This window comes from Gopherus flavomarginatus, chromosome 3 (genome assembly GCF_025201925.1).
Source record: "Gopherus flavomarginatus isolate rGopFla2 chromosome 3, rGopFla2.mat.asm, whole genome shotgun sequence".
NCBI classification, from domain to species: Eukaryota; Metazoa; Chordata; order Testudines; family Testudinidae; genus Gopherus; species Gopherus flavomarginatus.
Genome location: NC_066619.1, coordinates 222,966,494 through 223,110,080, shown reverse-complemented (window position 1 = coordinate 223,110,080; position 143,587 = coordinate 222,966,494). Strand labels below are relative to the sequence as shown.

The following is a 143,587-nucleotide window of genomic DNA, read 5'->3' as shown; positions in this document are numbered from 1 at the left end:
CTGGAGGGGGTGTGTGTGTCTCTTGAGCACTGGTATTTGATGGGTGCTGGAGGAAGCATTTGGGCCTTACTCTCAAGGTGGTGGGCAAAGTCATTCCCTGTCATGGTAGCAGGGTAGCTAGCACAGGCTCAGGATGCAGCACCAACCCATTAGTCAGTGCCTCCCTGCAGGGCTCTCCCCCTGCCCAGGGTGGGGAGCTGGGACCTGGCCTTGCCATCTCTTCCGGCCAAGTTCTGGGGCCCCACAGCAAGGCAGGTGTAGCCTGGCTGAGAGGTGATTGGTGGCTCTGCTTATGGCCATGAACCCGCCAGCTGCGGTGTCTCAGGGCCAGCCGCGTCTCCTCACTCTCTGCCCGGGACAGCTCTGTTTTTGCCACCCCAAGCAGCGCGCTGAATTGCCACCAGACGGCAGGGGCAGTCCGTGTGCCGTTAGGACGGCAAGCGTGTTTCCGCGGCGGCGGCAATTCAGCGCAGCTTCTGTCTTCAGCCAGAAGACAGGAGCTGCACTGCCACAGACAGCTGAACAGAGACGCTGCTGCCGAATTGCCGCCGCCATGGAAACGCACGTGCTGCCCTAACGGGTCACGGACTGCCCCAGCCATCTGTGGCAGCAATTCAGTGCGCTGCTTGGAGGCAAAAACACATGACTGCGGCCCCTTGCAGATTGCTGCCCCAAGCACCTGCTTGGAATGCTGATGCCTGGATCCGACCCTGCTCTCCGCCCACCACTCAGTAGCTCCGCTTTGCCCTCTACCACCTACTGCTGGCACTGAGCTCCTCCAGCCCTGGGTAGGGACCAGCACTGGCCACCACTACACCAAAGTATAGAGTTTTGTTTTGCTTTTTTTAGGGGGGGGAGGGGTGAGGTGCAACACTTCTCATACCCCCCACCTCTGCCCATGACAGACCACCTGGGACTGCGTCACAGCCCACCATTTCAGAACCTTCTGCACTAGCCCACACTTAGCACTTAATCCTGGGCGATGCTGAACACACTCAGGTCCCATTAAAAGCAATGGCAGTTGAGCCAGTTCAAGGCATCCCAAGAGGTGCACCTGGCAATATCAGGCCCTTACTGTTTTGCAGCACGTGCAATGTCCTTGCTCATGTAAAGTCCATAATTCACTACCTCTTACTACAGTAACTGGGCTACATTTTGGGGGTTGTTTAGAAATGTGCAAGGTTCAGGTATTGCATTCCCAAAAGTCTGTGTAACATCATCCAAGCACGTAAATTACGTAGGCACTTTTCACTCCAGTTAGGAGTCCAAAGTAATGGCTGCAATAGGAGTGTTTCCCCAGTGGAGGAGTCCCAGCAAAGCACTCTTAATATGGATGCTGTTATACTGGCAAAGCTGTGCTTTATAGAGGTTTAGTAAAACCACCCCCATCCTGCAAGTGAAACAAACTATACTGGTAAATGTGCAGTGTAGGGTGTGCTGTATAGCTGCTGCTACACAAGGCGCATGTGTTCTTCTTCGAGTGATTATTCATGTCCATTCCAAGTAGGTGTGTGCGCGCCACATGCACGCCAGCCAGAAGATTTTCCCCTAGCAGCGTCTTTAAGGTTGGCCTGGGCACCCCCTGGAGTGGCGCCACCACGACACCCTATATACGGGCCTGCCAACCCTCCACCCCCTCAGTTCCTTCTTACCACTGGTGACGGCTAGATGGAACCTTGCTTGCTTACAGCAAGTTTAGCAGTATCTCTTTGTTGTATATACAGTTTAGTTTTTAGATTAGAGTAGTTGTACATAGTTGATGGGGGGCTCCCCAGAGCATACTCGTTGCCCCACTGGGATTTAAACTCTGCAGGGACTACGGGAAGTTTATGCCAAAGAGCGACCCGCACTCTGCTTGCTTGTGGTGCCTTCGAGAGGGCCACCGAAGAGACCAGTGCAGTATCTGCAGGGGCTTCCGTCCCAGGACTCTTAAGGACAGAGAGCAAAGACTTAGAGTGCTCCTGATGGAGGCGGCCTTGCGGCCACCCTCCAACCCCAAGCTGGCGCCCAGCACCTCGTCTTTGGCGCGTAGTGCCCTGGCACTGGCACTGGGACTCGAGACCCAGCCCAAAGCCTCCAAATCCAGACACCGAAGCAAATCGGGTCACAGGAAATCAGCCTCCATGTGGTACTGCTCACCCTCTCCAGTGCCCACTAAAGAGAAGAGCCGGTGAGGAAACAATCACCCCGCCAGGACCTTAAGAGGCCGACACCGTCCACGAGTGCAAGTGGACAGGCTGGGCCACAGACTGATCCTCCAGCTGCTCCATTGACTCCTGCACCGGAGAGAGGGCGGTCAAGTCCGGAATGGCCAAGATCCCCGGACCTCAGTGAGGATGTACGTCTCCCATCGACACCGGAGGCATTCGAGGCTGCCTCTGATTTGTTGAGCCTGCCGGTGCTGGCCTCTCCACTCCACCACATGGAGCCGCTGGCTGTGGCCTGACCCCCGGTACAGTCATGGGGCAAGCCGGCCATGATGTCGCCTCGCTCCCCTCCCCGCACCACCCCGGCGGCACCGGGGCAGAGGGAGTGTTCTCCGTCCCTGCAGCACTGCTTCCCAGTGACAGTGGATACTGCTCCCCCTAGGTCCTCCTATTTGGAGACTTAGGATTCGGAGGCTGAGTCCTACCGCTACAGTAGATCGAGGAGCAGGAGGTCAGTTTCGCAGGCGAGCCAGCAACCGTACCGCCGCAGTGGCAGCAGCAATGGCAACCACCCTCCCAGTGGCCGTTTTGGACCCCCTTGGCCTACCACCAGTCGGTGGGTCAGGCGTTTGGCCCTCGCTCCAGGTCTGCATCGATCTCCTCGACGTCGGTGGCACTTGCGCAGTTGCCTCGTCCACCAGCACCGTCATCCGGCAGGGGTGTGCCGCATCAAAGTCCAGCACCCCCTAGCCAGGTATCGGCACTGGCAGCGACCATAGTTCCGGTACCGCATGCACCGCCCAACAAGCTCGTTGCTCCCTATCGCCCCCAGTACCGGCTTCCGGGTGCTGCATCTTGAACCCATACCGGCCCCGCAACCACAGTACTGTGTGCCGCAGGCCCCCGAAGGCATGGATGGGTCAGAGGAGGGTCCACTACAGGTGATCTCCTCCTCTTCATCTCCAGACAAGGCTGTCTTGGGCACGGCAATGGCACCGGCCCTAGAGGACAACCGAGTGCTCCAACAGATGCTTAGGTGGGCAGCCCAGACTTTGGAGATCCAAGCGGAGGAGATTGAGGTGAACGTGACCCGGTAGTGGACATCCTGGCCCCCTCAGGCCCATCCAGGGTAGCTCTTCTGTTGATCAAGACAATAGCGGACATGTCCCGTACTTTATGGCAGATGCCGGCTTCGTTGGCCCCCACGGTCAAAAAGACGGAGAGGCGCTACTTTGTACCTTCCAAGGGCTACGAGCACCTGTATGCCCATCCTCCCCCCGGACTCCCTGGTGGTAGATGCTGCCAACCAGAGGGAGCGCCAGGGGTTCCAGGAGTCGACACCCAAAAACAGAGAGGCCAAAAAGTTGGACCTGTTTGGCAGAAAGGTGTATTCAACTGGGGGTGGGCTGCAATTGCGTATAGCCAATCAACAGGCTATAGTGAGCCAGTATGGACACCATACATGCTCGGCATTGTCTAAGTTTGCTGAACTTCTTCCCCAGGAGGCGTGAACAGAATTTTCGGCTCTGGTCAAGGAAGGGAAATTGATATCTCAAGCATCCCTCCAGGCAGCCTTGGATGCGGCAGGTTCAGCCTCGCGCACATTGGCAATTGGCCTGGTCATGAGACAGGTAGCCTAGCTTCAGGTCTTAGGCCTTCCTCATGAGGTCCAACAGACCATCCAGGACCTCCCATTCGAGGGGCCAGTGCTATTTTCGGAGAAAACGGACAAGCGATTGCATAGCCTGAAGGACTCAAGGGCTACTCTTCACTCTCTGGGCCTGTACACCCCAGTAACCCAGCACAGGCTGTTCAGGCCACAAACGGCCCCGCGCCCGTACCAGCCTCAGAATTGCCCGGATGCCGGGCGTAGGTGAGGCAGGAATGGCAGGAAGAGGCACCAACGTCAGCCCTCAGGCCAGTCATCCCGCCAGACAAGGCTGCCATCGGGGCCCAGGCCTCCAGTTTGATGGTACGGTCGAGGATGACCTACCAGTCAGAACTCTGGATCCTCCCTTTGGGTCACGTCTATCCCCCTTCTATCATGCCTGGTCCCGAATCACATCGGACAGTTGGGTGCTTCACACGGTAGAGAAGGGATATTCTATCCAGTTCTCCTTCCTCCCTCCCCACCAGCCCCACTCCCTGTCCCTCTTCAGGGACCCCTCTCACGAGCAACTTCTAACTCAGGAAGTGCAGTCCCTCCTCAAAGCAGGGGTGATGGAGGAAGTTCCTCAGGAGCACAGGGGCAGGGGTTTCTACTCTCATTATTTCCTGATACCGAAAGCGAAAGGGGGCCTCAGATCTATTCTGGACTTGCGGCATCTGAACAAGTTTGTAAAGAAGTTCAAGTTCCTCATGGTCTCCCTGTCCTTGATCATTCCCTCCTTGGATCCAGGAGACTGGTATGCCACCCTCGACTTGAAGGACTTGTATTTCCATATAGCCATAATCCCCCATCACAGGCGTTACCTCAGGTTCGTCGTAGCCGACGCCCATCTTCAGTTCTCGGTGCTGCATTTCGGCCTGTCAGCAGCCCTGAGGGTTTTCATAAAGTGCATGGCAGTCGTGGCAGTCTTGCTGCGCAAGCAAGGGATTCAGGTGTTCCTCTACCTGGATGATTGGCTCATAAAGGGCCATACCAGGGCACAGGTGAAGGCTCAAGTACTCTTTATCAGACAGACCTTCCTCGAGCTCGGCCTCCTGCTGAACGAGGCCAAGTCCACCCTGTTTCCCACTCAGAGGATAGAGTTTATAGGGGCAGTTCTGGATTCAACCCACACCAGAGCATACCTACCGGAGTCCAGATTCCAGTCCATGTCCGAAATCATTCTCGGTCTCCAACGCGGCCCGACCACCACAGCAAGAAACTGCCTCAAGTTGCTGGGCCACATGGTGGCATGTACCTATGTGGTGAGCCACGCCAGACTCAGGTTGCGTGTTCTCCAGTGTTGGTTGGCGACTGTATACCGCCCGACCAGGGACGCCCTAGACTCGGTGGTGACGCTCCCCCCGTATGGTGCTGGTCTCCCTTCAGTGGTGGCTCGACCGCAAGAAGTGTGCGCGGGAGTTCCCTTTGCCAGCCCCCAGCCCTCCCTTTCCTTGGTGACGGACGCATCAGATTGGGGGTGCACCTGGGGAACCTCCGGACCCAAGGTCTGTGGTCTCCAGAAGATCTCTCCTTACACATCAACGTCAGGGAGCTGCAAGCGGTGTGTTTGGCATGCCTAACCTTCAAACCCCACCTGGCAGGCAGATGTGTTTCAATCCTCATGGACAACATATCAGCGATGTTTTATATCAATAAACAGGGGGGTGCATGCTCCTCTCCCCTGTGCCGGGAAGCCTTCGCGTTATGGGACTTTTGCGTACAGAACGCAATTCACCTGTCAGCTTCCTACCTCCTGGGGGAGCAGAATGGCCTGGCGGACGCCCTCAGCCACTCATTCCATGGTCAAGAGTGGTCCCTTCGCTGGGATGTAGTACGCTCAATTTTCCACCTCTGGGGTTATCCCCAGATAGACCGCTTTGCCTTGAGAGAGAACAGGAAGTGTCAACGTTTCTGCTCCCTCATGGGCCACAGTCCGGGGTCTCTGTCGGACGCCTTCCTCCTCTCCTGAGGGGACGGTCTGCTCTATGCCTTTCCCCCGATTCCCATGGTTCACAGAGTGATTCTTAAGATCCGCAGGGATCATGCCTGCATAATCCTGATAGCGCCAGCGTGGCCGCGCCAACACTGGTACACGTCGCTCCTGCACATGTCCACTCGAGCGCCCCTCATGCTGCCTATGCTCCCGGACCTGATCACACAGGATCAGGGCCGCCCCCGCCACCCAAATCTGGAATCGCTTCACCTCACAGCCTGGATGCTCCATGGCTGAACCCCGTGGAGATGCAATGTTCTCAACAGGTCAGGCAAGTCCTGCTTGGTAGCAAAAAACCGTCTACCAGGGCCACTTACCTGGCTAAGTGGAAACGCTTATTCATCTGGGCCGAACAGCGGGGACAAGTGCCATTGCTGGCCCTGAGCCCTCTTATCCTGGACTATTTGCTTCATCTGAGACAGCTAGGGTTTTCCCTCTCTTCAGTTTGGGATCATTTAGTGGCTATCTCGGCGTTCTATCCAGGAGAGCAGGGTACTTCGGTTTTCGTGAACCTGCTGGTTGATCGCTTCCTCAAGGGCCTGGACAGGCTGTTTCCACATATTCGACAACCAGCCCCAACCTGGGACCTCAATTTGGTCCTTTCCGCCCTCACAGGGCCTCCTTCGAGCCCCTGGCTTTGTGCTCTCTGCTATACCTCTCATACAAGGTCGCATTCCTTGTCGCTATCACCTTGGCCAGGAGGGTCTCGGAACTCAGAGCACTGACATCCGAGCCTCCATACACTGTCTTCCATAAAGACAAGGTCCAATTCAGGCCACACCCAGCGTTCCTTCCGAAGGTAGTCTCCCAATTCCATATGGGTCAGGATATCTTTCTCCTGGTGTTCTATCCAAAAACCACACTCTTCGGGTACGGAGCGTAGGCTGCATTCCCTGGATGTCCGCAGGGCCCTAGCTTTCTATATTGAACGGACCAAACAGTTTAGGAAATCAACCCAGCTCTTCGTTGCTGTGGCGGATAGGATGAGGGGGCTCCCGATCTCATCTCAGCGGATCTCCTCATAGATTGCGGCCTGCATCTGGGAATGTTACCGTCGGGCCAAGGTCCCTACACCTCCGATCATGCCCCACTCTACAAGGGTGCAGGCCTCCTCCACGGTGTTCCTGGGCCAGATCCTGACTCAGGAAATATGTAGAGCCACCATGTGGTCCTCCATCCACACACTATGCCATCATGCACCAGGCCAGAGATGACGCAGCCTTCGGCCGTGCAGTGCTTCAGTCAGCAGTGAACTCCGACCCCACCGCCTAGGTTCAGGCTTGAGAGTCACCTGCTTGGAATGGACATGAACAATCACTCGAAGAAATAAAAACAGTTACCCACCTTTTAGTAACTATTGTTCTTCGAGAGGTGTTGTTCATGTCCATTCCAATACCCACCTTCCTGCCCCTCTGTCGGAGTGCCGGCAAGAAGGAACTGAGGGGGTGGAGGGTTGACAGGCCCCTATATAGGGCGCCGTGGTGGCGCCATTCCAGGGGGTGCCGAAGCCGACCCTACGGACGCTGCTAGGGGAAAATCTTCTGGCTGGTGTGCACGCGACGTGCACACACCTGCTTGGAATGGATATGAACACTACCTCTTGAAGAACAACAGTTACTAAAAGATGGGTAACTTTTTTAGCACAGCTAGAGTAATCAGAGATCACAACCTGGCTGTCTGGCAGAAGGCTACAGTGTGGCTGTGGCCTCAGTCTCACTGGTGGGCAGTGGGACTTTACACGCCAATTTTGAAAATGAGCCTTAAGCCCAGCTCCTCAAAAATATGTAGGTGATTGACGTCAATGCAAGTTACACACCAAAATACAATTGAGGATTGCGCTAAAGTTACTTAGGTGCTTTTAAAAAATGTTAAACTCATCAATAAAGCCCCCGATAAGCCTTTTCCAGTCCATAACTCAGGTAATAAATAATTTATGCTTTCCAGCTGCTACATCTTAATTATTTTCATTGTATCTTTTGGATTATTAGGCTGCATGATAAAGTGCTACCCCCTGAAGCATTTCCATGTTCCTGCTGGAGTGTCCCTGGAGCACTACTATGTGGGGCTTGTAGGTGAGTTTTTTGTATTGCTTGCAGGAGAAAAAGAAACCAACAATGACCGTTTGAGCAAATGTTTAAAGGTGGTTGCCTTCTCTGTAGTAATACTAACATGTGCAAGATTTTTTTTCAGTCAACAATGCTGAAAATAGCTATTGAGAGGAAGGAAATTGCAGAGGCCAGCAGCTAGTTCTAGCACCGAAAGTATTTTGTCCAGGAACTTGCTTGTTGTATGTAGATTAAGCTGCTCACAGTAGTGCACCATTTGAGTTTCACCCAGCTTGACAAGCAGATGTAACTGATAATCATCCCAGTCATTCTGATATGCTGCAGCTTTAAATAAATCAGTCATGTCTGAAGAAATTTCTTTCAGGTTGAATGTTATTTTTTGATGAGTAGTTTATAATACTTGGGCCCTCTGGGCCAATTCTGTTCTCAGTTAAACTACAGCTGAATTATTTAGTTTAAGTACCATAGAGTTAAATGCTGTTAGCACAGTATTTAGCTCACTAACTAATTTGATTGTGGGCTAAATTTTCTCCTGGTGGGAAGTGGTGGAACTCCATTGACATCAGTGAAGGTTGGCCCTTTATCTTCCTTTTTAAAATGTCTCTTGTGCTTCTATACAGAACAGTCTTGGTTTAGGGACATTGCTTTTTTTTTTTTAATTTAATATTACAGTTATTCCCACCCCATTGATGGTTTTAGACATTCTAAGGATTTCTCTCTGTTACATTAATTTCCATTGTTTATCTGATGTATGCTTTATATTTGTCATTGTCTATGTTATACAATGAGTTAGATCATTTACACACACACATTTTAAAATAATATGTTTGGGTCCATGTCTCCAGAGAAACTCTTCTTTGGGGTATGGTTAATTTTACAGTAGTTGTCTTATGCCATCTTCAAACAAAGATTGCTTGCTGGGTGGAATTTGCCAGGATTATCCAACAGCAACTTTATTAACTCCATATAAGCATTTGCAGGTGAAACTTAACACAGCAGCAGGAAACTGGTTGGGTGTGAAGAACAGTTGCTCCAGCACTTGCTGCTTTTGCATGTGCTTCATTTAAAGATGTTATCTTCTTCAGTCAGTTTTTCTAGTTTCAGTTTTCAGTAGTTGTTTTGCTCACATGCCCCACTGTTCTTTTTAAACTTGAAAAAAAAATCCCACAGTCACTTCTAAAATAAATTATTTTGCTTTTGCCACATATCTGCAACAGAAACAACACAAATGGCTCTGACACAGCCACAGCAATTTGAATACTTTCCCAATCAGGAAATATGATTGTCTATTAGGGCAGAAAAATGTTAGATCCTTTTTGGACTGATAAATATTGGGCCAAATTCATTCTTGGTGCAAACCACAACATTCAATGGCATTAAAACACATTTACTTCTGTGTCTGTGCTGGAGCAACTAATACATTAATTTTTTTCAGTCACAGGAAGTAGCACTGCTGGTAAATTACCTCCCTAACATCCTCAGACGTCTTAATTACAAGCCCCTGAAGTATGCATATAAAAAAATAGCCATCCAGAAGACATTTGTACCTTGTTTTTTTTGCTTTGCATCAGAAAGAAGCTAATGTATGGTATGATTTGAGAACGGAGGGATCCATATGTTGCTATATCATTAGCACAGATATGAATCGTTTCCACATTCATTTCTGGTTTCCATCATGTTTTGCTTCCTCCTTGTTGACTAACCATCTTTGACAAGTTTTTTTTTAAACCAGTTCTACCTTTCACACTGTCACACTAATGCTGCCTTAAGACCACTGCATAAATCAATGGCCCGATTCTGTGTTCAGCGACAAGTCTGCATCTCCTGCTGAAGCTACAGAGATTTGTACCAATTCATCCAATGGAAGAACTGGGCCTACTGGCACTTACAGAATTCCAATGTAGCATTTGTATTACAATGATACCCAGAGGCCTCAGTCAGCATCAAGGTCTCATTTACTGGATGATGTACAAGATTCAGTCCTTACCTTTTAGATTAACATCCTGTACTTTAACATCTTGATATGGGCCAATCCTGTAGTAATGAAGTGGCCTAACCAGGAAGGCAGGAACAACTTGGACACCTGAGTGAGCTGGGAAAATCATGAAAGATGAGATGGCCCAACATTTTGCAATGAGGTAAAATGAGTGAGTGTTTTTGCCTCAATTTGGTGTGTTCAGGAGGAGTATGTGAGGGGGAGAATTTATGTGGGGAGTTGAGGCCTAAAAGGATTTATGACCTATAGAAAAAGTAGATTATTTGAGGGTACCAGGAAAATAAATTAATCCAATAATGTTGTAAGTGAGGACTAGGGAACCTAAATCATTGATACAAACTAGAGTAGCCCCTTTGCCCCCCAAGACACAATCCAGTGTCCACACAGTACACAAAATATAATCCACAAATCAGATATAGGATTCTAACGCCATTTGTTCACTACTGGAGATCTTCAAGCTGAAGAAGAATGGGCCTTACTTGGGCCATTGCCTATGAAAATTGCAACTGTCCTTTCTGTATCTGAAATTTACACTTTTCATTTACCAAAACATTCTCTGCCCCGTTGGTTTCAGTTTTCAGGTGGATCATTGTATACAAATTGCTGGCATTTAGAACATGTAGTATTCAAGGAATGTACTACTCAAGCCAAACCTTTTGCACATGAAGATTACTTGTCATACATAAAAGAAGGAGTTGATAATTTACCACACTGGCTGTTGCCAAAGCACAACTAGGAAGCCACCAGCTGTGTGTGAACGGAAGTTTTACAGTCATGCCGTTCCCTGATAGGAAGTTTCTGAGAAAGCTTTATATTTTCTTCAGTTGTTAACTGTCAGAATTCTGTGGTCCAGCATTCTAGTCTTCTCATAAATAACCAGGAATAATATGCAAAGCATTGGTATTCTTTGGAGAGACATGGAGAGAGGGAACTTGGAACTATTATAGTGCAGTAATACTTACATTACTTAGCTACTGGTTTGTGCTATTTCAGCAACACTAAATAGCCCTAAAACCAGCTTAACCAGCATCCTGAGGATTCCCCCTGCACTAAGGAATTCAGTATTGCTGTAGAGCAGAGGTTCTCAAACTGTGGTTTGCGGACCACCAGTGGTCTGCGAGCTCCATTCAGGTAGTCCATGGATATTTCCCTCTAAGGTGCGCGCCTGCTTGGTTGCACACGAGAGAATGAAGGGCCACTCACCTAACTAATGGAGACTTGCAGGCCTAGACCCTGGAGAAGACACACATGTAAGGTGAGGTGGTGGCCTTGAGGGGAATAGGGGTAGGTGGGAGGGGGCAGTGGGGTGAGAAGAGGGGATGGGAGGAATTTGGGAAGTGTAGGGCGGGGGTGGCCAGAGAAAGAGGTGACTTTCACCAACTCCAGGTCTGCGGCTGCCGGAGAAAGACGGCCTCCTTCCCAGCCTCAGCTCTGTGGCCGCTGTGGCGGGGGGAGACATCCCCCTCCTTCCTAGCCCTAGCTCAGGGACTGCCACGGCCTGGGACAGAGGGCACATCCATCGCATTAGAAAGGTAAGACTACTGATATTAAAATATGAGTTGTGTGCTTTTATTTGCAAAACAAAAAACATTAATTATTTTTAAGCTTTATATATATATATAGTGCTTTTATCCAAAGCACTTTACAGTAGTTAGCTAACGGTACAAACAACATTTGGAAAGATCATTTAGTGATCCGCTGAGACCTTCAGCAATTTTCAAGTGGTTTGCGGAAAAAAACAGTTTGAAAGCCACTGCTGTAGAGCCTTCTACACTAGATGCTGGCTGGCCCCCAATATAAGGGGCAGGCCCAGCTGTCAGAATGGCTGTTTGGGGGCAATGAGCATCCAGTGTCAGTTAGTATACCTGAGACTCCCCTACATTGTACCAATCTGACTCCAGTTCAGACAGATGGAAGGACCCGGCCTCAAGGCTCTGAACTAGATTTGGGGCCCAATCCTGAGCAGCCTCCATGCTCAAAGAAGTCAGTGGACATCAAGGATGCTTAGATCTCCTAGGCGACCATGCAGAACAGGCTCCTTAATCTCTGTTTATAACTCACATATATACATTACCAGATATGCACAACATAGTGTATTCTATTCCTAATGTAAATCTTTGCAAGGGGGAGGATTAACCAATTTTTAAGATGTCTCACCCTTAACTCTGTTTTACTGCAAGATCCCCACTGCTACAGCTCATGCAGTTTGAGACATCTTGAACTTTGTAGAGGCACACAGGTTTCACAGCTTTCTTTCACATTTGCTAAGCTTAATTTCCAGGAAAATTAAAATATTCCTGCATTCTTTGAGTACAGATTGAAAAATCTATTATAAAACAGTTTAGAAAACTCAGAAACTGAAGACCTGGGCAGTCCTTTAGGGATTAGTGTTCTGCACTGCTGCACTAGAGACCCAAGTTTGAGTCCCAGCCTGAAGGGCTTGTGATGTAAAGCACAGCAAGGGTGGTGCAAGACACTCCATACTTCCACCACTAGTTTGGAAATTTAAGATAAGGAAGTTACCAAATTCACAGGGTTTTTGTGATGATTAATTCACCAAAGGTATAGAACTCTGAGATCGTTGGATGACACACTGCACACATACAAGATATTATTGTAATATATCACCACCTCTGCCTCATGTGGCCAATGAGTCAGTCCTGAATGGATTTAATTGCTATAATCCCAGTAGGCTATCAGTTATACAGATTTATGTAATGTCAGACCTCAGACTGACTGGGACAGAAAAAGGATGTTACAGACAGCATACAACTACACTTAAACCCAGTCTGGGGCACACACAGGAACCACACTGATTTAACTAATTGGATATCTAAATCAATTTTGCTGAATCGGTGCAGTCCCTGGTGTGGACACTCATTAAATTGGTTTAAGTGTGGTTAATATCAAGTGAAGGTAATTCAATGTTAGGCACTCTGAGGGTATGTCTACGCTGCACATTCTCTTATGGTGACGTGTAGAGTACATGCACTGCACACCCCGCCAGCAGGGGTATAAATGGAAGTGTAGATGGTGAGGCACTGCTTAGCCGCATACAGACATGCCAGAACCTTAGGGTACATATCCTACATGTCTTTTGCCATGCCCAAGCAATGCATCCCTCGTTTACACTGCTATTTTTAGTATTATAATGTCCCGCTTCCTCCGTGCTGAGTAGCCTTTCCCTGCTCCCTCCCCCTTTCAGAGCCTTTCACTACTGCTTGTAGCTACACATCACAGTGTAGATGCAGCCTGCTTTTCACTGAAACGTGTAGCTACACATACCCTACACGGAGCTGCCAGTGTAGACAAGGCCTTAAACCGATTTAAGGAGTACCCACACAAGTGAATTGCACGATGATTTTAGAAACCCATTTAGTTAATTTCTGTGTGTAGCCAAGCCCTTATTAGTGTAGATTTTCATTTTAATCCTCCCTCCATCAAACGGCTGCTTTATAATGATTGGTACTCTTGAGACTCCTATTCTTTTCTCTGCCAATACATGTAAATCATGAGCTGGAAGTCAGCTCAGTTAAAAAAAAAATACTCAGGCTGGGGTCACTTCAGGTGAAAACTACCAGATATGCATTGATTTCCCTTCCCTGAGCAATAACAAAAACAAAGTTAGCCATTCACCAGGAAACTGCATCGCCTGCTAGACGCACACTGTGTGTTAGCCATGGCAAGATGTAAACAGAACAGTTTTTATGCTTCAGCACAGCACAAGGTGACGTCACATGACTGAATGCAAGTGTCTGACCTTTTGATGGCTTCCTTCACAGTTAGAAGGACTTGCAAAGGAAACCATAGGCTTTCTTGACTACAACTTGCTATTTGTTTTTCCCCTTGTTTACATTAAGTCTAAGCGATGTTACTAGGAAATACCATAATATTCATAAGCCTGAGCCAAAAAATAAAAATCTACCCCTCGTTCAAATGAACTAATTTCCCTCTATTCCTCTGTATTAGGAAACCAATTTTAAATGAGGATTTAAAACATAGATTCCATAAACACAGGTCCCAATTAAGGAAAGAACTTAAAGTATAAAATGGGATATTCATGTACTTAAAGTTATACATGTATTTAAAGCACCTTCCTGAACTGGGACTTCAGTTGTGCAGGCCAGATTGAATGGTGCACAACACTGATCACACAGAAACTGACTGAAGATTAACCAGAGCCTGAGCCACCTAATTCTGACACTTATTTTAACCAAAAGTGTTACCAAAGTTTAACAAGTCACAGTTGGTTCTCTCCTGCTGGCCTCCTCCTCATTCCCACCATTGGGTGCCTTCAACAGCTTCCTCTCACCTTCTGCAGGATCCTCGGTATATTTCAACACCATGCCAAGAAGGTTTAAATAAATACAAAATTAATATGATACATAATACAAACTAAATAGCTCTGGGAAAATTAACAGAATAGAGTGTTTTCAAAGATCATTTTAATGCCTTTTTTGGGTACAGTCATAACAGAATATTGACCTAGAGCCCAAGCCTATTCAGCACTGAATGCTTTCACCTGACACTGGCATCAAAGGGAGTTGTGTAGGCTCAGCATCTGCCAGGGCTGCACCCAGAATGAAGCAATGTTCTGATGACGCGTATACAAGTGTCACGAGTAGAGATGGACTAAAGTTTCAAAGATTAACAAGCATCCAACAAAGTGGGCATTCACCCACAAAAGCTCATGCTCCAATACGTCTGTTAGTCTATAAGGTGCCACAGGACTCTTTGCTGCTTTTACACGGCTACCCCTCTGATAAAGATTGGTCTGTGGCGGAACATAGCCAACATTCAGGAATGTTGGAATCTTTTGGGTTCAACAACAATAATGCTTAGCATTTATGTGGTGCTTCGCAGGTCAAAGACAATGACTGAGTCATTCTCAAACCCTCCCTGGGAGCAGTTGTGCACATAAGCCGGTACAATCAGGTACACTGTACCATTAAGACATTTATTGCTGGTACGCCATATCAGAAAGACACATTTTCAAGAATTAATTGTAGAGCCCTGCAAAGATACAAATTTATACCTACAGATGCGTATATCTGCAGATAGAAATTGGTATCCACTGAACCGCAGGGCTCTCCAGAAACTGGAGCTGCGAAAGGTGCAGAATGTGGGGCCGCAACTCCCAGTAGCCAGCGCCCCATGCCGCCAGCTCCTCTGGCATGGCTGTATCTCCCCCAAAACCTCCATGCAGCTGCGTCTCCTGTCTGAGATCTGTATAGCCCGACCGGAGAACAGGACAGGGAGCAGGGCTCGGGGCAGGGCGCCTGGGAATGGAGGCCCCACATTCTGCTCCTTTTGCCGCTGCAGTTCCCGGAAGAGTCCCATAGTTCCAAAGATACTGATTTATTTCTGTGGAAATCTGCATCCATAGGTATACATTTGTACCTGCTCTAGTCACAGAACATTTTTTGTGAGGGGTAGAGTGGAATTGAGGGATTGCTACCATACCACTAAGAGTTAACATCTACTTGCACCACTGCCTGGGAGGTAGGTAAAGTAATAGTGTTCCCATTTTACTTTTAACAAAATCCATATACATGTAGAAACTGACGCAAAGAGGTGAAGTGACTTGCCCAAGGCTACATAGCAAGTCAGTGGCATTTCTGGGAAGCGGCTGCAGGAGCTTCATGAGATCTTTAGATCAGAAGAGCACAAAGCCAAATAGGTAGTAGCCATAATTATCACCCATTGACTTCAATGGGAGAAAGAATGAGTCCTTAGACAGCATTAATGAACTAAGACTCAGAAGTAGGCTAGCCCAATATAGCAAGGGGGCTACTGCACTGTGGTAGCACTCTATTCACTATCCCTGCCTGCAGAGGTTGAGTATGCTGCCTCCACAGTGCTTCCTCTCGTATATAAAAAGTGAGCCAGTCAAAGTGCCCAGATCTCGACTGTACGTTTGTGGACCTTCAGTAGGCCATGCACAGTGGTGACTGGTGTGTTGCCAGCTGGTGTAAAAAACAAATCAAAATGCTCAGGCTTAAAATTCTTCTGTACCTGGGAGTACGTACATTAATTTCACTTATCCACACAGGCTTTCTTACATGTATCGCACATTAAATCGATGTTTACTGGTCACTAAGGCTAAGATAAGGCTGTGTACGGCAAAACATTCTGTAGACTTTGAACTTAAATTACTACTGTGCACCACTTAACCATGGAATCCACTAAAGCTCATTTGAAATACTGTATTGGATTAAACACAATTCGCCTACTGTACTTTTCCATTAACTTTAGACTCATTAGTGAGGCCCACAGCCATCTAGAAGAAAACTTCTCTAGGCTTAATTCCATTGTATTTTTTAAAGAATCTCTGAAGAAAAAGAGTTGGAGGTGCCTAATATGCCTTTTCCTTGCCCACAAGCAGAAATTTTAGAATTGCTTAGAGTGGAAGGTGCCACCTTCAGAGAGCTTGAATCAGTTACTAAGATTGCATAAGGGCAAGTTACTGTCTAGTAAATTAAATGAGTTAGACATTCCCACATTCTACTCTCTGGGTGATGTTATATAGATTTTCTGAATTTACTGGACCAAATTCATCCTTAGTGTAACAACACTGATGCCAGTGAAGTTAGACCAGTGATGAACTAATCCACCAGTCACTCACAGTCTGTATATATCAGATTTTCCAGATCAATTGCTTGATCAAAAAATTGTTTTCTCTGCATGCCACAGGAAGAACCAGGGATATATTCTTCATGTTACAGTATTTCCTTTGAGAGGTCTAATTACTAGAAAGAGGAAGCATAGCCCAGTGGTTAGGCCACTAGCCCAGGACTTGGGAGACAGTGGGTTAATTTCCTGTTCTGCCAGACTTCCTGTGTGACCTTGTATAAATAAATCATTTAGGGTCTCTGTATCTCAGTTCCATATTTGTAAAATGGGGATAATAGCACTTCCTTCCCTCACAGGAGCATTGTGAGAATAACTGCCTTAAAGACTGTGAGGCAATCAGATACTATGGTAATGTTGGGGGCACAGATCTACTGAAGATAGACAAACTCTGCTAGGGAGGCAGCATGGTCCAATACAGTGGTCCCCAAACTTTTTATGTAATTCCCCCGCCTATCTGTAATAGAATCTGTCCGCACTCCCAGGGAGCCTCGGTTGGGAGCTGGGGCCAGAGCCCCGGCAGGGGGCTGGCATGGGAACGGCGCCACGGCTGGGGACAGGAATGGGAGCAGGCATGGAGTTGCGGCCAGGGCTACGGCTGGGGCTGGAATGGGGCTGGAACAGGCCTGGGTGGCAGGGGCGCTGGAATGGGGGAAGGGCTATGGGCCCAGGGCCTCATCACTTTTAAAAGTGGGAGGGCTATGCCTCCCACTTTTTACCGGCTGTAAGGGCGAACAACAGGGCAGTGGGCAGAAAGGAGTGAGCAGAAGGGCGAGGCCTGGGGTGGGGGCGGAAGCAGCAACGGGGGGGGGGGCACGGCCCTGGTTTGGGTGCCTGTGGCCCTCCCACTTTTAGGGAGCTTCTGCTACTCCCGCTGGGGGGACACCCCCTCTCTGCCCCCATGGGGACTGGCCTGGGCCTCACTGTGTGTCCCCCCTTCGTGGGGCGTGCCTCACAGTTTTGGAACCACTGGTCTGACAGTAACAGTACAGGATTGGGAGTCAGAAGCCTTGGCTCTGTACCTAAGTCACTACATCTTTCTGTGCCGCAGTTTCTCCATCTATAAAAATGCATGCTTTGAGATCCCTGGCTGTAAAAGCATTATGTAAGTGCAAATTATTGGCATTAGAAATATATGCTCATATCTTCAGAAATGTGCACATATAATTTGCCTGAACAACAACAATTGCATGCAAAATCTTAAGAACTGCATTAGCCTTGCATGTGAATAATTACACACACACAAAAGAAATCATTCTCACAATTTTAGATGTGAGGTTGAGGCCCTTTGAAAATTTGGCCAACAGGTCTCTGGGTTACTAAATGGAGACATATGCTTGTACCATATTTGCACTACTAGTACTGTGTGGTAATGGTATTGAGTGATTAAAGTTAGAAGCCAGTCAAAACATGACATCAGATGCACACAGGCTTGTACAAAACACTATAGAAGAGAAATTTCAAGTGCAAGGGTGTCATAAACAGATAGTTAAGGGTTAATGTCTCTCTTACCTGTAAAAGGTTAACAAACAGGGACCCCAAACACCTGACCAGAGGACCAATCAGGAGACAAGATAGTTTAAAATCTCGTGGGAGGGAAGCCTTTCTTTGTGGGTTTTGGGTTTGGCTTTGTTCTCTCTGAGTCCTGGACGGTGCTAGAGGTGTAACCAGGTTTTCTGCCAATCTCCCTGCTACAGTCTCTTATCTGTTCAGAATTGTAAGTAGAAAAGGCGGTCATAGTCTTTTAATTTGTTTTCTTTTTCATTTGCATATGTGTACTTGCTGGAAGTAGCTTAAATTGTGTTTCTGCTGGAGAAAGTTTCTTTCTATTGTTTATAAGTTGAAAGACCCTGTAACTTTTTACCATCTAAAATGCAGAGATAACCTGTTACTTTTTTCTATCTTTTTTCATTAAAAGCTTTGCTTTAAGACCTGTTTGAGTGTTTTCTCCTAGTTAAGGCTCAAATAAGCTTGAGTCTGTATTGCCTGAGGGAGGGAATGGTAAAGTTCCTCTTTGTGTTAGATTCACGGAGTTGAATCAGGTGATCTCCTAGTTTTCCCAGGGCAGGAAGGAGCTGGGGAGGAAGGAAATGGTTTATTCCCCTTTGTTGTGAGACTCAGGGAATTTGGGTCTTGGGACCCCCAGGGAAGGTTTCTGGGGGAGACTAGAATTGATCAGGCGCTCTACTCTAAGTCCTGATTGGTGGCAGCCTATCAGATCTAAGCTGCTAATTAAGCTTAGGGGAATTCATGCTAATACCCATATTTTGGACGCTAAGGTCCAGAATTGGGGATTATATTATGACAAAGGGTGCCTGCCTACAAAATTGTATCTTATATGTCAATAAGTGATTGACAATTGTGTGCTTTACAAAACTTGCTCTGCTAGTCACACTTTTCCCGAGTTGCTATAGTAACTACTTACTTGCCTGCCTTGCCATAGTAACTGTTGTTATCTTCTAGTAGCTGTGTGACCTCTGATTTACAGAACAATTTTTAAAGGAACAGTGAGTACAAATGTCTCATACATTTGTATGTTCTACTCTGTAGAAGAACAACCTGTTTTGTGTAATAACCGGACCTATTTTTTTGTGTTTTTAAAAAGCTCTGATTTCAAACCATTGTTTGGTTTTCCTTTAAATTAACTACATTCCCTGTTTTTGGGAAGAAACAAGTTATACGAAAAGTTACACAAAGGGTTGAATACAGTTTGAAGATCAAGTGAAATGCCATATGGGTAGGGGAGTGGTGAAATAGGAAGTCTTGTGTTATATCTGTATGTCTATATTTTGTTACTTCAGAATGCCACTCTCTCAACAGTGGCTGCTGTGTACTGAGCCCTACTGAAAATCTGGCCTCAGATGGCAAGGTACCTACAACTAATGTTATATTCCCTAAGAGGTGTTTAGAAGATCACACAGATATAAAAGCTATCCAGTGAAGTGACTATATGTATGCTGTGTATTCTCACAATGTATTGATGACATTTAACTCAGGAATAGTATACTGAAGAGTAACACCCTCTTTTATATTTTCTATTCAAATGAACAGCAAAGATAAAAAAACAGGAAGTGACAACCCAGCTGATCTGAAAACAAGTAACACTCAGGGCCCATATATAGCACTTTCCCCCTCCAATGTTCTTGCAAACATTAGCTATGGTACTCAGACACAATGTTTGAGAAGTGGTCATGAATTCTGACTGCCTCATATTTTGGATATTGAAGATGTCTCAGGTTGGGTACTCAGAAATGAAGGCATCCAAGAACAGTGACCCTTTTTGAAAATTTGGGCTTTAATGTCCAGGCTCCATTTCATTCTAGTAGAAGAAAGAGCTGGGAGGTTCTGAACAGCCATGCTGAGTGGTATTAAAAAGTTTTCCCTATTTCAAGTAGCCTCTGGCACAGATATGCACAGGGATTCACCACGTTTGAAAAATACAGAAATTTGTCCTGATCATTTTCTTAACCGTTGCCAGCCTTTTCAATATGAGTGTGCACTGGGCCGGCTCTAGCCATTTCGCTGCCTCAAGCACAGCAGCACGCCGCAGGGAGCGCTCTGCTGCTCGCCAGTCCCACAGCTCCGGTGGACCTCCCGCAGGCATCCCTGTGGAGGGGCCGCTGGTCCCGCGGCTCTGGTGGACCTCCCGCAGGCGTGCCTGCGCATGCTCCACCAGAGCTGCGGGACCAGCGGCCCCTCTGCAGGAGGTCTACCGGAGCCGCCTGCCGCCCTCCCAGCAACCAGCAGAGCGCCCCCCGTGGCGTGCCGCTCCAAGCACGCGCTTGGTGTGCTGGGGCCTGGAGCCAGCCCTGGGTGTGCAGGTGATAGGATTTTTCTGGAGGTTTACATTATCTCATTATTTTGCTATTTTCTTTACTACATCCTGATGTTCTTGGCTGATGTACCGTTTCATTAAATGGAATTATAAAGTTGGGCAGATTGAGAGTGTGGCCTCTAGTACTTTGCTTGCTTGTGAGAATATTTTCCAAGAAATCTACAGGCCAGAGTCCCCTTCTAGAGGAAATTCTTCCCTGACATGAACCTGGTGGAGGCAGCTCATGCATCAGCCAGCTCTTGCCAGGGGAGAAAAGGGGGGAAGGAGGAGGAGAAGCATGCTGGAGATCCACTGGCATAAGTTCCCTTATGTAACCAATATGGTAGCTGCAGGTCTCCTGGTGACACTGCTTGGTGGAGCTGGATAGTGCAGCATTTAGTAGACTAGAATATTGCCTAATGATCTGCAACCACCTCTGTGGAAATTGATGTCTGGCCCACATATCTGCGATGAAATAAGCAGTGCCAGCTCTGTTAGTTTTTGTTGCTTGAAAAACAGGTAACAATTTCCACCTCACAGAGCTTGCAGTCTATAGAGGCAACATGCATTGAGCTAATTGAGCAGTCGCTGAACACTCTGAAGCCCTGGCTGACCTCTTGTTTACATTCCAAGTCCATTGCACCATGCTTGTACTGTAGAACAAGACAACTTTAGCTTGCTTAAGATCATACATTCTTCTTCTCTGCAAGGCTGTATAGAAGAAGCTATACATTTCATGGAAAGAGATCAGCCTGCACAGGAATTCTACACTACTTTTAGAGGCATGATTCATGGAGTCCTTGCTCTTAGATGCTGCCATTTCATTGTGTTATTTGTTTGGAGCAGGCATGTGCATTCCTTCTGCAGAAGTTTCTGGTAGTTCTCATTGCAGTGGCTCTTTGGACATGACAAAGAAAAAACCTGTCTTCGGATACCTCACTCAAGAGATTGGGGCCCCACCAGAGAGGGGAAAATAGGAAAAGAAACAGGAACTTCTTCGTGAAACAAAATCACCACAGAACTGAAAGAAGAAGTGAAATTAAGGTAGAAATGGCTGCTTGTAGGAAAGTTTGTAAACATGCTGCTCTTGTAGCTTAATGGTCAATGGAGAGCTGGCTGGATAGATTGTGCTGGTTTCAACTCCTTGTTTCCAGCTGCTAAACTGCATTGAACATCAGCTAAAAATCACATTAAATATTTCCCTGTCACTTTTCCATACAGAGGGTCAGAGTCAATGAGGGAATGTCTTGATTAAAATGTAGTCCATACTAGGAAAAGTTTTGAGAATGCTAGAGCTGAGTGCTCTGACTCTCGCTGCTAGTAAAACATTGCATGAATGCAGCTGCACCCTTAGAATGCCTGCTATTATTAACATAATAAGTCAGATACTTGTCTCAGCATGGAATAAAATAACACCTGGACTATTACTCTGTGTACCTGAGAGTTCAGAAGCAGAAACAAGCATATCTGTAAAGGCAGCAGGAGAGAAATACACAGATAGAAATCAATAATGGCAAAATTCACTATTGTGTATTAAAATTGTGCATTGAAATATCTCTAAAATACATGTGCTGCCATAGTAACAGTGGGCCAGATTTACAAAAGGAAAATAAGAACATAACATAAGAATGTAAGTGTGATGCTGGAAGATCATGCCAAGGCCCCTAGGTCTTAGCTGAACACTGAAAAATACATAGCTGGAACCTATGTGTTAGCATTGTTCAAATAAGTATTAGTTACCGGTATTAGACTGTTATATCTAGACTTTATGAAATGCTTATAAATTGCTGAATACAGTAAATCTCACTTATAATACCTGTATCCCATGTTATGGGGTAGTATTTCAGTGTTTGCTCTGTAACTGTAAATCACCAGACAGGAGGGAAGCATTAACAAGTGTGAAATATTAATTTCCAATAGGAAGTGTTATCTTTTGCCTAACAAAAGAATGTCCACAGAAAACGAACCATTGTGGAACATCAGAAGAGAAAAGCTTTGTGGATTGGTCCCTCTCCCCTATTCCATGAAGAGGAGATGTGCACCTGAATTCCTCCCAACAGCTGAATTTACAACTAGAAGCAGAAGGGGGAAAGGAATCAAAAGCCCTAACAACAAGGAACTGTATCTTTTACGCTGCTTGGACTCTAAGGGGAAAGGATTATTAACAAAAGCAAAAGATAAGCAAAAAATCCCCAGTGCTTAGCCTGGGTTAGCCCTAAAGGACATCTAGAGCTTGCTTGTTATAGAAGCTTCTATTGCCTTTTGAAATTTACGACTGTAACTTGTTTGCATATATTTGTCATACTTGCTTTAACCTTGTAAATAAGAGTTATTTCCTCTTCCTAGATAATAAATCTTTAGTTTATTATAGGATCGGCTACAAGCATTGTCTTTGGTGTGAGATGCAAGGTGCAATTGGACTTGGGGTAAGTGACTGGTCTTTGAGACTGGGAATAACCTGAATATTGTTGTGATTTTTGGTATAAGGGACCATTTATCATAGGTTAATGGACCTATGCTCCATGAATTTATCTAATTTTTTTTAACCTAATTATATTTTTGGCCTTCACAACATCCCCTGGCAATGAGTTCCACAGGTTGACTGTGCATTGTGTGATGTAGTACTTCCTTTTGTTTCTTTTAAACCTGCTTCCTATTAATTTCAGTGGGTGAGCCCTGATCTTTGTGTTATGTGAACAGGTAAACAAACACTTTCCTATTCACTTTCTCCACACCATTCATGCTTTTATAGATCTCTATCATTTCCCCCCTTAGTTGTGTCTTTTCAAAGCTGAACAATTCCAGTCTTTTTAATCTCTCCTCCTATGGAAGCTGTTTCATACTACTAATCAGTTTTGTTGCCCTTCTCTGTACATTTTCCAATTCTAGTACATCTTTTTTTAGATGAGGTGATCAGAACTGCATGCGGTATTCAAGGTGTGAGAGTACCCTGCATTTTTATAGTGGTGTTATGATATTTTTGTCTTATTCTCTTTCCTACTGGTTCCTAACATTCTGTTAGCTTTTTTGATTGCTGCTGCATGTTGAGCAGATGTTTTCAGAGATCTATCCACAATGACGCCAAGATCTTTTTCTTGAGTGAATCTACTGTGAAAACTTGAACTATATATTTAAAGTTACTTAGGAAATTAGATGAAAGCCATAATATACCCCACAACTTCCATAAGAGAGAATCTTAATCTATCCCGAAAATATAGAGAGTAACATGTCTCCTCACAGAAATGTAATGAATATACATCATTTCTTGATAGACTGGCAGATTTAATGCAGATCCTTATATCACAGGCTTGGTAACCTTCTCATCCTTTGGGTAATATTTTGCATCTATTGCCCTCAGAACTAGGCAGTATTATATTCCTTGACCAAAGCTATGTTAAGGTGGAGTTAAGGTTAAGAATGCATGCAAGTAACCTAGGAGTAAAAGACATTACAGGGCTGTTGTAATTATCTAAAAACTGAAGCACTATGCAACACAGGAATATTAGAATTCTTTTAAGTTTAACCTGAAATCTGAATATTTCATGGTAGGGTGCAATGGGTTGCTCGACTCACCTCTGGATGGCATCTCCTTGTGGCTCATCTGGAGAATTAGGCTAATACCCCTTCCGTCAGTTTCTCCTCTGTAGCCCCTCTCTTTTTCTCAGGAGGTGCAGTGTCCGCTTTGTGACTCAGCCCCCTGGTTAGGTAACTATTGTGGTTTCCCCTTCCAGAGAGGAGTGTATCACAACAAGGTTCCTACTCTCCAGCAGTTTCAGGCAGTCTTCTGCTTCACTGCCTCTTAAGGCTTGTCTACACCAGTGCTTCTCAAAGTCAGGCCGCCGCTTGTGCAGAGAAAGCCCCTGGCAGTCCGGGCTGGTTTGTTTACCTGCCACATCTGCAGGTTCGGCCAATCGCAGCTCCCATTGGCTGCGGTTCACCACTCCAGCCAACAGGGGCTGCTGGAAGCAGCGCAGGCCAAGGGATGTGCTGGCCGCTCTTCCTGCAGCCCCCATTGGCCTGGAGCGGCAAACTGCGGCAGTGGGAGCCGCGATTGGCCGAACCTGCCGATGCAGCAGGTAAACAAACCGGCCCAGACCACCAGGGGCTTTCCCTGCACAAGCTGTGGACCGGCTTTGAGAAGCACTGGTCTACATTACAAAATTAAGTGGACTTTATCTATTTCAACTTGGAGCCTCTAAATTAATTAAATCGATTGTGCATGGCCACACTATGCTTATTGTCTCGATGGTGTGCGTCCTCACTATCAGTGCCTGCATCAATGCACAAAGCAGTGTGTAGTAAGATGAGGCCCTGAAACATAAACTCTTGTGTCAGAGGCCCAGTCTGAGGCCTGAAGCCTGAAGCCTGAATCAAAGTATTTCCAGGCATTGCTAAGTAAAAGCTGGGCTCTGAGTCAGAGGCAAGCCCCGCTCACAGAAGTTGGTGAGAAGAGGGTTGCGAGAAGCAGGTGCATCTTAAAAACAGAGTCAAAAGGATAGCATGATGGATAGATCTGTTTGAAACAACATGACCAAAGGAGGAGACAGTTCCCAGTGAGTCAAGGGGTTGTACTTCAATACGTTAGTAGGGATGAGTAATCTGCACTGTAACTGTACAAAAGGAGGTCCTGGAGCGCGCATCTTTGTCTTGCCTAGGGGGCAGTGGAGTGTCCCGCCACTGCTGAGCCGGTCCATTGCCAGGGGGCACAAATTCATAGCATGTCTTATAGTTTCCCGTAGACTCTATTATTGTGTTTCGTTTGACAATAAACCTGGTTTGGGTTCCTTTGTACCTTACTATAGTCTGTGGTCTTTGGGGGTTCTCTCGGGCTTTGCTGTGTCAGCTATCTGCACAGAGCCGAGGCAGCACACAGAGGGAACACACACACAGTCAACTGTTATCATCATCGAACAAGAGCAGAGCACCACACCAGTAGTTACTGACAACACAGTGCATCACGGGTAGCTAGCCTGAAGTGTAACTTGCCACAGTGGTTTTGGGAAGTTTGTGCAATGCCTCATGGGACCAAAACATTGTCGCAGGGGAGAATGGGAAAATTGCATAGGCATCCCATGATGCACTGTGCTCCCGCCCTCATATCAACGGCAAACAACCCAGTGGTTTTCGCACCCTAAAACTGCTGCGCGTATGCCATAACCCCAGAAGTATGGAGCCTGCTCAGTTGTGCACTCTTGCTGTGAGCATCTCAAACACCTCGCGCCTTCTCCTGCAGTATTTCCAGAGCCGAACAATGCGATGTCCTACAAGCAGCCCTGCTGAAAGCCATTGAACAAGAAAAAACACAGTTGCTGCTGGCAGTCACAGAGCAGCTGCACGCTGTTGAAAGCCATTTCTGGTCCCTTGAAAATAGCAGACTGTTGGGACTGCATTGTTTTACAGGTATGGGATGATGAGCAGTGGCTGCAGAACTTTCGAATGTGGAAGGCACCTTCCAGGAACTTTGTGCAGAGCTTTCCCCTGCCCTGCCGTTCAGCAACACAAAAATGAAAGCTGCTCTGACAGTGGAGTAGTGAGTGGCGATCGCTATTTGGAAGCTTGCAATGCCAGACAGTTACCGGCCAGTGAGGAATCAATTTGGAGTAGGTAAATCAACCGTGGGAGCTGCTGTGCTCCAAATGTGCTGGGCCATTAATTGACTTCTGCTATGAAGGGTAGTCAACCCCAAACCAATTTTTTTCTAATTTTTTGGAATTGCCAGCAAATCAGAAAACCCATTATTGTCTCAGCTCTACAATGATCTACTGTCATCTCCATTCATTGACCGGCAAGGCTAAAAAAATGGTCCCATAATTCTCTTAATCAAGGAAGCTATGACATAGGTACAGCACTATTTCTGCACAAATCCTTTGATTATCATTGGTTCTACATTAAGTGAGGTCAACTGTAACAACTTGTTAAAGAAACAAAAGACAGGTTTAAAATATACACATCTTCTATCTACTTAAGTGACACAATGTCAAGAACTCTTTTAAATTAGAGCCCCACCAAATCCAAGATACACCAAAATATAACACACAATTGACAACCTGCCTGTGAAAGAAATGGAACTGTTCAATTAATGCACTGTGCCACACACCAAACTATGACCCCAGCCTGCAAATCACTCCAGCATGAATTTTACTTAATACGACTACTCAAGTTGAGCATGAGCTTAAAGTCCTTTGCTTATAGGAACAGATCTATTCAAGAAACTAGATCAGATGCTGATCTCTGATATACTGATGTTACTCTGGCCTGACGCCACTGAAATCAAGAGTAACTCTGGATTTATATGCTTGTAACTGAGATAAGAATCTGTCTCAGTATAGCTTTGTGTAAGATGGTTATAAGTTCAATTCCTAGTGGGAATTTTTCATCGTATATTTAAGAATGTCATGCACATGGTCACCAGTTAACAATAACCATCTACTTGAAACAGAAATACATACTGCACTATGTACTAATTACATACTGGAATACATCTGAAACATTAAACTAATAAATCAGATATGCATGAAACATGACACACACACAGTATGTAGTAAATCAAACTAAATATTAAAAATTGCAGTATAATACAAAGCAGGAAAATTCAGATTTCGGAGGCCTAATTCATCCAGTTGAAACTTAGAGTATGGTAGATCAACCCCCTTTGAGGGTCCCTCGCTGAAAATACACCTGGCTTTCATATGAATATCTGTCAGACCAGACCATCTGTCTCTTGGCAGCATTTTGCACAGTCACATGGGGGAATTAGAGTAGATGCCTCAAGTGTACTTTTTTGGGCCTCAGTCATAACTATAGCTAAAAAATATTAGCTTGCTTCATAGCCAATACGTCTGTATATGTATTAGTGCACTGGTGTATTAAATCTCTGTCCTTCAAACTGTCCCTGCCTGCATGTATATGGGATCTTGGGGAGCAATTACCACACAGCTGAGGTTCCAATTAATTTCTTTATTAAAGGAAAAAAAAGGAAGTGGTGGGAACTTAATAATGAAATACGATAGGATGGGGTGTATAGGGTGTTTACAATAGACAACGATGGGGGAAACTCAGTTCTTCTTATTGAACAGTGTAGGGAGTTCTAATAGTGGGCAACAGCAAGTGGGGTTCAGCAAAATGGGATACAGTACAGTCAATAAGCAACTCTAGATACAGTGTGGAAATGCAAAGCGTACCCAAAGGAAATGCAAAATAAAATGGTAGCTTCTATATGAGTTATAGCTAGATACACAATGTAACACAGTGGCATCAATGTAAATACGAAGTATATCAGAAAAGTGGAGGCAACCAATGGGGTGTTATAATTACAAGTAAAATGTGAATTACAGTACAACAATACAATATCAATATAAAGGCTGGGTCAAGAAACAGGAGGGGAGGAGTGAGTGATTAGTGGTATGCAGACCAGCGGCTGGAAGCAGCGAGAGATTCTGAAGCCCTGCAGGGCAAGGACAACGGAGCAGTGTGATGGTGATCTTCGGTAGGGGAGGGGCAGCGGAGAAGTGTAAAGAAGGGCTAGAGAGAGGTTTAAGCAACAAGTGGACACCAAAAACAAAGGTAAAAAAAAAACAGCAAAGGGTTAGGGAAGTTTCACAGGGGGAGAAGCAGCAAGGAGTTGGGAAGTTCGGAGGGAGTGCAGATGCGGGGGAAAAGCAGCAAAGGGTTATAACAGGGAGACACGGAGGAGCACACAGAGGGGGAGATTGGAGCGGGGGAAAAACAGACATGGGAAAGTTCAGGGAGAGATCGGGACAGCAGGAAGGCGAATTTAAGCAGCAAAAAACCTTATCTATCTTAACCAACGACTAGGCAAAACAACACATATCACAATTCTAAGCAAAGCTATAACAAGCAACTATACGGAGCGACAAAACAGTAAACTATAACAAGGCAGTTGAAACTTACAAGCTCTACAATCTTAACAAACTATGACTTATTAAACTAAAAAAAACCAAGATCTATGGTGCACCTTATGCTATGGGGAGGTTACAGAGGGCAGAGTGGTATGTGTCCAGGACCTAGCTCCCAAGGAAGCCAAGGGATGGTGGCTACAGCGGTGGATACAGCTGAAAGCAGAGAGCCCCAAGGCAAAGCCCACAGGAGCAGAGCTTAGCAGCGGCACAAACTTATTTTTAGCGGCAAAGAGCCCTGGAGTTTAAGAGAGGTTTTAAGACACAGACCAAGGTTTAGCTTGAGTCTGTGTGCTGGGGAAACAGAGCCAGCAGCTAAAATAATAAAATAAAAGTATAGAAAGTTTTACAGAGGGATTCTTACCAGTCCCCAAGGCAGCAGCAAAGGCAGAAGCAGCAGCAACATCAGAAGAGGCAAGGAGGGCTCGGTACAGTCTCAATAATCAGGAGATCTCTCAGGTAGCAATTCGTTCTTCGTGGGGGGGGCGTTCAAAAACGGGGGTACGCTCAAAAATAAAACGAGAGAGGAGAAAGGACCCCCCAGAACCCCTGGCTGATCAGACCAGGCAGCAATGCAGGAACCTTTCTGAGGTGTGTTTCAAAAATGTCTGGTTTTAAAGGCAAACTTGGGCAGTTTCCCGCCAGTAATCCTGATAGGCTCCCTCTGTCACAGGGGAGGGGGCACAGGGAAAAAACTGAAGGTAAGCCCAGAGACATGCCTGGACATAGTCCTGTGCAATAGGTGACTCAAGAGCACATGAGGCCTATGACTCATGCCCAGGATCTTAAAAACACATTAGGTCTTGCAGCTCCGGACATTGCCTAACCTACACCAAGCCCAGGCTCAACGAGGTACTAACAGGACTAACCCTTTGAACAGGGCAGTGGTCCCACTTAGCACGCATCACAGAAGGGCAATGGCTCTTGTTAAACAACTTAAGGGGCCCTCCCTTTGAGAAGGGCAGTGGCCCTGGTAAACAACTTAACAGCCAGGGAAGGGCGGCCACAGGAGAACAGAAAACAAAATGGAGTCTGGGGACAGCTGTAAGAAACAAAATGGAATAGGGGATAGCTGTAACAGACACAAACATTTATGCATGGGAGTAACATTACAAATGTGAGTAGTCCAGTTTGTCTCAATGGGACTCGGGCCAGTAAAGTAACTCCTGCTAATGAAGGCTTAGAGGGGCAGGTCCTTGTAGAGGAATGGCCCAAACTACTATATCTCACAATACCAATAATGTAGTATGTGGGGCTATAGTGTAGAATACTGCTGTATATATATATATATATATATATATATATATTTAATAAGTGCAAACAGTGCAGCGCAGGGGAAGGGGCCTGAGCTCCATGTTCATTATTTCTTTAAGTTGTACATGGGAAAATACCACACTGGGCTGCATTTCAAAACACAACACTGTGCTTTTCAATTAAGAGAAAGGATCAGATTCTAAGTCCTCCCTATTGTCTCAGCTTAACAAAAATGAAAAAAAGAGTCCATTTGCTGAAAGTGAAGAAATAGCTTCAGATGCTAATATGCCTGGTACATTTAGCTGTCTGAATATCAAAAGCCCAATAGCATCTTATGACATTTTATAATGTTTTGATATATTTTGATGTTGTCCTTTAGAGGCCAATTCCTTTTGATTAATGTTAGTTAAAAATATAGCTTTTTCTTTTTTGACTCATCTGTGGTGTTCTCTTTTGTGGACCTGCTATACATGTCCTGGTCTAACCGAGCTGTACCTTAAGCCAACTTTATGCATTCCTCTTTTCTGTAGCCAACCCTGCTGTGTTAGGAGCTGAAATGGTGATGTGCTGAATCCGTGCATTTGCGGCTGTCTCTGGCCTCCAGTAATTTTTGGGGCTGTGCTGGCTGGGTGCAGGCCTCTCTGGCAGGAGGATACAGTGTGGACAGTGTGGTGTTCAGTGATCACTCAGTGCAAGAACAGTGCTTTATTCAAAGTCCAGTTCCAACTGGCTGTGCGTAAGAACAAGTGCTTCTGCCCAGACACTCTGTTTGGGAAGGTCAGCCCTTAAAGGCACAATTCCATGTATCACAGCTAGGTCTTGTGCTGTTTCAGGCTCCAAGCAGACTTTCTATCACTGGGTCTGTGCCAAGGTCTGTGTTGGCAGAATGAGTCCAAGCCCTTTGGATATGTTTAAGCCCAGCTTTGCACAGCTGTCTAGAATTTATCAGTCCAGGCACAAATCCCTACTCACTGGCCCTTTCCCTCACCAGCAATTATTGTAGCAAAGCTAAGGATATTTTACTTGCCCCTCAAGAAAATTACTTGCCTTGACAATAATTGGTTTAAACAATACATATATTGGGCTGTGTGTGGGGTCTGTGAGACAGCAATTAATATGGTTGGTTGTTAGGCTGAAACAGACCTGGATGTCAGAGGCATATGATTGCAGAACTACTCCTGTAGCTAACGTGCCCTTGTCTTTGGAACTGGTTCCTCTGGGCAGTGTGTCAGAGCCCTGTGTTCTTTAGGGGTGGCTCTGGGTGCAGTGAGTTGTTTAGAGGGCTTTTTATTTGGTTCGGAGCTCAGAAGTTTCTGAAGTGCATATTTGTTTGTGTTTTAATCTCTGACACTGCAGTGCTGGGCTGCCACTGTGACAGACACTAGAGAGATTAACAAATAAATAATTCATCTTGTCAGAGCCATAAAAGTGAAAAGTTGAGACCGAGGAATAAGAATTTGCTTGGGCTGCTAAACTAGAACTATTTTTAATTACCTATTTTCTTTTTTCCAAAATGGATATTTCTCCATTTCTTCTAGAGTCCCTCTGTGACAGGTTGGATCATAGAACTCCCCTTAGGAACTGATATGCCAAGACTACCTCTGCCCCTGCTTTCCCTGCCAGCTTGGGACTCCAGCACCCTGTCTCATTGAGCCAGACATGCCAGTCTGCTCCAACACAGACCCAGGGTCTGAACCACGTGCCCCAAAGCCACAGACTTAACTGAAAGCAACTTAAGTGTTCCTGTCTTTAACACTCAGATGCCCAACTCCCAGTGGGATCTAAATCCATATAAATCCATTGTGCCCTGTATAAAGCTTATTGTTTGCCCTCTATAACACTGATAGAGAGATATGCACAGCTGTTTGCCCCGCCCCCAGGTATTAATACATACTCTGGGTTAATTAATAAGTAAAAAGTGATTTTATTAATACAGAAACTAGGATTTAAGTGGTTCCCAGTAATAGCAGACAGAACAAAGTGAATTACCAAGCAAAATAAAATAGAACATGCAAATCTATGTCTAAGAAAACTGAATACAGATGAAACCTCACCCTTAGAGGAATTCCAGCAAGCTTCCTTTTACAGACTAGTCACCTTCTAGTCTGGGTCCAGCAATCACTCATACCCCCTGTAATTACTGTCCTTTGTTCCGTTTCATTCAGGTATCCTTGGGGGTGGAGAGTCTCTCTCTTTAGCCAGCTGAAGACCAAATGGAGGGGTCTCCCACAGGGCTTAAACAGACTTTCTCTTGTGGGTGGAGGCATCCCTCCTCTCGCCTATGCAAAGTCCAGCTCCAAGACGGAGTTTTGGAGTCAAATGGGCAAGTCACATGTCCATGCATAACTCAGTTTTTACAGGCAGCAGCCATTGCTTACCTGCTACCTTGAACTTCCTCATGTAGACTTCTTATGTGGATTGGAGCCTCCGAAGATCCATTGTCCCTTGAGTGCTTCTTGACTGGGCACTTAATTTGCACATTCCTCTCTCAAGAAGCTGACCAAATGCTTTACTAAGGCTACTTGAAAATCAAACAAGTACACAGCCAATATTCATAACTTCGAATATAAAAATGATACATGCATACAAATAGGATTAATAGCTTCAGTAGATCATAACCTTTACAGAGCTATGTTACACGCGTATGTAGTATAAAACATTCTAGTTATGTCATATATACATTCATAAGCACATTGCCATAAAGCCTTATGGGGGGCACTGTCACACCCTACTTATCTCACACAATCTCCTTAGAGAGCTAGAACAGAGATTATTTTTAAAAAATGAGGAAGTATCTGTGTAACATAGGTTACCAAGGGAGGTTTTGGAATCCCCATCACTGAAGGTTTTTAAGAACAGCTTAGACAAACACCTGTCAGGAATGGTCTAGGTATACTTAATCCTGCCTCAGCACTCGGGGCGGACTAGATGACCTCTTAGTGTCCCTTCCAGCCCTCCATTTCTATGATTCTATAAACAGCTTTCTCAATTAAATTGCCCAATAATCTCACCTAAGTGTTGCACCAACCACATCAGGATAGGGCCCTGAACGTTTCAGGAAAGAAAGACAATTGGTACAGGATAAACACTAGGCTGCCCTGCACTGAATTACACTGGTTATCCTACTAGGTCAGTAGACCTTCTTGACTGAATTACAGCTTTAAATTTCATAGGGGATCATTCATCTAATGGTACACAGACGTTATTGTTGATAACTAGGTGAGGGCTTATGACCCCTTAAAACTGATGAACTGGGAATTGACTACTAGTAAGGCTTGACCAGCTAGTCCTGGAAGTAAGGTCCCAATCCTGTAATGCACTGAGCACTCTCAATTCCTGCAAAAGTTTATGGTTTATGAGGGCACTCACCACCTTTATGGAAGCAATGGGCTTGGACCTAACTGTACCAAATTGAGCATCTATCTGGATCATATACAATGTCAAAAACCTGCTCTGTCTGTGTTAGAGCCTGGCACTTTATTTGGCCTCATGCTGCACACAGGTTCAGAGACTTTTCCATCTGCCCGGAGACGTTACAGTGACTGGTTCCTAGAAACTCTGACTCTTATCTTCTTGCAGCAAGCGATGCTGCATATTGAGGTATTATATGAACCCATGTCCTAGAGCAGTTTACAAAGAAAATAATTAAAGAAATTAAACACTATAACGCAGAAGCTAACTTATCCTGCAGTTTGAGAATCTTTGTGGGGTTTTATGTTTAGTTGGGTATGGGGGGGAGCAGAGATTAGTTTATATCTAGTGGCACATCTCGGACTTGTATGCAACAATGCGTGTGTATGTCCGTGTCAGTGACAGCAGCAGAGGGTGAAATGTCAAAGCGAAACTTTCCAGCTGAAACCTTCAGTCGGTCACACAGCTGTAGTGTATGAAAGGGAATGAGCCTCAGTATTAACCAGAGCTGTTGGCAGCTGGGCTAGAACACTGGCTTGCATTTCTTTTTATTCCATTCTACAGTGTATTTAAATCAAGACAAGTGCTTTTTCTCCTTTAACCCTGGCCAGCCTCCTCTTGTTTAACAAAGCGTCTAAATCAGATGCAAGAGGAATAAGTCACCCTCCTTCTCCAGACAGAACTCTTCAGACTTTTTCAGTAGTTTTACAGCTGAAATAAAATGTTGCAACCATGTTTCAAGCGTAAGGAGGATGCGGGGGTGCAGGTAGGAGCAGGTGCCCTCAAATCTAACTGCGCCACCTCAGAAATCAACTTCTTAAGGGTATGTGTCCAAATATATATCTTTGCAAATTTGCCAATTTCTAGCCACAGATTTTTCATGGTCCCTTTATCCCAGCCAAAACCTATGCAAGGATCAGGGCTGAGGTACATGCATAGAAACCACTTGCCCACATCTTGTTTTGCCCTCCCTATCCCATGTGGTCTACTGGGATGTGCTGTGGAATCCTACATCCAAGAGTCCATTCAAAATTTCCAATAGCCCCTTCAGTTTAGTGAAGACAGTTAGCCTCCATAACCTACGTGGTATTCCTTCTCTCTCCAGACATTTTCTTCAGATCCAGGCCTGTAAACAAACCCTTCTAGGCTAGGGTCTCACGTCATTTTTAGACCAAGCAGAAAAGTAATTCTTGCACCAAAAATCCTTTTCCAATCCATCTAAAAGTGATTCCATCAAACAGTTCTTGGCAAAAATGTGTTTTCTTCTCCCCATTGGTCTGATGGGGTTCTCACATCTCTCTTTGCCATCTATAGAGATCAGTCCTTCTCTGTATATAACTAGCAACATGTATCCCCAGGGCAGGTAATAATGTCACTCACTGATTAAATATAGCACTTGGTTTCAGCTCACTTCTTAGAAAGTATAAATCAGTGCCGTAAAACATTCTGCAAAGTCACTGCATGTATTAGACAGCGAAGAGCTGATTCTAGATAGTGGCCCGGAAAACTTCAGTTTGGTTGTTTGACATCCAGGACTGAACTACACATAATAATATAGAATCAGGTGCAGTCCTAAATCCAGAAAGGCCAGCCCTGTACTAAACAGAGAGACTGTAGCATTCTCCTCTCAATGCCAGGGCTGGTATTGATCTGACCTTTCTTCCGTTACTGTCCTTGGCTGGTCCCCATTAGACGGCATGAACTTTCAGTGCAAGCAAACAGGAACCATGATGCAATTTAGTCACATATTACATTAGGCAACACTGCAAGTTTAAAAATAGCTTTCCTCATTGGAGTACAAAGTACTCATACTCCCAGGAGGGGGCGAGGGGAACAGTAAGCAGAGGCTCCACCAAGCTATTTGTATGATCCTAAATACAATGCTCAGGGTCAGACAACACCCACGTATTGGAGGAAACTGATTCATAGACCAACTCTGATCTCATCTTTGCTGGCTTGGTGCCAGGATAATACCACTTAACTTAAATGGATTAACTCTTGATTTACACTTGTGTCAGCTAACTCAGAATCAGACCCAGAATAGCACACATTAAATTATTTAAAACCCGTATTCAGAAACAGCAGAGCCCTGCTAATTGGCACTAATGACTGGAAGACCCACTGCAAGTTATTAGATTTTGTGAATCAGCAAAGCAAACAAAGACTAAAAAACAAGAATATTGTCTGACAAGATGTGAATTGGATATTAGTTTTAACTAGTGATGACAGACAGTTCACAAAATACCAGTAACTAAGGGTACACTCCTGTATATTTAGTAAAAATTATAGTCTTAGTAATATGACTCTGCACAGCAGCAGCTTCTATTAAACCTTTGCTGAAAGGAGGTTGAATTCTCTAGAAATGCAAGATTTTGCTTCCTCACTGCAGTGCCATGAACTGTGCCACCTAGTTTGGATTTTGACAAGAGCGCTGGAGCAATTTGTAGAGTGAGGGTGCTGCGAGCCATTGAACCAAGCTATAAACCCTGTATATGATGGAACCACTTCAAGCCAGGGGGTATGGCAGCACATCCAGCACCCCTAGTTCCAACCCCTCTGGATTTTGAAGAGTGCATATGGGGACTGTTTTAAATTGGTGCTCTCTACTGATTGTCAGCATTTATTTATTATTTTTTACTTACTACTTTACTTCCATGTGGCTTTAGTCTGCTGTTGGGGAATTTCACACAGAGTGTCTCAGAGAGGTGAAACAAATCTTTAGCCTCTGAGAAGAGGTAGGAAAGAAATAGGGGGGCCCACCCTGCTCCAAACTCTATCAAAGAGGATCTGGACTAAGGGGTCTTTTCACTGTCAGAGCTGCAGGCGTATTGCAATATCAGAAAATCAGTCTAATGATACAGACAAGAACTGAGTTTTAAAGGTTAAAGGCTGCCCCATATAAGTGATTTCACCAGCTGTTGACCAGCACAGCACTGCCACAGTTGATGGATTCCACAAGTTCTTCAGATGACTTATGTCCACAGTGAGGTGTGAGAAGTACTGCAAAAAGGGAAACAGATGCAGCCATGTTGTTGGGCTTTGTGTTTTCTCCACACCCAAACCTATTCATCCTTCCTAATGCTTCAGGGCAAATTCAAATCTTCCCCGATAACTAGCAATGAGCTGGGTTATGCAAGTGTAATACATTGGGTTTCGCAACTGGTAACATCAACCCTAATCCATAGCAAGAAAAAAAAGTCATCATTTCCTGGGATGCTTCTAACCAGTCATTACTTGGTCCAATGTCTGTCTGTCATTTGCTCTGCTTAGACTGTATTTCCTAAGTAGAGGGCCCACCTTTCCTCTAGTCTGTATAGCACCAATCACACGCTTAGTGCTTAAAACCAGTGCCAAGAAGCAGTTTACACACATGAAAGGGAGTTAGAGTGGGTGTGATTAGCCACTTTTACAGAAAAACCAAACGATTCAGGAGGATCTCTTATGTTTGGCATCTTCTAGAACAACGGTTCTCAAACTGTAGGTCGGGATGGGGTCACCAGGGCTGGCGTTAAACTTGCTGGGGCCCACGACCGAAGCATGAGACCCACTGCCAGGAGCTGAAGCCAAAGCCTAAGGGCTTCAGCCCTGGGTGGTGAGGCTCAGGCTTTGGTCTCCCACCCAGGCGGTGGGGCTTTGGCCTCCCCCCACCAGGGACTCAGGCTTTGCCCCCGCACCCCCCTTGGGGTAGTAATTTTTATTGTCAGAAGGGGGTTGCAGTGCAATGAGTTTGTGAACCCCTGTCCTAGAGTGACCAGGCTTCCTTAGCCTTTATTTTACCAAAAGGATTTCTCTGAAAAAATGATAACATTCCTTTATCTAAATTAAAATCACTATTTCAATGCACATTATTAAGAAAAATGAATACATTTCAAACACTAATTGTCATGAGATCATTAAGTTTGATCTTGATCTACCCGATGGCTTATTAATGCATTTCAAAACCAATTTTCAGCTGAGAGACTGCAATTTGAATTTGACATCAGCTCCCAGAATGTTCAATGAGCACATCCCCAGCAATAGGCTATCCCATTTATTGCTGTGATTCAACAGAGGGGCTTATCAGAGGGCTTACGGAACATTATGATCCAGTGCAAAGGTTGTTGATAGAAACCAAAGAACCACCAACTCTGTCACACCCCCTTCCTCCCCTCATACATGTGCTAAGTTATAACTGGCACAAAAGAGAAAGTTTGATGTTTACACTTAGCCTCAGTGGCACTTTCATTTGCAGAGCTAAAAACAGGAGGTAACAAAAATAGCTTACAGGGCACAGGTTCAAGTCATTAATAATGCAAGTGCAAAAGTTCACTTGAAGTTACAGTATAATTCCTGACAGTTCTAACATACATTTTACCTTTCTTATATTCTTTTAATAAATACTTCTGTTCTTTTCATGTGATTTTAGTACTGATGAAGGGAGCAGCATGACAGCCTGACGTTCCCTTTTAGTTGTAGGCCCACCAACATCAGACATGGCTAAGTTTGAAACTCAGGTTAAAGTGTATATATAGATAGATAGAAGGAAGGGACCGTTTCAAGATCTCCTCTACTAGTTTTGTCCTCTGTTTCCCTAAGATGAGGCAAAGGCCAGTGTCATGATTTGATATTCTGAAGGAGTTTACAAACAAGAAGGAACTGGGCACAATATCTAGCAAACTCCAATCTGAGTTGCAGCAAGGTGTGAAGGCTTGTGTGTTTCCAAGCCAGGGAAGTGTGTAGTGTGAGTGGGAGTAGAGGAGTGGTCACAGGGGAAGTGGCAAACCTTTGTCTCCCAGGCTTGGTCAGGGCCAGCTCCAGGATTTCTGCCGCCCCAAGCAGCAAAAAACAAACAAAAAGGGAACAAAACAAAAAAAAAGCCACGGCAGCGCAATCGCACCGCTCCACTCTTTGGCGGCAATTCAGCAGCACGTCCTTCGCTCCAAGAGGGACTAAAGGACCTGCAGCCAAATTGCCGCTGAAGACCCGGACGTGCCACCCCAATAGCGGCCGGAGGGCCGCCCCTTGGTATTGGCTGCCTCAAGCACCTGCTTCTTTAGCTGGTGCCTGGAGCCGGCCCTGCTTGGGATAGGGCCCTGGCACACAGAGATAGTTTAGGGCACCTGTTTCTTCCTACTACCACCCATACCACAGAAGGAATTGGAGTCATCGGCTGGTGATGTGATGCAAACATGATTCCTTCACAACATAATTCTGTTGAAGAGGGTAGGTGGGGCTTGGCTCAGCACGTGTGAACAGGGTAATTTTGGATTACTTGGATCTGTACCTGAACCATTCACCTAGTCTTAGTGTTGGATCCAAGACGCATAAAAGTCTCTGACTATTGATTTCACTGGAAGCTGAGATAATGTTTGCATTAGGGAATTGCAATACACCACAACAATGTGCAAAATAAATGGTCATGCCACAAAGCTCAGAAATAGTATGAACGGTGATCATCATAGGTTGATGAAACTGAATTCACAAGTTGCAGGTTTGGTTTAACGGCTGTAAGACATCTAGCACAGGTAGGCTAGGATTTCTCTCAGAGCTACTGTCTTGACCCTAGCGAAAAATGGAAAACCAGGAACAAAGTGTAGAATTATGTACAAAAGTAACTGCATTCAAAAATAAAACAATGTAAAATTTTAGAGACTGGAAGTCCACTCATTCCTACTTCTTGTTCAGCCAATTGCTCAGACAAATAAGTTTGTTTACATTTGCAGGAGATAATGCTGCCCGCTTCTTATTTACAATGTCACCTGAAAGTGAGAACAGGTGTTCTCATGGCACTGTTGTAGCCAGCATTGCAAGATTTTTACGTGCCAGATGCACTAAAGACTCATATGTCTCTTCATGCTTCAACCACCATTCCAGAGGACGTGTCCATGCTGATGATGGGTTTTGCTCAATAACAATCCAAAGCAGTGTGGGCTGGTGCATGTTCTTTTTCATCATCTGAGTCAGATGCCACTAGCAGAAGGCTGATTTTCTTTTTTGGTGATTTGGGTTCTGTAGTTTCTGCATTAGAGTTTTGCTCTTTTAAGACTTCTGAAAACATGTTCTATACATCATCCCTCTCAGATTTTGGATGGCACTTCAGATTCTTAAACCTTGGGTCGAGTGCTGTAGCTATCTTTAGAAATCTCACATTGGTATCTTCTTTGTGTTTTGTCAAATCTGCGGTGAAGGTGTTCTTAAAATGAACATGTGCTGGGTCATCATCTGAGACTGCTATAACATGAAATATATGGCAGACTGCAAGTAAAACAGAAGAGGAGACATAACATTCTCCATCAATAAGTCACAAATTTAATTAACACTTTTTTTAAATGAGCATCATCAGCATGGAAGCATGTCCTGTGGAATGGTGGCTGAAGCATGAAGGGGCATATGAATGTTTAGCATATCTGGCACATAAATACCTTGCAATGCCAGCTACAAAATTGCCATGTGAATGCCTGTTCTCACTTTCTGGTGACATTGTAAATAAGACGACAGCAGCATTATCTTCTGTAAATGTAAACAAACTTGTATGTCTGAGTGATTTACTGAACAAGAAGTAGGACTGAGTGGCCTTGTAGGCTCTAAAGTTTCCAATTGTTTTGTTTTGGAGTGCAGTTATGTAACAAAAAAAATCTACATTTGTAAGTTATACTTTCATAATAAAGAGATTGCACTACAGTACTTGTATGAGGTGAACTGAAAAATACTATTTCTTTTGTTTATCATTTTTACAGTGCAAATATTTGTAATAAAAATAATAAAATGAATTGAGCACTCTACACTTTGTATTCTGTGTTGTAATTTAAATCAATATATTTGAAAATGTAGAAAAACATCCAAAAATATTTAATAAATTTCAATTGGTATTCTATTGTTTAACAGTGCATGCAATTAAAATTGCGATTAATCGCAATTAATTTTTTAATCAGGATTAATTTTTTTGAGTTAATTGCGTATCTTAACTGCAATTGACAGCCCTAATGTGAATACGTTTCTAACTCTTTCCTCTTCAGCCAACAAATTTTACTCACACAAATTCTTGCAAAAAGCGAGCTCACAGATATCAAAGAAATTCAGATCAATGTCTGCAAATAAATGTTTGCACTGTTAACCTAGCTCTTCTCCTAACTGCAGGATTTATTCCACTGTAGAATATCCCCCGCCCCCCAAGGTAAGCAGTGGAAACCCTCTGTTCTGAATCATTTAAAACTAGACAATGCACTAAAGAACTGCCTGTATTTTGTAATCCTGCCAGCTTCCTCAATGAGGGTACTAGATTATATAATAGGCCTTTTGCATCTGTAATTTCTCAGTTTCTAACATTAGTCTCTGTGTCTAAGGCTAATTAGCCTTGTTGAAAACGGTCATAACATTGAAAATTTAAACATATCCAAAGGATTTCAAATATTTACAATTTTCTTAATAGAGTCTTTTGTATGGCTGAGAGTCCGTACGTGGTTCCCTACTAGAGGCTGCATTTCTTGTGACATTCTTGTCCTGGATCTAAAAGCAGAAGAGCTGCTTGCCGGCAAGATGGGCTTCCTGCAAGGTCAAGAGTGAGACTTCACTGCAGGGCTTTCCTCACTAAACACTGCCCTGAGATTTGTTTGTGCTCACCCTTTGTAGCCATGACAACAGTTGTTGGGTAATGAACTGTTGCTAGGATCCCAGCCAGGAGCAAGACCCTCAGGGGAAAAGCTATGATGTCATATCAAAATGCAAGCTCCCCCACTCCCTCCACACTTTTTAAATACTGAGCTACTTCATGTTAGTTCCTAGAATAGAAATCTTCTGTCACATCCTGTCTCTGATGAGCAGACCCCAGTAGTAACCCTGCATCCTCCCTGTAGAGGAGCTGACTCACCCCTGTAGCACCTCCTGCTGGTGACTTCCGGGAATTAGCTCATTCCAGCTCTGGAGTGCCCTCTGCAGGCCAGTGATCCACCTGTCCTCTTGGCCTCTGTGTCCCTCCCTGGACCCCGGTGCCCCTTTAACTGAGGTGCTGCCCCCGGCAATACCCTCTCAGTCTTAGGGTCTCCCCTCCCCAGGGAACCCCCACCCACTATTCGCACCTCACCTCAGTGTAAGGCTAATGCCCAGTCTCCATCTAGCCCCATGCCCTGGGGCAGACTGCAGTATCAGCCTACTCATCACTGGCAAGGGTGGGGTTTGGACCTGCTGCCTTGTCCTACCCCCGGGCTGCCCTCTGCACCCCCAGTACCTTTTAGCCCAACGCTAGGCCACAGCCTGGGGCTTTCCAGGCTGGAGCTCCCCAGCCTGTCCCCAGCCCTGCTCCACTCAGGTACTTTGTCTCTAGCTCCCTGCAGCCAGGCCCATCTCCCTCTACAAACAGAGAGACTTTTGGCTCACAGCCTCTTAAAGGGACCAGCTGGGCCTGATTTGGGGCATGGCCCCAGCTGAGCCTACTTTCCTCAATCAGCCCAGGCTTCTTGCCCCAGTCCCAGCCCCAGCCCTCCTCCTGGGCTGTTTTCACTCCTTCAGGGCAGGAGCAGGAGCAGGAGCAGGAGCAGCATTCTGCTACCGGGAACGCTCTCTCTGCTTGGGCTGCCCTGCTGGCTGGAGTGCTCCCCCTTCTCTGGCTGCCTTGCTGGCTACAGCCCCTTCTCCCTTCCTGGGCTGCTGCTGCTGGCTGGAGTGCTCCTTTGCTGGACTGCTGCTGCTTGCTGCCGCTGCTGCTGGGCGAGGCGGGGTGGGGGGGCCTTGCTGGCCAGCCCCCACTCCTCCACCTCCGGGGGGAGAAGCCAGGACCCCATCACCACCACCACCACCACCACTGCTGCTACCACCTACGTGGGGTCCTTCCTGCCTGGCCACCAGGGTTGCTGGAGAAGGAGCTGCTGCTGCTGGAGCTGTGTTTGCCTGGGAGCTGCTGGAGCCTGGAGGAAGGTGAGGACTGAGAAGACCACCGGCTGCTGGGGGAGCACACAGGAAGACTCTGGAGACCACTGTGGAGGGGGCCCTCAGGAACTGAGTAACTCTTTGACTGTGCTCTAGTGGTGGGGGTGTAGACTGTGTTTGTGGGGGCACAGGGGGTGTGCCGTGGAGCCTGCCCCCCGGTCCATCTGTGTCCCCCCCCAACTCCCACCACCACCGCTGCCCCCTCCACCACCCCCACAGACTGCCTGCCATCTGTCTTGGTCCCCACCTCTGGGACTCAGCTGCTTGCCTGGCTTGCCACGCCCTATTGCCACCATTTGGGCCTCCAACAGCAGCCAGCCCCCATATTGACTTTGCACAAGTGCTCGTGGGTGCACACCCCCCCCCTCCCCTGGACTGACCCCTTCCCCTCTGCAACCAGCCCCCTAGCTTTGCCCCTTGTTACCTGCCCCACTGCCCCTTGTAGCATTTCCCCCCCCAGCTTCAGTTTGTTTGCCTGCCCCGCCCATCTCCCTTTGCAGCTTTGTTTGTCCTGCCCCAGCCCTGCAGCTAGCCCCTTGGTCCCTCTGCCCCACTCCCAGCCTGGTTGCTCCCCTTCCCTATGGCCCCTTCGTCCTGATCGGCCTCTCCCCTCGTGCGCCCATGCCCCTTTAGTGCGCTTGTGCTTCCCCCCTGCTTGAGTTTGTCCCCCTTGCACTACACCCCCCAATTGCTGTTGTATCCCTCCCTCCCCTAGTGCAGCTAGAGGAGCCGGATTTCGATCTTGTGTCGGTGCCTGACCCCCCCCCCCCCCCCCAAGTCCTCGATAGTCCCCTTCTCTGCCCCCTCCCCCATTTTGGCACCCTCCTCCCCTGCCTACAGCCTAGCAGGGAAGAGTGGTTGACCTGCTTTCCCTCCCCTCCCCTTCTCGGGTATTTCCCCTCCCTCCCTACTCACCATGGCGGGAGACGCAGCGGGTGGGACTCCTGGGACAACCCCTGTCCCGCCTCCCCCGCCTGCTCTCCCCCAAAACCCCCCAGTCTCAGCCTCAACCGCCGCTGCCGGACCGCTTGCCACTTCTCCCGCTAAAGAGCCGGCAGCGCCAGGGTGACCTCCACTGCTGCCACGTCCCTCGCCCCCTCCGATTCTGGGGGATCCCCCCCAGCTGGCAGAAAGGGCCAGGGCAAGAGGAAGGGGAAGGGCCCTGCTTGGAAGACTAAGCCCTCCATGGCAGTTGCTGCCACCGCTGCCACGGCTCCGCCACCGGCCGCAGCGCCCCTCCCCGCTGTTCCCTCCACCAGCTCTGCGGGTGCCCCTCCCCTGGCCCCCAGGGCATATGCCCAGGTGGCGGCGGCAGCCCCCCAGCCCGCCGCTTCGTCATCTCCCTCGACCGCCGCCTCCAGTACCACCTATGGTGGCCGGGGCCCGTTCCCCACCTTGACCAGGAAGCACGGCGTCCGTAGCCTCTTGGTGCCCACCTCGCCCCACATGGAGACCTACGTGCGGGCGTTGGCAAGGGTGGTGGGGCCCACGGCCATCGTGGCGGCCTCCAAGATGTATGGCAAGGTGGTCTTCTTCATTGCCTCAGAGGCTGCCGCCCAGAAGGCGGTGGAGAAGGGCCTGGCGGTGGGGGGCGTGTTCGTCCCCCTGGAGCCGCTGGAGGACCTGGGTGTCCGTGTTGTTCTGACGTCCATCCCTCCCTTCCTTCCCAATGCCACCCTGCTACCCGCCCTCTCGACTCTGGGGAAGCCCATCTCTATAGCGAGCCCTCTCCCCTTGGGCTGCAAGGACCCCGCCCTCCGTCACGTCCTCTCGTTCCGCCGGCAGGTGCAGCTTCAACTGCCGCCGGCGGCGCGTGGCGGAGAGGCGCTCGAGGGGTCCTTCCTGGTCCCCTATCAGGGGGCCCATTACCTGGTGCACTATTCTACGGAGGAGGCCCGGTGTTACCTCTGCCGGGCGACGGGGCACGTCCGGAGGGACTGCCCCTTGGCCCAGCTTGGAGGAGCACCCAGGACCCCCGAGCCCCGGCAGAGTGCTGGCCCCGTCATCGCCGGCGCGCCTGGCCGCCCGGTGCCCAGGGCCGCCCCTCCTCCTCCTCAATCCATCACTGCTCCCGCTCGGGCTGCAGGGGTACCTCCCTCGGCATGGCCAGACGAGCGGGAGAGCCCCGCCTGCGCCCTGGCGGGGCCTGTGAAGGAGGGTGCGGCAGGGGTACTGCCGGGCGTGGGAGAGGGCCCTCCACAGGGGGTATCTTCCCTTCCTCCGGCTGTCCCACCAGTGCCCCTCCAAGTCCACGAACCAACATCCCTGCCCTCCGACCCAACCCCTGTCGACCAGCCCGCAGGTGACACCATGGAGGGCTGGACCCTAGTACAGGGTAGGCGGGGCAAGTGGAAGGCTCAGGCTCCACTCGTGCCATCTGATGCGGAAGCCCCCCGTAAGACCAGGAAGGGGGCCGCAGACCCCGAGCCTTCCGCCATGCCCAGGGAATCGGACCATATGCCAATCCCAGCTGGGGAAGACGTGGCAGCACTGGAGAGTACCACCGTCCCTCCTCCGGAGTCCGCCCCTGATGAGTCCCCTCCTATCCCCGTGCCACCTGTGCCCCCTACAACACCCGTGGTGAGCGTCACCTCGGGTGCGAGTGGGGACGACCCCGGGGTGGTGGGCGGTGAGCTCCCCTCCCTCTTTGAGGAGATCGAGGCCCTGGGTCTGACCCCAGTTACCCTGGGGGAGAACGACTCTCTGTCAGCGGGCCCCGACCTAGCCAACCTCACCCCGGATCCCCCTCCCTGTGTCCCATCGCCCCGACTGCTGCGTCCACTCCCGCCTCCGGGGGCCCCCTGGACTCTTCTGCCTGCCCGGCCGCGGAGGGCACCCCGCTGATGGCCGCCGAACCTGTTGAGGCGAGGGCCGGTGCCTCATGGCCGGGAGGTGAGCCACCAGGGGTATCCCTCGGTAGTGCGGGGCAACTGGTTTCCTTCCTGGGCGGGGGCCCCACTGAGGGTTCTGAATCCCTCACCGCTGAGGCTGCCCTGCCTGCGGTTGAGCCTGAACCCGGTGTCCCCGGGGACCCCCTCCCTGCCCCTCAAACCCCTGCGCCTGGCCGCGAGGAGCTGCCTCCTGACGTTTCAGCTCCTGCGGCCCAGAGTCCCATGTCTGTCCCTCCTCTCGACCCTGTTCCTGACCCCAGCCCTGCCCTTGCTCCTGACCCTGTCCCTTCCACGCTGTTATTGCCGCCCCTGGGGCTGTCTCCTTCCCTTTCCCAGAGGGTGACCCCCAGGGAGCGGCCTTTACGTTTCACAGTCCTGACCCCCTCGGGGCTGCACTCTTCCCTCCACCACCTCCCATCGAGCCGGGGTCTGAGGCAGAGCGCGTGGCGCCGGCCCATCGGGCGCCACGTTGCGGGTCTGCCCCTTGCCTGCCCGTCTCAGTAGGCTATGGGGCTGTCCCAGAGGCCCCATCGGTGGATCGCTGGAGGCCAGTGACCCCACCCCCCCATATGCTGCGAGAGGAGCTGCGGGAGTTCCTGGAAGACGTCAGGGGCTCCCGCAACAAGGTAGCGCTTGCTCTCCAGCGCTGGGGGGATTTCCACCAGATCCTACAGGCCGCGTGGGCCCTCATGGGGGAGGGTAAGAGGACCGGGAAGCAGGGTGCCGCGACTTACCACCAGGTCCGCAGCTTCCATGACTCCTTGCTCACCTTCGGGGTGGGTCATGGTTTGCTGCGCAGCCCACGGGGGCCGTGAGCGCCCCTGCTGGTGAGGACCCCCCCCAGCCCTCCTCATGGCACTCGTCACCTTTGCCTCATTAAACACCCAGAGCTGTAGGGTGGGTTTCCGCAGAGGCCAGGTGCTCTCCTTCCTTCAGGAGTGGGGGTACTCTGTGGTTTTCCTGCAGGAGACCCACACGGATCCGGCCGCTGAAGCCAGCTGGCGGCTGGAGTGGGGGGATGGAGTCTACTTCAGCCATCTCACAACCCGTCGGGCTGGAGTGGCTACCCTGTTCTCCTACGGCCCGAGGTGCTGGGGGTCGCCAAGGCTGTGCCGGGCCGCCTGCTGCACCTCCGGGTCCACATGGAGGGGCTTGTGGTCAACCTCGTGAACGTCTATGCCCCGACATTGGCCCCGGAGCGGCTGCCATTCTATCAGCAGGCGTCCGCCTTCCTCGGCTCCTTGGACCCTCGTGAGTGCCTGGTCCTGGGCGGGGACTTCAACATCGTCCTAGAGGAGTGGGACCGCTCAGGGACTGAGCGGAGCCCAGCCGCTGCGGATGTCCTCCAGGAGATCGTCAACCATCACTCCCTGGTGGACGTCTGGCGCGATCACCACCCGGACGATGTCTCCACGTTCACCTATGTCCGGGTGGGGGCCCATCGGTCGTGCCACTCCCGGTTGGACCGCATTTACATGTCGCGATTTCACCTTTCACGGGCCTAGTCCTGCAGCGTCCAGCCAGCCCCTTTTTCTGATCACCACCTCGTCACCATGACAGCCTCTCTCAGTGCGGAGAGGCCGGGGCTGGCCTATTGGCACTTCAACAACAGCTTGCTGGAGGATGCGGGCTTCATGGCGTCCTTCCGGGAATTCTGGCTGGCCTGGCGAGGGCAGCAGTGTGCCTTTCCCTCGGCACGGCGCTGGTGGGATGTGGGGAAGGTGCATGCCCGGCTCTTCTGCCGTGACTCCCGGGGCATCAGCTGACGGAGGGATGCGGCGATAGAGCAGTTGGAACAGGAGGCCTTAGAGCTGGAGAGGCGTCTGGCCGCCAGCCCCGAGGATCCATCCCTTTGCGGAGCATGCCGGGAGAAGCAGGAGGAGCTCCGGGTCCTTGAGGACCATCGGGCTCAGGGCGCCTTTGTTTGCTCCCGCATCCACCTCCTTCGGGAGATGGATCGCGGCTCCCGCTTCTTCTACGTCCTGGAGAAATGGAGGGGGGCCAAGAAGCACGTCACCTGCCTTCTGGCGGAGGACGGCACACCCCTCATGGATCCGGCGGAGATGTGCGAGAGGGCCCGGACCTTCTACGCGCACCTTTTCTCCCCGGATCCAACCGATCCTGCCGCTCGCAGAATGCTTTGGGACGGGCTCCCGATGCTCAGCGCGGGTGACCGGGACTGGCTAGAGCTGCCTCTCTCTCTGGCCGAGTTCTCGGACGCCCTCCATCGCATGCCCACCAACAAGTCTCCGGGCATGGACGGGCTGACTGTGGAGTTCTACCGCGTGTTCTGGGACATCCTCGGCCCGGACCTGGCCAGTGTCTGGGCTGAGTCCTTGCAGGGCGGGGTCCTCCCTCTCTTGTGCAGGCGAGCTGTGCTCGCCTTATTGCCGAAGAAGGGGGACCTCCGTGATTTACGGAATTGGTGTCCCGTCTCGCTCCTCAGCACGGACTACAAAATCATAGCCAAGGCCATCTCGCTGCATCTGGGGGCTGTGCTGTAGGACGTTATCCACCCAGACCAGACCTACACCGTCCTGGGCCATAGCATCTTCGATAACTTCTATCTGGTCTGGGATCTCCTGGAGCTTGGGTGCAGGGATGGTCTGTCGTTCGCCCTCCTGTCCCTGGATCAGGAGAAGGCGTTCGACAGGGTGGACCACGGGTATCTCCTGGTCACTCTGTGAGTGTTCGGCTTCGGGTCCCAGTTTGTGGGTTTTCTCCAGGTGCCGTATGCTTCCGCAGAGTGTCTGGTCAGGCTCAACTGGACCCTGACCGAGCCGGTCAGCTTCGGGCGGGGAGTGCGGCAGGGGTGTCCCCTATCGGGCCAGCTGTATGCGCTGGCAATCGAGCCCTTCCTCTGTCTCTTCCGCTGGAGGTTGACGGGGTTGGTGCTCCGGGAGCCGGAGCAGCGGCTGGTCCTGTCGGCGTACGCCGACGATGTGCTCCTCGTGGTCCAGGGCTTGGGCGACCTGGCACGGGTGGAGGCTTGCCAAGCGGTGTACTCGGCGGCCTCCTCCACCCGGGTCAGCTGGGTCGAGCTCTGGCCTGGTGATCGGGGACGGGTAGCAGGCAGGCCCCCTCCCACCCGCGCTTCAGGCCATCCGGTGGAGCGCGGGTCCGCTGCTCTATCTCAGCGTTTACCTTTCCGCCACGCATCCATCTCCGCCGGAGAACTGGCAAGGTTTGCAGGGCAGGGTGGTGTAGCTTGTCTGGAATTGTCAGGACTCATCCAGTGCCTTTCTCTTCGAGGGAGGGCACTGGTGCTCAACCAACTAGTCCTGTCCATGCTCTGGTACCGGCTCAACACACTGGTCCCGGCCCCGGGCTTCCTGGCCAACATCCGGAGGGTGGTGCTGGAGTTCTTTTGGCCAGGACTGCACTGGGTCCCTGCAGGGGTACTCCACCTGCCCCTGGAGGAGGGAGGGCAGGGCCTGAAGTGCCTGCGCACTCAGGTTCACATCTTCCGTCTCCAGGCACTGCAGAGGCTTCTTTATGGTGCAAGTAGTCCGGCGTGGAGAGCACTGGCGCACGCCCTCCTGCGCCGCTTCCGAGGGCTCTGATACGACCGGCAGCTCCTTTATCTCGATCCAAGTGGTCTTCCGCGAGGCCTCTCCGGGCTGCCGGTCTTCTACCAGGACCTCCTCCGGACCTGGAAGCTGTTCTCCGCCACCAGGTCCGTGGCGGCCACCGAGGGGGCAGATCTCCTCGCGGAGCCCCTGCTACACAATCCCCAGCTCCGTGTGCAGGTGGCGGAGTCCCCCGCGGTGCGCCAGAGGTTGGTCCTGGCAGAAGCTACCAGGGTCGGAGACCTCCTGGACTACGACTAGGGAGGCTGGCTGGATCCCCTGATGCTCGCTCAACGCATGGGGCTCTCCAGACCTTGTACTCCCCGGCGCGTACTCCAGGAGGTGGAGGCCGCTTTGCCGCCCGCTGCTCGGGCCTACCTCGACCGGGTCCTGCAGGAGGGCATGCCCTGCCCACCCCTATCATAACCTTAGTCCCAGATTTGGACCTTAGCGTCCAAAATATGGGGGTTAGCATGAAAACCTCCAAGCTTAGCTACCAGCTTGGACCTGGTACTTGCTGCCACCACCCAAAAAATTAGAGTGTTTTGGGGCACTCTGGTCCCCCTGAAAAGCCTTCCCTGGGGACCCCAAGACCCAAATCCCTTGAGTCTCACAACAAAGGGAAATAATCCTTTTTCCCTTCCCCCCTCCAGGTGCTCCTGGAGAGATACACAGACACAAGCTCTGTGAATCCAAACGGAGTGACTCCCCCTCTCCGTTCCCAGTCCTGGAAACAAAAAGCACTTTCCTCTTCACCCAGAGGGAATGCAAAATCAGGCTAGCAAATCCAACACACACAGATCTCCCCCTGATTTCTTCCTCCCACCAATTCCCTGGTGAGTACAGACTCAATTTCCCTGAAATAAAGAAAAACTCCAACAGGTCTTAAAAGAAAGCTTTATATAAAAAAGAAAGAAAAATACATACAAATGGTCTCTCTGTATTAAGGTGACAAAATACAGGGTCGATTGCTTAAAAGAATATTGAATAAACAGCCTTATTCAAAAAGAATACAAATCAAAGCACTCCAGCACTTATATTCATGCAAATACCAAAGAAAAGAAACCATATAACTTACTATCTGATCTCTTTGTCCATACACTTAGAAACAGAAGATTAGAAAATAGAAACTACTTCTCCAAAGCTCAGAGAAAGCAGGCAGACAGAAAACAAAGACCTTAGACACCAAATTCCCTCCACCCAAAGTTGAAAAAATCTGGTTTCCTGATTGGTCCTCTGGTCAGGTGCTTCAGGTGAAAGAGACATTAACCCTTAGCTATCTGTTTATGACAACCCCCCACCCCAAGCCCTCTGGACCTTTTCATTGGGCCCCTGCCCCATAGACCCAACCGGCCCCCCCGCCCCTTCTCCGCAAGCCGGCTGCATGATCTGCAGCCGGTCCGTTTTCAAACCGCGCCAAGGAAACAACTCTACACACTCGTGCTCCACACCCTTCACTTCCTCATTCTCATGTCCCGCCCTGATACAAAGTGGCGGGACCTCCTGCCACCTCTGGAGGGTGAGGAGCCCCGGTGGGCCAGCCTATACTCTACCCTGGTCCCGAGGCCCACCAGGGATATCTGTTGGCGGCTCCTTCATGGGGCTGTAAGCACGGGCGTGTACTTGGCGCGGTTTACCCCTGTCCCGGACACCTGCCCTTTCTGCAGCGTGAGGGAGACCCTGGCGCACGTTTACTTAGAGTGCGCCAGGTTGCAGCCCCTAGACCGGCTCCTCATTAACATCCTGTTACATTTCTGGCTGCACTTTTCCCCTCACCTCCTTCTCTACGCACTCCCTATCCATGGCCCCACAAAATCCCAGGACCTCCTGGTCAACCTCCTCCTCGCCCTGGCTAAAGAAGCCATCTACATGACCAGGGAGAGGAGGTTGGCCAATGGAGACTCCGGTGACTGTGGGGCTTGTTTCCGCTCCATGGTCCGTTCACAAATCCGGGCGGAGTTCCTTTGGGTGGCGTCCGATGGCTCCCTTGACGCCATTGAGGAGCAGTGGGCGCTGTCGGGGATTCTCTGCTCGGTGTCCCCATCAGGTTCCCTTCTTATGACCCTTTGACCGCACTCCTGTCCCTGTTCTTTTATTAGTTGTCCCCCGTAATCAGTGGGTTCTGTGGGTCCTCCCCTTAGGCTGGGGGAGGATCCTTTATCACTTCCCGGAAACCCAGTAGATACACTCCCCCACATAAAGGGTTACTCATTGCCCTTTAGAATCTCACTAACCATAGAGTGTGTATTGTTTGTGCCGTTCTTTTAAATTATTTTTTAATGATATGCAAGAGCAACTAACGGTATCAATAATTCACCCAACTGGTTTATATGGAAGTTATCCAAACAATGATGTAAGGATAACTAAACTATGCCAACACAACAGAACAGGTCTATGAGCCTATACGTATTTAAAGCAAACAACATTTTGAAAGGTCTCATTAAAACACAGAAAAATCCTCTGCTGTGAATGGGAGATATTTTTAAAACTGCCTAAGCCACAAATGTGGAAATGTTCTGAAATCACCAATGCTACTTAGCTCTTAATATGACAAACAACAGAAGTAATTCTGTACTTGATTGCATTGGACTAAAATTTAGGGTAAACTTCCACTCAGTTACTGTGCATTTATATAGGTGTAAATGAGAGCAGAATTTGGCCCATAATTTTTAAGTGACCAAACTTCTACCTGTCTTCTGCATGTGTAGCTATTTGAAAGGTAAATCTGAAGGGTCTGATCCTAAAAGTGCTCTCTGTGTGGAACTGCCACTGCCTTCAATGGCAGCTTTTGTAGGATTGGGCCCGGGAAACTTGAATAATAAATTGAGAGAAGTGGGGAAAAAAAATTGAAATCAAAAGTTTAGAATGCAGGAAAGAGGGTGGTGTGTGATCAGAGATGGTTCAAGCAAATCTGGGACTCCCTAAGTCCCTTGCTTCAGTGCCCAAAACTGAATACACAATCAGTTGCACACACAGAAAATGGGAAATGACTGCCTAGGAAGTGGTACTGTGGAAAAGATTCTGGGGATAGTGGATCATAAGCTAAATGTGAGTCTACTGTGTAACACTGCCAAAAAAGCAAACATCATTCTGGGATGCATTAGCAGGACAGCTGTAAGCAACACATGAGAAGTAATTATTCCGCTCTGCTCCACACTCATTAGGCCCCAACTGGAGTATTGTATCCAGTTCTGCGCTCCACATTTCAGGAAAGATGTGGACAAATTGGAGAAAGACCAGAGAAGAGCAACACAAATGATTAAAGGTCTAGAAAACATGACTCTGTGAGGGAAAATTGAAAAAATTGGATTTGTTTAGTTTGGAGAAGACTGAAAGGGGATATGATAACAAGTTTTCAAGTACATAAAAGGATGTTAAAAGGAGGAAGAAAAATTGTTCTCCCTAACCTTCAAGGATAGGACAAGAAGCAAAGCGGCTTAAAGTGCAGCAAGGGAGGTTTAGGTTGGACAGCAGGAAAAACTTCTAACTGTTAGGGTGGTTAAAAGCACTGGAATAAATTGCGTAGGGAGGTTGTGGAATCTCCACCATTGGAGATTTTTAAGAGCAGGGTTTGACAAACACCTGTCAGGGATGGTCTAGATAATACTTACTTCTGCCATGCGTGCAGGGGACTGGACTAGAAGACCTCTCAAGGTCCCTTCCAGTCCTATGATTCTATAATCTTGTCTTCCCCATCCTACATTTCTTTGTCATGACAACCAGATTAGGTGGGGGCATGGGACATATATATTGCATAGAGAACTGGTGAGAGTTTGTGGAGAGTTGGCAGGGACAGTGGATGAGAATTTTCTCCCAAACAAGAAGAGAGGAAAATGCATTAGGCCTCAGGGTCAAAAGTAGTAGGAAAAATTTTAATTGCCCAGGTAGTTCCTTTTATCCTCACAGTGCTCTTGATCAATATAAGGCAGCTCAGACTCCACATCACAATTAACAGGAACAAGTACTAGTCTGTCCCTGGTGAGGTTGAGCTGCCTGCTGCCTCAGGCTTCGTGGCATGGTCTTACTCGCCCTGACAGTGATATTCAGGAAGGAAAAGGACTGTTGAAATTTACCTCTGTGTGGGGCTGGTCACCTTCCAGCTCCAGCTAACATCACAAGAATGGAACTTCAGAAGGTAAGTGCATGAAATTCCATTTCTTTTGCCTTATGCAAAATTCATAAAACTGCGGAAAGACTTTATGTAAAAATATGAGCTCTTAACCTCCGTTCTGTAATAACCAGCACTTTGTCATTACAATGCAGACTGCAGAACCGCCATTTAGTTGCAACAACTAAAAGAACGGAGTTTGCCTTTTTTTTTTTTTTTTTTTTTTTTTTTTTTTAAGTGTTTGTATTTCAAAGACTGGAACATCAAAGCCTTGTGCAAAATCCAGGAAAACTAGTTCAGCAACATTAAAGATTTGCATAACAACTCACCTTCCTTTTGGGGTCAGGACTGCAAGCATAGTTGAAAAGGTGCCCAATCAATTTGTTAATGGATTTGCATAAAGCTGTTAATGGGGTTTGTGCAAGGCAACTGAAGGCCTGTTTGAACAATGCTGACATCTAGTGTCTGGAACCTCAATTTGGATAATGCAAAAAAGCCAGATGGTTCATTTCTTCCATCACGTTAAAGGTGACCTGCGCATCAAAAGTGAAAATTCCTTGTCCTGAGCTAACTAAGTTACTTGTCCTGAGTAACCCCACGAACCAGGCTCTGGACCTGATCCTTAAAGAGACTGAAGCCACTGGGAGTCTTTCCATTAATTACAATGGGCTTTGGATCAAGCTTTAAGAGGGGCATAAGAAACTAAATACGTTGTAGGTTTTGAAAAGTCACAAATAGTTTTTCTATCTGTTTCTGGGGTTCCGGTCCCAAGGCAACCCCTAGGCTGGGCCCCAATACTCACAGGTCTCTGCTCTGGGATATTCAGGTGGTTTCCCATGCCAGTTCCAGTCATAAGAGGCTCAGCCCTCCAGCTGAGCCTCAGATAGTCCATCCCTCCCAGGGATGTCCATGAACGGAAAAGGGGTAATTAACACAACTGAATTATCCTACCACTGTGGTAAAGCTCTCTTCCTCCAGAAAGCCCTTGTTGAGCTGTGCTCCCACCTAAGGTCAGACAAATGTAGAGGAATAGCACTGGGCCCTCCCTTGCTTCAGGGAGGAGTTCCTGCCTTCAGCTAAACATTTCTCCCAGAGAGCTAAAGACTTTCTCTACAACCAAATACGCTAGGCTTCTCACTTTAAGCTCCTCCTTCCGGGTCTGACATCTCTTATAGGTGTGGTAGGGCAGGGCCACCTGTGCCCACATCAGCTCTGTAACCCTATGTTGCCCAGTGTTGGCAACTGTCAGGAATACACAGATTGGTACTGGCAAAATGAAAAAATCTCAACACTCACCCAGCCACATTTACTCTGTATTTTGGAGTTACCTAAGATCTTTCCCTCCCCTTTCCATCCTGCCTTATAAGATGAGGTGTGCAGGGTCCACCAGAGTTTTACCCAGTATTGCAATACAGAGTGCATAGCGTGATTCTGGGAAGCTTTCAAGCTTGTGAGATCCCCCTCCCTGTCCTATGAATTTAATGGCTGTAGCGGGCCCCTGTTCCAGCCTCCTCAGCACAAAAAAACAGAGGTTCTTTTGATGCAAAAGGAAAATAAAAACCCTGTCACAAAAAGACCTTGTTTATTTGTTCAAGTCAAGAAAACAAACCCAAGTTCTGGCACTGAGGACTCCCAGTGCCTCTGAGCTGCTTACTCACAGTTCAAAATGGTAAAGAAACAAAAGTACCCACACAGCAGAAGGGTTTAAGGAGTCAGTTCAGCCACTTCAACAGACTAGATCACTAGTTTCCCTCAGGCAACCCCTTCCCTTCACTGATAATTGGATGCTACTGTCCTTCTTTCACTTCCTAAACTAAAAAGGGACTCCTTTGGGTCTGAACTTGCATCATCCTGACAAGATGCTGCTTCATTCTGCTAGAAGGAGTGGGATGAGATGGCCCCTTTGGGCTCCTGAGGGGCCTGAACCATGCATTGCAGCTGCTCTCCTGAGGAGGGAAAGGCAATTTCTAAAGTGACCAGAGCTCCTAGTGTTTGGCAATTCACTCCGTCTTGTGGCCTGGTTTGGGGTTCCCAGTCAGGTTGGCTAAACTGAGACAATTCCTGGTTTTGCTCCATGGCAGAACATATGGAACATATGACTGGATGACAGGCCTACCCCTGCCAAGGGGTCAAACCTCTCTCTATGACTCGCATGATCCAAGACTTATATATACATGTTGTCATGTGGGAAAGGGCCATGCACTTTTCTTTGAAATCCTTGCTGCTTCTAGAAGAAGAGGGAAGGGCCTGTGCAATCCTTTAGAAGTTCTTGTTCCCATATGAGTAGGGGAGGGGAGTAACCAAAGGAAGTGGGAAGTTTGTGGGGTGATGTCTAAGGGTAGCTACTGCAGGCTATTCATTTTTGTGTTTCAGAGCATAACCTGAACACCAGTTGGGATCAAGAAGGAATCCCTATCCAGCCTCTCTTATACAGAGTTACATAATTAAGAGCATTATGGGAGTTTATATCATCTTCCAAAGTATCTGGTATTGGTCAGGGTTGGAGACAGGATACCAGACAAGATGAACCATCAGTTAACGCCACCACACTATGAGAAACAAAGTTCCTCTGCTATATAGTTCTGTGAGATTATTAATATTCTTTAACTCAGTTGGATCACCTTCCCATTCCTCTCAATAGCCACTGACTTGTGGGCACTGGCAGAATAGTAAGAACAGGGCTGCCCAGACGGGGGAGAGGGCAAGTGGGGCAATTTTCCCCAGGCACCACAGGGCCCCCCACAAGAATATAGTATTGCAACTTTTTTTTATGGAAGGGGCCCCCAAAATTGCTTTGCCCCAGGCCCCCTGAATCCTCTGGGCAGCCCTGAGTAAGAAACATCAAATATGAAACCTTGAAAATACTCCACAGTGATGGCTGGACAGGGCGAGGTGGACAGAAAAGGTTAATTCATTGTCCTGACAATGACTACGATTGTGATGAAATTAGAGAAGAACCTCAATGAGGTTTACAATCTCAAGGCTGATTTTAGGCTGGCTCGAGTAGCTGCAGGCCTAAAGCTTGCAATGGCAACTGTAGTTTGACGACTATGAAACTAACAGAAACTGTTTCAAGAAGACGAGATAGCACATAATGTACTTTGATTTCTTCAGCTTAAAAAAAAAAAGAGAAAAGCTTTTAATTACAAGAGCCTTCAGCAGAAGCTTGGAAAACAGTTTACTATGCCAGTACTTTAACAATATAGCACCATCTAGTGGGCATTTTCCTTCTTGTTACATACTGTATTTGAAATGCTATCATGTTACACCCACACACTGCTGAAAGCTTGTCCGATATATTGTGCAAACTGACAGAAAAGCACTCACAGTTCTGGTAATAAATGAACTGCTTTTTCAGGTAAAGAAGAACAAAAATGACGAGTATAAGCTAAGGCCAGTAAATCTCTCTTGTCATATATTTTCCTCCCCGGTTTAAAGTGTGATCAAGACTGGAAGAGGTTTTAAGAGAGCAATTACAGAATACAAAGCCAGACGTAGGTTCAGCTGGTTTGGAGTCAGAAGTTCTCAGAAGACCTAGACTTGTGTGTAAATAACCTCAGTGCTCTATTTCCTTGTAATGAAGAATATAGACTATTATCATCTATCATTTACATTAGCACCTGTGGGCTCCAACCCAGCTCATGGCCCCTTCATGATAGGCACTGTAAAAACAAAGTAAGACATGCTTCCTGCCCCGAAGAGTTTATAATCTAACTAGAAAAGATAGGCACAGGGTGAGGGGGAAAACAGAGGTATAGGGTGGTGAAGCCACACGACCGATTAAATAAACCCAAGTCTCCAAACCATTATCTTATCCCCTTGAAGACCATGCTGCACCCTTATTAATGGTCCAAACCTTGTAATAGCATTGTTATAAACTACAATACTTTGGGTCACTATTGAAGAAAACAATAGTGTTTATTTTTTGCCAAGGATGACCTAGCTGGGGCCAAATTCTGCATTCCTGTCTCATTAAAAACTCCTCTTGCTTGAGTAAGGAATGCAGGCTCAGGCACCTGAGTTGCGTGTTCCACCTACTTCTGCCCCCCGCCCCCCAGTGGATTAAATGGTCTTGTTTGTCCTTAGTTCCTGATCCTCTGAGTTAAGTGCGGTGGTCACCAGGGCTGGCTCCAGCTTTTTTGCTGCCCCAAGTGTCAAAGAAAAAAAAGAGACAAACCTGATTGAGCTGCCACCGATGCGCCGCCGAAGAGGAACAGAGGGACTGAAGGGCCCGCCACCGAATTGCCGCTGAAGACCCGGACGTGCCACCTCAGCAACAGACGGGAGCGCCACCCCTTTCTCTTGGCCACCCTCGGCACCTGCTTCCTTCACTGGTGCCTGGAGCTGGCCCTGGTGGTCACTAGCATGTTAGGGAAATAAAACCAGTGAAATCAGGCTTCCCTGATTAACCATATTTCCCAGAAAAAGAGCCAAATTTTCAGCTTTTTCTTTTGTCACCTGCTAAACACATAGCCACAGAGTCAGGATGAAGAAGAAATAGCTTCTTTGTGGGGGTGGTGGCTGTGATAAGCTACACAGAAAATGCTTTACTGCCGTTTTTGCTGACAGCAGGGCACCCATCACCCGGAGCTCCACATGGTATGAGTTTTCTTTGAGAGGTTTCAGAGTAGCAGCCATGTTAGTCTGTATCCGCAAAAAGAACAGGAGTACTTGTGGCACCTTAAAGACTAACAAATTTATTTGAGCATAAGCTTTCGCAGGCTACAACCCACTTCTTCTGATGCATAATTTTCTTTAAATCACTAGGTGGCATGAAAAAGTAAAATTTTCTGCAAAAAGAGAAGAATTCCAACTCCATTTAAAAAAATATCAGAGCAGGGCATTAGACATGCCAGCAAATCCAAGAAAAGTGGTTTCTTACTAACAACAGGGCAGGAGGCCATTGGTCCTGGAGGTTTTGGCAGCATGTCCATTTCTGGCAACGGACAACTCAGTGAGACAAGAAGACTCTTTTCTTGCTGAGGAAAGGATCAGCAGATGAGTTGTATTAGCAGGGAAAGTGACAAAATATTCAGAATAGCTTGTTATTACAATTAAATAGTTTAAACAGACAACCTCATAGGCATCTGAATGGCTCAGGAAACTGGAAATGGGATAACATCCCATGCTTTTGACTTTTCAGACACTGATTCATGTCCAGCTGAGATTGGAAGCAACCGACAAACAGTTGTTCCCATGTGAAGGCTAATTAGTAGCCTCCAAAATAGCTAGTGGCCTCAGACCAGTTCCCAAATGGCCAAGTACCCTTTACATTAGCACTACATGCTTGTGCGCCCCCATCTGTCCATCTCCATCTGTTGTCTCTTGTGTTATAGTTAGACTGCAAGCTCTTTGGGGCGGGGACCATCTTTTTGTTGTATTTGTATGCAAAGCGCAATAGGGTTCAGGTCCAGGACTGGGGCACCTAGGAACTACAATATTACAAATAAATAATAGCCACAAGAAGTCTGGAGCTCAGATCTTGGGTAGTAGAGGAGCATCTTCAAAAAAAATTGAGAGGGTATAGGTTAAATGTGGCAGGATTCTTAGGAGCTTATTATTTCCTACGAATATTCACAACACATTTTGTTAATCTATGTACACTCAGGATCTGGGGGTGGGGCGTTTTTTTTACAACATACTCATTCTTCCACAACTTGGAGTCAATTGTGAGAACCCAAGGTAGGTGAAAATTAACTTTCTAAAGTTATGTAGTCAGTGAGGGTAGCAGCAGTATAAAAAATTCACATATGTAGCCCATGTTTCCCTAGAAACAAGTTGAGAATAAATTCAGCAACGCATGAACCTTTCTGCACAGTAAAGGCCCAGGGCTATAAATCTTTGGATCAGAGCGTAGAAGAAGTGCTAAAGGGTAGTGCTTGGGTTCACAGTTGGGCTGGTGTTCTGTTACATTTTTGATCATTCAGATATCAAAGACTGCAGAATAATAATTGCAGAATAACCATAATTTTACCAGGTCTTTCCTGGGGAACAGTTTTTTGGTCTGGTGAAGGTGAATGGAATTGAATGTGTTTCAGGTTCAAGCAGATTGTCCTCGAGGTTTGCTTTTTAGGTTTGATTGTTTTAGGGTTAAAAATTATTGTTTAGAAAATATGGAAGTCTTAGTTGGGATTTTAATTATTCAAGGGCCTGATCTTGCCTGTCCTCACCTTCAGTTGCATGACAACGAATAGGGTGGGGTGCGGGTATGGAGAACAGTATGTTTTTAATGTACGTCTATTGTTAATACTATATGGTTTATGATTTTGCATTGTCATTGATGCTGTTCTCCAGTTTTCAATTTTGAAAGAAGAGGAAAAATATTTTTAACAACTAATACCCATAAAGTTTAGGATAGGCACAAATGCACAGGAAATGAAATAAATAAATATTTCTGAGTGGCCACAGCCAAATTCATTTGTTAGCTTACCCCCTGCTAATTAATTCATATTTTGGAAAAAGACTGAGCTTGATAAGTTTATGGAGGAGATGGTATGATGGGATTGCCTACAATGGCATGTAGCCAAATGGCAACTGCTAGCAGCAAAAAACTCCTGGCTGGTGATGGGACACTGGGTGGGGAGGCTCTGAGGTACTACAGAGAATTCTTTCCCAAGTATCTGGCTGGTGGGTCTTGCCCACATGCTCAGTGTCTAACTTATCACCATATTTGGGATTGGGAAGGAATTTTTCCCCCGGGTCAGATTGGCAGAGACCTTGGGGATTTTTCTCTTCCCTCTGCAGCATTGGGCACACGGGTCACTTTCAGGTTTAAACTAGTGTAAATGGTGGATTCTCTGTAATTTTAAGTCTTTAAATCATGATTTGAGGACTTCAGTAACTCAGCCAGAGGTTAGGTGTCTATTACAGGAGTGGGTGGGTGAGCTTCTGTGGCCTGCGTTGTGCAGGAGGTCAGACTAGATGATCATGATGGTCCCTTCTGACCTTAAAGTCTATGAATATCAGGCTAATAAGGACAAAATACTCAGTACTGAAGAAAACTATTAATTTAATCAAGGCAATTACGCACACGCCTTCACAGGCAAAGGTGGGCGGGATGGGCCAAGCTCAAAGGATGTTATAGAGTGAACCATCCTGCTTGGTTAAGAGCAGTATGCCCACATTCTTAAACACGTGACTTCTCAATGCCTAATTAGAATGATTTAAAAATTAAGACTATGCTTACAAGAGAGACCTACAATTATCATACAGTACCCTGTTAGCTGAGCTGGGTATTCAGCAATGCAAGTATAGACCTGTTGCTATGCTCTTCTATCCTTGCCTCTTTTGGAATAGGATGGTGTGGTAACATGCTGGTTACAGACCTGATCCAAGATCCATCAAAGTCAATGGAAAGATTCCCATTGACTTCAGTGAGTTTTAGATCAGATTCTAGAAGGGCATTAAGCATTAGCAGTGCATGAATATCTCCTCCAGGCCTTCAGCTCTAATGACAGTTCACTTACTGTCTTTTAGATCTAAAAATATCTTTAAATATTTACTTTTCAAAAGGTTAAGGTGAGCATTCTAGTTATGGTTCCATTTTCAAATGATCCATTTCCCCTCCTAAAATCAATACTTCACCTCCATAGCAGCATTAAATGAAGTTAGTTACACAGTCAGGTAGTCACACACAACAGCATTTAACTAATATTCAAAACTGAAAATATTGCTATGCTGGAAAGTGTTAATCACTTAATCTATAGATCAGTTAGGGTTAAGTTAAAGTCAGTCGATGCACTACGCACACTTCAATCAGGATAAGTTGAAGGAGCAATTAAATGACTCTTTATGTAGTGAGAGCTGAAACAATGAAAAGCTACCACCCAAGGCACTGGCCAGCATGGCAAGGCCTGAACAGACGCTAAGCCACGTAGGCAAAGGGTTTTCGCTGCGGCCTGATTGCAAGCACTTGAGTTGGAGCATTGACTGGCTGCAGCTGTGTGTTTCTGAGTCTGAGAGAGGCATAAAGTGCCCAAAAAGCCAGCAGACAGCAATAGAAGCTGTGCTGAGCATGGCTTTGGGGGACAACCATGAGACAAAGTTTCTTTTGGGAACAGTTTTTGCTGAAAAGGCTAAATGAGAGCAGAGCTGGCTTACCCAACAGGTAGACTAAGCACGTGCTTAGGGCACCAGCAAAGCAGGGGCACAAAAAAAAAAAAAAAGGTTTTTTTTGGAAAAAATTTGATATTTGATATTTCAAAAAAGGCATCGAAGTAGTCGTCATGGGAAAAATCAGAACTTTGTTAGACTTCCTTATACTCCACTACACACTCTTTCCCCCCTTTTTCCTGTTCTCTTTTTATTACTTATCCCCACCTAAACTCAGGGGAGGGCATCCTACTAATGTATATCGAAATAATGCGAGGAAATCAGATCCTCTCATGTATTGCAATAAATTTATGTTTTATTATTGATATATTCTTCTGCGTTATACGTACTTGAGTCATTTTTTTCTTTTATATATATATATTAAATATATAAAAGAAAAAATGACTCAAGTACGTATAACGTATATACACTATTTATATATATATATATAAATAGTGTATATTGTGTAATTTTTTTTAAGTTTAGATAACTGAGATAAGGAGGAGGATGAAACTAGTGAAATTTTCCAAAATCTTCCAAAACTGACATCATTTTTCAAAGCAAATCCATCAGAAGCAACATCTTCTCTCAGTAGCACAGATGTGGTTTCAAAACCTGTAGGTGTTTCAGAGACTGACCCTTCTTCTATTGGTGAAACAAACACCATTCCAGAACATGTGGATGTGTCAGAGACTGTAACTGATCATCCTACTCCTGTAATTGATACACTTGAAGCTCATATGAAGAGGAGAGGTGAAGTGTACAAAGAAGTATCACGTATATTTTCTTTTCTAAATGATATGGACTTATCTGATTGATAATATTCACAAGGTTCCCAAAAGCCAGTTGACTCATACCCTCTTTACTTGAACATGAATCTCTGTGGAGATGTACGGCAGTTCCACTATTATATGTGCACAAAGTTTAATGAAACAAGAAAAATGAAATTCAGTCACATTGATCTTCATGACACAATATTGAAAGATGGAATACAATGGGTATTTCCAAATGTAGAGATTGCACTATGTATTTTTTTAACATTAGTGATTACTAACTGCTCCGCAGAATGCTCTTTTTCTCAGCTGAAAAGAATAAAAAACCCTCAGTGAACAACAATGTGTCAGGACAGACTTTATTCACTTTCCCTATTGTGTATGGAAGTGGACATGCTTCGTTGACTTAGCTTCAATGAACTTATCCAGAATTTTGCAATCAGAAATTCTAAAAAGAAACTATTTTAATTTCAGCATACATGTAAGTTTTGTGTTATTTCAAAAAATAAAATTTTATATTACAGTATAGTATTGTTTTTATTTTGAATTACATATGGAGGGGACATAATCTTTTCATTGCTTAGGGCCTCTAAAGGTCTTAATCTGACCCTGAATGAGAGTCAACGGTGTAACACTGTTGCAAAACAAACAAACAAACAAAACCAAAAACCCACACATCATTCTGGGATGTATTAGCAGGAGTGCTGTTAGCAAGCCATGAGAAGTAATTCTTCTACTCTACTCTGCTCTGATTAGATCTCAGCTGGAGTTTTATGTCCAGTTTTGGATGCTGCATTTCAGGAAAGATGTGGACGAATTGGAGAAAGTCCAGAGAAGAGCAACAAAAATGATTAGAGGTCTAGAAAACATGACTTATGAGGGAAGATTGAAAAAATTGGGTTTGGTTAGCCTGGAAAAGAGAAGACTGAGGGGGGACATGAAAACAGTTTTCAGGTATATAAAGGTTGTTGCAAGGAGAAGGGAGAAAAATTGTTCTCCTTAACCTCTGAAGATAGAACAAGCAGCAATGTGCTTAAATTGCAGCAAGGGCAGTTTAGTTTGGACATTAGGAAAAACTTCCTAACTATCAGAGTGGTTAAGAACTGCACTTGCCTAGGGAGGTTGTGGAATGTCCATTATTGGAAATTTTTATGAGCAAATTAAACAAATACCTGCCAGGGATGGTCTAGATAATATTTAGTCCTGCCATGAGTGCAGGAGACTGGACTAGAAGACCTCTTGAGGTCCCTTCCAGTTCTATGATTTTATGATTTCTTGGGGCACTATAAATCATGGAAGTCAGATCCCACAGAAATTTTAGAGCTTCTGTGGTCTGTGGGGTACCTGATGATGTACAATATTGAGGTGAGGGATTTCATGATTATTTTCTACTCTTTCCTGTGGTTTCTTTAAAAAAATCTCACTTCCAGACTGAGAGAATTACTGACAGCAGACTCCAACTCAAGGCTTTGGTATCAATAATAGAGTTTGTATCATACTATTGTATGCTAGGGTTTTCCATGCCATCTGGGGGCTTCACGCAGATAGTGTGTTTACAAATGAATGTGACCCAAACAACTCAGCATTGCTTGGCAGGGACGAAATCTAGTGCCAAATTCTGTCTCTGCCAAGCTAGACTGCTTGGCGCCAGTCCCACTCTTCAGGGGAATTGTCTGCACAAATACAATTTAATATTGTATAGTGTCACAGTTACAGGGCCAGCTGTACCGTTGACTTCTCTACTGCAGAGGAATCTCGTGATTCTCCCATCCTTTAGACAGGTGCCTGGGCTACAATACCCTGTGTATCAAGTGTGCTTACCCAGCAGGTCCAACTGGATTTGGTACCTTGTGGTTCTTCTCTTTGGGACTCTGTGATCAGTGGATTACAGTGACCCATGGCAGCCTTCTTAAACCAAAGTATTATTTATTTAACCATAGGAACAAATCATTTTCAGATAAAACAATCCCAAAACACCAAAAGATATATATATATACACACACCTATCTGTTTAATCATCCTCCTGAGGGGACCTAAATAGAGCTAGCTTCTCCCCAGATCCACACACAACACGCTCTAGCATCTCCTTAGTGCAAAAACCTGTCTCTCACGAGAGAGAGAAAAAGAGCGAGCGAGAGAGAGAGAGACTTTAAATCAGATGTTCCCAATCTGTGGGGAACGCCCCCTAGGGGGGCACACAGGAACATTCGGAGGGAGCATGATAGGGACCAGGGCAGCCCTCACAGAGGATGGGGCAGGAGCGCTACCCAGCCCTGCTCCACCCCCAACACTGCTCCTGCCCTGTCCTGGCTCCCAGCCACAGCTCTACTCCTGGCCCCAGATCTGTCTCGTCCCCAGCCTTGGCCCCCGAATGCAGCCCAGCTGCAGCTTCTGGTCCCAGCCTTGCTCAGCCCCCAGCTACAGCTCCTCTCCCGGCCCCAGACCCACCCCCAGCTGCAGCCCAACGTTGGTCCCTTTACCCGTCAGCGTCCCACCCACCAGAGCCATGGCCCTGTTCCCGGCCCTGGCTTCCTGGGGGTGGGGTGGAGACAGGGGTAAGGGTATGTGTGCCGATGAAAAGTTTGGGGACCACTGGTTTAAATCCAGCTACAGTTCCCTTTGATGTCCTCCCACCCAGCAAGGGGCCAAGGGAAGCCATCAAAGTGAATGGCTCTTGGATTGTCTCTCAAGTGGTTTCTGAGACGTATATATTTGTCTCCACTTCTCCCTTCCTGGGTGCTGCCCTGACAATCCTATTGAATGACCTCAATATATTCACATACAGTAAACATCAGAATCACCTGGTCAAGATGCAGTATTCACAAATTATTGCAGGCCACTCCAAATCTGTCACATATCATCTGTTACATATTGTAAAATGATTAATACACTCATTAAAATGCTCTCTGTGGGCACTAGTTCCATAAAACTATCAGCTTATCTGACCCAACAGTGATAGAGTTAGCTACAGATGGCTGTTAATTTCGATTTTTGGCAGTGAAAACCTGGCAAGTCAGGAGTGAGATGTAATTGTTTTATTAGCTGGATAAAGCGTCATATAGACGTGTGAGCAGAGAGTTCCCAATGGGTTCTGAAGACAATAAGGAGCTCCACAGATGTGATTGACAGCTGGGTTTCAGCCATCCAGTGGGGTAAAGGGAATCCAGTACCCTACAGTCCACCATGCTATCTGTCAGCTGATTTACCCTGCTGCATCCACTTTCCCTGGAAACCCCAACAGCAGCCTTGCACCTGTGGGAATCCTCAACAAGGCACTGCCAGTTTCCAGTGTTGACAATTCTTGTGATTTTTTCACATGCCTCATGATTGTTAGTGTTTTTCTTAAAGCCCCAGCTGCTGAAATCATGGTACTTGATAAGAATCTCAGTTTTCACTTAAAAAAAAGAAAAGAAGAAGTTTCTAGTCCTCAGGGTTGCAAAGAAAAAAAACATGAAAATGTGAAGCATGTGCACCCGAGAGGCTCAAAAACCAGAAGGCAACTTAAAACCAACATATTTTTTGAAAAAAGTCTCATGAGTTTTAGGAGCCAGAGTCATGATTTTTGAACATTTGAGGTTGGCAATACCGCATTTCACTGGCATCCCCATTTACCGCACACCTGTGAAGTCTCTCCCTGTTTTGGGCACACTTTGATGCGTTCCCCAGCACTGCTTCATTCTCCTGAGAGCTGCAGAGCTGGGGGGAAAGCGCTGTAGGGAGTGTCTTCATTCAGATAGAGAGTGGACCTAGAGAGATCCTACCATGGGAGGACTGTAACCATAGAGACCCCACCTAGAGCATAGGCCCCAACCTGGCACAGGGGGAGCAACACTGGGCAAATTGATATTGCTGTTGCCAAGTCTCTGTGTCTTCTCCAGCTCTTCTCCAGATAGAGAGTGGACCTAGAGAGATCCTACCAGGGGAGGACTGTAACCATAGAGACCCCACCTAGAGCATAGGCCCCAACCTGGCACAGGGGGAGCAACACTGGGCAAATTGATATTGCTGTTGCCAAGTCTCTGTGTCTTTGGGTGTCTTGGGTACCATGCTCTAAGGTCAGGGTGGGGAGATGATTTAAGTGGGATGGTCAGCAGTCAGCATAGGAACTAGAGATGGGGATTGGTATAGAGAAAACCAAACCAGGGTGATGGGAGTAATTCAAGTGGGGAGCAAGGCAGAGTGGGGGACAGACCAGGCAAAGGGGCCAATATAGGGTGTGGGAAAGTCAGAAAGAGGAAGTGAGGCAAGAGGAGTGTATCTGAAGGGGTTGGGGAACCAGAGACGGAAGAGGTGGCACATGTGAGGAACTTGAGGGGGAAGCCAAGAATGGGGGAGGTTGGAAGGGAAATTCTGGTGCAGAAATGATTGGTTTGCCAAGGAGAACATAATGGTTCGACAGGCAGGAAGTGCCAGGAATTGAAGGATTTGACTGAGGGGAATATGTGTAAATGAGACAATGTATATTTCTTGAGTATACAAATCAGAGCATTGAATCATTTGTATAAAACCTCCTTCTTTCTGAACTCGCAGCTTAGCAGCTGTGCTTTACTGCATGCGCGAGCCCATTCAGTTTCCCCACGATTGCCTCAAACCTTTCTGTGGCTCCTCTCCTTCCCCCCCCCCTCTTCCATCTAGTCTGAACTCACGCCTCACATTTCCTCTCCTTTCCCCCCAGTAGATAGATATCCCAGTCTCACTGAGCTCCCAGATAGCTCTTCAATGCAGAATTATGGAAGAACACTTGGAGGTTTCTTCCCACTAGTAAGAACTGCCTTTCTGCCTCTTAGGTAGAGAGGCCAGATAGCAAGGTTGAAAAATCAGGACAGGGGGTGGGGGGTAATAGGAACCTATATAAGAAAAAGACCCCCCAAAATTGAGACTGTCCCTATAAAATTGAGACATCTGGTCACCCTACTCTTAGAACTGAGGTATTGATAAGCCTGTAGTAGCACTGGAAGCCATAACCTATGAACCGCTGCTTTTACTGACTTGCACCTTATGCAGCCATTACAGCTTTGAAAAGTGAGTGCAAAGAGGTGGAAAATGCAAATCAGAAAGCAAGCATTTTACCCTCACTTTGCACAGATGTAAATGACTACACAGAGCAAAAAAGTGGAGATTCAAGCCCTGAAGGATGTAAAATGCACAGATGATCATTCTGATCTAGTGATTTGCACTTCTTCACTATTTCAGAAACTTCCCACTGCATGTCTTATTTACCTGATTGTATCACATTCTGGATTCTGTGTTTGTCTGGTGCTTCTATATGACATGCAACTGAACGCAATAGACATGTACTCAGAAGTTTTCAAAGCACTGAAGGACGGAAGTACAAGCCATTGTATGTGGCTCTGAGCCCAGCTATTGCAACTGTAGCCCTTTGGCCAGATGTCAATGACTGCAACAAGAGGCAGGTTCTATCTGTTTAGCAGTCCCTTTCTAAAATGAATAAAATGGCTTGAGCCATACTTTTCTGGCTCTAAGAAATTACAATGTAACTAGGGTTGGCAGAATTCAGTTGTTAGTTGTTTATAATTTCAATGCATGATGATGTTTATTTTTAAGCATTTTTAAATTTTTATTACTTACATTTTCATAGTTGTAGGAAATTATAGAGGGTCAGACAATAATTATTTAATGATATACATTCAATTTAATGTTGAGATTCAAAAAGGTAAAGCTTTATAACTGTTGGAACACAAATTGGCAACATTGCATTTCAAAATATACAAAGTAAATATCATCTCCAATAAATCAAACTCCAATAAATTCTCAAACAGCATTTTCCTTACTTTGCCTCAATCGGTCAATTTCCATTTTTATCGATGGAAATATTTTTTCATCAGTTTGTGGGTGTACAATGAAATCAACGTTTACTGACATTCACTGATAAATTCTAATCCTTCCAAGTTCAAATATAACCTTCCTGGTCACTTTGTACCTGGTTATTACCACTCACCAGCCCTCAGAAATCCTTGGGAATATGGATCCACAAACACCTATTTATTTAGGGGAAAGCAAACAAAAGAAGCACACCACCAAACAATCATGTAACCCTGTTGGAGGGGGTGCTCCTGAAATACCACACTAAGCCTCTAGGGGACCTGCCCTTGGACTACACAGTAATGGAGACAGAGGCCCAGGACTCAGTGTCCCAGCTTGCCTAATGATAGAGAGAGAACTGGTTAGCAATACTACTGGGACCAATCATGACTCAGAGAAAAGGGGCTGACGTTACGTTCAGTTGTCTCTTGTCAGTGCGTTTGGAGCCAGAGCGTAGCAGGGAAAGGAGCTATATAGCCAGAGAAAGCACTTCTACCCTCCACAGTCTTACCCAAGGCGAAGACTGAGCGTCCTTTTAGGATTCCTGCGATGTTGAGCAGTGTCATCGCAGCAGAAACCAGACACCCAGGAGGCTGAGGAGAAAGTCAAGGTCAGGTAACCAAAATCCCCTTAACTGCACAGTCACATAAAATCATACATGTCATACTGACACCTCTGGGTGGGTTGTCAGCCGTGGGGCTCAATACATGAACATCTACTGTCTCAGCTAAAACACCCAGGTTGATAAGCCAAGATTACAGCAAGCTCCTCCATTTTTAGTTGGCCTAGCCACCACTAGAGAGGGACAGAGTGCCACGCTGAGCAGGCATCAAGGCATGGCTTGCATTCTTCCCCCTCAGGGAAGTGCATCTGGAGCTTCATGGGCTTTCCAGTTCTATTCCCTGTATGGCCACTGCTTGAAATGCTAACACTCCGGTATGGGTGGTCAGCAGTGGGGATCAAATACCTGGATCTTAATACCTGCAAAATGAGCCATCCATGTGGCAGGAGTGCAGCCCCCCAATTCCAAGTATTAACTGTCCAGCTTCTGGAGGCCCAGAACTCATAGTCACAAAGCAATCCCTCACCCACCTAAAGCCCACTCAAGGGATATAACAGGGTGCTCCTTCATCCCTTTCTTCTTGTCTCACAGAAACTGTGAAGACTCCACTAATTGTGCATTCACAGTGCCATTTATTTTGAGTTCCCTCTCCCAGTACTTCTACAGCCCCAGTGAAACAGTCTATTTACAATATCTTCTGGATGTTTGTCCCTCTCCTCAGAACCTGAGAGGGAGCAGAGGCTGCTGTTCCCTGAGGCCTCTGTGCATATGTCAGTACTGTAATTAGAGGGAGAGAGAGCCCTGTGGTTTGAGCATTGGCCTGCTAAACCCCAGGGTTGTGAGTTCAATCCTTGACAGGGATCTGGGGGAAAATCAGTACTTGGTCCTGGTAGTGAAGGCAGGGGGCTGGACTCACTGACCCTTCAGGGTTCCTTCCAGTTCTAGGAGATAGGTATATTGCCATTATTATTATAAACACGCGCAGCTGGCCTGTGGCAGCCGACTTGGGGCTTGCATTGCTTAGGATGGCTAAGGGGATGTTTAATAGCCGTGTAGACATTCCAGCTCAGGCTGCAGCCCAAGCTCTGGGACCCTCCCACCTTGCAGGGTCCTAGACCCCAGGCTCCAGCCTGAGCATCTACACTGCATATAAACAGCCCGTTAGCCCTCTTCAGAGGAGGTGCTGGACTCCTTCGGTGCATGTTTGCCCCCAGGCTGGTTTTCCATCTTCCACCTACAGAAGTCACACTTCATGGGTGTGGGTTGCCACCCATAACTCTGTTTATACCCATAGGCCCGCATGCCATGGGCAGCCTATTCCTCACTTTTTTTTACCCTCTCCTTCTTCAGCGTGGGGTAGGGCCTGTTGCTGTGCCTCATTTTCCTCCTCCAGCTCCCTGCTCAAGCTCTCACAACCCCATGGACTGGTGCTGGGATTCCTCCTCCCACTGTTCTGGTGGTGAGGTTCCTCAGAACTGTCTGATTTCCAGCAGCAAGCTAGAGGTACCATTTACCTCTACTCTCATTCTAAGCAGCCTTTTTCCTCCCTTCCCTTTCCTAGGGAGGTCCCATTTTCCTTCTGGCTTGTGTATCAGGTTCTCTGGCGTTTCAATGTCAAGTCCATTTGCTCCATTTCTTATTAATTTTGCTTCATGCCATGGGGGACTCTGGACCCACGATTTTCTTTTATAAGGGAAGGGGCTCCAGACTGTCCCTATAACAGGATGAGGCAGTCCATGCCCCACCCCTACCAGGGCTGGCTCCAGGTTTTCTGCTGCCCCAAAAAGCAAAAAAAGCCGCGGCAGCACAATCGCACCGCTCCACTCTTTGGCAGCAATTCAGCGGCACGTCCTTCACTCCAAGAGGGACTGAGGGACCCGCTGCTGAATTGCCGTCGAAGACCCAGACGTGGCGCCCCAATAGCGGCCAGAGGGCCCCCCCTTGGTATTGGTCGCCCCAAGCACCTGCTTCTTTAGCTGGTGCCTGGAGCCAGCCCTTACCCCTAGTCACTTCCATTTAAACCTCCCCTTAACCTCTAGGGCAGTGGTTCTCAACCTATTTACCATTGTGGGCCACATATGCGGCCCAGTGCGTTGTGTGGGCTGCATCCAATACTACCTTTATGGCCCTGAGGATGACATATGGGCCGCAGCTCTGTGCTGATTGGGCTGCAAGTGGCCCGTGAGCTATAGGTTGAGAACCGTTGCTCTAGGGGTATTTCTGCCATTGGGAAGTCTCTTCTTGCCATGAATACATTCTAGTACAGCTCTCACCTGGCAGCATCCAATGGGGCTGTGCAGCAAATACCTCCAGACCAGGGTGCATTTTGAACCAGTGTTCACCAGTTCCTTCTGATGCCTCCTCCCCACATTTACAGGGATAGAGGTGTTTTCTTTTCCTGCATGTCTCTCATAGTTTTAGTCACAAAATTCTGTGAACCCTCCTTCCCTTATGGGGCAGTCTCACTTTATATGCCTCGGCCATCCATACCAATAGCAAACTACTCCCTGGTTCCCTGAAGGAGTTCCCCTTGTCTCCTCCTTTTTCTTCTCATTTGTCATGGGTGTGTCAAAATTGCCTCCCTTATTCCCCAGGTATGGTCCCTGAAGCAGCTGGAATTCTTTCCTGGGTAAGTCTGCATCCACAAACTCTTCTGCAACCTCTATAGCTTCCTTTAGGGTCGTTGCTTGGTGCCTCAGGACCCAAACATGTGCACTTTCAGGGAGGCTCTGGAGAAATTGCTCCAATATTATCATATCTATTTTTAACCCAGCACTTTGTGTGTCTATCCTTAGCCAGTGAGTTGCCCAGTCTGTTAAGTTTTGCGCAAATGCCCTGGGTTGCACTCCCCCATTCATCTAGTAGCCCAAAACTTCTGACTGAAAAGTCAATCCTGTCAGAATGGCCACCTTTATCCCATAGTAGTCCTTGGCCTGTTCTTCACTCAGGCCATGTAGGCTGCCTGGGCTTCCCCTGAGACAGAGTGCCATTCGGAGGGTCCATGATACCTTATCCCATCTGACTCCCATTGCATTTACTAACTCACAAAAGTTAGTAAAAATACATCAGGGTCATCTGCTGGGCCCATCTGACACAGGCTCAGCCTCTGTGTCCTACTGCTATTCTCTGTTGGAGGACTTACCAGACCTTGTATCGGTTGCTGCTGCATCTGTGCCTGTTCTTTTATGAACTTTTGAAGGCTCTTCTGCTGCTTGGCCTGCCATGCAAGGAGGGACTGTCATTCCATCTGATGGGATTCCTGGAACGAATGCATGGTCTTCTGCATCTCTTTTTGTTGTTCCACCAACCATTGTAGAGTCTGATCCATTGCCCAAATGCCGAATCCTCACCCCAACTTCTCCTGTCTGGTCCTCTGTCACCACAGATGGGGAAAATCATGCTCCAGGACAAGACCCTCATGTGTACCAGGGTGTGCCTTCACTCCTGTCTTCTTGCCCCACAAAAACTGTGCAGACTCTACTAGTTGTGCATTTAAGTGCCATTTGCTTTAAGTTCCCTCCCCCAGTACCACTGTAGCCCCCATGCAACAGTCTAGTTACAATATCTTCTGTGCTTTTGGGTCCCTGTGTGACTGGGTTCAGCTAGCCCTGTTCCCTGCCCTCTCCCCCTACCCTCCTTGGAGCTTCCTTCCTGTGCCTCATTATCTGATTTGGGCTGATGGGCTAACTGGTATTTTATCCCGCCCAGCTGGTTATCTGATTACCTCAATCAGCTTCCTAACTGCACTCTGTCGCAGGGGGCCACTCAGACTTTGGGGTAATCAGAGGTATGTCTCTTATCCTCCAGTCAGCTTCAGTTCTGAGAAGTCTGAACTACCAGGCTCTGCTCTGCTGTGCAACGACCTGTGTTTGGTCTATGACATCAGCTCTTGTCACAGCTGGTGTGAAGTCAGATCTGCACCATCATTGCCACCCGTCCAGCTCACAGCATTGCCAATTCTTATGATTTCACCATGAGTAATATGATTTTGGCCCGTTGGAGTCAGGCTCACAATGATGCAAGACGGTCCACCCATCCCTCAAGTGATTTCCAGCCCTCCACAGAGGGAAAAAAAATCCTTGTCTGCCTTCTCAGTGTCCCCTATAGAGGTAGTAGAGTTCCATCCTTCTCAGGTCATGTCTACACTACAAACATATGTCGACTTAAGTTACATTGGCATACAGCTGCCGCAGTTAGCACATCACTTGTGTGAATGCATACTTGGCTTCTTGTGTTGGTGCTGCGTGTACTCACCAGGAGTGCTTATATTTATGCCAAGTGTGGTGCACTATGGGCAGAGGTAAATGTAAGCCGGTACGCACCGGTATGGTGTACCGGAAAGAGCCAGTGTGCCGTACCAGGGCAAATCAGCTTCCCCTGGCAACAATTTAAAGGGCCTGGGGCTCCCAGCAGCGGCTGGAGCCCTGGGCCCTTTAAATTGCTGCCAGAGCCCTGGGGAAGCAGGGATCTGGGGACGATTTAAAGGGTTCGGGGCTCTGGTAGCCACTACCGCCCCAGGCCCTTTAAAATTGTCCTCGGAGCCTGCTGCAGCCCTGGAGTAGTGGTGGCAAGGCTCTGGCGGTGATTTAAAGGGCCCAGGGCTCAGTCACCACCACAGCCCCAGGGACCCTTTAAATTGCCGCCGGAGCACCATCGCTGCTACCCCAGGGCTTGGCAGCAGGGCTCTGGGGATGATTTAAAGGGCCCAGGCTACTGCAGCGGAGCCCCACGCCCTTTAAAGCTCTGCCAGAGGCCAGGGCCCTCTCTGATGGTGATTTAAAGTGTCCGGGGCTCCACTGTGTTAGTAGCAGCTGGAGCCCTGGGCCCTTTAAATCACCCCCGGGGTTCCTAGCCGCCTCTGCAGCTGGTAGCTCCGGCAGTGATTTAAAGGGCCCTGGGCTCTCAGCTGCTGTTACCACAGCCTCAGCCCTGGGCCCTTCAAATCCTAATTTAAAGCACCCAGGTATTTAAAGGTCCCACCTCTTCCAGCAGAGGCCACGCCCTCTCCTAAGGACTCTGGAGTACTGGTAAGTCCTTTAAGTTACTTTCACCCCGACTATGGGTAGGTATCCCAGTAGGGTGACCAGATGTCCCAATTTTATCGGGACAATCCTGATTTTTGGGTCTTTTTCTTATATAGGATCCTATTACCCCTGACCCCATCCTGATTTTTCACACTTGCTGTCTGGTCACCCTATATCCCAGTGTGCAACTCATCTCCATGCTGCGCACAGTCTTTTGGGAAGGTTTGGCAATCCACAACAGGGCTGAAACGAGTTGCTCGGGAGCGACTGGGAGCATGGAATCAACTTCCCAGTTTGCAGCTGTCTCCATCCCTTAATGTTATCTGTATCCCATAATTTTCATGCCTCCCCCTCCTCACAAATCCCACATACATACCCACCTGGCCATCCTCACTGTCCACCATCTTGGACAGAAGCATGGAACCTGCATACCTCTGCACTATTGTCCTGAGTGTTGCAAGCACAGGATGCACAATTCTGGAGTATTTGCAGAGCTGCAAGAACCACTTAATGAATGTGGAACATAACAATTCCTTGGAGGACAGATTGCTGTGGGACATAGTAAGAATTACTTCAAGGTTGTTGGTGGCATTCACAGAGCAGCTGCACATGGTGGAGCATTGCTTCTGTGCCTGAGAAATAAGCACTGATTGCATCGTGATGCGGGTTTGGGATGACAAGCAATGGCTGCAGAACTTTTGGATGTACAAGGCAACATTCCTGGATGTGTGCACTGAGCTTGCCCCAGCCCTCCGGTGTAGGGACACCAAAATGAGAGCTGTGCTGACAGTGGAGAAGTGAATAGCAATCATACTGTGGAAACTTGAGACACCAGATTGCTACCAGTGGCTTTCACAGTATAGTGTAAGTGAAGCTGTGATTGTCTTTAATGTCCCCCAGGATAGAATTGTCAGGGTAGTTCAGCAACCCCTGAGGCCATGTGGAGTGTTGAGAGTGGAGGGTATAGGGAGATCCTGATACTGAGTTCTCAACAGGCTGAGCCCCGGATTGTTGAACCTGCAGGTCTACCAGAGTCTGCAGCATCTGTTTGCTACCTGAGAAGCCTCATTATGTCCTGGTGCATCTCCCTCTCCTTTACCTCCTTGGGACTCCTGGGCCTTTCTCCTCTCCGCTCTTTCGCTCTCCAGGCTGTCCGCAATGTTTATTCTCCTGGTCCTGTGCTCTCAGTCTGATGCGGCACTGGCTTACAGGTCTCACTGAACATGTTATCTTGAGTCTTCTTCTTTTCCCTCCTTATCTGGCTCAGGCATTCTGCAGGCGTGAAGAGGGATACCCTCAAGGCCGCAATGCAGCAGCTGAAGATAAAACACACAGTGGTAGTACCATTGCCAGCATATTCACTACGTAAAGTGAAACCTAAGATGCTGATACATAAAGTGAAACCTAAGATGCTGAATTCACCTCCCTTGCTTCCCTAAAGTTTTAAGCACTACATTCTCACTTCTGCTTGGGATTGCTTGTGCACGGCACCAGTCACAGGACTAGCCACGGTGAGTATGGCCTGCTGGGGGTTGGGTTTGCACAGTTCTACTAGTATAGGGCAATGGCACTGAATACTGCACTATTTTCCACAGATGGTGATGATTTTAGCTGATATCTCACTCCTGAGTGTTACAAAGGCGTGTATGCTGCTCGCCTGTATATTACAACGGTGCCTGCTGAAGTTGGCGTGGGAAAGTGTCCTACTGCGGAGGAAGAAATAAGGCAGCCCTCCCTAGAAACTTACTCCGGGGAGTGGGGGCCTTCTCTATAACTGAATATGTATGTACACACTTACCTGAGGTTCCTTCACCTGCATTGGGCTCGTCCTGGCTGGACTGCGGTGGATTCAAAAACAGGTCCTGGCTCACTGAGCAGCTGGATTCCCCTGGTCACTTGTCCCTGATACTCCTCCTCCTCCTTGCTGTTCACAGCAGGAACTTGTGAGTCAGGCATCTTGGATGGTGCTGTGGTGGGTGGTGGTGGGATCTCTGCCCAGTATGGTATACAGCCCTTTGTAAGAGCGGCAGGTCTGAGGCTGAGCACTGGATCAACTGTTGGCCTCTCTCGTATCCCTGCCACAGCTGCTTGGCTTTCACATGACACTACTGCTGGTTCCTGTTGTAGCCCTTCTCCTGTATCCTCCATGCTATCTGCTCATAGACATTGATATTTCTATGGCTAGCTTCGAGCTGTGCCTGCACAGCCTTTTCTCCCTGCAGGCCCAGGACTCGGGAGATCCAATATCTCCTGTCTACTCCAGGCATAGGCAGGAGAGCATCTGGAGTGTGTAGCCATTATGATCAGCTGGTCAGTCACACTCAACAATGGAGAGCTGGTAGGTGTGCTCACTAAGCCAGGAAATCAGGAAAAAGAATTTCAAAAATTTGCAGGGCTTTAAAGGGAAGGGGAGCTTCCAGTCTCTGTGACCCCTGGGCAGTGGAGTTCATAATGGTGACCAGAGTCATTAGCGTAGGGCATTATGGGACAGCTGCTGAAGGACAATTAGGGTCAGCATAACTATCGCAGTGTCTACACTTTCAACCTAAGTATATTGACCATGACTCTATGCCTCTCAGGGAGGTGGTGTTACTATGTCAGTGTAACGGGGCACTTACCTCAGTGGGAGACAAATTTAAGTGTAGACACGTGCACAACTAGATTGACATAAGTTGCTTTGCCTCAAACTAACTTTGTAGTGTAGACCAGGCCTACGCCTTTGAGCTCTGAGCCTAACACACCTATACGCAGGATTCAGCTCTTTCTGCTAGTTCCTCTCTGCTCCCCTCAATAACTACACACAGCTGGTGGACAAAACAAGTTATACCCAAGCACACACTCATAAGGTTTGTCAAGGTTCCTTCCCCACTCTGAACTTTAGGATACAGATGTGGGGACCTGCATGAAAGACCCCCTAAGCCTATTTACCAGCTTAGGTTAACAGTAAGCTGCCACCACAAAGCATGTTTCAAATCTTAGAGGAGAGCCACTTGGAACTCTGCCTTTCCCCAAATATTTCCCAAGTCCCTAATCCCCCCCTTTCCTGGGCAGATTTGAGACTAATTCCTCCCCCCAAGTCCTTACACCCCTTTTCCTGGGTAGGCTTGAGAGTATACTTTCACCAATTACTCCTGGTGAACACAGATCCAAAACCCTTGGATCTTAAAACAATGAAAAATCAATCAGGTTCTTAAAAGGAGAATTTTAATTAAAGAAAAAGGTAAAAATCATCTCTGTAAAATCAGGATGGAAAACTACTTTACAGAGTAATCAGATTCAAAGAGCCCAGAGGAACCCCCTCTAGCCTTAGGTTCAAATTTACAGCAAAACAGGGGTAAACCTCCCTTTAGCAAAGGAACATTTACAAGTTGAGAAAACAAAGATAAAACTAACACGCCTTGCCTGGCTGTTACTTATAAGTTTGAAATCTGAGAGACTTGTGCAGAAAGATTTGGAGAACATGGATTGATGTCCGGTCCCTCTTAGTCCCAAGAGCGAACAACACCAAAACAAAGGGCACAAAACAAAAGCCTCTCCCGCCCCCAAGATTTGAAAGTATCTTGTCCCCTTATTGGTCTTTTGGGTCAGGAGTCAGCCAGGTTACCTGAGCTTCTTAACCTTTTACAGGTAAAAGGATTTTGGTGTCTCTGACCAGGAGGCATTTTATAGTATTGTACACAGGAGCGTTGTTACCCTTCCCTTTATAGTTATAACAGGGTTAAAAGGGGAAAAGGTAGAGAATACAGGATAACAAAGTTCCACAATCTGACTCTTTGCTGTATTTAAATTTGTGCTGCACTGAGATGCCACAGAAATGGGTGTGGATCTCTGGTCAGGCAGGTACACACTAGGCAAACCAGGGGACTGCTAGAGTTAGGTGCCACCGCACAGAAGATGAGAATTGGAGAGGCATAGCAGCAGAGGTTCAAAGTAGATCAATCCTTTTGTGCAAGATTATAGATTTTCAGGCAATGGATGGGCAGGAAGAAGCTGGGTTGTTGTTTATGGGTAAAATTTTAACACATTTTTTTCATGTGTGAATTTGTGAATCAGTCATTGATATTTTACAATGTTATAGAACACAGAAAACTTGCTCGTTTACAAAAGGGCTGTATGAATAATAGATTGTCTAATATTACAACACCACTGCACAAGTGGGTTCTTAGACTTGGAGCAGGGATTGTCATTTTTTTCTGGTTGGACAGCACCTAGCACAATGGGATCCTGGCCCATGACTGGGGTGCCTTGATTCTATGGTAATACAAATAAATAATGAGATGGGTTTTTTTATGATAATCTTAGTCCAGTTTTCTACCAAAAGCCATAGCAAGAAAATAAATTACACCCGTATCTCTGGAGATCATTTTAAAACACTCAAAAAGAGGTTGTTAACCTCTGTTAGAATTCTTCTACTTAAAAACGTGGTTATTTTTTTAAAAGTTGTTTGCATTATTGCGGTGGTTTTTACAGACATAGCTAACTGAGTGGAATGGAGTTTTATGCTGAAATAGACTTGTAGAAACTGGAAACCAAATGCTACATAATTCCTACTGTTTTCTTTTGTTAGGCCAGAAGGCAATGTTAACAAGCACACACTGACTGATTCCTGGAATTTCATCTTAGTCTCCAATTTCTTGTACACAGTGTTTTTCCATTGCTCAGTACATTTCTTGAACACAAAAGTAACAAGCTCTCTCTTCCACACACACTATACACTTGGAAGCAAAGTTAATCATACTTTAGCAATTAACCTGTAATCTTGCAAGCAAAGCAGTTTTAATAAATGGTGCTGTACCTTTAAACCCTGCAAGTCAAACCGGCCAAGTGAGAAGAGCAGCGTAAAGTCCAGCCCCTGAAAGCAGCTTCAGACACCTCACCCAGAGTGATTGCAAAGGGACAGGCAGCACTGACAGTGCTCTGGCGACAGTTCTATCAACATGGCAAAGCACATGACCCTTTCTTTCCTCCTTGTTCTCACTATGGCAAGCTCATCTTTTTCCCGTCGAAAGCTTTTAGTGTTTCTGATCGATGGCTTTCGTTATGATTACATCAATGACAATGAACTGGAGTCCCTGCCGGGCTTTAAAGAGATTGTGGACAGGGGAGTGAAAGTGGATTACATGACCCCAGACTTTCCCAGCCTTTCCTATCCAAATTATTACACATTGATGACTGGTGAGTACTTTCTTTTATGTGTTGTGATGCTCTTAAGAGTTGTCAGCTAGCTTCTTAGATAAAGTTAAGTTCATTGGATCTTGCTACACAGAGGGATGAATATACTCTAGGTTAGGCTTTCAGCTGTATTGTTACCCTTAGTGAGATCTAAAAAGTATTACAGTACTCACTCTGAATTACAATGAGGAGAGCAAGATAAATAAATCTATCAGTTCTCTCCAAGCTCAAGTAAAATCAGACACATGCTGTGTAAATATAATCTTGCAGAGCAGTTAGGATTTGTTTGTAAAAGTTTGCTTTTTCATTAGCTCACCAGCTATTTAGTTTTCATAATAAAGTTTCTTAAATATTATTGTAATTGCTGTATCTATAACCTGTAGGCACAGGTGATCTCTAGTTGCTTCTCCTGTTGCATTTCATTTTCTCTGAGATACAGTACACACAAAATTCCTCAGATCTAAGTAAAATGCCATTTTTCATGCTATCTGGAATATCTATAATACTTGAACACTGTGTGACTAAGTGTCTTTTTCTGTCTGAGTTAGAAAGTAGAAATGGCTGGGAAACATTTGGAATGTAAATATACAAAGTATGTCCGGAGACTCAATTTATGCATTTAACAAGGACTAATATAAATCGAGGATGACCAAAGTATGTCTTGTTTTCAGAAAGCAGAGCTGCTCTAGACAGTTCTGCATTAAACTGGTCTTTAAATAAAACTGACATCCTGCTTTGGCCGTTAGATTATGGGCATTTATTGAAGTCTGTTTTAACTCTCCCAGGGCTGCCCAGAGGTTTCAGGGGACCTGGGGCAAAGAAATTTCCGGGGCCCCATCTATAAAAAAAAGTTGCAATACTATATTCATGTGGGGGCCCCTGCGGGGCCCAGGGCCTGGGGCAAATTGCCCCATTTGCCCCCACCCTGGGGCGGCCCTGAACTCTCCCCTAAGACGCGGTATTTGTAAAAGACTATGAAGCATCCAATTAGAAATGAAAGAGTGTAAAGATTCTTGCTTTTGCTCATTCCCCTTAAAGCATTCTTACAATGCAGGCAATGTGACCACAATATTACAAATGCCCATTCAATCTGTTTTCATAGTATATTTTAAAATTGGTTTCTTTTTAACTCAGCATGATGCTAGACAGTTATGCAGTAGCAGACTAGCTAAGTACGTTAGGAAAGTTACTTTGGAGAATAAATGTCAGCTAAACAATCAGAAATGAAGAATTACTGTAAGCAGGGAATAGAATTTCTCAAACTTGAATGTCTCTCCAGTTATTCAATAAACAAGACCTTCAGACTAACTAGAAAAAAATCAGTTCTTTTCTAGCCATGTAGTGGCTTTGTCTGTCCACAGAACAATACAATGGCTAGCAGTTTATGTACTGCTTGTTTAGAAACAAATAGATGCCACTGTAAATCTAAAAGCTAAGGTCAGTTTTGCCTGGTTTGTTTCAAAATTACTTAACCCTTCCTTCCCTAGCTTGGAAGAAAATGCCCCTTTTCAATACTCATTTCTTAGAAAATGCACAAATGGCCACATCTTTTCATCACCATCCAGGGGAAGCCTATGAAAAACCCTTTTTGCAAGATAAACATCCTTATAAAGAATAGAGGTGAGACTGCACCATGGATCATTTTCTTGCTATATAAACAAATCACATCAGAACTTCATATTTGTAAAAAGGCTTTGCCTGAAATTGGCCCAAGAACAAAAAGTGCAGAAGTGATTGCTTTCTCTCACTGCCAAGCTTGACCATCACAACCATTAGGTTTACACAGGAAAAGCCTCCTATTGGGGACAAAAGGGGCAATTTTCCCCAATGCCTGTTCGAGAGGGCCCAAAACCGAGTGGTGTTGTGACTGGTGCACAGGGTCACAACACCACTCAAATTTGGCCTAGCTGCCCCTCCATCATAACAGATTTCTGTACCTCCCCTTAGAGGTAATTTGTTTTTTGAAGGATTGGGGGCTTCAGTTTCAAATTTTGCCCTCATCTCCCAAAAAATCCCTGTTCGGTTTTGTATACAGGTGGAGTGAAATCCACAATCTGTTCATCTCTTTGAGAGTGTAGCTCTGTAGCCCATAGGGCTACCTTAGCCTGCATTATATCTAGCTGTAACATAAGAAACCTACAGGCCCATATCCTGTAAGACCTTAGTTTAAGCAAATTAGTATAAATTAGCATAAGTATAGTAGGCCTGTGACTGTTGGCATAGAGAAATAGTGTGACTGTCACCCCTTAGATTCTGGGGCACTAAGTATACCTGTCACCCCTTGCTCAAATGGATCTTGTAGTGATCACTTCCATGTTCCTTGTGGTGACCTTTTACTGTTAAGTTCCAGCTGCTGCCATCGAGCAAGCTACTCTTAGTTCCCCAAAATCTAAGGGGGGAGTGAGTGTTTGGACTCATGCCAGAAGACTGTACAAGGACCATGCCATTGCTTAATCTTTAGCAAAACATGTGTGGTGTTAACAGATCCCACCCGTCGCATTGCTCCAAATGATAAGTGCTGGCACGAGTCCAAACGTGTGGATCGCTCCTTCACATGCCCTTGAAAACATTTCAGACAATACCAGTTTAACAATTGTTCATTTTTGATGAAGTGTGGGAACCTTCCCACTTCTAGAAATTGCAAGGCAGCAGTAATTCTGTTTGCAACATATTCTCCATACACCTCGATAGTTACAAATTTACCTCAATAGTACAAATTCAGCAAGGCCCCCTTTGACATGTGTATACACTTTAAACGGCACAAAACTCACTCCCCACACATTGGAATCATTGCCATGGCGGAGACAGAGCTGGTTCTTTGTCTCTCACCACTAGGTACTCAAGGAAGGGGAGAGGGGGCGTATGAAAATCTAAGAGCTTATGAAAAGAACAATACCACAGCTATCCCCAGTACTATATTATTCTTATCTTTTTTTCATGGGGCTTGGAGCTCTTCTGGATTTATTAATTTTAATAACAATCTGCAAGGCTTTACTTTGCCTTCAGTGTGAGTCTCCTTGTCATCCACCTGAGGCTTCCAACAAGATATTGATTTTAATTCTGTATAGCCTGATTTGGAACAAGAACCTTATGACCTTTTGATCAACTAGCCATCAATACAATGATTATTAACTGTCAACAGGGTCAGGCAACAAGAGCTTGGAACATGGCCTGCTTCAAAGATCCTGCATACAGACGTCTCGCATGTGCTCTTGATGTTCCATAGCATTTATAAAGGAAGACTACGGCTTTAGATGAGGAAACAGAAATATTAGTTCTTTTATATTACCGCAGTTCTCACACCCTGGCTCGAAGCTGCAACACAATTTGCAAAGCAAAATTCTTGTCAGAATCACATGTAATTACATTTAAATGTCACGTGTCATCCAAGGATCTCAAAGCATTACAATTACAAAATAATTTTAAGTATTAATTAAGCTTCATAAAACTCCAGTAAGACAGGAAATAAGTGAGTCAGTAGAAAAGCCAAGAACATGACTCGAGAGCTGGGCAAATCCAAGGAAGTTTATTTTCTGCTAATGACCACAAAGTTTGGGGAGCGTGGAAAACCCAAAGTTAGCTTTCATCTATCCCTCCAACTCTCCCTGCATACTCCAGGAATACGTTTCAAGAGCAACTTCTGGGTCAACTACTGAAAAGTGTGCAGTGTGGAAGGATGACGTGTGTCAGAATGCTGCAACTCCATGTTATGATTTTGTAATGCCACACCCCAGTGTAGTTATGCATCTGTGAGTACAGCATAGAAGGTAGGAGCTTTGCATTTTAATTTCCAATTCACATTTAGCAGACTCTGATGCCACAAGCTGGGGCATGCTTGCATTTCTGTCCAAAGTATTCTTCCTGCCCTATTAGGTATAAACTACTATTCAGGCATAGAGGACTTGAATTTTATCACAATTTCTTTCTAGAACTCAGTGTTCTTATCATTTGAACGAGGTATTCTTCACAGCTTGTTCTAAACTGTTGTATTTGTGGACTGCCAAAGAGCTCCCATGTTCTGATCTCAGAGGCAGCTGCATTTCAGTGCACGTGTGTGTTTGTTTAGAAATTTATATAGCACTTAACCCCATCATAGTGTGAAATTAGCAAAATTCCAGTCAGCAAGGAGTCAGCTGATGTTTAGTTCTCTCCTGACTTTACTCATGCATGTCAAGTTTTTTCTTTCCTGTCTTCTTTCTCCTAGTACCATCTGTGAACTTAGTCTCTCCCTTAGGAGGTGGTTGTTGCCGAGGGAAAGTTCTCATGAAATGTCAGTCACATCTGACCAGGACAATACTCTCTGCTGGACTGGAAGCCAATTTTCACCAAACCAGAATGATAGATTTGTATCCAGAGATTCAAATCTGACCACCCCTGCTACCTCTCTCTAGGATTGGGATCCAAAGTTCTGTTTTTGGACCATCTCCAACAGTAATATGAACCCCTATATTGATAGCTTATGTATCTAGCACCTCTCATTGCAAAGAGATCCAAATACTTCACAAACTACACCCACACTCACTACTAAAATGTAGCTATCTCTAGAGCAGACGGACTACATCAACTACACACTGCACAACAGCCTAATATTTACATAATGCTGTCCTTGAGAGTCAAAAAATCTTACTGCATTATAAGTAAACCGCGTTATATCGAACTTTCTTTGATCTGCTGGAGTGTGCAGCCCCGCCCCCCCGGAGCGCTGCTTTACCACATTATATCTGAATTCATGTTATATTGGGTCGCGTTATATCAGGATAGGGGGTACATATTGTAATTACAAGACAGGAAATCAAACCACAGAAAAATGTAATAATAATTAATAATAATTTATAATAATAATAGTCATAGTCTGGCTTACTCCCATAAATACCAGGTCATTCAGAGATCAGGAAAAAAAAATCTAGTAACACAGAGCTAATCACAGACAGAATGCCATGTCGCACCCCTGGTATCATCCAGTTACTAATGGACATATTGCATCACAGATGTGGTCCAGTTATTAACTGCCATGTTGCACCTCACATATGGTTCACTTATTAAATGCCACGTTGCACTTCTTCAGTACACTGCAGTCTAGTGCAACAGCAGGAGGTTCAAGGACAATGAATAATACAGTCCCGAGCAATATACTGAGGTGTGGGAGTGACTTGTTTGGCAGTAAGAACACAACAGGAATGCATGGCAGTGTTCTGTCTTTGAGAAAAGCCTGTGCTACAGATGATGTTTAGTTTAAAGAGAACACCACTCAACACTGATAATTGCTTCAGCCAGTGGGATCTATCTGATGTGTAGGCTAAGAAACTAGTTTGATATGGACATCTTGTGACACCTCATGTTACCCTTAATGACCCACTGACATAAAATTCAACTCTTTGAAAATCAACCTACCACAAAACATTTCCTGTATTTCCCTCCCCGCTATCTTCTCCTACTAAGGAGGATTGCATCAAAGCAGGATATTTTTTTAAAGAATTGAGCTGCTGCAGTTGGGCCCAGCTGATGCCTTAATCATAGGTTTATGAGGTTACAATTGGTTGCTTTGAAAATTATGTTAACATTACAGAAGATTTTGATCCCAGATGAGCAATGGGGACTGTCTGGCACCTGGGAAGTGAATCAAGTCTGGTACATCCCCAGAGAAGTAAGGTGCATCAGGGAAATTTCAGCACCAGGGAGATGTGTTTAGAGCACTTTTCTGGGAGTAGCAGGAGAATTTTAATCCTGAAGTGGGGCAAGGTGTATAAAGATGAGATGGGTACCTTCTGGAAGGTGAGTTTGGAAACTTGTGGAGGGGGCCTTGGTGGGTTGTAGATGGGCTTGGCAGCTGAGGAGTGGGGAGAAAATTGGGGGACCCAGGTGTTCTAAGCGTTAATTCAGTTGTACCATGTGTTTTTGTATGAGTTAAATCACAGTCATCTTGGATGTTTATTCTTTTGAGAATCTTCACACAGATTATAAGGCTTAATATTGCTCTCTCTGATTTGGCCTGTTGCTGCATAAAGATTTCTGTCCAAAATAAATGGAATGTCTGAGTTACCTCTCCATTACCACTTACGGCTACCATTTCTTACTTCATAGTGGTTATTGCAGCATTCCCTGGAACAAGCCGCCCAAGATAGTAACTTTTGGGGTCCAGAGGTGCTAAAAGACTCTTTGCAAGGTGCTGCGTGTACAATAAGATAGCTATAAAGAGATGCTCACTCCATAATGAGCATCCCCAAAATCAGTAACAGCTGAATGAATGCAGCACATCACAATGCCCTTTATAACTGAGGCCACAGCCAGCAAAAATAATTGATGGACAGTATCATATCTCAGCTGGAAATTAAGAAGGGGATTTTTCTAAGACTTTGTCAACAAAAATAGTTTTTTTTTTGGCACATCATTTTTTAGAACAAGTCAGGAAACCAATTTGCTCTAAAGCATAACTTTTCAAAAAATATATTTCTTTTGGCTTCCATGAACAGGAGAGGGACATTCCTACTTATGCAGCTGATGAAAAATTGCTAGATTAGGAGATGGTAACATAATGGAGTTTATAGACAGTTGAAAGATTTTGATCTGAAATTGTAGGTAGAAAGCTGCAATGTCCCATGAAACCTAAGTTATTATGGATACACTGAAATATAAAATGCTTTAATGTAGAACTTTTCATTTGTTAAGTCTCTCAAATCACTTTATAAAGCATCTAATTAAGTCAGTGGTTTTCCTGCATACCCCTTCATAGGAGAAGGATCCCAGCTGTGATACTTTCTCCTGACTTTCCTACTTTATGACTCTCAGTGTGAAAACAAGATCAGTTCCTTGATCTTTACATGGCTATATCATGGTTCCATAACACAGTTATGACAGAGTCTGGTGTCATCTACAAAGAGAAGGCCAAAATGCACCGCCTGGTGGCCTGATGTGTACACAGTCCTTGTTTATAGAATCTTACCCTTATACTGCACCTTTCCTCTTTAATGATGAAATAGGGAATATTCAAGCCAATTATTTCATATTTATTAGTAGTACTTGTATCTGCCTTCCAGTAAAATATGCCCTCTGCTCTCTTACCTGTGCAGTCCTTCCTTGATTTGCATCAGACACATTGCATACTCAGATACGCTTACATATTTCTCACTTGCTCTAAATAGTTCTCCTGCTTGATAGGACAGATTCTCAGTATTTAAACAGCCAATGGTTAACAGACATAGCCTCGTCCTTTGTGAATCACGAAGGACAAAACATGGTCTGAGCTGGAACACAAAAGCTGTGATTCAATCTCTGAGCCTTGCTGTTAGTTCTAAAAACTGCACTTTCCTGAGTTAAGGCTTCAACAGATATCACAGTTATTACAATAATTCAAAATATGTTCTATATTAGCATATTAAACACAAACAACACTAAAAGAATGAGGGATGGAGATTAATGCACATGAAGGCAGGGTGGAGATACAATTCTTGGCAGCTAGTTATTAGAGCAGCATTAAAAAAAAAAGTATTAGCATAGAGTACAGTGAATAATGGCAAAATCCAAATCCCAAACAGCACTTGACACTTATTGTTTTAACTTCATTGATCTGAGAGTAAAGATGAGGGTTCATCTTCAGCTACTGTCTCCTCCCCAACCAAATCTGGGAAGTATCAGGACTAGAGCTGAGCAAATAATTTAAGTTTTGGTTTGATGGCCAAACCAAAAACCTGTAGGGGGAGGGGGAATCAGCTGATTTTGAACAGAAAGAAATTTCATTTCAGGTCTTTTTTTTGGGCAAATGTATTATTGAACTGAAAAAAATTGTTCAGGTCTAGTCAGGACATGATGTCATCATTCACCAAGAGTCTGGAACTCTTCTATAACAGGTATGATAAACTCTCTAGGAAGCTATCTACAGTTCTGCACCGAGTAGAGGCAAGGGCCCAATTCTCCACTATCCTGCACCTTGTGAAATCATTAGCACCAGTTTAAAGAGGCTCGAAAACACTATCCAATCAGAACAGCAGCATTTCACACACATGCTGCACTGGTGTAAATAACCTCACCAGGTGTACTAGTACAGCTGAGAAGGATAGATCTTTGCAAGTATAGAACATGAATTTATTTATAACATGGAAATGAATGGTAGGACTATGGAAAAGTGGCATATAGCTCTCATTGGGGATTCTAATATTTATCCAGGTCCAGGCCTAGCAGCTGCAGCACACATTTTCTTATACCATTTTGCTCATTGCCAAGGGCAAAACAGCTCAATCACCAGACCTCTCTAATGACAATAAAGTTGGCAATTTGTGCCAAATGTAGTGGTGCTTTTTGTGATATGAGCACCTGATTATTGGGTTAACCAACCCAGTTCCTAGATGCTGGGGGCAGTAGTTATCACTAAGTCTGATGAAGAGGCAAATATTAACTCAAGCTCATAATTGCATGGTTCAATGCCCTACTAACAACATTATTATTAACTCATGGTAGTGGAGGATAATGAATGCTTGGAGGACACCGACTATCATTTTTCTCATATGATAGAAGCATGTGCCTGGTTTTTGCTACATAACTAACATTATCTGGGCTACCACTTAGTCAAAGAAGAGACTAAATTTAGTTCCAAAAGTAAGCTTCTGTTAGAGACAAGACCAAGGGTATGTTTACACTACGAAATTAGGTCAATTTAATAGAAGTCAATTTTTTAGAAATCAATTTGATACAGTCGATTCTGTGTGCTCCCATTAAGCACATTAAGTTGACGGCGTGCGTCCGCAGTACCGAGGCTGGCGTCGACTTTCAGAGCTTTGCACTGTGGTAACTATCCCACAGTTCCCGCAGTCTCCGCCGCCCATTGGAATTCTGGGTTGAGCTCCAATGCCTGATGAGGCAAAAACATTGTCGCAGGTGATTCTGGGTACATGTCATCAGGCCTCCCTCCGTGAAAGCAACAGCAAAAAATTGTTTCCTGGGTTACCTGTGCAGATGACATACCACGGCAAGCATGGAGCCCACTCAGCTCATTGTCACCATATGTCTCTTGGGTGCTGCTGGCAGACACGGTACTGCAGTGCTACACAGCAGCATCCCCTTGCCTTGCCTAGCCTTGCGGACGGCAGACGGGGCAATACAACTCCTAACTGTCGTCATCGCCCTGTGAGTGTTCCTGGCTGGCCTCGGTGATGTCGGTCGGGGGCACCTGGACAAAAATGGGACTGACTCCAGGTCATTCTCTTCTTTATGTTTTGTCTAATGGAGATTCAGTCCTGCCTGGAATATCATGCCAGCTGGAAGCTTCTGCCTTAGGTTGCTCTCCCAGTCGGCAGCAGCGTGCAGTTGCACCTACACCAGCCTACCCCTTGCTCCCATGGCTCATGAAGCCTGAACAGCCTGAAGAACTGAAGGAGCAGTTCAACTATAGGCTGAGCAAGTGCATAATGGTGGTAGAATGTGCCTTTGCATGTTTAGAAGCTCACTGGCACAGTTTACTGACTTAGTTAGACGTCAGCAAAACCAATATTCCCATTGTTATTACTGCTTGCTGTGTGCTCCAGGGCTGCCCGGGGGGGGGGGCAAGAGGGGTATTTGCCCCAGCCCCGGGCTCCGCAGGGGCCCCCACGAGAGTTTTTCAGGGCCCCTGGAGCGGGGTCCTTCACTCGCTCAGGGGCCCCAGAAAACTCTTGCGGGGCCGGGCCTCGGAGCTTCTTCCGCTCCCGGTCTTCGCTGGCGAGGGAGTCCTTCCGCTCCGGGGCGGAAGGACCCCCCGCCATCGCATTACCGCCGAAGCGGGACCTGCCGCCGAAGTGCAACCCGGTCTTCGGCAGTAATTTGGTGGCGGGGGGCCCTTCCGTTCAGGGACCCGCCGCCGAAGTGCCCCGAAGACCTGCGGTGGGGGCCCCCCGCCATGGAATTACCGCCGAAGAGCGGGCTGCACTTCGGCGGCGGGTCCCGCTTCAGCGGTAATTCGCCGGCGGGTCTTTGGGGCACTTCAGTGGCGGATCCCAGAATGGAAGGGCCCCCCGCTGCCGAACAGGGCCGGCTCTAGACATTTCGCCGCGCAGGGGCCCCCCTGCCGCTTGCTGGTCCCACGGCTCCGGTGGACCTCCCGCAGGCATGGCTGCAGAGGGTCCGCTGGTCCCGCAGCTCTGGTCGACCTCCTGCAGGCGTGCCTGCGGATGCTCCACCGGAGCCGCGGGACCAGCGGACCCTCCGCAGGCACGCCTGCGGGAGGTCCACCGGAGCCGCCTGCCACCGATGGCCCCAGGAATCCTCTGGGCATCCCTGGTGTGCTCCACAATATCTGTGAGAGTAAGGGGGAGATGTTTATGGTGGGGTGGGAGGTTGAAGCAAACAGGGCTGCCCAGAGGATTCAGGGGGCCTGGGGCAAAGCAATTTCAGGGGCCCCTTCCATAAAAAAAATTTGCAATACTATATTCTCGTGGGGGCCCCTGCAGGGCCTGGGGCAAACTGCCCCACTTGCCCCCCCACCCCCCGTAAATGGCCCTGGAGGCAAATCATCTGGCTGCTGATTATGCGCAGCCAGACACCAGGGTGGTTAGAAGAGCACAGCAGTGCACATTGTGCATCAAAGAAGCTTTGAAAACTGGTTTCATGACTGGCCAGACTACGGTGTGAAAGTTCTGTTTGTTTCTCCTTGATGAAAACCCGCCCCCTTGGTTCACTCTACTTCCCTGTAAGCCAACCACCCTCTTCTCCCCCCTTTGATCTCCGCTTGCAGAGGCAATAAAGTCATTGTTGTTTCAAATTCATGCATTCTTTATTAATTCATCACACAAATGGGGGGATAACTGCCAAGGTAGCCTGGGAGAGGTGGGGGAGGAGGGAAGCACAGGGGTGGGGTAGTTGTAGGGGCACCCCCTAGAATGGCATGCAGCTCATCATAAAAGCGGCATGTCTGGGGCTCTGACCCAGACCAGCCATTTGCCTCTCTGGTTCTTTGGTAGGCTTGCCTGAGCTCCTTAAGTTTCACGCAGCACTGCTGCAGATCCCTGTTATAACCTCTGTCCTTCATGGCCTTGGAGATTTTTTCAAAGATTCCAGCATTTTGTCTTTTGGAACTGAATTCGGATAGCACGGATTTGTCTCCCCATACAGCGATCAGATGCAGAGCCTCCTGTTCGGTCCATGCTGGAGCTCATTCAGAAGTTTGCAGGGCTTTTCCTGTCTACCTGGCCAGTGCATCTGAGTTGAGAGTGCTGTCCAGAGTGGTCACAATGGAGCACTCTGGGATAGTTCCCGGAGGCCAATACCGTCGAATTGCATCCACACTACCCCAAATTCGACCCAGCAGGGTCGATTTCAGCGCTAATCCCCTCTTTGGGAAGGAGTACAGAAATCGATTTTAAGAGCCCTTTAAGTCAACAGAAATGGCTTCGTCGTGTGGATGGGTGCAGGGTTAAATCGATCTAATAAATCGACCTAAACTCGTAGTGTAGACCAGGGCCAAGAGAATGTTTCATATTTTAAAGACTCAAATGAAATATCAAAGAAAACATATTTTTAAATATGTAAACATTTCCCATGCAGTGTCTGAAACACAAACACTGGAGCACTTAGAAGCTGAGCAAAATCAATTATAAACCAAACTGAAACTCACTTCACTAATTTACTTTGTCCATGCTGAGAGCCATGCAAAAAGTGAACAAAGAGCATAGTAACAAATAGTTTGAATGTTAAAGATTTCCTTCCCTTTTGATAATCAAAGGTATTATTAGCAACAGCGTTAACATGTTTGTTTATGACATAGGATTTTTAAGTTGACAGTGTCTCCCCTTCTTGAGTGATGTACTGTTACATTTCAAATGCCATACTGTGAATCACATACTGTAGCTGGCATTGCAGCACCACTACATATGGGCTGGTTACCCCACAGGAGAATCTATGGATATAACTACACTGCAGTCAGCTAGTTTTGACCTAGTGGCAATAAGGCAGTGGCACAAGCTATCTCTCCCCCCAGCCCAAATACACCCCGGCCCAGAACCCTAGGTACGTATGCAAGCAGCTAACCTGTGGTGCTTCCCATGCTGCTGAGACCACATGGCTCAACTGTGTCTAAACCAGCTTCACTCACTCTTCCTGATTGTAGTGTCAGCATAGCCATAGTCTTACAACATTATCAAGGCAGGGCCTGAGGTGCTATCCAGGGGAGTTGGGGAAGCTTCCCAAGTCTTGGGAGGTTCTTAATTTTGTTGACCCAGGCATTCTATAAAGTATACGTCTCGTGTTGTTAATCCACTAGTATGGTTCTGAGTGCTAAATATTTCCCTTTGGATCTCAGAAATGTGAACATTTGGGTTTGTTTTTACTGGAAAAACATCCCAGAATGGAAAACATAAAATGTGCACAACTCTGGAGAGAAGTTCATATGCCACAAATTGAAGCATGGAGCTTTTTGCTCATCCCGTACCTAAAACTTTGTGTTGCACATCTGTCTATTTATGGTACTTCTAAGAATGTGCCTGTTACTAGCTAATAGTAGCAGTATCTGGACACTAATATCTCTAGGTATTTATATATCCAGAGCTAAAAGTATTGTAACCATTCACCACTGGAAGACTGTAAAAAGTTCATATACTTTCTAGTTTACACACCATTTAGTAGAGGCATCCATTAGATCCTCTTAAAATATAGCCCTTAGACCAACAGCCACTATAATCATTAATACACCAATGTAAGGGTTCATGACATGAAATGGATCCTCCTTAGAAATCGAAAGCATGTTAACTGAGCTTTCTTTCTCATCCATTTGACATAAGATTTCCACCACTGCTGCACATTTGTGTATATTCTAGGCAGGGCCGGTGCAAGGATATTTTGCGCCCTAGGTGAAACTTCCATCTTGCGCCCCCCCCCACAAAAAAAATCACATACATTATACACAATACACCGTCACGAAATTGTACCCCAGACCTTTTTTTTTTTTTTATCTGCCATGAGGCTGCATCAACTGTAAACAAAAAAAATGAAATTTTATTCCTATCAGTCCCTATTCTTGTTCACTATTAAAAGTAAAGGATAGCGAATGCATGTCACTTACTATAATTAGCTATTTGAATTTCATCAACTGTTTGATGTAAATATTGATTAAGAGATCAAGATGACTTTCCCTTAAAATTAAGCAATGTTGATTATAATCAGAAATACACCTTTTTTAGTCATGTATACGTCCTTCCTTCATATCAAAATCTGACTGGGAGTGCTGCGGAACCCATTCTGCCTAACTAGCCATGCACCTCCAAATGATTAAAAACATCAAATGGTACAAACTCAATTTGAATGAAAAATTCAATTTTCTAACTAAATAGGTCACACACACCCAAATGGTTGCCAAGTGCTCTCTGTGGTGGTATGTTCATCTGCTCTAAATGCCTACTAACTTCCCTGTGAAAATAATCTTTGACTTTGATCCAATGAAAGCAGGATGGAAAAGCTCCCCCCCCAGAAGACCTAAGACATGATGGCTGGATGACATAAACAGACACCTGTCCCTCACAGGCACTACCTCATAACATGCCAGTTGTGCTCAGGACAGAACATCACAGAGGAATATTATGCATTCAGTGGTCTCTACACTGGCCAAGCAACAGCACGACAACTAACCTAACCAGTCCATCCAACTTTTTTGACTGCTTCTTGGGCACTGGTGAGGGGTAACGGTGCCAGACTGAGCCCAGTGATGGGTGCAGTACAAGTCCACAAACTGAGGCAAGGTGCTGGGTCTAGAGTCCTGCTGAGACTGCAGTCCTGCACCAAGTGGAGCACAGCCTCCATGAGGAGAGAACTCAAATAAATATCACGCTCCTTCTGCATGATTCCCCCAAGCACTTCTTCAGGCAGCTGCTATGGGGGTCACTCACAGGCTTAGGCCTGCCTGTTGCAGGCAAAACACAGTAGCAGGGCTTAAAACTCAGACAGGGCTGCCCAGAGGATTCAGGGGGCCTTGGGCAAAGCAAAATTGGGGGCCCCGTCCATAAAACATTTGCAATACTATAGTAACATGTATTGGGAAATGTAAAAAATAACTAGTGAAATACATTCAAAAATTAACTTGTAATAATTTGAAAATACACTAAATACATTATTTAAAAACATTAAAAGCTGTAATGGTATGTATACATTTGCAATTACATAATGGGCAGATGATGGGTGATTGTGATGGTTGGTACCAATGGGCTGTCGCTGCCTGGGGGTGGTGCTGTTGTTGCCCAAGGCTGGGTGGGGAGCTGGGCTCTGGGTTCAGGGGTGCCCAGCTCACAGGGGCTGGGCTCAGGGATGTGGGGAGATGGGGTCAGGGTGGTGTCCAGCTCAGAGGGGCTGGGCTCAGAGCTGGGGGTCAGGGCTGTGGGGGGGATGAGGTCAAGGGGGTGCCTGGGGGCACTGGGGCAGCAGTTAGCAGTTGTTCAGCCAGAGAGCTTTAACTCTTTCCCTGCCCCACACAGGATGAGATCTATGCCCCCCATTACACTGTGACTGTATTATTCCCTGGTGTTTCCTTTTATTCTCTCTGCATGGTAAGGGACTCAGAAGAAAGCATATACTGTACCAACTTCATCCCAGCTGCAGGAAAACCTTTATGCAAATCTAAAAGAAAGCCACAAAGGATTGCTTGAGTGACTCGTTCCTTTCTTTGTGAGAGATCCAGAGGCTAGCTTTGGGCAACTGCTTTTCTGCCCTCTCATGTGAGGAACCCTAGGTTTCTCCTTTCTTTTATATTTGTGTGTGTGTGTGTGTGTGTGTATGTGTGTTTAGAAGGACACTGAATCGATATACTATGGTGTCTTCAATACGATTACTACTATACCCAGCTCTGGCTCCATTTAATCTAACCTGCCTGATGCAGTGGGGTGGCTTACCCAGTGCCTGACTGAAGCTGGGGATTGGATGTGGACCAGCTGGCTGAGGCTCAGTCTAAACAAGACCAAGGAAATACTGGTAGTTTGGGAAACACAACAGGAAGAGATAGCAGAGATTATATCAGCATCCCTTAATGATAGGGTGCACCACTGATTTGTCTCTTCAGTTAGCAATTTGGGAGTGTTCATAGATCCATTGCTGCTTAGGTATCTGACCTGAAGGAGAGCTCTGTATAAGCTCAAAAGCGTGTCTATTTCACCAACAGAAGTTGGTCCAATAAAAGATTATCTCACCCAACTTGTCCCTCTAATACCGTGGGACTGATATGGCTACAACACTGCAAACAGGTATTTATTATCACCTCTGGCAAAAACAGTCTGGGTCTGTCTACACTTAAAAACTGTACAGTGGCACAGCTACAGCATGGTTCTCCGATCACTGTAGTAACTCCACTTCTCCAAAAGGCAGTAGCTAGGTTGAAGCAAGAATTTCATGCTGTCTCAATGGGTACTTAGGTCAGTTAAGTACATCATTCAGGGAAGTGGGGGATTTTTCACAACCCTGAGCAATGTAGGTGGGTCAATCTAATTTTCCAGTGTAGACCAGCCCTAAATTTCATCTGGGCTTGGTGAGAAATGTATCATTCCTCTCAGATGGAGAAATGGTACTTTTGTCATCAAATAGAAGTGTGACAGGTATACAAATCCCACACTGGTCAACCAGGGATTAAGGAATTGCTCTGGGCTCAGCCAGCCCCACTCCTCCACACCTGTAGGAAGTGCACCAACCGGAGGCATTAAAAGGAAGGGTAGCAGCTCATTTGAGGGCAGACCAGGGAAGAGAGCAGACCTGCAACCATCAGCTCCAGCGGAGAAGAGCTGAGGGAAAGGCAGAATCTCTCCCTAAGACAACTGCCCTCTCTGAGGGAAGGAAGGACCTCCTACAGAGACAGCCTGAAAGGGAAGCATTCCCCTCTCTCATACAAACTCCAGACTTTGTTAATCACCTTTATTTTTTTTGGACCACCCCAGCAGGAGAAAGCCCTACGACTGATAGTGACCTGGGAGGGTGGGCCATACCGCAGGAAGAGGCAGTTGCCACCCAAGAGAGCTATCACACTACACACAGCTGCCAGAGGCTGCCTTGGGGTGTGCGGACATCCTTCATACCACCTTAACCCAGACAGCAACTTTGGGACAATCACGGGTGATGGAAAGTGGCCCAGGGAGGGCAGCCTTATGCATCCCCTGGCTGTCAGAGCACTGATAGCCTTCAAAAGGGCCCTGGGTCAGAGCCCCTAGCAACACCCCTCCACCCCGTGGAAGTCATGGGCCTAAGCCCTGACCATTAGGCAATGCTACCCTACCAATTAACCACTGAGCGAGGACCATCACAAGAGGTGAAACTCAGACTCATGACCTTCCTTCCCCCATCTAACCACACTACACCCCTCAAGACAATCCTGAGAAATTAAACGAGGCTTGAAGCATATTTTAAACATAAACTAAGCAGCACTTTGTTAGACAAGTGAGGGCAGTGACTTACACAGTCAAAGCCCCCTAAAAGAAATGGGAGGTTTTTAGCTCACATCCCTCCTACAACTGCAATGACAGTGGCATCATACAGGAGAGATGCATTTTCTGAAGTAGTTTAGGGTTTTACAGGTCAAAACCAACATCTTAAACTCCACCCAGAAACAAACTGGAAGCCAGTGTTTTCTGTGTGAAGTGCTACTTAGTAACGATCTGACCAGACATGCATTGAAGTCAAGGGAATTAGATTTTAATGGAGGCCAGATCAGATCTTGTGTCAATAGCCTCATTCTTGGAGCAACTTGAGCTATGTAATGATCTGGGGTATAGCTCATGAATCCAGGTCGCTACTGAATGAGCAAGGGTAGTGATTTTGGAGTGGGTGCTGTTTGGGGCAGTTGATTGCAGATTTTTAAAATTTCATCCTTGGGGTTGGTATATTTTGCTGTTGGCAAAAGTGCCTGGAGTCAGTGGGGGAAAGATGCTTGGAAGAGAGCTAAATACAGAAAATAATGTACCATCCTAAATTAGCTGCAGCATGTAAACATGCAACTAGTTTTGCTGACAACCTTCTCAAAGTGTTTGGTAGCAACTATATTCTTGGGAATTATCTTCTCTGTTTTTTCTGTTGCTTGGCAAAGGATGTTTTTGGACTGCCTTTACAGTCACTTTATCTAACGGACATATGCATATGTCATCTGCCTTTTGCCACATTGCTCCTCTTGAGGTTGTCCAATTAATGTTTAATTATATGGGGATGCAACAGCAGTGATAGTAACAATACAGCATGTTGTTTTGGTAGCCATCGAAAAGCAATGATGTAATTTTGCCAGGTGCCAATTGTTGAAAGATCCCCACAATTCATTTTCTTTGGCCTGAGAAAATGCCTGGCGGTAGAAGACTTAAAAAGCTTAATCTGTTTAGCTTATCAAAATGAAGTATAAAAGGTGACTTGATTACCATGTACCTTCACAGGGAGAAAATACCAGGAACTAAGGGGCTCTTTAATCTAGTGAGAAAGACAACGAGAATCAATGGCTGGAGTTTAAAGACACACAAAAATCAAATTAGAAATAAGGCATACATTTTTACAGTGCTAATGGTGGTTAACCATTGGCACAAACTACCAAGGGAGATGATGGATTCTCCATCTCTTGATGTCTTTAGCTCACGACTGGATGCCTTTCTGGAAAAAATACATTAGTCAAACAAGTTATTGAGCTCTATTCAGGGCAACAGGTGAAATCTTAAGGCTAGAGTCCTGCACAGACGAAATATTTGTATCCACATCTGATCTGTGATCCACAGCCATGGTCTGTGGATATCTGCGATATAAAGCAGATAACTGCAGATTTGCAGAGCTCTACTGATGGCTTGTATTAAGCAGTAGAGAAGACTAGGTGATCTAAGCGTCACTTTTGGTCACTTAAAATCAATGAATCTGAAAAATATTTTAAATGATCTTTTGTGCTTATTCCTTATAATAAAATCTATTGCAAGTTTGAAACTTCAGTTTCCCCACCATCACCCATTATGGGTGTATTGTAATAGTTTGTTATTGTAGGAGCATGAACGTCTGCATGTTTTTAAATTGCAGCAAGGGAGGTTTAGGTTGGTCATTAGGAAAAACTTGCCTAGTGAGGTTGTGGAATCTCCATCACAGAAGACTTTTAAGAGTACGTTAGACAAACACCTGTCAGGGATGGTCTAGACCAGACGTGGGCAAACTACTGCAAACTTCCATCCTGCCCAGCCTGAGCTCCTGGCTGGGGAGCCTAGTCCCTGGCCCCTCCCCTGCTGTCTCCTCTCCCCCGCAGCCACACTGCTGTGTGGGCTGTGCTCTGGCCAGCCACTTCCACTGGGCAGCATGGGGATGGCAGCTGGCTCTGGCCAGGTATCGTGGCTGTGAGCTCCTGCTGCTGGTAAGGGGGTGGGGAGCAGGGAGTTCTGGGGGGCAGTCAGGGAAGAGGGGGTGGTTGGATGGGGTTGAGGTTCTGGGGGAGGGCGGTCAGGGGATGGGGAACAGGGAGGGTTGGGAGTGGGAGTCCTGGGGGGCCTGTCGGGGGGCCGGGATGTGGCTAGGGGTCGTGAGGGCAGTCAAGGGACAGGGAGTGGGGGGGTTGGATAAGGGGGTGTGATATCAGGGGGGGTTCGGGGAGGGAGTGGTCAGAGGATGAGGAGCAGAGGGTGGTTGGATAGGGCATGGGAGTCCCGGGGGGCTGTCATGGTGCAGGGGTGTGGATAGGGGGCAGGGCAGTCAGGGGACAGGGAGGTTGGATAGGGGACAGGGGTCCTGGGAGGGGGCAGTCAGGGGACCAGATCAGTGGGGGTTGGACGGGTTGAAGTTTCTGAGGAGGGCAGTCGGGGGCAGGAAATGAGAGGGGGCAGATAGGGGGCGGTGGTCAGGCTGTTTGGGGAGGCACAGCCTTTCCTACCCAGCCCTCCATACAGTTGCGCAACCCCAAAGGCCAAAAAGTTCTAAACAATACTTAGTCCTGGTCTAGACAATACTTAGCCTTGTCATGAATGCAGGGGACTGGACTAGATGACCTCTCGAGGTCCCTTCAGGTTCTATGATTCTATGTGGAAACACTGCAGAGTCTGGCTCACTCGGTAGATTTTTGCAGAATACAAAGTTCCTTTACAAAATGTGATGGGAGCTTTGAGAATGAAAACTGATGGCCCATGGCCTTGTTGAGCTTACTGCTAAAAAAAAAAAAATGAATCCATAGCAATGTGAGCTTCTCACTGATCTGAATAATTCTCTGCTCTCTGTTTAACAAACAATTAATTAAACCTCACAGCAACTCTGTTAGGAAAGTATTATTTTACCTACCAGATAGGTGGATAAACTGACTGCAATAGTATATTGACCCTTAAACCCCTAAATCATGGGTTCAAATCCAACCCAAATCCATGGAGGCTGAAGATCATTGTTATATGAAGGCTCTTTGGTAGCCTCAGTCCTGTTCTCAGTGAAAAGATCATATTACACAGAAAGTGATTGCAAATGGCAAAAATCTGGCTACCAGCTTCCAACACAAGCCAGGCCTGAATGGACGTGGAGACTGAACTACTCTTCCTAGTCGCGGGAGTGGTTGCTCCTATGCAGGGTAGTGCAGGGGTGGAATGATATCAGAAAGCATGTGCTGCGCTGCTGTTGATATTGTGACTGTTCTGTGGATAAACAGAATTATTAACTCTCTAGAGCTTTCAGGCTGGCACCATTCACAAGCACAAAATTTACCTAGGGGGATGAGCACCCAGTGGCACAAACTTCAGGAGTCAGAATTGCCACACTATTCTACTACAACGAGTGAAGTTGGTTATGGAGAGGGAGGCTCTGTATGCACCAGGGATGGACTTCATGCAGACTCTGCACAGTCCCACAAGGGAGCTGGAGACAGACCAGGGAAGGGGATGGATTTCTTCCCCCAAACCTATGCATAGTTTCCCCATACAAAGGCTGTTTCTACTGTTATAATGGAGGGAGTTTGTAGACAGCAAAAAGTATGTCTTTGACCTATGGGCAATCACAGACCTCAGTGAAGCTGATGAGCATGTTAGCTGCCTTTCATTCAGCCTAAATGGAGCAATTAAGTGCCGCCTGATTTAGTGATAGCTGAAACAATAAAATCCACTGCCCAAGTCACAGAACAGCATGGTATGGTTGCAGTAGAAGCTGAGCCTTAAGGTCAATGGCTTGAACTGAGAGCAAATACAGAGACTGAGAACAGATTGGATTGTAGCTGCATGTCTCTGTGTGTCAGAAGGAGACAGCCAAAAACAGAAAAGCAGCCAGGAGACCATCACAGAAACACTAGTGAGCCCTGAGAGGAAGCCGAGAGAGAGCTTCTTTTGGGCCGAATTGGAACTAGGAGCAAGGAAAATAGCTGCTGTCTGTTCCTACCACATTCAGGAAACAGGACTGTGTGTACATTCTTTATAAATACAGTAACTCCTCACTTAACGTTGTAGTTATGTTCCTGAAAAACACGACTTTAAGTGAAACGATGTTAAGTGAATCCAATTTCCCCATAAGAATTAATGTAAATAGTGGGGTTAGGTTCCAGGGCAGCTTCCCCTACTCTGCAAGCACCAGAGGCAGGGGGTTCAACCTTCAGCTCGCCCACTCCACTCCTTCCTCAAAGCCCCCACCCTGACTCACCTCTTCTCCCCCCCACCTCCTCCCCCTTTACTTCGCTCACTGCATCCTGGCTCCTCTCCCCTCCCTCCCCTCCCTTCTAAATGCTGCAAGCCAGCTGACTGCGGAGTAGGGGAGGGAGAGGGGAGGCGCATCGAATCCTCTCACCTCCCCACTCCCTTCTGCCCGGGACAATCAGCTGGCTTGCTGCGTTTGGGAGGTAGGGGAGGGAAGGGGAGCCTGCGTGCCGAGTCCTCGCTCCTCCCGCCTCCAGCCAGCTGATTGCTGCTGGCAGGAGGCAGGGGAGGCGTGCCGAGTCCTTGCTCCTCCCCCCTGCCTCCTGCTTCCAAAACGCCGCAAGTCAGCTGATTGCCGCCAGCAGGAGGCAGGAGGAGAAGGGGACAGGAGCTGATCCGCAGAGTCTGCCAGTGGGTGGGAGGCATTGTGGGAAGGGGGGGCTGTAGGGAGGCTGCCAGCTGTGGAGAAAGCCGGCAGCCAAACATCATAAGAGTGGAGCATTGCACAACTTTAAATGAGCATGTTCCCTAATTGATCAGCAACGTAACAACGAAACAACGTTAAGCGGGACAACTTTAAGTGAGGAGTTACTGTAAACAGAATTACACCCAAGAAATGACTATAATCAGTTTAAGTTCCTAAAGGAAACAACCCATCAAGCTCTGAAGATCGGCTGACCACTCAGGCCAAAAAAAGGCAACGGTATTTTGGCTCTCTGCACAGCAGGAGAGGTCAGAGGGTGGGCAGAAGGTGCATTAAAAGGGAATAGACTTGAAGAATGCCATAAAATATTTAACCGGTTGCACGCTACTGGATGTATGTGGAACAAAGCATTCATCAAGCGGTGCCTCATGTCACAGCTATGACACTTTGAAATGCTACTGAAATATTGCCACTTCACGCAGCAGCTCACAGGACTGGGCCCATTTCATGGCTATGCCTGTATTGCTGTTCCCAGAATAACTCTTCCAGAGACAAGACGCTGAAGTGCAACTATTATGTATCACGCTGGGTGTGCAACTGTTTGGGAGGTCTAGCAGGTATTTCTTCAAAAGAGGAATTTTTTTAAGTTAAAAAATTCTTAAAATTAAAAAGTAAACTACATGCTATTTTTCCACTGGGGGGTGGGAGGGATAGAAAGGCAGGGGTCGGGTTGGGGGAGAAATAGCTTGTGTCATTAATTCAATGTATAACACATAGTAGAGAAAGTGATTTAAAAACCCTTCTCAAAACCATATGTACTCAAAGGATATGAAATCCTCCACTCAAAAGATCTCATTTTAAAAATAATGTTGAGGTTATTTTAGTTGAAACTGCTGCACTTGTTCTCACAATAATCAAAACCTGTTATCTTGGTCCTTGCAATATCTCTGACTCACAGCTAATGATGAAAGTGTCTCTCACATACATCAGTTGTTTTTTTAAGATGCGTAAATCATGAACTTTCAGTGCAACTTCATCTTGAACATTGCCTTTAAAAAAAGCCAAGTTAGTGATTAACTTTTAAAATACAGTATTCTGTCTTCTGATAATGCATGGAAATTACAGACCACCTATCAAGAAATATGTGAACCTAATTTCTTTCGTTGTATGGTAAATTTACAACAGACTTCTATCAAAAACTATATGAGTTTGTTTGGCAAAATACTGTAAACTCATCTCCAATGGATACTAGTCAAACTGTGTCACAAAGATTTCAAGTGAAGCAATGTTGATTTGAACATCTCTGTGACTAAGCTACCTCCCATTATTTTTTCTTTGCTTTGGCACCATCCGTCAAGCAACACTTCTCCATTTGGAGGGATTTTTTTGAAACAGGTGTCTTGGTAATCGTGTGCAAGGAATGTATTTTCTGTGTTAAAGGGTTCTGAACATCTCACTGCATCTTATATACTAGAAATCAACTGAAAGTCAAATTCATCCACTGACTTCAATGGAATTGAGGCTGTAACTGAGTCTTTGTACAAGGCAGTTTGTCTTCAAGGTGCACAAAGCTTCTGGTGGATATGAATGTGGAATAAGGATATGGGCCACATCGAATCCTCCATGTGCAAATATGATAAACACTCTGCAAATATAGGAGAGATGAATATGACAAACAGGAGTGCAGGCTCAATGACATCATTCCACTGAAGTGTAAGCCACATTCACAAGGGCTCTATGTAGTTGTATAGCTCTGTACAGATTTAACACCAGTATTTCATATGCTCCTTTGACCTTGGTGTGGCTACAATTTAGGACTAAGCAGAGAATTATATATGCAGTAAACATGAATTATTTTTAATATCCGTGCTGGCATTAACTGAGGCATCATGAATATAATTAATAATGGAAAAATTGCATATTACTGACAATAGGTGTTAAGATTCTTATTCAGTATTACTACAAAGGATAACTTTGCAGGACACAAGAGAAGTGTAAACTGAACCGTTAACTGTAGATAAACATGGACATTGAAAAATCTCCCAGGAACTAAAAATATTCTTAACATCAAAACAGCATCTGGCCAACCACACACCGAGCAACCTCCTTCAAATTCTCTTAAAACTCACTTCTTCCAGTTAATCTTTGGTGCCAAATTTTTCAAAATGACCTCCAAGATTTTGACTAGGAGGACCCCTGTAAAAAATGTGGCTCCCAGTCTCTCCCCTTTTCAGGGCTCTCCATGCTACTGGTATGTCTATACCAGGGTGCTGGAGCAATTTGTACAGTGGGGGTGCTGAGAGCTATTGAACCAAACGGTAAACTCTATATGAGATGGAAAGCACTTCAAGCCAGGGAGTGAGGCAGCTCCCCCAGCACTCCTAGTTCCAGCACCTATGGTCTGGACCATATTATGTCTCTCTCTCTCTCTCAGTTAGATTACAAGGGCATATGAGCCAAGGCAGGGGCCCATTCTTCCCCTATGTTGGTAAAGCACTATGTACTCTTATGGAATATATAATAATGGTTCTGATTCTGCTATCTTTGTGCACACTGGGTAGTACCTTGCTATCAGAGTAGTCCCAGTGAGCTTATCAGAGCTGTTTGTATAGCAAGGCACTACTCAGGCTGAGTAAGGGTGACAGAATGCAGCCCTATATTGGAGAATAAATACCAAACTTGAGCCTTTCTTCTTACTGTCACTGAGGCTGTCTTTTGTGTTTTTCCAGCTGTAGACCTTATTCTAAAAAGTTAAACAAAACATAATGTTTTAAATATTGTCCTGGAAAGAATGCAACTGATGCTGCACACAAGAGCAAACACAAGGAAAATATAATATTCCACAAACCGTCCTCTATTTTTATTTTTTAAATAATACTTTAATGATCTGCTGTTTGCAAGCCGCTTCACTGCCTTCACCTAGCATTCTGGGTGATTTGGACTGTGTGTACCTTGAAAAAGGTCTCAGACTTGGCAGATGTCTCAACTTCAGAAGGACTCAAACCAGTCAAACATCTGGCATCTGTGTTTGCTATAGCCACAGTGAGTTGGCTTATCTGGGCTAAGCAGCGCAGGGTGTACATTATACACATGAGGCCAGAGAGGATCTATAGGAGCGGGTTACCATGGCTGAGTTTTGCATTGGCGTCAATCCCAACTGGAAGAAAGCTCTTGAGTTTTAATCCTGGCTCTGCTGCTGACTCACCATGTTGCCTTAGATAAATCATGGGCCCAGATATTTTTAAACTGTCTTTTAATTGTGAATGAATATCCACAGCTCCAAATAAGGTCAAAGGGAGCTGCTGGTTCACAGTATCTCTGAAAACCCAGGCCCTATGTGTATAAATGTTAGGGACCCAAAAACAAAGGCACCCGGAATTAGAAGCTACTATTTTCAAGTGTTTTAACATCTGTAAAATGGGAAGAATAACTATTATCTTGCCTAATTCACCAAGACATTGTGAGAATTCATTAGCTATTGTTTTTCCAGTACTTTGGAAATAGAAAGTGGCAGATAAGTGCTTAGAATGAGAAGCTAAACACACTCTTTTCCTTTTTAGGTCGCCACTGTGAAGTCCATCAGATGACTGGAAACTACATGTGGGACCCAAGTACAAATACGTCTTTTGACATTGGTGTGAATAAAGAGAGCCTGTTACCTCTTTGGTGGAATGGATCGGAGCCTTTCTGGGTTACCATGACGAAAGCAAAGAAGAAAGTTAATATGTATTACTGGCCTGGTTAGTATCTCTAAATGCAGTTCCTCAAAACCACCATCTCATGCTGCATCTTTAAAAATTATGGACTGCTATGTAGGATGATTCTTGAATACCTTGCAGGCATGAAATGGAAACAACAATTGCAAGTAGGTTTTTTAACACTCACACATGGCAACTCTATTTAATTTTTTAACATTTTTGATTAAAATATGCACATGCTAAAGATTATATTAAAGTAACTATTAATGCTTTAGCTTACGAAAACAACAGGAAATAACTGAACCTTTACTTTGAATAGGAAATGCTCAGTCTGCCTAGGAAACACATATGGTGTATAGAGTAAGAACAAGCACTTTTCATTACCTCCCAGCATTGACGCTCTGGTTACCTTTTCCAGACCTGAAGAAGAGCCCTCAAAAGCTTGTCCCTTCCCCCAATGGAAGTTGGCCTGATAAAAGATATTACCTCCCCCACCTTGTGCGTCTCATATACTGGGACCAATATAGCTACAAGACCACCGCAAACATCATCTCTATCAGATGGAAATGTTACATATACGCACCATGGGCAAGTTACAAATACACATATGCAAGGCACTTAACTTTTCACTTCTTGAATTTTTATCATTTTAACACTGTTGTCCAAGCACTGCATTAATATACTTTTACATACATATAATTTACTAGACGATCACACATCAGAATCATAAATCTCCAATACGGGTGGGCACAGCAGGAGAAGCTGACCCACTTGTTCAGGCTCACTGCCACTTTATCTCATCACACCACACGCGCGCCCAGTCATGTCCTCCTAGCACAATGCTGCATAACAACATTCGAGAGAAAGGACAACACTTCACAGGAACAGATAGAAATGGCAACACAAGATCGTTTATATTCCATACGCTGACAGTCAGAGAAATTAGCCAAACAACTGCTATGTTACTGAGCAAAGCAGGAAACTTTGTATTGAAACATTGCTCCACGGGCCCAATTACACAAATATTTACGCTGTTTAAACACCTTTCGCCCCCTTAAGCTCTCCCCTCTTGAGGACTCCTGACCAATGTAACAGCACAATACATATGATGACAAACTTAAACAAAGCCTTTGTTTAAATTTATTAGCATATGTTTTATGCTGTTAAAACCATATAAAGAATGAATGTCCTCCTTAGCTGTGTTCTGCTCCTTTAAGGAGCAGAGTGCTGGTCCCACACACTCCCACCCTCCCGAGGAAGAGGGCGGGCTAGCCTCAAGTCTTTCTGCTACCCCGTACCTGCTAAAAATCTCTTGCTGGTACTGTATTTTGGAGGGTACCGCCCTGTTTGCACCCCTGATCATCTGAGTCAGATACCACCCGCAGAAAGTTGATTTTCTTTTTGGTGGTTTGGGTTCTGTAGTTTCTGCATCGGAGTGTTACTCTTCTAAGACTTCTGAAAGCATGCTCCACACCTTGTCCCTCTCAGATATTGGATGGCACTTCAGATTCTTAAACCTTGGGTCAAGTGCTATAGCTATTTTTTAGAAATCTCACATTTGTACCTTCTTTGCATTTTGTCAAATCTGCTGTGAAAGTGTTCTTAAAATGAACAGGTCATAATCCAAGACTGCTATAACATGAAATATGTGGGTAAAACAGAACAGGAGACATACAATTCTCGCCTCAGGAGTTCAGTCAGATATTTAATTAAAAATTATTTTTTTAACGAGCATCATCAGCATGGAAGCATGTCCTCTGGAATGGTGGCCGAAGCATGGAAGGGGCATACAAATATTTAGCACATCTGGCACATAAATACCTTGCAGTGCTGGCTACAAAAGTACCATGTGAACTCCTATTCACACTTTTAGGCCATGGTTACACTGGCACTTTACAGCTCTGCAACTTTCGCACTCAGGGGTGTGAAAAAACACCCCCCTGAGCGCTGCAAGATACAGCGCTGTAAAGCCTTAGTGTAATCAGTGCTGCAGCGCTGGGAGCGCGGCTCCCAGCGCTGCAAGCTAGACTCCCAGCGCTGCAAGCTACACCCGTAAGGGATGTGGTTTACGTGCAGCGCTCGGAGAGCTCTCTCCCAGCGCTGGCGCTCCGACCACACTCACACTTCAAAGCGCTGCCGTGGCAGCGCTCCCGCAGCGCTGCCGCAGCAGCGCTTTGAAATTTCAAGTGTAGCCATACCCCTAGATGACATTGTAAATAAGAAACAGGCAGCAGTATCTCCCGTAAATGTAAACAAACTTGTTTGTCTTAGCGCTTGGCTGAACAAGAAGTGGGTCCGAGTGGACTAGTAGGCTCTAAAGTTTTCCATTGTTTTGTTTTGTAGTGCAGTTATGTAACAACAAAAAAAAAATCGACATTTGTAAATTACACTTTCATGATAAAGAGATTGCACTACAGTACTTGTATGAGGTGAATTGAAAAATACTATTTCTTTTGTTTATCCTGTTTACAGTGCAAATATTTGTAATAAAAAGTAATATGAAGTGAGCACTGAACACTTTGTATTCTGTCTTGTAACTGAAATCAATATATTTGAAAATGTAGAAAAACATCCAAAACTATTTAATAAATTTCAATTGGAATTCTATTGTTTAACAGCACGATTAATTTTGTTAATCGTGATTAATTTTGTTGAGTTAATTGCATGAGTTAACTGCGATTAATCAACAGTCCTATTAAAAAGGTACAATTTTCTATTCACTTCTACAAGATTTTTCCGTAAGGGAATTATCCAGAAATAGGGGAAGAAAGAAGGGCTGGGACAGACAGATATAGAATGGTAGCAAAGCAGAAGTGATGGTTTAAAACTACTAAAGGTGCATGTTCCATACAGTTTTTACACTCAGGATTATGTGACCTCCCAACATTTGATTTTTGTTAGGGTATAGTATGGGGCAACTTTGCTTAGCAGTGGATAGTGGATCTTGGAAATTTGTTGCAGGTTCTGATCAGGAAAAATCTGGGATGCTGTAACAGTCACAGAGAGGTAGGCCAGATTCATGGTGCTGGGAGATACAATTTGCCTTCTGATCAATAATAAAGACTAATCCAAACAGACATTCATATACAAAACAAGTGTCATTTAGCTAACAAGCAGGACTACACTTTCCTCATAAGAATCAGACCATTATGAGACATGAATTTTGGGTCTAAAACATGGAAATATGAAAGGGGGGATGCTGAAGTTATGTATGAAGCTCAGTGTTCGAGAAGCTAATCTAAAAAGTCTGTAATTAAGAACATAGAAAGCAGGAAAGTCCTCTGTTGTGAATAATCATCTATCACTTAATCTATGAGGATGCAAAAAATAAGAAAGCTAAAATGCAGGCAGAGTTTATTTGAGTGGAAACATAAAAGCAAAAGTATCCCCACCAATAGGGCTCATAATTGCTGTCTGTGTTAAAACATCAGTGTTCTAAGCATTTGGTTTTATGGAATATTTGCTCCTTCCTAATCACTACACAAAGAGGCCTGTTTCAGGGATGAGCAAACACAATTTATTAAGCAGTTTCTGTTCTCCCAGTCTTTATCCATGGGTGAAATATCATTTATCCTTTAAATGATTTGCTGCTAAGTAATGTACAGCAAAATGTACTGTATCTGAAGTGAAATGTATGGCCCTATGTACCCACTAATTCACTTTGAAGCACTGATGTTCCAGTGGACCATGGCGCTTCAGAGGATTGCTACTGTATTTTAGCTGTAGCAGAAACACAGCAGTAAATGGATTAAAGTTCTCTTTCTTCTTTTCTCAGTGAGTTATGAGGTGGATTTTAACCAATAACCCTGTAGCTGCCCAATTTGTCAGGTTTGTTTTAAGTGAAGTATAGAGGCCTCTCTTTTAAATGTGATAAAAAGAAAAAACAAAACAAAACACCATTTTCCATTTAAACAAGATATTTTCCAGACCTTTGTGCAGGTCTGGAAAGTTTTCAGACCTTTGTGTTATGACACTTAACGTCCAACTGTTAAATCAATATTTAGAAATGCAAGTTAGAAATGGCAGAGGTTCAAGTTTCTGTGTCAAATAAAGGAAGATGCAGAATAGCATCTATATAATTGTGAAAGGGGTCCTCGTTTCTGCCCGAATCCCAGAAGTTCAGTATTTTAAAACAGTAGGTCAGTGGTGTGCAAAATGGTGCAACAAAAATATCTGAAATTAGAGCTGTGCATACAAAGCAAAATTTCTTTTTCACAATCAGCTGAATTTTAAAACATATTCACTTTACCTGCTTTTGCACATTTCTTATGTTTGCTTTCCATTGATGATAGAGTGAACAAGTTTACCAGCAGTTATGATCGTGGACACAGTGAATTTTAAGTAATTACTGAGTGTTCATAGCAAGAAAATTATGATTTTGTAAGAAGAAGCCTGATTTTAAATTATGTTCAAGAAAGAGGGAATAAAAACATATGTGACTTTGGTGTCTCATCTACACAGCCTGAATTTCAAATATTTAATACTCTCAATGAACTTCTCACGTACAGACCAAGAAGTAGTACCAGAAATTATTTCTGTCTATAACAACCATATCGTAGTGATCACTTGGCAGTCTAGAAACAGCTAAGAAAGAAATCTGAGCAACTAAATTACACACAGCCCAAGGAGGTTAATACTGTAAACAAAAAATTAGAAAATAACTGAAAAACTACATTTGAGAAAATGCAACCTGTTTGAAGACAATATGTGAACAGAAAAAGAGGCTAAATTAATCAATAGAATATATTTGTTATGCATAATTAGTCACCCTACCTGAAACATTCTGACTCAAAGTTGAGCCTGTTTGGATCTGTAATTCTAGATCAGGCCCATTACAGAGATAGGGCCAAACCACAAAATTCGGGTCTGGATTTGGATCCAGACTTCTCCTAAATGCAAGAGGCAAAGGAGAAGTTGGATCAGAAGTTCCAGTTCAGGCCTGTCTCTGTATAATACTAATAACACATGCCCAGACATAGGGAGATGCTATCCTCCATGATATTTGAGATCAGCTGCAGCCCAGTGCTCTTCTGCCAGTAGCTACTGGAGGCAAGAAACTTTCAGTGACGCACTGTTAACTCTAGAATTCATTCTGTCCCTTGGTGAGCCAGAGTTCAAGTTAGTCAGCCTTCAGTGCATGAGGTGAGGCGCCCTTGTTTGATCAAGCATTTGCCTGAGGTTGGGTTAGATAGGTAATGAGTGTCTGGCATGGAAATAATGGGGGTTGTTCACTGTTGCTCTCAGTTACATGTATCATTCAGTGTTTTAATCGTTATGTAAATATACTTAGTGACTGTATTATGGGCCCAATATTTATGTATAAATTAAATCCAGTTACAGGTAGAATAGACAAAAATGGAGAAAAAGCTCTTGCTAATAAAGCTAAATGGAGTCAGCCCTTAGCAGTCTATACACTTCTGAGACAAGCCAAACTTTTAATTACTTTATTTAATATAGGCCAGCAGCCTTAAAAACACCACCATCTAAGTAAACAGGACCAAACATCAGCAGGGACTTACTACAACAGCCGGGCAAATACTCCTTTTTTTGGTTTATTGGCAATTTCAAAGAACTGGGAAAGAACAAAGTTCTGCTTAGATTTTGAGCATTTTAGCAATTTTTAATCATTTACATTAAATTATAGGAAATTGTGAACCAAAAAAAGTAGGTTTGAACAGAAAAAGATCAGTGTTTCATTTACAAAATGTCTAACTAAAATGTTTCAGTGGGGGGTTTTTTGTGGGGGGGAGGAGGGAGTGGGGGAGGTTCAAAAGGATTAATTTGACAAAACTAACATGAACTTGTAAAACATTTTGGTGTCACTGATCTGCATTTTTTTTGCTGAAAAAATGCTTCAGTCAAAAAATTTTGTCCTGCTTTATTGACTACCTAGACTTCCTAAAGCACATCTCTGTGCTACTGCTGTAGAAGACTAGTTAAAACAGAGATTGAATCTGCAGCCTATCGTATGGATTATGCCATTCAACAATTCTAAATAAGTGTACCTACCATGAGGCATACGACCACACCACACATGTGCCTGGTTGATGGCCATACATTCAATTCCTGTGGGTCAGTGAACTGTTTGTAATTCCATGTGATAAATACACTATAGTGAGGAATGCATCAGAAATGCCTTAGATTAAGGCTAAATTTTTCAAGAGTGGTTGTTTAAAACTAGGCTTCTAAATTCGTATTGAAGCATATAAATAAGTTGCCTGATTTTCAAAATTTGAGCACTAACCAATATCAGTTGATTTCAATGGGAGCTGCTAGAGGCTGAACACTTTTCAGCTTCTTTACATAGGCACTTAAATAAGGATTTAGGAGCTTAACTTTAGGCACTCACTTTTGGAAATCTTAGCCTGAGTAGATAAATCACAATATGTCAATAAAGTATTTAATTCAGCATACTGATCTTGAAGTAATATCAGAATTATAGGACTGAAAGGGCCCTCAAGAGGTGATCTAGTCTAGTCCCCTGCACTCATGGTAGGACTAAGTATTACCTAGACCATCCATTACAGGTGTTTGTCTAACCTGCTCTTAAAAATCCCCAATGATGGAGATTCCACAACCTCCCTAGGCAATTTATTCCAGTGCTTAACCACTCTGACAGTTAGGAAGCTTTTCCTAATGTCCAACCTAAACCACCCTTGCTGCAATTTAAGGCCATTGCTTCTTGTCCTATCCTCAGAGATCAAGGAGAACAATTTTTCTCCCTCTTCCTTGTAACAGCCTTTTATGTACTTGTATGTGATCCACAATGCCAAAGGATTCATATCTACAGCTATGGAGAAGCATCAATGTGCCAGTATAGCCTGCTTTATTTGGGTATTTTGTATTTTTCCTTGCAAACCAGCATTGTGAGTTGGTAATATGAGCTCAACCAGGCTGAGATTTAGACAAATGGCTTTTTTTTGAGAGTCCTATTAAGCAACTATCAGAGGGGTAGCCATGTTAGTCTGGATCTGTAAAAGCAGCAGAGTCCTGTGGCACCTTATAGACTAACAGACATATTGGAGCATGAGCGTTCATGGGTGAATACCCACTTCATCGGATGCATGTCATCCGACGAAGTGGGTATTCACCCACGAAAGCTCATGTTCCAGTACGTCTGTTAGTCTATAAGGTGCCATAGGACTCTTTGCTACTTCTATTAAGCAACTCTGACTGTAGTCGCTGGAGAGGTCACACTGAGATTGCTCAATCAGGGCAAACGGAAATGAATAGGGCAGACGATCTCCAAACTGGTGGTTTATTCAATAATTAGATTTTATCAATCTGCGGGGGTAATCCAGAGTAGCTCTGGAGACTTCAGTCTTGTGACTTAGACTTTCCCTGATAAATTTTAAGCAGATCTGAGATAAAACAGGATCAGGCCCGACTTCCTTTATAGCTAAAACAAGTCGTGGTCACAGCAGGACTTCCTTGGCTGAAGAATAGGTAATATATATTGTTGCTTTGAAGCTAATCCCTATTTCCTAGACATACACTGTTACCTAGTTGTATTCATTAGGCAATTAACCAAACAGTTCACAGGTAGTCTACTACAAATGTCAAAGAGGAATGAAGTCAATAATATTATTACACCTCAAGTCCAATATAAATGATAATATCCTCTTTTGATCTTTGAATCAATAGAATACAGTAATGAAATAGCATAGACAGGAACAGAAGTTTAGCACTTATAAGATAATTAGCAGCTATAGGTTTACCTACAAGATACAGATAAACACAGACAAATACAATTAGTATCTACTCTTAATTCTCCAACAATACAGGCCTACATTTCAAGGACTCTAGTCTATTTAAGATGGCTTTACTAACTATCTATAAGGAATGGCCCTGTTTTAGCATTTCAATACTCTTCTAATATGTCCTTAAGGGTTGTTTTCAGGTCACGTAGGCTGCTGGTTACTTAACTCTCGCTGGCTCAGCACCATAGCAACATAAACAGTGCTATGCATAGGTGCCGACTCCATGGGTTCTCTGGGGCTGGAGCACCCCTGGGAAAAAAATGGGTGGGTGCTGAGCACCCACCGGCAGCCACCCTACCAGAACCTCCCCCCCGTCCAGCACCTCCTGCCCGCCGGTGGGCCCCGCCAATCAGTGCTTCTCCCTCTCTCCCAGTACCTACCACCTGCCACAGATCAGCTGTTTCAGGGCATCTAGAGGTGCTGGAGGGGTGGGGAGGGGAGTGAGGGCATAGTGTGCTCGGGGGAGGGGGCGGAACTGGGTGTGGAAAGGGTGGGGAAGGGAAAAGGCAGGGTAGGAGTGGAGCTGGAGTGGAAAAAAAGCAGGGAGGGGTGCAGCCTTGGGGGAATGGAATGAGTGGGGGCAGGGCCTGAGTGAAGTACCCCCCAGCAGATTAAAAACTCAGCACCTGTGGTGATGTGTAACCTTATTTCTTCCTACAACAGAATCCAGCTCCCAGCATTCCTTAAAGCATAGTTCTGTAATCCCAAAGGTTTAGCAAAGTGGCCCAAATTGTGGCAGTTTCAGAGTGCTGCTAACACCACTTTAGGGTAGAAAAATACTCTTTTGTTGACCTAGCAACACCTCAAAATATTTTACTACATATTTGTCTGAAAAAGAGAAGACAGAGGGGACATGATAACCGTTTTCAAGTACATAAAAGGTTGTTATAAGGAGGAGGGAGAAGAACTGTTCTTAACCTCTGAGGTAGGACAAGAAGCAATGGGCTTAAATTGCAGGAAGAGAGGTTTAGGTTGGACATTAGGAAAAACTCTCAGAGTGGTTAAGCACTGGAATAAAGTGCCTAGGAAGGTTGTGGAATCTCCATCTGTCAAGTATAATTCCCAAATCTGGACCTTAGCATCCAGGATATGGGTACTAGCATAAAGTCCTCTAAGCTTAATTACCAGCTTAGATTCTGTAGCGCTGCCACCAATTAGGAATTTTTAGGGCCTGATACCCTCTGGTCCCCCCAAAACCTTCCCAGGGGACCCCAAGACCCAGATTCCTTGAGTCTCACAACAAAGGGAAATAAACCATTCCCTCCCACCTCTCTTCTTCCTCCCAGCTCCTTCCCGCCCTGGGAACACTAGGAGATCGTCTGATTCAACTTCTTGAATCACCAGACTGAGAGGAGTGTTACCTTCCCCCTCCCTTCTTCCCCCTAACCCAGAGGCCATACAGATTCAAGCTGCTTGAATCTAACACAAAGAGAAAAGTTATCCTTCCCTTCTCCCCACCAATTTCCTGGTGAGTACAGACACAATTCCCTTGAACCTTAACTAGGAGAAAAAAAATCAAACAGGTCTTAAAAAGCAAAACTTTTAATAAAAAAGAAAGAAAAAGTAAAAGGTTTATCTCTGCACTTTAGATGGTAAAAAGTTACAGGGTCTTTCAACTTATAAACAATAGAAAGAAACGTTCTCCAGCAGAAACAATTTAAGCTACTTCCAGCAAGTACACATATGCAAATAAGAAAACAAATTAAAAGACTATAACCGCCTTTTTTCTTACTCACAATTCTGAATAGATAAGAGACTGTAGCAGGGAGATTGGCAGAAACCTGGTTGCACCTCTCGTCCCGTCCAGGACCCAGAGAGAACAAAGCCAAACCCAAAACTCATAAACAAAGGCTTCCCTCCATGAGATTTGAAAGTATTTTGTCTCCTGATTGGTCCTCTGGTCAGGTGTTTGCAGGTCACTGTTTGTTAACCCTTTATAGGTGAAAGAGACATTAACCCTTAGCTATCTGTTTATGACACCATCATTGGAGATTTTTAAGAGCAGCTTAGACAACATCTATCAGGGATGGTCTAGATAATACTTAGTCCTGCCTGAGTGCAGGGGACTGGACTAGATGACCTCTCAAGGTCCCTTCCAGTCCTATAATTCTATGCAGTGAAGCCAGTTTGCAAAAAATCTCTCTCTCTGTATTCTGGTAATATCCCAAGAAGTATATATTGCTGTGGCTCCCGGGGTGTTTAAAGCTAAATTGCATGAATTTTGTGTTACTGAGCCGTACACTTATAAATATTAATGTCACCCACTAGCGCAGTAACCAGACATAAATAACTTGCTCTTCTGTGTTAAGAGCCCATGTTCTCCTATAGGATATGTTGCCACAAGTTGTATGCCAGAAAACACATTGTATTTTACTTGGAAAGGCTGCAGGTTACTAAGAGAGTTAATTGACTTAAACTGTTTTGATAAGAACCTCTAAGAATGAGATCTAACTGTTCCATTCCAGTCTCACATAGTAAAATATATTTTATGGAGGGTATTTTTATGGTAGATGTTATGTTTAATTGGAAAGTCTACTTTAGGAATAATAATCTAGACCTCTGTTACATTGGATATTTGGGAATGAAGGAATGCGATTGTATTATTGAAAACTATTACAAAAGGAGCCAACTTGGTGGTCTAAATGGCAAAGTCCTGCCACACAGGAATCAGAGTTTATCAAAGGGAAGGTCGTACCAACATGGCACTTTTAGAAGGGGAAAAAGGATAAAATGAATGGATTCCAGAGGACCTCCATCAAATACTCTCCATACAGACAAATACTGTGCCATCTTTCATGAATTAAGAATGTGAAATGAATGACAGATGTCATTTTGGCTCTGACGGTCTTCAAAATCTTCAGCTGATATGGCCAGAAATACAAGAACCATTCACCTCCCCATGCTCCCCAGTGTTTGTCGCCAAACCAAATCAAAACATACAATATTTGTCTTTTTAGGCTGCGAGGTTGAAATCCTTGGTGTCAGACCTAGTTTTTGTCTACCATATTTCAGTGTCCCAACAGACTCCAATTTCTCTGATGCTGTCAGTGATGCTCTGGAGTCATTGAGGTAAGTCACCACAATTCTTTATCACAATATTTCTTTTCTCAAACATTAGTATTTGAGCAGCAATAGCTTTGCCTTAAGGCATTTTCTTGGGCATTAGTGACCGTCTTGAAGGACCTGATGAAGCCAAGGTTGGTTTTGCTGTTATAACATGGACACAGAAAAATATGTATTTTCAATGGCTTTCTTCTTGCTTATGACATGGCATGCATGTGCCATAATCATTAATTATTTTCCATATACTGGCTATTAATAGAGAAATGAGGCTCAATCAATTTATATATCAGACTGATAGAATCAACTCATTTAGCTGCAAAAAGACTTTAATCATTTAAAGGCAACTGGAGTTATTGAGTGTTCAGCTGTTCTGAGATTTAAATCAGGCCACCTATTTAGAAGCTTAATGCTAGATTCCACATAAAAACTTTCCATACACAGATGTGCCCAACCCATACAGTTCAGATCTGGATTTGAGCAACCTCAAATGGAAGCTTGTTCAGATCCAGGCTTTTGGTTCAGCCATTTCTCAACCAAACGTTGATCAGGGAGAGTCCTGCTTAGCTTTTAAAACTAGGTAAGATCTGGGGTATTCAAGACCAACACAGCCCCATTCTTGAGGCCACATGGACCAAACCTCTTCATTAGCAAATTTCTGTTATAACTATAATGTTGTCATTTCCAGGATACACTTACTCTATTAAGCTCTTAATCTATTATATCATTTGAATTTGTTGCATCATTACCTTTCAAATGTTGTAGACTGCTGTATAAATCTAGGAAGATTATCATTGCAGAAAATGGGCATTGAACAGCATTCAACCTGAATTTAAGTTTCCAATTCTTAAGAGTGTGTATAAACTTGCTATTGTATATAAAACTGAAGGAACCTCAGGTTCAAACCACCCCTTAGTCTTGCATAAGTATATCATGAAAATTACTTTTTAGGCAGACAATCTAGAGTCTTAAACTGCAGCAATGGGCTTAAACTGCAGCAAGGGAGATTTAGATTGGACATTAGGAAAAAGTTCCTAACTGTCAGGGTAGTTAAACACTGGAATAGATTGCCTAGGGAAGTTGTGGAATCTCCATCTCTGGAGATATTTAAGAGTAGGTTAGATAAATGTCTATTAGGGATGGTCTAGACAGTATTTAGTCCTGCCATGAGGGCAGGGGACTGGACTCGATGACCTCTCGAGGTCCCTTCCAGTCCTAGAGTCTATGAGTCTATGAGTCTCATACTTCAGAGTGCATTTAGAAAGTTAAGGAAAACAAACTTCCCCCATTATGCAATTACAATTTTCAAGATATGTAACTTTGTTGTATCTAAACCAAATTCCTTTAAACTTATCAAAAGGTACAAGTCTTCCCTGAGGACTGAAAATGCAGTCATGCAAACCATTAAAAGTGCTTACTCACCTAAACAGTCCCTTTGAAATCAATGAGATAATTTGCATGTGTAAACATTCTTTGCTTGAATAAAGTGTTGTAGGACTAGGTTAAATTTCCAAAAGTGCTAAGTGATATAAGAGCCTATGGCCATGGCTACACTTACAGTTCTGCAGCGCTGGTAGTTACAGCTGTGTTCGTACAGCTGTGTAGGGCCAGCGCTGCAGTGTGGCCACACTGACAGCTACCAGCGCTGCAGCGTGGCCACATTTGCAGCATTTGCAGCGCTGCTGGGAGTGGTGCATTGTGGGCAGCTATCCCAGCATTCAAGTGGCTGCAACGTGCTTTTCAAAAGAGGGGGGTGGCGTGGAATGTGACAGGGAGCGTGGGGGAGACAGACAGAATGGATTTTTGGAGTTGACACTGTTCTCAGCTCCCTGCCTTGCAAGTTCCAAGGACTGGAAGACACACAGTGCCTACCTTCAATCATTTTAAAAGTTCTGACCCCCTTCCCCCACCCCTCTCTCATTCACTAAATGCAAATTATGTACTCCTAAATAGCCGTCAGACCAGATAAGCATCTGTCAACATGGACTTCCCCCTCCCCCTCTGCCGTGTGAGCGTGCTGTTTCTCTCTTCAAGCAAACAGCTGTGAACATTCCAAAGTAATTCCCCTGCCTGCCTCCGCTCGCTCAGCAAACAGGAGCTGTGTTTGTTTTTTAAATAAGCAGTTTGGCTGAACTCCGAGCTCTCCCTTTCTTCCGGTTTGTTGTGGACAGGAATTCTGGGATACCTCCTTATACCCCGGAGGTCAATAAAAGCGCTGGTGGGGTCCACACTTGCTGACCAGCGCTGGATCACCAGCGCTGGAATCGCTACACCCGAGGCTTGACCGGGTGTACAGCCAGCGCTGCAACCAGGGAGTTGCAGCGCTGGCCGTGCTTTGCAAGTGTGGCCACATCCTAAGTTGCAGCGCTGTAACCCCCTCACCAGCGCTGCAACTCTCTAGTGTAGCCATGGCCTATGTTTCACTGAAAGTCAATCTTGAGTCCACATTCAAAGTTTTAAACTTAACCTACTTTGAGTGGTACATATGCAAATAAAGTATCTGAAAAAATGTCTTGCCTGGTATGAAAGAGGTCTTTCACATTCAGATAAGTCAAGCAGCTGAACATCTCCTTTGTGGCTTTCAGGGATCCTGAGCAGTGCTGCCACACAGCTGAGGAATCAATCCAATAATTCAGTGCAGGGTTTCTTCTTACTCATGCAGTTTATGAGGTGACTGGAAACCTGATATTAAATGGTTTCCCTGTTTGTATAATTTTTGGGTGGATGGAGGGATGGATAGATGGATGGACTGATGTGAAGCAACTCACCTGCTAGACTTTATTTGTTAAGAATTCCTTAATCATCAGCGTTCACCCTATTGAGTGATGAGAAAGAACTGAAAATGGTCATTGAAATCCTCATTGTAGGGATAAGTGCATCGGGCTGGGAGTGGGCATGTTTGTTGCTTCCTGGTTGGTTTCTGTGAGACAAAGGACGTAAGAGGGTTTGGAGAGAGTCTAGTCTTGGACTTGGCAGATTTTGAACATTATTAAAGTTTGATGAAGTAAGGGCTGAGCTGTGAAAAACGTAGTCCCTCAAGCTGTTCTTTTGGAGAGCTGAAGCCCATTGAAAAGATTTTCATTGCTAATTCCCTCAGACATACAAGGCTGCTAGCTGCTGCCTTCAAGAATCAAAAAAAAAAAAAAAATTGGACAAGAACATGAGAGTGTCAGTTTTACAGCTCACAAGAGGAGAGAGCTGGCAATTTCAATTAACAGAGCAAACTGGTGGTACTGTAATATCTACAGTTAACACCACCTGCAGCCATGTGAGGAGCCAAAACACTGCAGGTACAGCTGGACCTGGAGAGCTACAACCACCTCTAATTTCCTATTTCCATTTCAAGAAGTTCCTATCCGACTCCCTCTTGAACTTCAGCCAGAGGGACTGAGTTCCATTTCTTTAAACCCACATCCATGTAGCTGCTACCTATCTGCATAGACACAGCAAGGGAAGAATGATGGAGAGTGAGAGTGATTGGAAATAAAATCAGTCTTAAGTGTTAATATGATAGCTACTTACAGAAAGGGGGATAGGGAAGGAAGAAGAAAGCAAGGAGATAAGAGGGGATTAAGATTTATAAACTATCTTCCCCTTATTCCTCATTTTCTCTCTCATTTCTTTTTTTTATCCCCATCATCCTTTTAACTACTTTAAGAAACAATGGACTGTTTTACTGTACTGTTGTGTTAGACATAAGGCTGGAAGAAGTGCTCTGGAAATATAGTTATTTTAGAGCTGTAAATTTGTGCTCTCAATCTCAGTATAAAAGACACTTCCATCAGTCATTTCCATTTTTATTACACATGGCCAGGAGAGCTTCTGATTCTTGGCATTGTAAAAGGCAGATAAATAGATCCATTCCCAATTGTAAAATGCCTCCTTTCCACACACTAAATGCATTTTAAACCAACTAACCTATGGCTGAAATGAACTACATGTGGGAAAATGGCCCGTGGCAAGGTCATTCTCCCACATAAAGACAAGAATGCGAAGTGTTACACACGAGGTTGTCAGTCAGTTGGTTAATATTTGAAGCTGCAGTTAGAAAAGCCTGAAATTAAAATCCCCCAAATGTGCATTTTAGCTATAAGGCAGTCATTAGAAGGTAATGAATTGGGTCTGCTCCTGCTCTTGCTCTCACTAAAGTCAACAGCAAAATCTGAACTGACTTCAGTGAAAGCAGGATAGGGCCTTTTATAAGTCCGGCATGGTGTTGGGATAAGTCTTGGGTCTGGAAACAGGAATTCCTGAGTCTAATCTTGTAGTGAAATCCTGGCTCCATTGAAGAGAGTTTTGTCACTGACTTCAGTGGGGACAAGATTTCTCATCTGGAGTGTCTACTGGCTATGGGCCCAGTCCAACTCCTGTTGTTGTCAAAGGAAAGATGGATTCAGGAAGATTTCCCATTTCTTTGAATCAAGCCCCTTGAGAAAGTCACTTTAGCCAACATTTTCAAAACTACATGGCCAAAGTTAAGCTCCCGTGTCCATATTTAGAAGCCAAATTTTACATATACACATTTGAAAAGTTAGGCCAAAATCTCTGTCACATTTTCCCCATCTGTAAAATGGTGTCATGAAGATAAGGTAATGTTTGTGCAGTGCTTTGAAAAGGTAAAGCATTTCTTGGTTATACCATACACTCTGCTCTCTTCAGTATTCTTTATGGTAAAAATGATAGCTAATAAGAGCTCAGTCTTGTAAAGTTCTGGCCACTCCTGCTCGGATCCTGGAAACCTCTTATGCATGCACTTAATTTTAGGCATGTGGTTTGTCCCATAAAAGTCACATGCTTGAAGTTAAGCAGTTATGCAACAGGACTGAGCCCTTACTAAGAAATTTCACATCTCAGTATAAATAAGTCCATTCATCTCATACAATCAAGAATAAGTAATACTTAGATCTTATATGGCTTTTATATAGAATTAAATGATTTGGGAATGGGTAAGGAGGGAAAACACACCTCAGATAAAAGTATTTGAAGGCTGTAAACATCAAAGAGGAAGAGAACTATTCAGAGAGAGGTTCAAAAGGTACATATATAGTAGAAGTAATCAGTTGAGTTTAAGAAAAAATAATTTAGACTGAATAGTGGGGAAATATTGTTATCAATGAGATCTGTTAAACCATGGATAGTCTCCAGAGGGACGAAATAAAGGCACCTTCACTTCAAATATTTTAAATTAGAGTAGGCAGAGAATGAGAAAATGTTTTGTACTGAATAAGTAACAGAGAGAGGCTAGATTGCCTAACACAATGGTTCTCAACCTTTTCCACGCCAGGACCTCATTTTCTGTATTGGGATCTCCCTCCCATCCAGCTAAGACCGTCTCTCCCATTTAACAATATTGGAAGGATTAGGTGGTCACAATCCCAACACCTGTTCACAGCTCACAGGTTGAGAATCCCTGATCTAACACATTCTTCCAATCTCTAACTTCCATAATTCCCCCCCACATACTTTTTTTTTTTGACTAGTGTGCCCAACAGAAGATGTGAATTTCAGATTATCTTGGGAGCTCTCTCCAAAACTGGCTGAAGCCAATGAGTAAAAAGGAAAACTAATTAAAATAAATACAGTATTCTACATTAATGGCTCAAAACATTATATTAGCATTAATGTAAACTGCAATGTTTTGGACCATTACTATAGAATACTATTTTAATAAAGGAAGCCAGGTCTAAGAAACTCACACAAAATCTTGTTGCAGTGATCCTAATGCAGATGATGGTGTATACTGTTGATAACATATCCTTGATATATACTAGACAAGTTAAGGTTAATTCAATGTTCACCTGAATAAGAATGTGTGGTATTGGGCCCTGAAAAGGTAAAACAATGTACATGTTGGCACCTGACTCTTTTGCTATGTTGCAACCCCAGAAATGGCAGTGCAGAAATGGCAGCAGTGTATTACGAACGCATTGATGTGGAAGGTCACCATTTTGGTCCTTCATCTGTTCAGAGGAAGAATGCTTTGAAAGCAGTGGACAAAGTATTGACCAACATGACCAAACTAATCAAGGTCAGTGATGTGACAAAAGATTGTGTGCTTTGGTATGCTTCATTTTTCTTTCTACTCTGATCCTTATTACCATTACAGCTCCTTTGCAATAATTCGCTGGTTAATAAGCATGTGGCATTTCGAAGGTTACAAGCTCTTAGCACCTTTCACTTTGTAAATTTTCCTTCCTGTATTAGACAACTGCTTGGTTCCTTGTTAAGTGAAAGGTTCCTTGTTATACATGGTGTTTATAGTTGTGATTTGCCTTCTTTCTTGAACATAGTACTTAGCTGAATGAATCAGTTCAATGTTATAATAAGTTACCCCTCCTACCTTAAAATAACTCTACTGTTGCAGCAAGTGTTGCTAAAGAGGTATTTCTGAAACAGTATTTAACTGAGACTATAAAACAATGTTGTTTGAGGAGGTTAAAAAAATGGCTCTGCAAGACATTATGGAGAATGTTATGCATATTCATACTCAAGGGTTAAATTCAGCCGGAGCTGTACAGTGCAGAGCTCCGGTAAATATTTTTAAATTCACAGGGCTGATGTCCCAAACCCCAGTGTTTCCCAGGGGAGCTCAGGGAATTACTCTTTGAGAATTCAAGTCCTGTTCATACCCATGTAACGGCAGTTAAGGTTGAATTTCTGCAATAACAGAGGTTATTGATTTTGCTGGGAACTTAAGGCATGATACTGCTACCCTTAATTTAATTTCAGTAGACACTTGTCATAAACAGATAGCTAAGGGTTAATGTCTCTTTCACCTGAAGCACCTGACCAGAGGACCAATCAGGAAACCGGATTTTTTCAACTTTGGGTGGAGGGAATTGTGTGTCCGAGGTCTTTTGTCTGCCTGCCTGCTTTCTCTGAGCTTTGGAGAAGTAGTTCTACTTTCTAATTTTCTGTTTCTAAGTGTAAGGACAAAGAGATCAGATAGTAAGTTCTATGGTTTCTTTTCTTTGGTATTTGCATGAATATAAGTGCTGGAGTGCTTTGATTTGTATTCTTTTTGAATAAGGCTGTTTATTCAATATTCTTTTAAGCAATCGACTCTGTATTGTATCATCTAAATACAGAGAGAACATTTGTATGTATTTTTCTTTCTTTTTATATAAAGCTTTCTTTTAAGACCTGTTGGAGTTTTTCTTTACTTCAGGGAAATTGAGTCTGTACTCACCAGGGAATTGGTGGGAGGAAGAAATCAAGGGGAGATCTGGGTGTTGGATTGCTAGCCTGATTTTGTATTCCCTCTGGGGGAATAGGAAAGTACTTTTTGTTTCCAGGATTGGGAACAGAGAGGGAGATTCACTCTGTTTGGATTCACAGAGCTTGTGTCTGTGTATCTCTCCAGGAGCACCTGGAGGGGGGAAGGGAAAAAGGATTATTTCCCTTTGTTGTGAGACTCAAAGGATTTGGGTCTTGGGGTCCCCAGGGAAGGTTTTTCAGAGGGACCAGAGTGCCCCAAAACACTCTAATTTTTTGGGTGGTGGCAGCAGGTACCAGGTCCAAGCTGGTAACTAAGCTTGGAGGTTTTCATGCTAAACCCCATATTTTGGACGCTAAGGTCCAAATCTGGGACTAAGGTTATGATAACACTGTATTAGTCTCTGGTGGTTTGCATGATAATATCACTAGCCCCAGAAAGCTGTTAACCAGCAGGGACATTGCTCTTTTCAGAAATATAGTTGTCAATTGGAATTTGCACTAGAGAGATGAGTAAAGATTACTCATTTTTATAAGGGCTGTAGAATCAGACAATTACCTTTCATGGCAGATTTATAGTGTTATTCATAACTCTGTATCTTGCAACTTTGCTTTATCCAGCTGATTTTATAGTAGGGAATGAGCACATCAGGCTGCTGGGTAAAAGCTAGTTCTGTGAATTTCTCTGCTACCAGGAAGCATGAAGTGCTATGGATACCTGTCCACAATGGTAAATAAACTTTGAGGTATTAATTTCCTCAGCAATAAGTAATATGAGGAAAGGGATGAAAAATATTTCAATCTCAATAAACTGTAAGAACACCAGAACAGAATTAAAGTTTTACATTTGAGGGAAATGACCTACCCACGCAGATGGAAATGGGAAAGTTTTTCTCAGTCTATTTGGACTAAAAAGAGAAAAAGAGATTAGGTCAGATCCTGGTCCCAGTGAACTCCCATTCACTTTGATGAGATTGGGATTGATACATAGCAGTTTGTATGAAATGTTCATTAACAACAAATGCATCGGAATGAAAGACTACCTATAACTAGAGATAGTGCCAGGAAGTTTGATGGCATTTATCCAGATGGGGATTAGAATTGAGATAGGGTTTGATGGTCAGATTTAAATTTGAACCAATAGTAAGATATGGATTCAAATGAGATAGTGTCAAATTCTTTTGATCAGCATTTGAAAAATCTCAGGCCAAAATGATAGAAAATCTCATGAGATCTGTCTGAACAGACTAAGACTAGCCTTTCTGTTGTTGTTGTAATTTACTATAAAGTATCCCTAGCAAAAGCCATCCCCACTGTAACTCCACTGATTGCAGTGGAATTTAGATAAGAATGAATTCAGCCACCTATCACAGAACTTTGACTCAGGAAGGAACACACTGTATTCTTTTCAAACTGTAATTGCTATCTTCACTAATTTGACAGGACAAGGGCCTTCAGAATGACCTGAATGTCATTTTGTTCTCGGATCATGGGATGACTGACATTTCCTGGTTGGACAAAGTGATTGAGTTGAAGAACTATATCAATATGACTGATATTATCCAAGTAAAGGACCGAGGCCCTGTTGTGAGCCTGTGGCCAACTAAGGAGAAGCAGACTGAGGCAAGCAAAAGAATCACCTCGTTATTTCTTCTGTTTTATACCAATCATTTCTCAGCTTTAGTTTAAATCTTGGGAATCCAGTTCTGCCCTCAGATATGCATGTACAGGTCCTATCGAAGTCAATGGGAGTTGCATATCAGAAGGCAGAATTTGGGCCTGTGACTCGGGTTTCACCTAATGATGGATGATAAAATGCAAACCGTTTTTGAGTAAAATTCACATCATGCAAATCAAAAACTATAATCTTTCTCTGAATTATATTCTTTATGCAAATACACACACACACGTCTCATATTAGCAACATCTATTTGCTTTAGGCAGAGAGGTAGACTTGTTTTCTAATTTTTCTGTTTAATAATATAAAACACTGCCAACATTTTCTAACCTGGTGCCTAACACTAGACTTCATTAGACTAACATTAATCCATAAATAAATATTCACGGGAACCTAAGCATCCCCAGCTTTCATTGAGCTCAAGAGGAGCGCAGCATGTCTCAAAATCAAGTCAGTTCTACGTCGATTTTTAGGCACGTATATAGAACCCTAACTTTCAGCATCCAGGCTGGGATTTTCAAAGGAGTTTAAGGGAGTTAAGTGTCCTAATTCCACTGAATTTCAATGGCATTTGGGCATCTAACTTAAATAGGCTCATTTGAAAATTCTGGCCTTCTTTTTTTTTTAATTTTTTTTTTTTTTTTTACACAGCAATGATAATCTCTTTACAACAATTTTGAAGTATTAGCATTTTTGAGTCAATAAATGATAAAAGCCCCAAACTGCTGGCTTTGAGACTGTTGGAAATAAAATTATGGAAATCAAGTGAAGTTCTAGACCAATGGTTCCCAACCTTTTTGTCTGGTGGGCACCAGATGAAGGACCGTGGCGGCAGTCGAGCATCCGCCAAAATGCGCTGAATTTCTGCAGCATTTCGGCGGTGACACCTCTCGATGACGTTGCTTGTCGGCAGCAAGCAGCGTCATCGAGAGGCATCGCTGCCAAAATGCCGCAGAAATTCGGCAGCATTTCAGCGGATGCTCGACCACTGGCCAGGACGCGGGCGCATTTAGAATAATGTAGCTGAAGTCGACGTAATTAGATCGACTTACCATGGTGTCTTCATCGCAGTGAGTCGACTGCTGCTGCTCCCCTGTCGACTCTGCCATCACCTCTCACAGCGCTGGAGTACAGGAGTCAATGGGAGAGCACTCGGGAGTCAATTTATCACGTCTAGACTAGACAGGATAAATCGATCCCCGCTGGATCGATCACTGCCTGCCAATCCGGCAGGTAGTGTAGACATACCCTCAGTGTCTCCATAATTGTTTCCAGTGCTGTAGCTCAGTGTGCACATGTATGCATGCACATGTATACACACAAATTGGGTGTGTGTAGGGGGCAAATTTTCAAAGGAGCCTGTTAAAATACATCTACCAAATTTGCATAAACACCCATTTGCACCTGCAAAGTCTCATATTTGTATGCATTAATGCGTATCAGTGCACACAACTAGACACTTACGAAGATAAGCTATCTGTTTTAAAAATGCAGAACTTTTCCCTCACCAACAGATACATGTGCAATTTTTACAGGCAGATGGTTTTATAACTTTTGTTTCCTTTACAGGTGCATAATAAACTGAAAGCTGTGCAACACATGAATGTTTATAGCATAGAAGAAATTCCAGATAGATTCTATTACAAAAAAGGGAAATTTGTGTCTCCTTTAACTCTTGTGGCTGAGGAAGGATGGTTCATAGCAGAGGTAAAGTGTATGAACAAATTATTGATTTACCAATCTGTTTAAAAAGTATAATATATAAAATGAATAAGAAAAAAGATGTAAAATTATAAGATTAATGGTGAGTTATACTACTGACTCGGAGTTTAGCTGGGATAAATACTACTGCCCCACATTTAAATACTATAAATGTATTTTTAAATGAAACTAACGGTGTGATAACTACATCAAATTTAAGTTAAGATTGATCCTTTGTCGTGTCGTGGTATAATAAGAGCTGAAACTTAATCCCTTTTGCATATAATTATTTTTCCTCTTCATACAGTTTACCTTTTCCTTTCAACCTTCCTCTGGTTGGGTTCAGGGATTACTTTCTTTTGCAACCTAAGATTATCCTAATGTATGACAATATTTCCTCCACCACAGTACCCTCGACTTGGTTCCCCAGGTACTTTTCTGACATTATACTGTCACTTAAAAATACTATTTACTCTCTTGACTTCCTCCCATTTCCAATTATTTGCTACCATTTCCCTACCACTAAGCTCTACATTACTACAATTTTCAATAATTCCTTTGCTTCTGGTAATTTCCCCACCCTCTATGTAATTCAAAGGGGATGGAGGTTTTTTTGTTATAGATAAAAACTTATTTATAAGGAATCCATGGCCAAAGGTGATAAAAAAATCAGCATTTACGCAAGAAAGTAACTGTTTTAGGTGTATGTAAGTGAATGATTACAAGTGGCTGAAGATGGGCATTTTGTTATCTGCCATAAACACAACTATGTTAATGAAGTGTGTGTACACACACACACACACACACACACACAGTGGTAGTTATGTGTAATTATTTTGAAAATATTTTGTGGGTTGTTTTTTTTTTTAAATGTAATTGACACGTGTAGGCTGTTTTATCCAAAAGGAAACCAAAGCACTTCACAGATGTAAAGCACTTCACAAAGTATTTCACAATCTTCCATTCCTTATATATCCAAAACTCCTATTTAACTCAGGTTTTGGAAGGATAATCCATACTTTGCATAATCGAGAGAGCACTGATTTCTATGCATAGGACTCAGTTTAACCACCACTGAAATGCAGTCACTTCTGGGGTGGAATACAATGGCTATTTCAGAGTGCCTTCCAGAAAGGTGCTAAATGCTCCCAGGAGGCGCTCATCTTGCAGGATCTGACCCTCTTGCAGTGCGTACAGTAGCAACCACAGTCCAAAGACAGGAAATGAAGAATACCGTATCCAATGGAAACTGCAAGGATGAATTTTAGTAGGCAAACTATAATAAATATTACAGAACTCAGTTAGTATACAGGGTTTAACATCTACACTTTTTTTTTAAAAAGTGGAGTTTGTTACTCCTGTATATATAGAGACTTTTGTAACAGTTCTTCATTATTCTAAAATATTACTACTATTATTTAGTATTTGATATTTCATCCAAGTTTTTCATGGTGCATTACATATAGGGTTGGGCAGGAAATAGTTTTCTCATCTCAAATTGGGACCAAAAAAATCAAAATCTTGAAAAAAAAAATTGAAGATTTTTGAACCAAATGCCCATAACTTTTTTATTTCAAAAATGTCAAAAGGTGACATTTCAAAACTTCTTTTCCAACTCTTTTTTTTAAGTTGGGAAATTCATCAAAACTCTTTCCCACAAATAATTTCTGATCTGACAAACAACTTTTTGGCAAAAAAACATTTCCTCAAAAAATTCTTGAGCAGCTTTAACAACAAATGTTACTTAAGCCTCACAATGCAGAGGTTAGGTAACTATAGTTATACACATTTTATAGACAGGTAAATGAAGGCATCACTATGTTAAGTAATTTGTCCAAAGTCACTTAGTGGTGACATAAGTCAGTAACAGAATTGGAATAGAACCTAGGAGTACGGGCTCCCAGTCTCTCTCTCTAATAACTATACCATACTTGCCTCATAAATTAACATAGCTAAACAGAACAGCTGCTTTTATGCCTGTCATATAGTTATCTGACTGCTACATTTTCAACATAACACCTCTAGTTTGTGATGGTGAGTTTCACAAACTTACCTAAATGCTTACTTTAAAAAAATCATTTATGAATATGGATTGGTAAGCTGCACATTTTCAGTTTAAAAATCTAAATGCCACTGATGAGTTTCAAGAATATATAAAAAAAAGTATCTGAAACCATTTTCTTTAACTGATTTTTTTTAAATGATTACAACTAAAACCTTTTGTACGGTACCAGCTTAACATTCAGAACACTTATGAATACTGGAAAAAATTTAAATAATGGAAATTTGACAAACCCTTAACAACCGTAGAGCAAACATTGCTTACTACAAAATTATTTCTGTCTTTCTGTCCATTCCTCCCTATTGTTTCTGATTTTCTCAAGAATGCCCTCTTATTCATTCAGTGAATTCTTCCTCAGTCTGGGTGTATTTTCATTATCTGAGACTCAGATTTGAAAAAAAAGTTGTGTGTCATATTTTTAAAGTAATAATTGAGATTTCAATTATTTTTGTGCCCAAACCACTGAAAAGAGTTTGTCAAGCTCTTTCCTATTGTGTTCACCTTAAAAAAATTGTTTTTAAAAAAACTTTCCATTGTTGTTAGTACTCTCTGAGCACTACTCACATTATCATTGAGCAGAAAGGGGGAATGTCTCTGGAATTCTACCCTCTCCATACATTCCAGACTTCACTTTTTCATTTCACTATCCAAATATCAATACTCCCCCCACCCTTTTTTTTTTTTTAAGTTCTGTTAGTTTCAGTGTTGATACTATTTTGTTCATCTTGAAATGTTGGTCATTCTTTACTCCAATTTAATTTTCAATATAACATATTTGGGATTCAGTATCTCTATACTTAATGCTTTGCTTGCTGGCCTGTATATGTTATGTACCTCTACTGCTGTACTTTCTGCAGTTTAAACAAGCTGAATTTGTAGTTACAAGCAAACATAAGTATGTGGGAGAACCTTTGAATGTCGGGAGAGTTAGGGAATTGCATGGCCTTGTACATTAGCGTTTCACTGTTAGAGATCAACGTTCAGTCTTGGTTTAAATTAGATAGGAGAAATAGGTTCATCAAATATCATCCTAGCTCCCGTTTGTGCATATCACAAAATCAGCGCACATGCTGGCACAGTTCTGAGCTACTGGTACTCTTTTCTCAACAGAAGCATGACTGGGTTAGCAATGTGAGTTGCTGCAAGTTAGGATGGAGTGTGGTGCCCGGGGAACACTATGTTGGGGAACTTGCATAGCACCTGCCCATACTATGCTTGCCTGAAGCCAGTGCTATTAATGACACTATGCAACCATTTGCCAATGTAAAAGAAAGTAACATGATTTCTCACCCAAATACCAGAAAATGAGATAAAAGTTGCTATGTTTCTGACTGCATTTCACAGCTTCAGTAAGGTACTATTATCTTTGTACTCTTGGGCTGGTGATCGAAGGGCACTTTCTTTCCTGAGTTTGGCATTACTAGGGAAACAGCTGAGTCCATAACATCTGACAGTGCTTTTAAAAGGTTTAACTTCAGCCATGTCATGATATCTCCAAAGAAACTTTGCAACTTAGATAAGACTTGGCATGACTTGAGTGGATGCCAACAAATGCTATACAACTTGTCTTATGGTGAGCAGCCCGTTAGTTTCCTGGAACTCCATTAAGCAGAATAGCAGCGTAGGCAGGCACTATAGTAGGAGACTATACAAAAAAGCAGACTGAGTCCATTTTCTTTTTTGCTTGCTCTGAGTGCTGTCAGTGAAATCAATGGAGACAAGGCAACAGATTTAATTTGTCAACTAGAACTGTTCAATTATCTTGTACAACTGCTGACTGTTACATACAAAGAAATTCATGGATACTCAAGGGGTTCCTGCAGTTAGCAGCCTAAAGATCTACACTTCATAAAAAAAATTTTTATAGATCCCACAGTTTCTATCCATGGTCAATTGTTTGGGAAGGGGAAGAAGAGAGAATAAAATCAGATAATAAATATAAATAAAATGGAAATGAATCTTAAATCAGTCTGTCTCATCACTGGACCGAGTTTACTGGAGCTATGGATACAAGGTGAGTACACTATCTCTCTACGGTCCTGGCCACTCAGTGCCACTGTTACTCATCAGTTAGGAGAATTTTAACATATCATTAGTTGATGAAGTGAAATACTATTTAGAAGTCACTGAACAGATTACAATTATTTCTCTCTGGTCACCCAGCTCTAGTCCTGAGGTGATGCCCCAGCATGGTGTTAGTAGGCACTGCTAAACATGCCATTTTTTGGATGAGATGTAAAAGTGAGATCCTGATTCCTTGCGTTCATTCAGGACTCACGATCCTTTAAAAAAACAGTAGGTATGTTAACTCCAGGGTCCTGGCAAAATTCCAACTTTGATCATTACATTATGGTCTTCATAAATTCCCTCTGCAGTTTCAGACAACTACGTTGTCTTCTTTATTTCATGCCCTAAAATATTTGTGTGGCATTGTGCGGTGTTCAACAGCTGCAACATTTCATTCCATGGAAGATGCAATCCAGTGATGGAGGAAATAACCCTCCATTATTGTTTGTATGTCAGGTATTAAGACCTGTAGGAGCCTCCTGGATGAAAACTACTATGATGAAAGTTTGTTAAGTAGTCGTTACTATGGAACTGGAGAGACTGATTCCAAAGAAATGTTTAAAAGTACTATTTCTGTGTAACATTGTTAAGTAAAAACAAACTGGAGATACAAGGACTGTGTACAAGCATCTGAAGAATGTAGGCACTAAGGAAGGAAAAGAATTGTTGGAGTGGTCTACATGGGTATAACTAGGAGTAATGGTATGAAACTGAGCAAAAGAAAACATAAGGTGAATGTCCTCAGCAAAAAACTTCAACAGACCTGATTTAGGAATAGTCTCCTAAAGGAAGCTTCATTGCTTGCATAATAAAGCAAGCAAACAGGACAAAACATTTGAGAATTTGTTGTAGGGAAGAGTCCTGTGCTGATTGGAATGACTGGATGAAATGGACCAACTTTTTTAATTGGTCTTTTCCTTTTCTCGCTTTTATGACATTGGTAATGAGGGCAAAGGACAAAATTAAATGTAAATTATTCCATTGAATTGAACAACAGAATTTGGTCAGAAAGTGGCATTGCTAGGAAGCAGCCATAGAAGAACTCACTGATATGGACTAGCTCTGTATCTACATTCATCCACCAGAAACATTCAGGGAAGAGGGGAATAGAAATTGAAAAGGTTATCTTCCCCGTTAGGTGCCCTCAGGAGCAGGGCCTGAGGATGTGGCATTGTATACTATAGAAGGTAATAATAATATAAGAATATTCTCATGTGCCTTCCTTTTATGTTTGTATTCTATTATAATGAATCAAGTGCCGTTTCTATATACTTGCTATGTCCCCTATTGGTGATTATATCCTGCCCTTTCAGGGGGTTGGTCTTGATGATCTAATAAGTCTTTTCCATCTCTGACTACTACTATCCTATGACTATGGCGGCAGAACATAAACTCCATTACAAAATAAAGATTACGATACATTATTAATTACCCAGTTCTTTCTTTATTTAAAGGCTCCCTCTTATGGCATTTATATGTTAACCTGTGTTTTGTTTCTGTTCCCCAGAGTAAAGAGAAACTTCCATTCTGGGAGAATGGCACAGGGAAAAAAGAGGCCTGGCAGAATGGGTGGCATGGATATGACAATGAGCTCATGAGCATGAGGGCATTCTTCCTCGCATATGGGCCAGGTAGGCCAAATGAATGATCAGATAATCACAAACTCCCCACCCTACCCTGCCTCTACAATAGCTTCAGAGAAAAGGCAGATCCACAGTGCTGCACTGTTTTGGGAGGAGCATTGGTAGAAGTTAATTCTGGACATGGAGCCTTTCCATCACAGCCCATATGAAAATAGAACAAGCTTGCTCTCCTTTTAGCCTCTATATCTTATGTGAAACTGGGGGAGAAACCAATGATCTACCACTATGATTGCCCAAGCCTTGGATCAACGTTGAGTATCCCTTCCTGTTAACGTACTCCAGGACTCTCACACAGGCACATCAATAGGTCCTGTATTGTTTGGGATCCTCAATTGTTTAAATCCAGGGGTAGGCAACCTATGGCATGTGTGCCGAAAGTGGCACGCAAGCTGATTTTCAGTGGCACTCACGCAGCCCGGGTCCTGGCTACTGATCCAGGGGGCTCTGCATTTTAATTTAATTTTAAATGAAGCTTCTTAAACATTTTTAATACTTTACATACAAGAATAGTTTAGTTATATATTATAGACTTATAGAAAGAGGCCTTCTAAAAACATTAAAATGTATGACTGGTACACGAAACCTTAAATTAGAGTGAATAAATGAAGACTCGGCACACCACTTCTGAAAGGCTGCGGACCCCTGTTTAAATCCTTCAGTGATCTTTGGCACATTGGTCACTTCTATCCCAGGCCCTGGCAACTCATGATGTATTGCTATGTACACTTCCATGACATGCACACTATCATGGATTTTCCAGCCAACCAGTAATTATCTGGAACGACACAGAGTCTCAGATCCTGATCTCTATGTGGTGTATATTATGCTATTTCTGTACTGCTACTAATATACAAGGTGCACAGGATTTAATCTGCAGATCTGAATACACATTGTAGGTGTGTACCATTATCCTCATTTTACGGATGGGGAAACTAAGCGAAGAGACATCAAGTGATTTGCCCAGGGCTACACAGGAAGTCTCCTAATTCCCAAAACAGTTTCCAATCCATTGAACCTTGCTGTTCTCAGCTAGGCTTGAGCTCTTTTAAATATGTATGAAATACAGGTATCCTTTTAGTCTTGGTAAAGGGCTCATCAAGACAGAATAGCTCCTTTGATAGCATCCATTTCGTTATTACTTATATCATACACCTGGCTGCATCATTACATAGAGAATTTCTGAGTCCCAGTTTGTCGGACCCTTTAAATATCGACTAGAGCATGCTCTTCACAGATGAGAGAAAAAAATAGATTTAGAATCTTTCACACAATCATTGCAAAGCAAAACTATCTGCTGAAAAGGCAGCAGAGCGATATTTAAATGCACAAACATTTAAATAGCTCCTGTGTTTAATAGTTCCATTCTCTTTTCTTATTTGCCCAATTAATTTTAACAGATAATTTTGTGTCCTACTCACAAGACTTTCTATTAGTCTCTGGAACGACATAAGGTCCCCGTCTCACCTAATTCCTTGTTTATTGGATGCTTCTGCAATTCAAAACCTCAAGCAAAAGAAATTATCCAATGTTAAATCCTGCCTGCCATTCAGAGATTAAAACACCTCTTTGCATTTCTTTGTTTCAGATTTCAAATCTAACTTCAGGGCGCCTTCAATCAGATCGGTCGATGTTTACAACATCATGTGCAATATTGCAGGAATACAGCCACTATCGAACAATGGATCCTGGTCCAGAGTGGAGTGTATGTTAAAAAATAATGCCAGTTTGGCACAGTTATTCCAGTGGAGCAGCTGTGTGCTGGCATTAATTCTACTTTTATTGTTTGCATAACAGATCTCATTAGTCTGGCCCCAAAACAATATTGGTCAGTGTGACCAGTAACTTGACTTTTTTATTGTTGTTGTTTAGAATTCTTTATTTGGATAATGGCTTCAGTAATAGAATACTGTCTGGGTAAAATGCACCTATTCACCCAAATTCATCCCTCAAGTTACACAAGGGATAATCACAGTGGTTATAACAAATGCAAAGCCAAACCTTGCTTTAATTAACACTGTTGTAAATATGTACAGCAGCGTCAATGAGAGCAGAATGTAGCCCATTGTGAGCATGAGTGAGAAAGTTACTCCAGGAGATAGAGAATGAATTCCTCCCCATACTACCATACCTAACTAAGGAGACGCTGTCACCTCTGCATAGTTAGGGGCTCCAGACTGGATATAGGCCTTTATAAATTTTTTTTCTTACTTAATTGGCCTCTCAGAGTTGGTAAGACACCTCCCACCTTTTCATGCTCTCTGTATGTGTATACATATCTCCTCAATATATGTTCCATTCTATGCATCCAAAGAAGTGGGCTGTAGCCCATGAAAGCTTATGCTCAAATAAATTTGTTAGTCTCTAAGGTGCTACAAGTACTCCTGTTCTTTTTGCAGATACAGTCTAACACGGCTGCTACTCTGAAACCTGTAATTTTACCAATTGTTTTATTCTGGATTATTTCTTTCTCTTTGCTACAGCCCTGCCCTCTCCTCACAAATCAGTTACATGCATGGTGTACACTGCCCCATTCCTTTAAACAGGAATAAACAGTCTGTCTCCACTCAGGCCTGGTCTACACTACATGTTTATACCGATTTTAGCAGCGTTAAACTGATTTAACGCTGCACCCGTCCACACAACGAGGCCCTTTATATCGATATAAAGGGCTCTTTAAACTGGTTTCTGTACTCCTCCCCGACAAGAGGAGTAGCGCTGAAATTGGTATTACCATATCGGATTAGGGTTAGTGTGGCTGCAAATCGACGGTATTGGCCTCTGGGCGGTATCCCACAGTGCACCACTGTGACCGCTCTGGAAAGCAATCTGAACTCAGATGCACTGGCCAGGTAGACAGGAAAAGCCCCGCAAACTTTTGAATTGCATTTCCTGTTTGCCCAGCGTGGAGCTCTGATCAGCATGGGTGGCAATGCAGTCCCAAATCCAAAAAGAGCTCCAGCATAGATTGTACGGGAGATACTGGATCTGATCACTGTATGGGGAGACAAATCAGTTCTATCAGAGCTCCGTTACAGAAGATGAAATACCAAAGCATTTGAAAAAAATCTCTAGGCTATGATGCAGAGTCCACAGCACAGTGCTGTGTGACAAGTGTAACGGAAAGCCAAAGAATCAAATGGACGCTCATGGAGGGAGGGAGGGGGGACTGAGGACTCCAGCTATCCCACAGTCCCTGAAAAGCATTTGCATTCTTGGCTGAGCTCCCAATGCCTGTAGGGTCAAACACGTTGTCCGGAGTAGTTCAGGGTATATCTTGTCAATTTACTCCCCCTCCTCCTCCATGAAAGAAAAGGGAAAAAAAATCGTTTGTTGACTTTTTTCAATGTCACCGTATGTCTACTGCATGCTGCTGGTAGACACAGTGCTGGGGCAATAAACAGCAACATCCTCTCCCCTCCCATCCCCGGTGGCAGACGGTACAGTGCAGTAGGACTGGTAACTGTCCTCGTCATCAGCCCGTGAGTGCTCCTGGCTGGCCTCAGGTGAGGTCGGCCTGAGGTGCCTGGGTAAAAATAGGAATGACTCCCGGTCATTCCCAGTAGATGGTACAGAACGGCTGGTAACCGTCCTCATCATAGCAATTGGGGGCTGTCTAAAGAAAAGATTCTGTACTGCCTGGACTATCATAGCAGCGGGATGCTGCGCTCCTCTCCCCTCCACCGTTTAATGTCCTGCCTGGACTATCATAGCAGCTGGAGACTGCCTGCCCCTCATTTTATCTCACTAAAAAGTCAGTGTTGCTTATTCCTGCATTCTTTATTACTTCATCACACAAATGGGGGGACCCTGCAATGGTAGCCCAGGAGGGTTGAGGGAGGAGGGAAGCAATGGGTGGAGTTGTTGCACGGACACCCCCTAGAATGGCATGCAGCTCATCATTTCTGTGGGATCTGACACGGAGCAGCTGTGCTCTCTGGTTCTCTGGTACACTGGTTCTCTAGTACACTTGCCCCAGATTCTAGGCAGGACTGACTATTTTTAGATACAACATAAAGGAGGAAATGACCTGGGGGGTCACTCCCATTTTTGTCTTTGCGCCCTCGGCCGATCTCAGCGAAGGTCAGCCAGAAGCACTCATGACAGCAGCAGATGGTACAGAACAACTGATAACCGTCATCTCATCGCCAATTTACAATGGCACAGCAGATGGTACAGAACAACTGATAACCATCTCTGCTACCTGGCAAAGGCAAATGAATGCTACTGTGTAGCGCTGCAGTACCACCTCTGTCAGCGGCATCCAGTACACATACGGTGAAAGTGACAAAAGGCAAAGCGGGCTCTATGGTTGCCATGCTATGGCATCTGCCAGGGCAATCCAGGGAAAAAGGGCACAAAATGATTGTCTGCCGTTGCTTTCACGGAGGAAGGAATGAGTGATGACATTTACCCAGAATCACCCGCGACACTGTTTTTGCACCATCATGCATTGGGATCTCAACCCAGAATTCCAGTGGGCGGGGGAGACTGCGGGAACTATGAGATAGCTACGGGATAGCTACCCATAGTGCAACGCTCCAGAAATCAACGCTAGCCTCGGTACATGGACGCATACCACCGAATTATTGTGCTCTGTGTGGGCACGTGCACTCGACTTTATACAATCTGTTTTACAAAACCGGTTTATGTAAAATCAGAATAATCCTGTAGTGTAGACGTATCCTAAGAAAAAGTAGGGATGGGAGCATTCAAGAATCATAACAGCCTTTCCCCACACTTTGTCTCTCCTTCTCCTTTAAGAACATCACCCCCCTCAGTACTCCATTAGCTCACAGAACCATAGAAACCTAGGGTTAGAAGGGACCACAAGAATCATCTAGCCTAATCCTCCGCCAAGAGGTAGTGTTTGTTGTTTCTCAACCATCCAAGTCAGAGGCCATTCCTGCACCCATTCAAGTCAGAAGAGTTTTACCATAGACTTGAATGAGTTTGAGAGCAAGCAGAGCATGAGAGTTTCACAATGAGGCCAAACCTGAACTCAGGTCATCCATGTGGCAGTTTATTAGAACAGCCCATTGGTGATTTTTAAATTTAACATATCACCTGCCTATACAAAGGGTGCTATTTATTTCACAATTCTAAGGCCACCAAATTTGCTACTCATATTTTTACCTCGGAATCTAAGATTCATTAAAAAAAAACAGAACATTTTAAGCTCTTAAGCTTGAGAATAAAACCTTGAAAATATGAATCAAGTGTCTACTGATACAGTAGCTCTGGGAGATATGAACTGTCCTGTTCTTCTCCATAGGACAGTGTCTTTGAAACCAAAAGATGACAGTTTAAATATTAACTGTTTCACTGCTGATCATTTTAGCAGAAAAATCCAGCCAAATATATTTTAGCCCCAAAAGGCCCCACTGTGGCAAAAGCCCCAACCGTCCCACTGCCAAACAAGTTCTATGATGCTGGCATGCACTGTCAATGCAAAAACCTCTAAGATGTTGACAACTGAAAGCAGAGAGATGGCAGAAAATAAATTGCATTCCATATCAGAATAAATAACACAGGGACTATTGTGCTAATTGCAATTTTCATTTTCTGCTTAATTCATTAAAACCTCCTAGTTACATCTAAATGAAATGACCACTGAATTTCCAGTCTGCTGCAGACTACAGGGCCTTTCTAATTGAGACCCAGCTTACTGAGGTCTTGTACAGATTTTCAAGGAGAAAACTCATTTCTGTTTGCCAAAATTCTACCAGATTTCTGTCTATCATAGAAATGTAAGTCTGGAAGGGACCTCAAGAGGTCAGCTAGTCCATCCCTCTCATGCTGAGGCACTCAAAATCTGAAATTATTTAATGGCAATTAGCTCTGATGACGTGGCACTGCCAGAATGTCTAGAATCTTATTCTGCACCCATCACTGGGGTATCTGAATACCTGTATGACTAACAGGAAGGCCTGGCCCTTCTAACTCCATGGAATGGCATTTGTACTTCTCAATCACATGCACTCAACAAAGAAGGTGGAAGAGAAAGGTAGAAACACAATACATTCAAAGTGCACAAGTGAAGAAATGAGATGTTACCATGCTTCAGAAGGCCTTAGCCATAAATCAAAATATGCCAGTGATAAGTATAATAAAACAGTTTGAAACACAACTGGCCTCTGTGTCTTTCTGGATGAAGTAGACAAACACCACCAGATGTTCTCGCTGGTCCAATGCATCAGCTGAACTCTTGAAAGTTTTCAGCATCTATTGCTTTTCTACCAGAAGCATCAGGGAAGAGCATGGTTTTAAGTGATTCCCATTCAAGCTATGGATCATGAAATACATATGGCTCTTTTCCCTTCAGAAGGTGCTTTCTGCAGAAGGGAGACAGGTTTATCCTGGTGGACTTTCAAAAGACTTTTTATCCTTTAGCCAGTGCTACAGTAGTGAGAGGAGGAGCTCATAGGAGATATCTAGGTTTGACATTCAAAGCCATCTCTCACACAACAAGGATGACAGGAGGAGGACCAAAAATTATACAAAATGAATATTTCATCACAGGAACCTCAAAACCAGTCCTAAGTTGTATTGGTAAAGTTAGATAGGGATAGACTCTTGCGGTGTCATGTCTACACTGGAGCTGAAAAGCGTAAATTCCAGTTTGGGTAGATATAACTGATCGATCTAGCATGCCAAAAATAGTCCTGGCTAAATGGGCAGTGAAATGGGCTAGTCGAGTGCCTACTTAGGGTCTCAGATAGGATTGAATTCAGAACAGATAGCCCATTCTGCTGCCCCTGTAGCCACAGGATGCTACTAGTTTTAGCACTCAAAGTTGATCAGAGCTAGCAGGGTATGTCAACCCCGGCTGGAAATTATACCTTCAGCTCCAGTGCAGACATACACTTGAAGGTAATTCATCTTGAAGGTTAAAGGCCCAATAGTAAGGTAAACCTGAACAAAAACAGGGAGGCAGAAGTAGCAAATCCCAACTAAGAACCTGATTATGCCAATTTTACATTGACACTACAGTTAGAGTTAGGTTCTAGTCAACATAAAATGGTGGAATCTGGCCCTAAACCAATAGCTATTTTATTTACTTCAGAAGATTAATTTCGCTTAGTTGTTACAATATTTTGCTGTTGTACTGCTTGATGTTAAATATGGGTGAGCTACATGCATTTCAAAATGTTAGTAGAGATTTACACATCTTTACATAATTTTATTTTTTAAATGTTTTCATTGTAAAAAAAAAAAAAACAACCCCGCCATATCTAGAAAAGAGACATTTAGGATTTGGTCCTGCAAGGACCCTAAGTACCCTTAACTCCTCATGATGCTGATGGGAGTAGAGGGCACTCAGCTTTACCTCAAAGAAGGGGCTGAGCACATTGTCAGAATGAACCCCTGTGGAAACATTAGGGTCCTTCCTGTATAAAATAAACCTCTAAACATTAATGAGCACACAAACCCAGAGTAAAGCACATTTTGGATTGGTTTGATACAGTTAATTTAAGGATAAATGATTACAGCATGAAAAAAAAATCAAACTAAACTTGATAAAAGACTTCTGAAATATCTGTAAAGATTTATGTAATGTGTTTTTAAAACTCAAGTGAACCATCAAATCAATTGGGGGGAGGGGGAAGAAAATCAGCCTTTGTTATCAGGCTGTTGAGTATAAAAGGCAATTTAGGGCTTTCTAAGCATTTGCAGTGGCTGTGAAACAAGCATCTATTGTTCAAAGTTCCCAGTTGCTCTTTAATGGGCCAGGCTCAATGAATTCATTGGAGCACATTTTTTAAAAGTGGGAGAATTATCAGCATAAAAGATAACCAAATGACTAAGTTACAAAGTTTTGTTTGAAAAACAACAGGATATAAAACACACACTAATCCCTTGACATTCTGGAGACTTAAATCCTATAATAAAAAGATTTCAATATTCTCTTATAGAGAAAAAAGAGCATAAAGGCACAGAGCCAGATTCTGATTTCTGTTACACTGGTGTAAATCAGGAATAACTATTCAATTGAGTTATTCCACTTTTAGATCAGTAAATGAGATCAACACTGCCCCACTACTGCATGTGTGTTTGTGGGTAACAGTTAGAAAAGTAAGTAAGTGTCTATATTCACAAATTCTGAGTTTTTGCAAATATAGCAGAGTATATTTTCAGAATGTATGGGAATCTCATGGGGTTTAGTGCAAACATCCAATGATAACAGGTTCAGAGGGGTAGCCGTATTAGTCTGTATCAGCAAAAAGAACGAGGAGTACTTGTGGCACCTTAGAGACTAACAAATTTATTTGGGCATAAGCTTTCTTATGCCCAAATTTATGCCCAAATAAATTTGTTAGTCTGTCTCTCAGGTGCCACAAGTACTCCTCTTCTTTATCCTATGATAAAGCACTTCAAAATGTGTTCGATCTCTGAAAGGGAAATTCTGTAATAGATTTACATCAAGTTGGTCATCTGCAAGAGAACTGAGAAATGGGTATGTTTTAGAAGTGCATCTTACTTTTTTGGTATTTTTGTACCACTATACTGATTCATGCTCTGGTTCAAAAATCAGAGCATTTTGCCTGTAATTTCCTTATCTGTGCAACAACTAACTGAGGTGAATGTATTTTTAAAACCATGGTTCTAAGTGATGCTTTCAAACAATGATTGATTTGTGAATGGGTGAATAATTATAAAAACACTGCATGATTTCTGTAAGAAATGGTATACATTTTTATAAATATGTAAGATTTAAAAAAAAATCCTAGAACACCTTGTCTTTCCTGGTTGATTGTTACATCAAAATGTAGTCACGCTGGTCCACTTCTCACTTACAAATATAGAGATACTACAGTGTAAACAGTGTTTGACGCTTATACTGACTAATCATCAGTGGGATGAATAATAACATTGTTTAAAAATGGTAAAGTCCTCAAAATATGCATGTAAATTACATATTAAATAAATTGCACAAGATAATATGGCTTGCATGTTGGATAATTTTTCCAGGGGTATTATAATAAAGTTAATCTTTTGAATCTGTTCTTTTCCCTTTCCAACTGCATGTATAAACATAGCTGTATTAAATAACAGCACTGTCCATTGGTATCTCTACATCAACTAGGACATATCTGTAAACACTTCTAATAAAATTTGTAAGCTCCCTGGGGGCAGGGATGTCTTTTTGTTTTGTATTTGTACAGCATATAGCATAATGAGGTATAACAGATTTTACTACTCACCACTGGTGCGCCTCCTTGTGGCTAATCTGAGGATTAGCTCGTCACTGGTTGGATCCCTGTTCCTGTGGCCATTCAACCCATCATTTCAAGATCACCTTCCAGAACTCTGAGTAATCTTCTTTGTGACTTGGCTGCTCCCTCTTTGTGACTTGGCCCTCTGGCCAGTCACTATAGTCCTTTCCTTTTGGAGTCTGTCAAACTCTCTCGGGACAAAACACCCCTTTGCTGTTCCAGGAAATCCTCCATTGTATGTCCAAGGCTGTGCCACTTCCCCAGTGGCTGGTAGGAGACCCCAGGCCCAGCCTCTACTCTGGGGTTCCAGCGCAAGGACCCTATGTGCTGCAACTATAGGCTACTTACCCCCAGACCTGTTTGCTACTTCTCTAGGCTCTGTTCTATTCCCTCTTTCTATCCTCTGACTCCTCTGGGTTTACCAGCTGCCCAAGCTTCCTCCACTTCCCGGGGTTACTTCCTCCTATGGCTTCTCGCCAGATCCAGTAATCTCCAACCAGGGCCGGTGCAAGCATATTTTGCGCCCTAGGCGAAACTTCCATCTTGCACCCCCCGCACCCCGCAAAAAAAATCACATACATTATAGACAATACACAGTCACAGAGTAACATGTTATAATTTAGAATTTATGTTTCTGCGCTTTAAGTTTAGCTAAATTTAGAAACAAGTTCCTCCAAGTCAATGCTGTGAGCAATGTCATGTTCTAGTGACAAGGTAGATAGCCCAACAAGTCTTTGTTGCAACATTGATGTTCGCATGTATGTTTTTATCAATTTGAGCTTCGAGAAGCTTCGCTCACCACTGGCCACAGAAACTGAGAGAGTCAAGAGGATGCGAAGAGCAATAACTGTGTTAGGGACACTATCTGTCAGCTGGGGGTCAGGGCTGTGGGGAGGATGGGGTCAGGGGATTTCCAGCTCAGAGGGTCTGGGCTCGGAGCTGGGGGTCAGGGCTGTGGGGGGGATGGGGTGAGGGCGTTTCCAGCTCAGAGGTACTAGGCTCGGAGCTGGGGGTCAGGGCTCTGGGGAGGATGGGGTGAGGGGGTTTCCAGCTCAGAGGGACTGGGCTCGGAGCTGGGGGTCAGGGCTGTGAGGGGGATGGGGTCAGGGGGGTGTCTGGGGGCACTGGGGCAGCTCAGCTCTGCAGGCTGCTGTTCTCTTCAGCCATCCAGGCACAAGGGGAGCAGCAGCAGGGACCAGCTAAGGACCAAGGGGGAAGGAGCACAGGCACCTGAGGCCAAGCTGTGGGGAAGCACATGCTTACCTTGCCCAACGCATGAGCATTGGGGTCCTCTTTCTTCCTCCACTCCACCAGACCACTGCTGAGGCTCTTTTCTTCTCCATGCCCCTCGCTGGGGCTGACGTGGAGGCTGAGCCAGGGGGCAGCCCCCGCTTTCCTCAAGAAGCCCTGGTGTCGCGCTGCCCTTGCAGGGCTCCTGCCACGTGCCCTAAGCAGAGCTGCGCAGCTTTGCCCAGTCGCCAGCGCCTCCGCCGGCAACGAGAAAAATGGCACAGGCTGGAGCCCCTGCTCTGGGAGGGAGAGGGATTCTGAGCCTCTGCCTGCAGCCCAGGGATTCCCCTGGGTCAGCGCGCCGCAGGCAGCCCGAACCTCTGGGCTGCCGCGGCGGCGCCCTGATCCAGGGGGGGCCCTGGGCTGCTGGCTGCTGCTGCGGCGCGCTGACCCAGGGGGGCCCTGGGCTGCCGGATGCCGCGGCGGCGCCCTGATCCAGGGGACGCCCTGGGCTGCCGGCTGCCGCAGCAGCACCCTGACCCAGGGGACGCCCTGGGCTGCCGGCGGCAGCTCAGACTCCCTCTCTGTCCCAGCAGCAGCGGCTGCTCAACCGTTTAAAAAAAAATTGGGGGGCGCCGCTTTTTGGCACCCCAAAATCCTGGCTCCCTAGGCAACCGCCTAGTTCGCCTAAATGGTTTCACCGGCCCTGCCTCCAACACATCTCCCTCCTCTCAGGGATTGACTGCAGACTACTTCCCCTTGCAGCCCACTTCTGGTCTCAGCCTCTTAACTTTATAGAAACCCTGCCTGTTCCTGTTCAGGTTAGCAACATCCTTAATTAAGAGTTACTGATCCCTGGCTCCCTTCCAGATGCAGCCTCTCTCGTTAATTGGCCTGTCTAGGCTATCTTAATCCCTTCCGGGCTGGTGTGAGGTAAACACCCCATCATATGGGACCCTGGTCCTTGACTGGGGATCCTAGCTCCTACAGTGATATAAATAAAAATAATGGATGTAGTGCTGACCATGATGAGTAGTCCCATTAATTGCCTTGCGAACAATTCTGCTGCAGGCTGAAAGTTGACGTGGAAAAATTCTATCAGCCCAGATGAAAGTATATAAAGCTTGTCACCTCAGGTCTCAGGTTCAAATCTAGCATCTGGAGTAGAGACCAGAATTTACTATCACCCTTATGTGACCCATATAAAGTAAGTTAGGATCCATTTACCAGTGGACAGGTGCACATAGCACACACACCACCACAACTGGCATTGTATTTATTAGCGCCCTTTAGAAAAGGCAGAATGACCCTTTCAACCCTAAAAATGGTCAGAGCAGAGCAAAATTGAGGCCTAGTGGAGAAAGTGGGGCAGTATGTACTGTTGCCTCTGATCTGTAGATAAATATAGAGCTGCCACCTCTAGGGATACTAGCCTGGTGCCTCCCACAAGCAGTAAATTCACACAAAGGTTGTTAAAAATAAATGAAGTGATTTTTGAACCCCACAGAAACAAAAGGAAATGAAGGATTATGCTCTCACTCCAGTCAGAGCTCCTCTACCTGTCGAAGAACTGCAGCACAGAATGCCCCTAGCACAATGTGCTCTTTCCAAGGTAATAGGAATAATTGGGGAAAGAAGGTGAGGTCCTCTTTTCACACACTGCTTTTCAAGGCACTGGAGCAGTGAACATAGAAACTAAAAGTCAGCAAATGAGATGCAATCATATTGTGCCTGTAGAAACCACTGCCAACTAGAGACATTCTGTCAGCAGAGAACGTATGTGCTTCAGCTACCTTTACAGCTGCTGGGGAGTACACCAAGTCGTGGCAATTACTGCAGCACACTGTCTCCCTCCCCACAGTGCTGGACCCAGATAAGTAGGCAGTAAGAAAGTGGAGAAAGGACCATGGTGCTGCACCAACCATGCACACTTTTGGGTGGCAGTCAAGGATCATGAATCAATCATTACTGAGAACAGTAATGTGATATAAATGTGTTTTACAGAGCTTAATCCTTAAACACATCAGTCACCTGTACCCCTAAGCTCTGCAATCTCCCACTTTGTCTTTGGTCCTTTCCCACATTTTGGTCTGACATCAACCAGAGCACCACCATCACCTTATGGTACAAGATCTTCTGGTCTGAGCCCTAGGCTTGCGAACTCCCACCTCAGACCTCCACACTCATTTTGCCTGTCTTCAGAGGTTAAAGCCTCCTCTCAGGATGGCTCTCAGCAATTACCACATACAGCCAACAACACCATTCTAGCTTAAATAAACCAAAGTTTACTTTCATGGAAAAGAGAGATAGGATCAATGGAAATAAATCACAACACTTCATACCAAAGTCAAAGGCTACTACAAACCTCATTAGGCAGGCAGAAAAGGCTTCCCTGACTTACAAGTAAAGATTAAGTAGAAAAAGTCATGACCCTGCCTTTCCTTCTAGTTAACTTTCTTCTGGTCTCAACTTCCCGCTCACACGCCTCTCCCCTGAGACCCCTTTTTCTATCAATCTATTCTGCCTCTGGCCTGCATTGGACATTGGTTCCGACCTCCCACACATGTAGGTGACTCATTCATCAAATCCGCTTGGTCAGTGGGATTGATTTACTAACTTTCCTACCTCCCACGGTGGCCAATAAGCCCCTCTCTTCTCCAGCTCCCTTCACTATTTATCACTTGTTGATGATTTTTCCAATCATACTTTCAAGCTATTCTGTAGTTCACTTTGGGAACACCAGCACACATTGCTAACAGCCCCTTGTCTGGCCACATTGGCTATTTACTCTGATATATCCCCTAGTACCAGGCAGCTGCACAATAGTATGCAAAAGTTTGAAACAGCATAGCATAGACATAAAAATAGATAATAATGACATTACAATTGTTTATCCCTCTTAAATAGGATGGTTGGCGGATAGCATTTCAGATTACTGCAATTTCATTTATCAGATTTAGTTTTTGTTTGGTGGTTTCAAGTAGTCATCTACCACTTGTGAGCAAAGCATTGCCACTCACTCTTGAATGAGTAATATAAAAAATATAGCTCAAAGTGCATTGATCTGTTCATGGCAAGTGGGAGCAGGAGAAAGCCTGGATTGGATATATTAGGGACAGAATGGCCTGTTTTGGATAGGAGCCAGCTGGGACAGGCCAAAAAGATGCAAGTTGTTCCTCCACCAGACCTGACCCCATGGATTTTCCAAATGGAAAGGTAATACCTTTAGGCGGTGTTATCTTCTACACACAGTCTCTACACCCTGCGGAACCCCTTTAAAGGAAGGCACCAAGGGCAGCCATGACAAGGAGCCATAGTACCATAGAACTGGGATGAGAAGCTTGGAGAAGTAGACATGGAAGTACAGGACAGGTACAGAAGCCCAGTGCCTTTATCATCCAGCTCATCCACTGGGAAACAAGCTCCACTCAACTGACAAAATAGCTTGTGGAAAATGCAAGAACCACCCTGTCAAGCTTTTCTCCTCCTTAGCCTTCTCTTGAAGGTTTCA

General features: G+C 44.8%; 1 protein-coding gene and 1 long non-coding RNA gene across 5 annotated transcripts; one reads left to right on the top strand and one right to left on the bottom strand.

Moving 5' to 3' along the window:
- Nucleotides 1–65,090: 65,090 nt before the first annotated feature.
- LOC127047289 (uncharacterized) lies at nucleotides 65,091–77,513 on the bottom strand. 4 transcript variants are annotated; one of them, XR_007773374.1, is made up of 4 exons: nucleotides 77,416–77,479; nucleotides 74,419–74,971; nucleotides 73,720–73,936; nucleotides 65,091–70,969 (listed from the first exon to the last, which is right to left on the bottom strand). It is a non-coding gene; the product is annotated as an uncharacterized LOC127047289 (long non-coding RNA). The 4 variants fall into 4 exon arrangements; XR_007773375.1 differs by lacking the exon at nucleotides 74,419–74,971 and having other exon boundaries at nucleotides 77,416–77,513; XR_007773376.1 differs by having other exon boundaries at nucleotides 73,720–74,633; nucleotides 77,416–77,503.
- ENPP6 (ectonucleotide pyrophosphatase/phosphodiesterase 6) lies at nucleotides 77,470–132,000 on the top strand. Its single transcript, XM_050945360.1, has 8 exons — nucleotides 77,470–77,795; nucleotides 102,308–102,487; nucleotides 113,163–113,274; nucleotides 119,152–119,293; nucleotides 121,924–122,103; nucleotides 123,728–123,865; nucleotides 129,496–129,619; nucleotides 131,217–132,000. Exons 1-8 carry the CDS (start codon nucleotides 77,558–77,560, stop codon nucleotides 131,420–131,422), a joined length of 1,320 nt encoding a protein of 439 aa, XP_050801317.1. The 5' UTR covers nucleotides 77,470–77,557; the 3' UTR covers nucleotides 131,423–132,000.
- Nucleotides 132,001–143,587: the final 11,587 nt, after the last annotated feature.

Bases quoted from the DNA above. Each gene is read 5' to 3' on its own strand.
- ENPP6 (XM_050945360.1), top strand. From the start codon at position 77,558: ATGGCAAAGCACATGACCCTTTCTTTCCTCCTTGTTCTCACTATGGCA. The intron at 119,294-121,923 runs GTCAGTGATGTG...CTAATTTGACAG, and splicing joins ACATGACCAAACTAATCAAG to GACAAGGGCCTTCAGAATGA. The intron at 122,104-123,727 runs GCAAGCAAAAGA...TTTCCTTTACAG, and splicing joins CTAAGGAGAAGCAGACTGAG to GTGCATAATAAACTGAAAGC.